Genomic DNA, 144,179 nt, shown 5'->3' on the forward strand with positions numbered 1-144,179 from the left:
AAGTTTGCAAATGGGGCTGAGACTATTGTCCATTTTAAATTTGAGTTTGCTTTTTGTTTAATAGTCAGCCCTACTAATGGATATGGGGTTGCACACCGCCATGAATTCGATGCGTTGCAGATTGGACACGAAGATTTAAACGGCCCACTCTCAGTCCTAAAGCAGTACAAAGTCATACGATGCATAAAGCACAAACTATTTTTGACTTAACGTTTTCTTCTGGGTCTCTGCACTTCCAAATCATTCGGTTTCACTCCTTGTCTTTGTCGTTTCCCTGCAGTTTTGTTTTCAATCACATAACCACTCAGTTCCCCTTCTAAAACCAGAGTTGAAACTGCCTCCTCTACACACTTGGGGCGGTACATCCCACATTCTAACCACTCCCTACGTAGAAATTTTTTCCCTGGTCATCACTGACTCTTAAGGCCAATCTCCTCAAAGGAATGACATCTGCTTTCCAACATGTCTGCCAATGGAAGAAAGTTCGAATAAACTTCACAGTCCGGCTGGAAGTGTTCACAACGCCTCTATCAAACCACTTCCTGATCTTTTCCATGTGGACCTTTCCAGATTTCCCGAAGTGAATTTCTTCATCACCAGAACCATTCGTTAAATCTTTCCTGCAGCTTCGGTAATGCTATCATATGGTGTCATGTCCAGAACTGAACACAGTATTCCAGGTAAGGTTATTACTCTGTTTTCTACAGGTTAAACATAACGGATTTGGTTTTGTACTCGGCGCCTCCATTTATACCTCTCTGAGTCCTCGTGTATTATGAACTGCTTCCTCAGTTTGCTCTTTAGGCACATAAACCCTCAGAGACTACTGTTATTGAATTCTCTTTGGAATCATATCCTCTGCTGCATATTGCCTCCTCTCCATCTCCCTATTAACACGAACCAATTTACACTTCTCTGCAATAACTTTCACTTGCCACAACTACTGCCAAGTTCACAAACTGATTTATGCCTTGAAGCTTATCACTATCCTCCTCGCAGTTTATATTACTGCCAAATTTTGCACTATCATCAAGTTTTAAAATTGTACCATATACACCGTAATCCGGGTTACTAACGTACTAACGCAGTGGTCCATCTTCGGGTTAGGGAAATAATTATTCTTCAGTACTCTCTGTTTCTTGTCATTGCGCCAATTTTATTTCTGCGATTTTACTCCTCCTCCTATTCCGTGGGTTGCAGCTTTTCTTTTATACATATGGTCTCTTATCAAATGCCTTTTGCAGTTGTCCGTGCACCATATAAAATCATGCACTCTCTACTCCATCAAAGTAATCAGTCTTGTTTGTTAAATATGGGTAATCTTGAATTGGCTGGATTCCCACAATTAATCTGCCTTTGCCCAAGTGACGCATATTTCTGTCCCTAATTATCCTTTTCCCGCCTTTGAGATATGATCGTCCAGTTTTTGGTTATTATATTGTACTTGATGCCGCCTTTTGAACCAAGCTGAAATATTGGCAATTCCCCAGCTCACTTGCATCACTAAAAATCAGCAGAAAGTTTTGAATAGCACCTCTGCAACTGCGTTCTTTATTTCCTCTGCATCTTTGGGCATGCTGACCCGTTTCGTACTTACTCTTTATTATGTTCCAGCCCATCGGTATCTCAACCATCTTTTATGATGACTTGGGCGTCGTCCATGCTTGGCGAGAATAAGTGCAAGTTATTGCCATCTCCTCCAAATATACATTCCCCTAAAGGACAATCATCCTATCTACTCTTTATTTTACCATATTTCTGTTGTTAATATCTGTATAAAATATTTGGAGTCCAATTTATGTTAGATTAGACTTACAGTGTGGAAACAGGTCCTTCGGCCCAACAAGTCCACACCGACCCGCCAAAGCGCAACCCACCCATGCCCCTAACCTAACACTACGGCCAATTCACCTGACCCGCACATCTTTGGACTGTGGGAGGAAACCGGAGCATCCCCACGCAGAGAATGTGCAAACTCCACACAGTCAGTCATCTTAGTCGGGATTTGAACCCGGGTCTCAGGTGCTGTGAGGCAGCAGTGCTAACCACTGTGCCATCATGCTGCCCACAAACTTAGCTCCCAACTTATTCTCATACTCTGTCTTGCTTCTATATTTTTCACTTCTCATACAGTCGTAAAGTCATAGAGGTTTATAGCATGGAAACATGCCCTTCGACCCAACTTGTCCAACCCACCCAGTTTTCTCAGTTAAAACTTTTACATGCAACCTTGGTTCTGGATTGCATTATCTGCTGTCATCTGTCAGATGTACCCTTTTGCTTTGACAATTTCGTCTTGTTTTCTTTTTGTTTCAGTATCCAGGCAGCTTTGAATTCATTCATCAACAACCACTTCTGTCCTCCTTTGTGCTAAGTAGGATTGCTAACCATGTAAATTCAGCGCTGGTTGTAGTACTGAATCTCGAAGAATTGATAGAATGCATGTTTAATACTCTAACAGCATTCAGTTGGTGGCCTTCCTGATTACTATCCAGGGACTCATGGTAAATGGTCTGTCCATGCTGGAGGGAATAGGCATACACAACAATGGTATGGGCTTCAGTGTTTGGTTTAAGCAATTATTTAAGGAGGTACTGAGAGTGGCCAAGGAGGTGCACAAAACTGGAAGGGAAGGGGAAACTGCAGGACAGATAGATGTAATACCTTATCACTTAGATATTTAACCAGTTTTGCTAATCCTCTAGCTTCCTTTGAAACTAAGATTCAAGACTAGGGGCTTAAAAAAAGAACATTGGTCTGATTTACAAGAGCAGGGAGAGTTCTGGTCAGCTACCCCAAAGGACCGCTGGTACAGTGTGCAATTTTCAGGAATGTACATTTTTCCTCCCTGTTAATGGAAGTATGACCACGAAAGCATAGGGACTTAGAGAAAGGAAGGTCACGCTATCTCTCTCATGCATACTGTCATAGATAAAGATAAAAATCACACAACACCAGGTTATAGTCCAACAGGTTTAATTGGAAGCACACTAGCTTTCGGAGCGATGCTCTTTCATCAGGTGATAGTGGAGGGCTCAATCGGAACACAGAATTTATAACAATAATTTGCAATGTGATGTAACTGAAATTATACATTGAAAAATTGATTGTTAAGCCTTTCATCTGTTAGAATACAGTGACAGTTTCACTTCTTTCATGTGTAAATCACAAAACCTCTTTTTTTAAAAGTTGCATTCTCGGGTTAGCTGTTAACAATGGTGATAGCTAGACAATATGTTGAAGGTGTCAGCCCCCTGTGTTCTGTCTATGACCTGATGTTTAGATGGATTCTAATCTAAAAAGTGAGATAACAGAGTTTTACATAAATTCATGCAGTTTTTGAGTTCAGAGTTCTACATGGATGTATGCAGTTTTTGAGCAAAGTGCAATGTAACTCTGCAAGTACAAATTCACCCCACAAATAAAAGTGTGCATGTGGGTCTTTGTCTGTCTGTGTGTGTGTCTGTCTGGGGTGGGGGTTGTGTGTGTGTGTGTGTGTGTGTGTGTAGTGAGTGTAGAGTGTCTTAATTCCATGAGGGGGTGCATCTGTGAGTGTGGGAGTGTGTGTGTCTATAAGGGTGTGTGTGGGTGTCTGTGTGTGCGTCTGTGTGCATCTCTGTCCGTGTCTATGTGAGAGTGTGTGTGTAGGAATATCTGTGTGTGTGTGTAGTGCAATGGTGATCACCTGTAATGTGATATGAACCCAAGGTCTCAGTTGAGGCCCTCTCTAAGGGTACCGAACTTAGCTATCAGCCTCTGCTCGGCCATTTTCCTCTGCTGCCTGTCCCGAAGTCCACTTTGGAGGATGGTCACCTGAAGGTCCGAGGCTGAATGTCCTGGACTGCTGAAGCCTCCCTAACTGGGAGGGAACACTCCTGTCTGTTGATTGTTGTGCGGTGCCCATTCATCCGTTGTCGTAGCCTTTGCTCGGTTTCCCCAATGTACCATGCCTCTGGACATCCTTGCCTGCAACGTATAAGATAGAGAACATTGGCTGAGTCACATGAGTACCTGCCATGTATAAGGTGGGAGGTTTTCCCACGTGTAATAGTGGTATCTATGTCCACAATCTGACAAGTCTTGCAGCGTCCACTGTGACAGGATTGTATGGAGTTGTCCTGAGAGCCGGCAGCTTGCTACGAACAATGATCTGTTTGAGGTTTGGTGGTTGTTTAAAGGCAAGTGGTGGAAGTGTGGGGAAGGTCTTGGTTTGGTGCTCATCCTCATTGACAATGTGTTGCAGGTGATGAAGAACATGGTGTAATTCTTCAACCCCTGGGAAATACTGAACAACGAAGGGTACCCTGTCAGTTGCAGCACATGTTTGTCTCCTGAGGAGGTCATTACGGTTCCTTGTTGTGGCACGTCGGAACTGGCGGTCGATGAGTTGAGCATCATACCCCTTCTTGTGAGGGCATCTCTGAGTACTTCCAGGTGTCTGTCACGTTCCTCCTCATCTGAGCAGATCCGGTGTACGCATAGGGCTTGTCCATAGGGGATGGCTGTTTTAACATGTTTTAGGTGGAAGCTGGAGAAGTGTAGCATTGTGAGGTTGTCTGTGGGTTTGCGGTAGAGTGTGGTGCTGAGGTGTCCGTCCTTGATGGAGACGCATGTGTCCAAGAATGAGACAGACAGTCAAGAGTAGTCCATGGTGGATTTGATGGTGGGATGAAACTTGATGTCACTGTGTAGTTTTAGCAGTGACTCCTCGCCATGGGTCCAGAGGAAGAAAATGTCATCAATGTACCTGGTGTACAATGTTGGTTGGAGATCCTGCATAGAGAAGAAGTTTTGTTCGAACTTGTGCATAAAAATGTTGGCATATTGGGGTGCAAATTTGGTCCCCATGGCTGTTCTGTGTGTCTGGATGAAGGTCAAGGGTGAAGACGTTGTGATCGAGGGTAAAGTGGATGAGTTGTAGGATGGTGTTTGGAGATTGGCAGTTGTTGGTGTTGAGTACTGAGGCTGTTGCCGCATTGCCATCCTTGTGGGGGATGCTGATGTAGAGTGCGGAAACGTCCATTGTGACGAGGAATGTTCCGGGTTTGACTGGTCCATGGGTGCTGAGTTTCTGTAAGAAATCCATAGTGTCGCGACAGAAGCTTTGAGGGATGCAAAGAATTCCAAGGTATTACCTAACAAAATCTGACAGTGGGCCATTGATCAGAATAACACCGCCAGTGCACATAAATTCCGTGAAAGAGATGGCATTCATGCAACATCTCAAAAGATACATGCAGGAAAGTGGGGAGGTGCTGCTGCGGTATTAATGTCATGAGGCTAGTAATCCAGTGACCCAGACGAGGTTAAGAGGCTCTTGTGCAGTTGTTGTATCCCTGCCTCAGGGTCAGAAGGCCTGAGCTCAATTTGTGCAACAGGTTGATTAAAAACATCTACAATCAAGGAAGAGAGTTTGGTGGAGTGTGAGGATGGAATTCCAGAGCTTAGATCTTGAACAGTTGACTGGACGAACAATCATGAGATGAGCCAATGCTACAAACTGGAGGGATCAGTGAACGGAACCAGTGGAACTAGAGGGTATTTTAGAGGATAAAAAATGAGGTCTGCAGATGCTGGAGATCACAGCTGAAAATGTGTTGCTGGTCAAAGCACAGCAGGCCAGGCAGCATCTCAGGAATAGAGAATTCGACGTTTCGAGCATAAGCCCTTCCTGATGGGCTTATGCTCGAAACGTCGAATTCTCTATTCCTGAGATGCTGCCTGGCCTGCTGTGCTTTGACCAGCAACACATTTTCAGGTATTTTAGAGGATGTTGAGATCTTTCACTTCAGAAGTTTGACCAGCAAGAGCGGACTATTGTAATGTTTCTCTGAATTTGCAAGTAACGAATTCCAGATTAGCTGAATGTTACTTTATGCCATTCCTGTTTAATGCCACTCAAAAACCAAGAAAATATTATTTCACAATAAAATATGTTTATTTACAGAGCAAACAATTGGGAGTACAGTATTACAAACAAACTACCAAGTGCAGTATGTAAAATTTGGTTAAGTGACGCTCCAGGAATTTACCTTGGTCTTGAAGCAATGTCTGTCTGAAAACAATACACACCAACAAGTACATCCATTCACATTTTCAAACAGCCCAGATTGGTATTAGATTGTTGGCCTTGATCATTGCTCTTTCCTTGAATTTATTTTCCCATTTTTGTCACTTTCTCTCACAATTCTTTGATTTCTGAATGATCTGTATATAAAAAAACAGACAAACCAAAACGGACAGGAAAGGAAATAATCTGAGACCAACCAGTGGAAAGAATAGTTGATATAGCTCTACTCCATATGATGATAAGAAATAGGAATAGGAATATGCCATTTGGCCCCTGGAGCCTGCTCCACCATTCAGTCGTTGAAAAGCATGGTGCTAGAAAAAACACAGCAGGTCAGGCAGCATCCCAGGAGCAGGAGAATCGATGTTTCGGGTATTAGCTCTTCGTCAGCAATGTTCCCGATTAAGGGCTAATGCCCAAATTGTCAACTCTCCTGTTTCTCTGATATTGCCTGACCTCCTGTGCTTTTTCCTGCGCCATGTTTTTTGAGTCTGACTTTCCAGCATCTGCAGTCCTCACTTCCACTATTCAGTAGGATAAGGCTGGTTCAACATTCATCACATCCACTTGCGTGCCTTTTCTCCAACATGCTCAAGAATGTGCTTATCTCAGCCTTAGATATAGACAAAGACTCTGCCCACAGCTCTTTTGGCAAGAAGTTTCAAGGATTCTGAACTTCTAAGAGACAAAACCATCCCTCCCTCAGTCTTAAATTGGAGCCCATTTATTCAGAGACCGTGGTGTTTCATGAGGAGAATCATCCTCTCTGTATTTACTTTGTCAATCTCCTCAAGCATCCTATATATCTCAATTAGATCACCTTCAAATTCCAATGACGAGTTCCAAACTGCTTAACCATGAGATAATCCCATCATACTGGGGTTCATCCCAGTGAACCTTCTCTGAACTGCCTCTGATATTTAATACCTATCCTTAAATAAGGAGAGCAAAACTACTCACAATATTTCAGAAGTAGTCTCACCACCAGCACCTTTCACCGATGCAGTAAGGCTTCAGTACTCTTATACTCCAAACCCGTTGAAATAAGGTCTAACATTTCCATTAGCTTTCCTGATTACCTGATTAGACAAGAGGCCAGCTAAAGTCTAACTATTGTCCTACTCACGTTAAGAGTAACCTCCTTGTTCTTGCATTCCAGCCCCGAGGAATAAAGCTAAGGATACTGTAAGCTTTATTAAATGCACATGACCTGCAACCTTTCTTTGACTCTATATATATTAAACCCAGATCCCTCTATTTCTTCAGAGCCTTAAAATACTATCCTTCATTTTATACTCTAACTTTCTTTTCCTCCAAAATGTATTCCTTGTACTTCTCCATGATAAAGTGCATTTTCTGCTTATGTGCTCAGTCCACCAACATGTGAAAGTCCTTTTAAGGTTCTACTCTTCCTCCTCACAATTTATAATGGTCCTGAGCTCCATATCACAAGCAAACCTGGAAATAGGCTTTCGAAATCTGTATCTTTATTACTTATGAATATATCAGATAAACCAAATGTCCCATTGCCAATCCCTTCAGAACTCCATAACAAACCTTCCTCCAGTCCTGAAAAACTCCATTAACTAGAACTCTCTATTTCTTACCATTCAATTTCATATATCACATTGCTACCATCCATTTTATTCTCTGAGTTTTAACATTGCACAGAAGTCTGTTGTGCAGCATTCTATCAATACCTTCTCGAAGTCCATACACACCACAGCAAGAGGAACATCATTCTCAATGCTCTCTGTTACATCTTCAGAAAAAACTCTACCAAATTAATGAAGCAAACTTCCCCTTCGGAGATTTGTACTGACTCTTTTTAATTAACTTCCATAGGTCCATGTGACTATTAACTTTATCACAAATTCTCATTTCTAGGAGTTTTCCCACCACTGAAATTAAACTGACTGGTCTGGAATTGCTAAGCTCATCTGTATCCCCTTTCTTGAACAAAAGGTGACAATTGTGATTTGGCAGTCCACTGTCTTCATGTCTGAGTCTAAGGAAGTTTAAAAATTATAGTCAGTCCCTCCAAAATTCTCACTCTCATTTCCTTCAATATCTTTGGATACATCTCATTTGGTCCTGGTGCCTTAAGTTCTTGACCATTAACCAATACTTCCTCACTTTCAATTTTGGACCATCCGAGTAGTTGAATGTCTTTCTCCATCAGCGTGACCTTGGTAGCATCTGCAAAGTATTCAGTTAATACCTCAGTCATGCCCCTGCGTGTATTGTTCACCTTTTTATTTCTTCATTGACCTACTACTATTTTTACCACCCTTTTACATCTGATATGCTGAAAGAAGATTTTGGGATTCATTCTTGCTAGCTGTCAGTCTCTTATTGTAATAAATTACTTTCCTTTTGATTTTTCATTTCCTTTCTAAACATTTTATATTCAGATTTGTTTTTGATTATATTTTCCACTTGATATGTATCATAGAACAATTTTCCTCATTTATCTTCACTTGATCTCTTTTTTCATCCTGGTACCTCTCTATTTTTCCTACCTGTGGCTCAGTGGTTAGTACTGCTGCCTCACATCAGTACTATTCCATCTTCGGGCCACTGTCTATGTGGAAATTGCACACTTTCCCCATGAGAATGTGAGTTTTCTACAGGTGCACTGGTTTCCTCCCACAGGCCAAATATGTGTAGGCTAGGTGGATTAGCCATGGGAAATTTAGGATAGCAGGATGGGTGGGATTATCTTCAGAGGGTCAGCGCAGACTTGATGGGCTGAATGGTCTTCTTCCATTGTAGGGATTCTATGATTTCTGTTTTTAAGGAAATATATCTTTACCTTGACTAAGCTATCTCTTTTTTGAAGCTAGTCCCATTGTTTGGTTTCAGTTCTTCCCAGCAACCTTAGGTGCCAGTCTACTAGACCGTAAGTGTTTAAAATCTGATTGAAGATTTGTAGCTCGGGTATCCGTTGTTGTGGTTCTGCTCGCCGAGCTGGAAGTTTTTGCTGCAAACGTTTCGTTCCCTGGCTAGGGAACATCATCAGTGCTGTTGGAGCCTCGTGTGAAGCGCTGCTTTGATGTTTCTTCCGGTATTATACCGGAAGAAACATCAAAGCAGCGCTTCACACGAGGCTCCAACAGCACTGATGATGTTCCCTAGCCAGGGAACGAAATGTTTGCAGCAAAAACTTCCAGCTCGGCGAGCAGAACCACAACAGTCTACTAGAGTTGAGTAGAGTAGATTTTATTTGTCATTTCTACCATATACAACTGATACAGTAAAAAGCAAGACAGTGTTCCTCCAGGGCCATGGTGCTACATGGACAGCACAAACTACATGATAATACAAAGAGTGGCATATAGTGCATAAGAAGTACAAAACACACAAATTACAATGAAATAATAAAATGATAATTAATAGACATTGTTCTAGCAGCAATTTCAAGTCATGCAAAGAATTTCAGATGGAAAAGGGTCTGTGTTACTCTGCATTATTCATTACTCTTCCCATTAATACTCTCAACCTCATGGTGCAGTAATCAATCTTCTAAATGCTCTCCCAATGACTTTTGAGCTACTTAGCCTACCTCACCTGAAGGACTATGTACTTTGGTACATCATTTCTTATTGATCTGGACAGATAATGCAGAAAACTCTTTTGCACACAAAGTAAGGATGTTTGCACCATTTATCCTTGACACTCATATAGGTAACATTCAAATAAGTCCCATATTATATCAAAGTATTCGTACTGCTCTATCACTGCCTAGCAATGTTTTTCTTGCAAGTTTTCCTTATGTTGGTGGTATATAGGCTATACCAACCAATGTCATTGCACTTCATATTTGCTTTGCTGTAGCTAAATTGATGCTGTCCTTCAATTGTATAGGACATTCTCTTTCCCTAATACAGAAATACAGTCCCAATATCCAAAGAATCTAAGCCTCCCTTGACGACATCTTTCTAGCTTCCTATTCATTTGTCTTATCTTGTTATTTCCCTGTTTATGTGCTTATGGTGTCTGGAGCAATTCAGAGATTGCTGCCTTTATGGTCCTTACTTTTTTTTACATAACTCCCTACATTCTGAGTGCAGGACCACACCCTTTTCTCACCTACATCACTGGTGCTCTGATGCTGCTCTGTGACATCATTTACTCTGGCACTGTAGATTTTGGGATCAGGTTTACTTCCCCAGCTACGTCTGATTTTTCCCTGAATTAATGGTTCTTCCTTCCCTCCTTTCCAGCTGGGCTACATGCAGTGCCATGGGTTTGGTTCTTGCTGCACTCTGAAAGGCACCATGGGTGGCACTGTGGCACAGTGGTTAGCACTGCTGCCTCACAGCGCCAGAGACCTGGGTTCAATTCCTGACTCAGGCAACTGACTGTGTGGAGTTTGCACATTCTCCCTGTGTCTGCGTGGGTTTCCTCCCACAGTCCAAAGATGTGCAGGTCAGGTGAATTGGCCATGCTAAATTGCCCATAGTGTTAGGTGAAGGGATAAATGTAGCTTTGGCGGGTTGGTGTGGACTTGTTGGGCTGAAGGGCCTGTTTCCACACTGTAAGTAATCTAATCTAATTACTTTCACCAGAATGAAGAGTTGATTAGTGAGCACACTTTCCTCTGGGGAGTCCTGCATTCCCCTGCCTAGTTCTCTTGGACTGTCTGGGAATTATTCATTCCCTCTTTGCCCACATATTGCTATCTAGCAATGGGATCACCTCCCTAACTGAAACCCAGAGCTCATGTTTCTGCCACCTTCTGCACAGAGCACATCTTAGTCATGTGATTTGTCAACAACTCTCTGAATGTCACAGGCTTGACATTCCACATAGCTGAGCTGTCCTGACATAACCTAAACTTACTTTTGAAATACTTACCAAAAGTTAGAATTTTGATAGTGGAAAGTAGAACTGTTCACCTTTTCTCATCAATCAGCTTTTTCTCATGTGCTGAAAAATTGATAGTTTAAGGTAAGGGGAGGAACCAATTCATTTAATCAAAAGTTTAAAAAAACGCACCTCCTTCCAGTTCTTTGTGATCTTCTTTCGTTATCTCAGTTGGCTGGAAGCTGGTTTGTAATGCAGAGTGATACTAATGATGCTGGCTCACTTCTGACACCCACTGAGATTACTGTGAAGGGTTCAGCTTCTCCACCTTGCCTGCTGATCCTCAGGTTAAACCACCACCAGTTGCTTCCATGTAATGAAGGAGAAGCCTTATGACCCAGTAGAATTATAGAGACTTTACCTTTATAGAGTTATGTTAATTAGAAACTGAATTGGATCAATCATACAAATACTACAGTTTCATAAACAGGTCAGAGTTGGGAGATTGCCATGTGTAGCACACCTCCAGAGTTTCCAAAGTCTGTCCACTATTTACAAGTCATGACCAAAATAGCTTTGTGTGGATGGGTATCATTCAAGACGTAGGACACCAACCAGGACAAAGTAATCCACTTGAATGGTGCTGCATCCTCTCATTCAATGTCTGCTCTCTTTATCACCGATGCACAGAGACAGAAATATGTAGCAACTTGAAGGTACATTGCAGCAACTCACCCAAACTTCTCCAACAGTATCTTCCAAGGCTGCAATTTCTGCTGTTTAGATGAACAAGGGTAGGAGAAGAATGGGAGCATGACCATCTACAAGGTCTCCGCCCCCCCCCCCGCCAAGTTTCACAGCAACTAGTTTGAAACTTAGCATTGATTTGGACTTCTCACAATTCCTTCAGTGCTGCAGAGTCAAAATCTCTGAAATTTCCTCAATTGGCAGCATTGTGGGAGACCTTGCATTGCAAGGATGACAGCGGTCCATTTCCACCTTGGTTAGGGCAATTAGGTAGTTACAACAAATGCTGGTCTAGCCAGCAACACTTACATCCTCTGAATGAAAAACAATTGCTTTGGTGTTTGATTTCCATGGTTTCATAGTTCTCTACCCTGCTGTCATTTTTCTGAGACACATTTTCATCACTTTGGTTGAATCAAAGCATCTCTGTGCTCAGAAGTGGTGCAGATGAAGAGGGATGAGTGAGGATGTGTTCTGGTGTTGCAGTGGGGTAGTCAAACTGTCCTTGGGTTAGTAAGATCTATACTTTGCACTAATTGAACGTTAGTGCTCTGAAAGATGTCAATTGTTATTTTCTGACAGATAACTTGATAGTTGGGACATAGTTACTGGCATAGTTGAGATACTACTAGGGTAGAAACCTAAAACCCTGAAGCTAATGCTCTGGAGATATGATTTCAACTTCACTGTGCTAATGACCATGAAACTCTTTTTGGTTGTTCTCAGAGCAAATAAAAACTAACTGCTTTGTTAATGCCCTTTGTCTCTTTCTGGTCAGGGAATCTGCCCTCATTACACTGGTCTGGTCTACATGTGACACCAGACTCACAGCAATATCATTGACATAGCAATACACTTGATGTTAGGGTACTGGGGAGCATTGCTGAACAAAGAAACCTAAGATTGCCAGTCCATAATTCCTTGATAAGGAAGCCAAGGTGAAGAAGTCATTTGGTACACTGGTCTTTAATAGTCAGTACACTCAGTATGGGAGTTAGAATGTCATGTTGCAGCTGTACAAAAAATTGGTTTGGCCACTTTTGGAATACTGCATTCAATTCTGATCTCCCTGCTATAGGAATGGTGTGTTAAATTTGAGAGAGTGCAGAAAAGATTTCTAAGGATATTGATAGGGTTGGAGAGTTTGAACAATAGGGAGAGTCTGAATAGCTGTGACTATTTTCCCTGGAGCATCGGAGGTTGAGGAGTGACCTGATAGAAGTTTATAAAAGTCGTGAGGGGCCTGGATGTAAAAGGGACTTAAAGGGCAACTTTTTCATGCAGTGGGTGGTGCATGTACGAAATGAGCTGCAAGAAGAAATGGTGGAAGCTGGTACAATTGCAATATTGAAAACACATCTGGATGAATATACGAATAAGAAGGGTTTAGTGGAACAGGGCCCACAGGGTGGCTATGGCCTAGTGGCATTATTACTGGGCTTTTAATCTTGACACCCAGATAACATTCTGCGTACCTAGGTTCAAATCCCATCACTACAAATGGTGGAATTTAAATTCAATTTTAAAAAAACTAGAATTAAGAGTCTAATGGTAACCATGAATCTTTTGTCAACTGTTGGAAAAACCTATCTTGTTCACTAATGTCCTGTCGAGAAGGAAACTGCCACTTTTCTTTGGTTTGGCCTAGATGTGACTCCAGAACCACAGCAATGTAATTGATTCTTAACTGCCCTCTGGGCAATTAGGGATGGACAATAAATGCTGCCTAGCCAGTGACTCCCTCAATCCATGAATGAATAAAGATAAAAATTTTGGCTAATGGAATTAGATTAATTTAGGATATCTGGTTGGCATGGATGAGCTGGACTGAAGAATCTGTTCCCATGCTGTACAAGTCTAAGAGTTTATGACTCTTAGGCTTTCTGACATGTCCCGAGCAAGCCACTCAATTCAGACACAATAAAGAATGGGTAACAAGCACTGGCCTTGCTAGCAACACTCATGAATTAAGGAAAGGAGATTGTTGACTGTGAAATTGTGATGACAGATGGGTTGAGGATTTGTTAGAGAGGGTCTGAAGATGCTAGTTTGGAAGGGAAGGCCTTGAGGTCAATGAGAGTGAGTAGCTTGCAATGGAGATGAAATGAAATTAGACAGTAGGTAAAATGTTGGAATTTGATTGAGGAAGCAGAATTCAGACTCAGGAAAGGAATGAGCTGGACAGGATAGCAGTGTAGGAGAAAGTGAGCGGGATAAGCCAACAGGAATATGGTAGGAGAAAGTGAGGACTGCAGATGCTGGAGATCAGAGCTGAAAAATGTGTTGCTGGAAAAGCGCAGCAGGTCAGGCAGCATCCAAGGAGCAGGAGAATTGAAGTTTTAGGCATAAGCCCTTCTTCAGGAAGAAGGGCTTATGCCTGAAACATCGAATCTCCTGTTCTTTGGATGCTGCCTGATCAGGAATATGGTGTCAGGTTAAAGAGGCAGATTACCTCCATGGGGTAAAAAAGACAAGTTTTCTTAACAAGTGTGGAAATTGACTCAGTCACTTGTTGTGAGAGCTGAGAGGATGGAAAGAGATATTCAGGAAACATTTTGTGGTGGGAGAAAAAGCACCAGGTTATTTTGTTTTAGTTAATCCCCAGAACATCATCCTCCTGATCATCAGCAAAGTCTCTGCACAGGATGACCCTTCAGATAGCACGTGACTGGGTGGAAGTGAGAAGTCAGTATCGACAATTAATATTACTCATTCAATTATGGGATGCAAATGTTACTGGTCATGCCAGCATAGACCGCCCTCACTTAGTTACCCCTGAGAAGGTGTTGATAAGCTGCCTTCTTGAACCCATGTGCTGTATGTAGACCCACAGTGTCAAATGGCTATATATTTTCAAGTCAGGATGGCTAGTCATAGAGTCATAGAGATGTACATCATGGAAACAAACGCTTAGGTCCAACTCGTCCGTGCCGACCAGATATCCTGAGTCAATGTAGTCGCACTTGCCAGCACCTGACCCATATCCCTCCAAACCCTTCCTATTCACCTACCCATCCAGATGCCTTTAAATCCACCACTACCTCTGGCAGCTCATTCCAAACACATACCACCTCTGTGTGAAAATGTTGCCTCTTAGGTCTCTTTTATATCTTTTCCCTCTCACCCGAAACCTATGCCCTCTAGTTCTGGACTCTACCCTACCACAGGGAAGAGACTTTGTCTATTTATGCTATCCATGTCCCTCATGATTTTATAAACCTCTATAAGGTCACCCCTCAGCCTCTGAAGCTCCAGGGAAAACAGCCCCAGCCTATTCAACCTCTCCCGATAGCTCAAATCCTCCAACCCTGGCAACATCCTTATAAGTATTTTGTGAACTCTTTCAAGTTTCACAACATCCCTCCGATGGGAAGAAGACCAGAATTGCACGCAATATTCCAATAGTGGCCTAATCAATGTCCTGTACACCCACAACATGACTCCCAATTCCTGTACTTAAGTGCTTATGCCCAAAACGTCGATTCTCCTGCTCCCTGGATGCTGCCTGACCTGCTGTGCTTTTCCAGCAACACATTTTTCAGCGCCTGTACTTAATACTCTGATCAATAAAGGAAAGCATACCAAAACACCTTCTTCACTATCCTATCTACCTGTAACTCTACTTTCAAGGAGCTCTGAACCTGCACTCCAAGGTCTCTTTGTTCAGCAACACTCCCCAGGACCTAACGGTTTACTGTGTCAGTCCTGCTAAGATTTGCTTTCCCAACATGCAGCACCTGGCATTTATCTAAATTAAACTCCATCTGTCACTTCTCAGACCATTGATCAAGATCCTGTAGCAATCTGAGGTAACCTTCTTTGCTGTCCAAAACTTACTAAGCATACCTTTTATGCCCACATCCAAAACTTCCATGTCCTTTCCCACAGTAAACACTGATGCAAAATACTCATTTAGTATCTCCCCCATCTCCTGCAGCTCCACACAAAGGCTACCTTGCTCATCTTTGAGGGGTCCTATTCTATCCCTAGTTACCCTTTTGTCCTTAATGTATTTGTAAAAACCTTTTGGATTCTCCTTAATTCTATTTGCCAAAGCTATTTCATGTCTCCCTTTTGCCCTCCCGACTTCCCTCTTAAGTATATTCCTACTGCATTTATACTCTTCTAAAAATTCATTTGATCTACCTTGTCTATACCTGACACACGCTTCCTTCATTTTCTTAATCAAACCCTCAATTTCTTTAGTCATCCAGCATTTCCTACACCTACCAGCCTTTCTTTCACCCTAAGAGGAATATACTGTCTCTGGACTCTTGTTATCTCATTTCTGAAGGCTTCCCATTTTCCAGCCGTCCCTTTATCTGCAAACATCTGCCTCCTATCAGCTTTTGAAAGTTCTTGCCTAATACTATCAAAATTAGCCTTTCTCCAATTTAGAACTTCAACTTTTAGATCTGGTTTATCCTTTTCCATCACTATTTTAAAACTAATAGAATTATGGTCGCTGGCCTCAAAATGCTCCCCCACTGACACCTCAGTCACCTGCCCTGCCTTATTTCCCAAGAGTTTTGCATCTTCTCTAGTAGGTACATCTACATATTGAATCAGAAAATTGTCTTGTACACACTTAACAAATTCCTCTCCATCCAAACCCTTAACACTATGGCAGTCGCAGTCTATGTTTGGAAAGTTAAAATCTCCTTCCATAACCACCCAATTTTTTTACAGATAACTGAGATCTCCTTATAAATTTGTTTCTCAATTTCCCACTGACTATTAGGGTGTCTATAATACAATCCCAATAAGGTGATTATCCTTTTCCTATTTCTCAGTTCCACCCAAATAACTTCCCTGGATGTATTTCCGGGAATATCCTCCCTCAGCACAGCTGAAATGTTCTCCTTTCTCAAAAACGCCACTCCCCCTCCTCTCTTGCCTCCATTTCTACCCTTCCTGTAACATTTGTATCCTGGAACATTAAGCTGCCAATCCTGTCCATCCCTGAGCTATCTTTTTGTAACTGCTATGATATCCCAGTCCTCTGATCCTAACCATGCCCTCAGTTCATCTGCCTTCACTGTTAGGCCTCTTGCATTGAAATAAATGCAGTTTAATTTATCAGTCCTCCCTTGTTCTCTGCTTTGTCCCTGCCTGCCCTGACTTTTTGACTCGCTTCTTTTCTCACCTGTCTCAGATTGATCTCCTTTCTCACTATCCCCCTGGGTCCCACCCCCTCACATTAATGATTTAAATCCCCTTGAGCAGCTCTAGCAAATCTCCCTGCCAGTATATTAGTCCCCGTCCAATTAAGGTGCAATCTGTCCTTCTTGTACAGGTCACTTCTACCCCACAGAAGATCCCAATGATCCAAAAATGTGATTCCTTCTCCCGTATACCAGCTTCTCAGCCATCTGCTTTTTTCTCCTATTCCTACCCTCACTAGCTAGCAGCACCGGCCAGTTGAGAATTTCTCCCTGATCCCTATTGACTCCAGGTTTGTGAATAGGTATTATACTAGAGAGTTAAACAATCAATCAAATATTCCAAACCCCTCAACAAATAGAGATTCATTGAGAAAGAAACCTTAAAAGAGTTAAAAATGATATCAACATGAAAGAAAGCGCATATGCTACTATAAAGGTTATTGGTTGGCTAGAAAGATGTGAACATATTAGAAATGTGTAAAGAATAATGAACAAAATTTGAATGGTGAAATTAGAACATTAGATAAAGCTAGTCAAACATACAAAGACATCAGCAAGAACATTTTCAAGTATGTAAAAAGAAGCCAGTAGTTTTAGTGAATGTCTGTGCCTTGAGGGTGGGAATGGAGAACTAATGGTGAGGAACAGGGAAAGGAAGAGATTTTGAACTAATATTTTCCATCTATCTTCACAAGTAAGAGTACTGTGAAAGTAATAGAAACTCAAAGGACAGAACAGAAGGGAGGACTTTAAAAAAATTTTATAACTGGACAGAAAATGTACTGAATAGCTAATTGAATGCTAACATCAACATAATAATCTGCACAATCTGCTTTCAGAATAAATGGATACAGAGATATTGGGTGCATTTGTTATGGGCTTCCAATATTCCACAATGCTAGAAAGGTGCCAGCCTTGGAAGCTGCAAATGTAACACACCTATTCAAGAAAGGAGAGACATGAAATCAGAAAATTATGCATGGAATATTTCCATTTTCAGTTCATGTGTTTTGACAGTACAGATACATGGTACCTGATCAGCCAAGGCTCAGAGTGACTTTTCTCATGGGATGCTCCACTCTTCATCTTATTAATTATACAGCCAGATTCTTGGGTAAACTTCTAGGGAATCGCAAGGACAGAAATGCAGAAGATCTTGGCTTTGCTTGGAATTCCAGTGTTCATGCTATGGGTGCCATATCTAAAACCCAGCTGTAATTACTTAAGGCTCTGTAAGTCGGAGATTTTCCCTCACAGTGTGGTGTTTGACTGTTAGCACTGGGGACATGGCTCAGAGTAAAGGAAAGATAGCTCCCTACTTTATGACAGGTCATTGGATATCTTGATAAATAAGGTGGCTGAAAAGAGTACAGTCTTTATTCCACACACAGTCTGCCTGGACCCAAATTACAGAAGGATGATTGCTCTATCCAGGGTGAAGGAGAATGTCAGCAGTGTAGGAAGAAGGTCAACGATCTTCTGTGCTCCATGAAGGAAAATAGTACCATCTTATTTCTGCTACATAATGCTCAAAAGATCATGACTCAATCAAACTCTGCCATTATGTACATTTCTCACCAAGCTATATGTACTACAACTCTCACTATTGCATGCATCATGCCTACTCAATGGCTCACAGACACTTTATTCTTACATATTACTAATCCTCTGTGCCCTCATTCAAGGGGGATTGTTCACCACCTGTTCTGCTTATGTATTATGGCTAAGCACTCCCTAATTTTTGTCATCATATTCATTTCCTTGGCCTCTTTGTAGGAAATACAGCATTAACCCCACTCGCCCACCCTGGAATAATATCTGTACACAATTGCAACTGACCTACTTGTCATCCCTGGACTGGTTGCACTTGACCTGCAGAATTGACCATGATCCAATTCCTGGATTGTCAAGATATAGAGACCCAGAGTCTGATGGGACTAAGTGCCTTACTTACCATGACCAATCCCCTTGACTGGAATCAGATGATCTCCCTGACTGACTGTATGTAATGACACCTCCAGACTGGTTGCAGTTACCTTGCACCCCAGTAAGGACAACTCCCTTTTGACTTTCAGACAAAGCACATGCTTAAAACCCAAGCTGTGTGTTTGCCACATAAACCTATAAGCATGCTGCAGGTCAAGTGTTAATGGAACATTGTGCCACACAACCGCATGTCAACCCGTTTTGGCAGTATAAGCGGCTGCCTCTCCCTCTGTGCTGGAGAGTAATGCTTGCCACAGAGGGCAGGCAGCCTGTAACTGAGCATTAAAAACCTTGCACACGAAGAATGCAGGGATACCTACACTAAATCATTATTAAGCATGTGAATGCATGCTAAGAAAGCAATGTGAAGAAGAGACAGTTTCATAGTAATAGAAGCAGGGGTAGGCCATTTGACCCATTGAGCCTGCTCTGCTATTCATTAAAATCATGGCTGATATTTCCATTGTCTCAGTTACTCCTACTTGCATTATCCCCAGAACCCTTAATTCCCCTACCATGCAAAAAACCATCCAACTGTGTCTTGAATATATCTAATGAAGCTGCTTCTACTGCTTCCTTGGGCAGAGATTTCCATAGATTCACTATCTCAGGGAAAAACAGTTCCTCCTCACCTCTGTCCGAAATCTATTCCCCCTAATCTTGAGGCTATGTCCCTTTGTCTAGTCTAACCCACCAATGGAAACAATTTGCCTGGCTCTATCATATCTATCCCTTTCATAATTTTATATGTTTCTACAAGACCTCCTCTCATTCTTCAAAATTCTAGTGAACACAGTTCTAGGCAGGTTAACCTCTCCTCATAGAGTAACCCTTTGGCAACCCCTAAATAATCAGTGAAGAGAGTGAGTTCAAGAAAAGAAGCTAAGAGCCATAATATGCATCCTGTGTGGATACATGAGATATGCATGGGTTGTCCCTACACACAAAATGACACGGAAGAAGTATACAGCCTGGCATCCCTCAGTTCCAAGGTAAAACATTGAAAGAGTAACGTAGTGGCTGAGTTGATTTGAGAACAGGCATTATGATCTAGTGATGATAGGTTTTTGCTTTTGCCAAAGTGTATGGACAAAGTATGTTGTCGATGGAGCATGAATGCATATTGTTATGAGGAAGCAATTGGGTTCTGGGTGGGAGAAGATTTTGCTGAGCTGAAGCCATCGCTTGCCCACTCTGATTTAGATTTCAGGAACTTATCCCAGCTAGTTTCTTGGGAAAGTAGAAAAGAATTAGATGTGGTGTCTAAATAAGGTGAGTCGGGCTATTAATTAAATGGAAGTGCATGAAAATAAGGCATCTGTTGCTCAAATGCAAGATTCTGAAATCACTATTTATTGTTGGAGGGAAAAATTGCAAACTTTATTCTCAATGTTGACATTTTCATTTTTTTGGTCACAGGATATATCCAGATTTTTCACCATTACTCATGCCATGTCAGCATGGGAAAATTCCACACTTAAGCCAATTTGTTTAGCATCTATCAGTAGGGAAATACTCAAATTCATTATTAATAAAGCACTAATAGGATATTTAGGTAATCATCATACAATCATAGAGTCACAGAGATGTACTGCATGGAAATAGACCCTTCAATCCAACTCATCCATGCTGACCAGATATGCTAAATTAATCCAGTCCCATTTGTCAGCATTTGGCCCATATCCCTCAAAATCTTATGGATCATATACCCATCCAGATGCCTTTTAAATGCTGCAATTCTATCAGCCCCCACCACTTCCTTTGGAAGCCTATTCCATACATGTACCACCCTTTGCATGAAAAAGTTGCCCAATAGGTCCTTTTAAAAACTATCTCCTCTCCCCTTAAACCTATGCTCTCTAGTTTTGGACTCCCCTGCCCTGGGAAAAGACCTTGGTTATTCATCCGATTCATTACCCTCATTTTTATAAACTTCTGTAAAGTCACCCCTCAGCTTCCGAAGCTCCAGGGAAAATAGCCCCAGCCTATTCAGCCTCTCCCTATTGGTCAAACCCTGGCAACACCCTTGTAAATATTTTCTGAACCGTTTCAAGCTTCACAGCATCCTTCCTCTAGCAGGAAGATGAGAATTGAATGCAGTATACCAAAAGTGGCCTAACCAATGTCCTGTAGAGCCACAACATGACCTCTCAATTCCTATCCTCAAAGCACTGACCCATAAAGGCAAGCATACCAAATGCCCTCTTTACTATCCTGACTACCTGCACCTCCACTTTCAAGTAACTTTGAGCCAACATCCTAGGGTTACTTTGTTCACCAACACTCCCCAGGATCTTACCATTATGTTATAAGTCCAGTCCTGATTTGACTTTCCAAAATGCAGCACCTCACATTTATCGAAATTAAACTCCATCTGCCACTGCTCAACCCATTGGCCCATCTGATCAAGATCCTGTTGTACTCCGAGATAACCTTCTTTGCTTTACAAAACTCCACCAACTTTGGTGTCTTCTGAGAGCTGATTTACCATATCTCCTATATTCACATACAAATCATGATGTGGAGGTGCTGGTGTTTATATTAATGATGAAAAACTGTGGACCCCGCACTGATTTTGAGGCACACCGCTGGCAAGAGGCCTACAGTCTGAAAAGCAGTCCTCCACCACCACCCTCTGTATCCCACCTTTGGGCCAGTTCTGTATCAAAATGGTTAGTACTCCCTGTATTCCATGTGATCTATCTTTGATACCTTATTGAAGTCCATATGTATATCACATCTACCACTCAGCCTTCATCAATCCTGTTTGTTAATTCTTCAAAAAAAAAACTCAAATTAGTGAGACACGATTCCCCATGCACAAAACCATGTTGACTATCTCCAATCAGTTCTTGCCTTCTCAAATACATGTAAATGCTGGCCCTCAGGATCACCTCCAACAACGTGCCCACCACTGATATCAGATTCACCAGTCTGTAACTCCCTACCTTTTCCTTACCATCTTTCTGAAATCGTAGTACCATGTTAGTCAACCTCCAATATTCTGGCACCTCACCTCTCAACAAGGGGCCTAGCAATAACTTCCCTAGCTTTCCGCAAAGTTCTAGGGTACACCTGATTAGGTCCCAGAGATTTATCCACGTTTATGCACTTTAAGATATCCAGCACCTATTTTTCAAAATGTTGATATTTATTTCTCCATGTTCTATATAGAATCAGAGAATGCCTGCAGTGTGGAAACAGGCTATTAGGCCCAACAAGAAAAAACAGATCCTCTGAAGAGTATCTCACTCAGTTACGCTACATTCCCCTATTTAGTAAACCTAACCTACACACCTTTGATCACTATGGGCAATTTAGCATGGCCAGTTCACCTAACCTGCACATCTTTGGTTTGTGGGAGGAAGCCAGAACACACGGAGGAATCCCACACAGACACTGGGAAAATGCACAACCTCCACACAGGCTGGAATCGAACCCGGTCCCTGGTGCTGTGAGGCAGCAATGCTAACCACTGAATCTTCCATATCCTACTCCACAGTAAACACTGATGCAGCATACTCATTTAGTATTTCCCCACCTCCTATATTTCCTGAAAATCACCAAACTCTAATCTTAAGTTGATCCCAATTTTTTTTGTGGATTCCCTCTCCAGTCTCTTATCGACCTCATTAAGCTATTAATTACCTTTTAAAGTAATGTTTCAGTCATTTTCATTTTGAACATGAGAGGAAACCACCTCAGTGCAACCTTTCCTCCATACCAATTGTTCAGCTATGACTTAACCACAATGTCAGACCATTGAGCATAACTTCAACTTTCTTCAATACCACACCCATTAAGACTTATTTCTAACATTTTAGTAGTTTTTCTGTTTTTTTTTTGAACATGTATGTTATATTCGTTCTTGGCATGTGCCCATCAATTTCTCAGCTAGCATTTATTGTCCATTCATTATGGCTATTGGTACTGAATCACCTAATTGAGCTGCTGCAGTGTTTTGGGTGCAGATACACCTACAGTGATATCTGACTGAACTTTGTGTAGGAACCTAATTTTCTGCTCCAGCACAGGTTCTAGAACTTTTGCTCTTACTGCATTCTTGAAATGATGAGACCCAGAGGACTTGTGAGTTTGTACAATGTTAACCATAAATCTTTCAGTATCAGTGGAGAAATAATACGACATAAATTAATGGTCTAAATGTGACTAAATTACCTTGACTTGAAGACCTGTATCCTATACAGTTTTCATCAAGTTTTGTATGTGAGAAACATGAGAATGACGAGAGTATGTGAAAAACATGAGAATGACGAGAACAAGAGTAGGTCCGATCAAGGGCAGTAGTGGGAGACTGTGTATTGAGTCGGAAGAGATAGGCGAGGTCTTGAATGAGTACTTTTCTTCAGCATTTACAAATGACAGGGAATCTATTGTTGAAGAGGAGAGTATGAAACGGACTGGTAAGCTAGAAGAGATACTTGTTAGGAAGGAAGATGTGTTGGGCATTTTGAAAAACTTGAGGATAGACAAGTCCCTTGGGCCTGACGGAATATATCTTAGGATTATGTGGGAAGTAAGAGAGGAAATTGCAGAGCCATTGGCAATGATCTTTTTGTCTTCACTGTCAACAGGGATGGTACCAGGGGACTGGAGAGTGGCGAATGTTGTGCCCCTGTTCAAAACAGGGAATAGGGATAAACCCGGGAATTACAGGCCAGTTAGTCTTACTTCGGTGGTAGGCAAAGTAATGGAAAGGGTACTGAGGGATAGGATTTATGAGTATCTGGAAAGACACTGCTTGATTAGGGACAGCCAGCATGGATTTGTGAGGGGTAGGTCTTGCCTTACAAGTCTTATTGAATTCTTTGAGGAGGTAACCAAGCATGTGGATGAGGGTAGAGCAGTGGATGTAGTGTACATGGATTTTAGTAAGACATTTGATAAGGTTCCCCATGGTAGGCTTATGCGGAAAGTCAGGAGGCATGGGATAGTGGGAAATTTGGCCAGTTGGATAGAAAACTGGCTAACCGGTCGAAGTCAGAGAGTAGTGGTAGATGGTAAATATTCAGCCTGAGCCCAATTACAAGTGGAGTTCCACAGGGATCAGTTCTGGGTCCTCTGCTGTTTGTAATTTTCATTAATGACTTGGAAGAGGGAGTCGTAGGGTGGGTCAGCAAATTTGCAGACGATACGAAGATTGGTGGAGTTGTGGATAGTGAGGAGGCCTGTTGTCGGCTGCAAAGGGACTTAGATATGATGCAGAGCTGGGCTGAGGAGTGGCAGATGGTGTTCAACCCTGTCAAGTGTGAGGTTGTCCATTTTGGAAGGACAAATAAGAATGCGGAATACAGGGTTAACGGTAGGGTTCTTAGTAAGGTGGAGGAGCAGAGGGATCTTGGGGTCTATGTTCATAGCTCTTTGAAAGTTGCCACTCAGGTGGATAGAGCTTGTAAGAAGGCCTATGGTGAATTAGCGTTCATTAGCAGAGGGATTGAATTCAAGAGTCGTGAGGTGATGTTGCAGCTGTACTGGACCTTGGTATGGCCACATTTGGAGTAATGTGTGCAGTTCAGGTCGCCTCACTTTAGGAAAGATGTGGAAGCTTTGGAGAGGGTGCAGAGGAGATTTACCAGGATATTGCCTGGAATAGAGAATAGGTCATACGAGGATAGGTTGAGAGTGCTAGGCTTTTTCTCATTGGAACGGCGAAGGATGAGGGGTGACTTGATGGAGGTTTATATATCAGGGGAATAGATAGAGTAGACAATCAGAGACTTTTTTCCCAGGTACAACAGAGTGTTACAAGGGGACGTAAATTTAAGGTGAAGGATGGAAAGTATAGGGGGGATGTCAGGGGTAGTTTCTTTACCCAGAGAGTGGTGGGGGCATGGAATGCGCTGCCTGTGGGAGTGGCAGAGTCCGATTCATTGGTGACCTTTAAGTGACAATTGGATAAGTACATGGATAGGTGCTTAAGCTAGGACAAATGTTTGGCACAACATCGTGGGCTGAAGGGCCTGTTCTGTGCTGTATTGTTCTATGTTCTATGTTCTATGTTTTGATCATTCAATTTGCATTCCATTGGTCATACAAAACTTGAAAAGTATTGAATGGAGAGACAAATGCCAAAGATCTTCATCTGACAGTCATCAGCATGAATGTAAGGATGCCAAATTTGGAATGATCACAGCAGACTCAAAAATGGGCCCAAGGCCATCCATTTCAGATATGAGAAGGGCCTACTCTACTTCCAATTGCCCTAAAAAGGCAAAATATTTCAAAAATCTGAGCAACAGTTTCAGGGATCCATTTCATGTTACAATGCAGTGGCTAAATGTGTAATGTTTTCCAGTAACAAGATGCTGCTGTCCATAAAAAGGGTATTTTGCTGACCATGCAATTAAATAAATTCAGACATGAAATTCCATGTTGTTGCAATGTCAACCATGTAGGTCATACATTCAAACAATAGGCTGGTTGGATCAAACTCTTTGGTCCTTTGCAACAGGCAGAGTGAAGACTGCACTGTGCCAGCATGTATTCTACAGCCCAAAGCAAAAGACATGTTGTTGGATGTGATCTTGAAACTGGAGGGCATTTGCTGAACAATCCTAAGTGTACTAATTGCTAACTACAGATCAACTTAAAGTATTCATTTCAGCTTGTATTGTGACTCCCACACACTTGCTAGAAGTGACTTATGGAGCAACCCATTTTGTGCAAACCAAAGGAATGGTTTAAATATTGAAACTTTCTTAAATTGCCTAGGATCATGGGGATTTTATCTTTCTCTGTTGCTTTCTTATTCCACGTCTCAACTAATCTGAGTTGACTTGCTGACCAATTCTTTTCTCCTGTAGTATAATTTGAAATTTGGCATTCTTGCATTTGTCCTGGTGAATGCGAGATGAAATGTTTCACCTCCATGTCTTTTAGACACTTTCAAAGAATCAGAATCTTTGTAAGGTGTTATGTAAGAAAGGAGGAAGAGAGAAACATTGGAAGATAGGTCCTTTGACATATCAGCAGCAGTGGACAAATACTGTAATCCAATTTAGAGTTGTAGGAATGGACACTTAGGAAATCCTCTGAAGAGCACCCATTATTTTTTGAATTGCCAATCTGTTTCAATTTTTCCCAGACTTAATGCTGCTCTGTATTTCTTCATGGTTTCAAGGCCAATTTTCCTAGAATGTGAAGTAGGGTGTAAATTGATGGGGATTCTCTTAATACTTATGAGTTAGGTGAGGAAGAGGAATAGACATTTTTATGGCACTAGTTGCAGTATGAAAAACTTAAGGGTCCAGTTTGAGTGGAGCGAATGGTTGCATGTTAGTTAATGGTTGCATATTAGTGAATGGATGAGGTTGCGAATCGGCAGGATGGAAAGGTGAGTTGCCGGCTGCAGTAAGTGTATAAACAGGTTGTGTAAATGGGTAGGTATCTGTGGTGGTTAAGGAAGAAGGTGGGAGTGGTGTTGTTGGGTGGGCTGAGTTGATCGGTAGTTTTGCTTCCAATTGGGTGAGGCGGTATGTGGTTCTGGTAGTAGGTTGATAAGTCAGGTAGATAAGGTGGTAGGTAGGTGAGGTGATACTTCTGTAGGATGGAAGGTAAATAAGGGGTAAGTGAGTAGGCAGATGAAGTAGTAAATGTGTCAGAGATAATAAGCTTGGATCTGGAAGGTAGTCGTGTTGGAGGGCAGGTAGTTGTGTGATAAAGGATAGACAGGTCAGCTCATTCCTGATGAAGAGCTCCTGCCTAAAACATTGATTTTCCTGCTCCTCAGATGCTGGCTGACCTGCTGTGCTTTTCCAGCACCACTCTAGCCTTGACTCTGCTAGTTGGTTGAGTTCAGTGATGGTTCATTGAGGAGTCAGATGTGGTAGTTACAATGGTGTGGAGGCATTTGGATATCGGGGATAAAAGGAAGTGATGTACATGTGGGATTGGGGTTGTAGTTCATGTCTTGGTGGGGTGGTTGTGTGCCAGGAACTAATCAGCTTCTAACAGTGGCCAGGAGGTAATTTGGCATCAATGGTAGGGTGGGATGCAGGTTTAATGACTACTCAGGGGTCAGGATAGGCAGTCATGGTGTCAAAAGGGAAATCAATGGTTCAGTATTAGTGAATGGGATTTACAGAGTTATAGAGTTATATAGCATGGAAACAAATCCATTCAACTTGTCCATGCTGACCAGGTTTCTCAAACTAAATTAGTCCCATTTGCCTGCATTTGGCCCATATCCCTCTAAAACTTTTCTATTCATGCACCTGTCCAAATGCCTTTTAAATGTTTTAACTGTAACTGCACCCACCACCTCCTCTGGCAGAACATTCCACATGTGAACCACCCTCTGTGTGGAAAAAGTTACCCCTCAGGTCCCTTTTAAGTTTTTCTCTTCTCACCTTAAAAATAAACCCTCTGGTTCTGAACTCCCTTACCTTAGGGAAAAGATCTATTTAAGGATGTAAGTTTGCTCACTGAGCTGGAAAGTTCATTTTCAGACATTTTGTCACGATACTATGTAACATCATCAGCGAGCCTTCGGTGAAGCACTGGTGATATGGCCCACTTTTTATTTATGTGTTTAGGTTTCCTTGAGTTGGTGATGGTATTTTCTGTGACGATGTCATTTCCTGTTCCTTTTCTCAGGGAATGGTAAATGGGGTTCAAGTTTTTTTTTAAAGATATTTTTATTAGAAATTTAATATTTTGACAGATTTACAAAAATAAACAGAACTTTCAAGCACAAACATTAATATAAAAATAGATCTTAAATATATAATCATCAAAATTCAAAGGAATGATACTAAAGAAGAAAGAAAAACAATGAAACTCAGTTAACTACTAATCTAATCCACAATTATCCAGAGTGTATAGTTGAGTCACTTACATCCTTCAAACAAGAGAAAATGTTCTCTAATACACTCATAACAGTATAATAAAAAGGAAACTATTTCTAAACAATAAGAACAAAAAAAAAATGTTTGAATGGAGATCCTCCCCCTTGTTCTCAGGGGGCCTTACTTCCTTTCTAAAGGTCCACCATATCCTCTCCCAAACAGTGTCCCACCCTTGACCCGGGCGCTCCTTAATAGGATTTAGATATAATACCGAGCTAGAGTTAACAGTGAGCACCCCACCCCCACCCCTCCCCACCCATACCTGAGTATATCTGTTAGCATCAATGCCACATACAAACACACATAACTATAAAATTACAACTCCAACAAATTACAGTTAAGTATAATAACATAAAATAGCAAGGGAAAACAACCCTGCTCCCAGAAGCAAAAGTAAAGTAGAGTAAAGTATCCACTTCTCTCCACGGAGTGTGGAAGAGGCAAGCCAACATAAATTGTCTCTTACGATTTATTTAAACGAGTCTAAAAGTTCCTTAGCCTCTTCTGGTGATCTAAAATTATACTCGGATCCTTCGTGGTTAAAGCATAACGTCGCTGGGTAGCGTAAGGTGTATTGAATATTTAAGTTCCTTAGACATTTCTTCACCTCATCAAACGCCTTCCTCCTTCGTGCCAAAGCCGGGGAGAAGTCCTGAAATAACATAATCTTGGATCCTTCATGGATCATGGCTTTAGGATCCTTTCCAAGATTTCTGGAGGCATCCAGGAGTATCTGCCTCTCCCTATAACTCTGCAGCCGGAACAGGACCGGGCGTGGGCGCTGGTTTGGGCCAGATCCGCGTACTGCGACCCGGTAGGCCCACTCCACCCTTACCCGATCAGTTTCAGCCCCCAGGTTTAAAAGCTGGGGCAGCCATCGCTCCAGAAATACTGTTAACTGTCCCTTCTCTTCTTGTTCAGGGAGGCCCAGAAGACGGATATTCTTTCTCCGATTTCTATTATCCAGGTCATCCATGTAGATTTCAAAGGCCCGGACTCTCTGCTCCAGAGCTCGCACCTGTTCTGCAGCTGTTTGTGCTGCAGCCTCGGAGGTCGTGGCCTTTAGCTCCGCCCCCTCCACTCGGCCCTGTAATTCCTCGATAGCCTGGCTGTGCTTTTGTAACTTTTCTTCGAATGAGTTCCATCTCTGTCTGGATTCTGCGATGAAATTGACGAGTGTCGTTTCCAGCCTGGCAATCATCTCTTCAAGGCCTGTTTTTACATCAGCTGCAGCCGGAGGAGGAGAGGAGGGTGGGGGAGGGGTCTTTGTTTTCTGAGAGCTGCGGGATCCCTTTGGTTTACTCATTATCCACTTAATATTAAACTGCTTAGATATAATAGTAAGCAGCTAATTAAGGTTAGAAAATTTTTTGGGTGGTTTGGTAAGTGTGGTGGGGGTGAGTAACTCACTTTACCCAGGTTTTGGGAAGAGCACTGTAAACTCAGACTTGCTGAGTCGCCGCCATCTTGGATCTCCGGGGTTCAAGTTAGTGTGTTCATTGCTGGAGTGCCACACTGCGAGGAATTCTCGTGTGTGTCTCTGTTTGGCTTGTCCTAGAGTGGATGTGTTGTCTCAGTTAAAGTGGTGTCCTTCCTCATCTGTATGTAAAGATACTAGTGAGATTGGGTCCTGTCTTTTTGTGGCTAGTTGATATTCATGTATCCTGGTAGCTAGCTTTCTGCCTGGTCATCCACTGTAGTGTTTGTTACAGTTCTTGCAAGGTATTTTATAACTGAAATTAGTTTTACTTGTTGTCTGTAAAGGATATTTCAAGTTCATTAGCTGCTGTTTTAGTGTGTTAGTGGGTTTGTGGGCTACCAGGATGTCAAGAGGTCTGAGTAGGCTGGCAGTCATTTCCATGATGTCTTTGATGTAGTGGAGAGTGGCTAGGGTTTCTGAATGTGTTTTGTCTGCTTGTTTGGATTTGTTGCTGAGAAATCAGCAGTCTGTGTTCATTGGGAAGCCATTCTTTTTGAATACACTGTATAGGTGATTCTCCTCTGGTCATTGTAGTTCCTCTGTGCTGCAGTGTGTGGTGGCTCATTGAAGTAATGTTTTAATGCAGTGGCTGTAGTTCAGTATTTGGTCTGTATATGTTGTTTTCCTGTAGACGCTGGTTTGAAGTTCCCCATTGGCTGTTCACTCTACTACAACATCTAGGAATGGCAGTTTGTTGTTGTTTTCCTCCCCTTGAGTGAATTTTATGCCAGTAAGGGTATTATTCATGATCTTGAACGTTGCCTCTAATTTGTTTCATTTAGTGACGATAACAGTGTCATCCACGTAGCGGACCCAAAGTTTGGGTTGGATGGTTGGCAGAGCTGTTTATTTGAGTCTCTGTATTACTGCCTCTGCTAAGAACCCTGGTATCGGAGATCCCATGGGTATTCTGTTGGTTTGTATGTAGGTTTTGTTGTTGAAGGTGAAGTGGGTGGTAAGGCGTAGATCCATTAGCTTGACCATATTGTCCTTATCGTCAAGCGGTGCGTACCACCCGTGCTTCACCGGAGGCTCACTGATGATGTTACCTAGTATGTTGATGAAACGTCTGAAGATAAACCTTCCAGTCCAGTGAGCAAACTTACATCCAGAACCTCAACCTGAGTGACAAATCTTCTTAAAACTCACTAAGACCTATTTGACTCTGCAGTTACCCAGGAGTTAGACTAAATATTTTCTGCCTAACATTTCCTGGGTAACATTCCTTGTAATAACATCAGAATTACTTGAAGCCTCGCTCAGAGAGATTTATGGGGTGGACCCAGGGAGCAGGAGAATTGCCCAGTGAAAATTAAAATAAAACAGACAATTCCCATGGAGATTAGCGTATATAAATTGCTGGAGCTGAAAGATTTGGCACATCATATACTATTTGAAAGTCAGCACAAACTGATGAAAAGAAAATCAGATTCAAAAACTGTGTTAGAGATTTTAGTGATGCAACCTACAACCTGGTTAAGGGGAATGAAGGAGTTAAGTGGTTGTAGTGCATTTGGAATTTCAAAGGAAATCCACCAAGGTGTTACTCAAAAGCTTGTTACACAAAATTAGAATGTAGGGCTAGGATGAAGTATTACTGTGGACTGAGGATTGATTAATTGGCAGAATATAGAGAGTAGGAACAAACAAGGCCATTCTAAAATGGCAGATTGTATCCTGTAGAATACCACAAAGATCAACATTTCTACTCCAGTTATTTCTAATTTATAAGAATGATTTTGATGAGGGGAATGCAGGAAAATAACCATCTGTTACTACAAAGTTAGGTAGCACCATAAGACATAGGAGTGGAAGCAAGTCCATTTGGCCCGTCAAGCCCACTCCGCCATTTAGTCATGGCTGATGCGTGTTTCAATTCTACTTACCCGCACTCTCCCTGTAGCCCTTAATTCCTTGCGAGATCAAGAATTTATCAATCTCTGCCTTGAAGACACCCAACATCCCGGCCTCCACTGTGCTCTGTGGCAATGAAATCCACAGGCCCACCACTCTCAGGCTGAAGAAATGTCTCCTTATTTCCATTCTAAATTGACCCTCTCTAATTTTAAGGCTATGCCCATGGGTCCTGGTCTCCCCACCTAATGGAAACAACTTCTTAGTGTCCACCCTTTCTAAACCATGCATTGTCTTGTACGTTTCTATTAGATCTCCCCTCAACCTTCTAAACTCTAATGAATAAAATCCCAGGATCACCAGCCAATCATCATGGAAGGTAAACTTCGGTGGTGTTAGAGGGCAATTAATCAAGGAAAGTTTTTGGAATGATGAGAGATTGGAAAATGTTTGTATTTAGATTGTCTTGACTGTTCTATATAAATGACTAAACATTCAGTTAGTTCCTAAGATAAAGAGATTCTTCTTCAGGAAAGATTGAGTAGTCTAGACCCATATTTCCTTGTGTTCAGAGGGATGGCAGAGAGTCTAATTGAAATAGCTAAAATTCCTGCAATATTTAGCAAAGTGGATACTGATTTTGTTTGCTCATTGTGGGGATTCTCACAGGGTCACAATCTCAGACTGAGCTACGAGTCATTTAGTTCTGTCATAGTTCTGTGTAGAGCTGTGAATCTTTGCAATACTCTGCCGTAGAAAGCAATAGCTGCTCAGTCTGAGTATATTGAAGACAGAAGTCAATAAGCCTTTCAGTAATAAGGTAACAAGTAAGGGTATTGAGGAATGCGCAGTTCCAGTAGAAGATTAGCCGTTAGATTACTAAATGGTAGAACAGGCAAATGGCCGACCCAGACTCATGTGTTAAAATGTTTTGACACCCCTCACTGCGTATTAAATACCTGTTGGACTCAGCATCCAAACAGGTGGTGGATATTTGATCAGAAATTTGCGCAATATCCCTGGAATGCACGTTCGAAAATGCTGCAAGATGCAGACTGGGCAATTCTGCTTCTTAGGTTCCCGCTCACCCAATGTCGGACAACTGCCCTGACGTTACCATCTGCAGGACACTGTAGTAATCGCCAATCAATAATTGGCAGGAATGGAAGAAGAGAGAATAACATGAGGGTTCATTGTATTTTTAACTGCAATTCCTGTGATATAACCGGTCGGAACATACTGATACTCACCCTTTCACAAAGTCACCCTGTGTGATTGAAAAAAAAGACACTATCTGGGAAACCGATTCTGGGAGTGGCGCGCACATTAAATTCAGATCATTGTTGGTTGGAGAGAAGCCGTAAATCAATGAGGCGAACAGCCCTGCTCATGAGGGAATGCTATCTCAAACCCAGATTATTGGGCATGCGGCCGAGTTCAAGGCGGAATGGAGGAGGGGTGCGGCTGGGGCAGGGTTTTTGGTTTTTCAAATCTATTGCGGGAAGTGTGTCGCTCTGGGACAGAACGCCTCGCCACGACAGGCAGAGATAAGCCAGGGCAGAACTTATGTGAATGCCGGTACCAAACCCGAATGAGAGTGTGAAGCAATGATGCACCACAGGGCACTATGGTTTGCTAGCACGTCCTAAGTGAAGATCGCTCTCAGCACAATGCTGCACCTCTAGTTAAAGCAGAGGGATCCTCTCTTTTTTTTCTCCCCTCCCCCGAATCTTTGGAAGTGACTCTCGGTCACTCCCAACCCCTCCGATGTAAATCTAGAGGAGTGTGCTATTTATAGTGCAGCTGGCAAAACTATTAGTTTAACACACTGCCAACCGTAGTTTGCTTGCAATCATTAACCCATTTGAAATAAACAGATTAATGACCGAATTAAAATAGCCATGGCTGGAATTTAGTTCGAAAGCATTGACCCCCCGCTCCCCCCGCACACTAAAAATAACTGAGGACCACTTAAAAGCCATTAATGACAGCTCAGTCGCAAAAAAAAATCAGCCGGGCTTCTGCAGGCGAGGCGACAGGAACACTGGCTTAGGGGTGGAGGGTGGGAATAGAAACGCAGAATTGTCCACTGCATCTTTTTTAAAATCTTCAGGCAACCAGAATCTCTTGGTGGGACACAGGTCAGCATCTCAGTGACGCTGCAAGGACACCACAAGCCGGCTCCAACTGCTCTGTAGAAGGATGAGGTAAATGAGGAGTCAGCACACCGAGTCGAGCCCACTGGACTCTCCCTCCCCCTTGCACGGACTTGTTTTTGTTTCATCTGGCGATCGAGCGTTGATCGCGTGTGTAGCATCCCTTTTGCCTGCGAGTGTGTTTGCCACGCTTTGACTTCACTTAGAGTAAACGAATTGGGGTGGGGAGGGGAAAAGCAAGGCGAAGATGTCTCTGACTCGAATCCATTTGCCTGAGTCAGGTATGGCCAGTTACATGCCACCACCATCCCCCCCCCCTCACTTCTCCCCCACCCCAGTGGACTGCTGACTGGTCCAGGCTTGTCATCCCCCCATCTCGCTTCCAGGTGATATTGCAACCTATTGAGAGACAAGGCAAAATCCTCCAACCCGTTCTCTTCATTAAAAAAAAATTGCTGTCCAACTCTGTTTCAGAGCTTAACAGCATGTACCTAATTTTGTAAGAGTTTTAAGTACACAATGTGCGGCCATCCTGGAGATAAAGTGTTGTACCGCCCCACCATCCCCACGCCCCCTCCCTCCCGGCCCCAACTTTAACGGGGCAAACCGAAGCCTTAATCCTCCAGTTTCTCATTCATGGGGGAAGGGAGGTGTTCCGGCGGACGGCGAGCTTTCAATGAGGTGAGTGTTCATCAGAGTCGAGCTGCGCAGAAACTGGAGGTGAGTCACTTTGCCTTTCATTTGGCAAGAAAATGCCATGTCTAAATGTGAGAGCAAAAGAACTTCATACCTTTAAAATACTTGTCAGCTTGTTATAACAAGGAAAATGCTAGTTTAGGAGCTGACGGACAAAAGATCTTTTCAAAAGTAAGGTTTCAGCATCCCACTTCCCTCCGGGTGCTCCAGTTTCCTCCCCCAGTCTAAAGATAGATGTATTGGCCATGCACAATTGTCCATAGTGTCCAGGGATGTGCAGGTTGGATAGGTTAGCTATGGGGAAATGCATTATAGAAAGATGGTAGGGGATTGGATCTGGGTGAGATGCTTTTCGAAGGGTCGGTATAGACTGGGTGGGGCGAATGGCCTGATTCCCCATTTCCCCATTCTATAAGTGTTGTAACAACTACCTGCTAGGAAGCAGAGTGCTGCCATTACGTGGTCCGTACTTAGTGTTCACGGTCAAACTGCACACCTAACAGGGAGAATAAACCAGTGCTCATTCTGAAATAATTGGGTAAAGCAACTACAACGGAACATTAGCCAAAGGCCACAGGCTGTAAGTTATGGGACCAATATTAAAGCTGAAAGCAATAACTTCACATTTTTTTTTTACAAATTACTGGAAAACACTGCACTGTTCTACCAATGCAATTTTAGCTTGAGATGTCGTGTTTAAAAAAAAACAAGTGCTTTGGAATCAGTAAAAGATTGCCTGATCAGCAAATATCTTGGCACCTCCAAATGTTGAGCTACGGTTTAAGCGAGCGGAGCTGGCTGGGTTCTTCAGTGTTATTGGTTACCCGATAACCACGGAGATCGAGCCCATCCTTTCAACCACTTAATTCCCTTGCCCTTCGGCCAACCTTCACTCTCGCCCTCCCTGCTTCGCCTGTCCTAAACTCCAGGCTCTCTTGCAACTTTAGCAATAACCTGTGCCTGAGACGCAACCAACCTCTTAGTTTTGATCCTCACTGACTGACTCTCAACTGATACTGTCCAAAAATTGCTCTCGATCCCCCTTCTCTGGACAGCGCACCTCTTGATAACCCCTAGCCCAACCTTCCTTCTCTTTGCAAAGCTCTTCAACGGAATTTGCTTCCTCAAATTCAGGCCGTTGTTTACCACAACTCCCTCCAATCAGGTTTCCAGGGTAATGCTTAAAAGGCCATTGTTAGAAGCTGTGACAATGACCAGGATTAATAGCCCTGTCTCCTTCTCAATCTGTCCACAGCATTCAAGAGTATACCACCCGACCCCATTCTCTAACTGTATGGAACTGTAATGTTTTATTGGTATCTGTCCCGCAATGACCCTCTAAAGCACCAACAATGAACATTACAGCTGTATGCCCTCCAACTTCTAGTGTCGTGTTCACCCCTGGTTTTAATGTCTTATTGTCTGTGCTGCTTTCAACTCCCTTAGCTCAGGCTCTGAATTCCCTCCCTAAACCACTTCACCTCTTTAAGACAAAAATCTCCTTGCATGTCTTGGTGCCAAAAAGATTTTACACTAAGTGACTATTGTTAAGGGCACTGGGACACGTTCACATTAAAGACCTTGTAAAATCTAAGCCCCAGTTGCTATTGCAGCGCTGGACGAAATGGAAACCATTGCAATCTATGAATACATCTGGCACCTGCTCTGACTGGTCACAGCATTTTATTGAGTCAGTTATCTTTAGCTCATTATTTAGGACTTTATGACTTGTGGCCGTGCTTGGCTGAGTCGCATTTTTTAACTACAGTAGCCGTTCGTAGACATTAAAGAACTAGAATCAGAATCATACAAAATGGAAATATCATGGGTCCAACTAGTCCACGCCAGCCAGCCCAGGCAACCCATTGGTTACTGCCACCAGGGAGTACAGCCTTCCAGTTGAAATCCAATGATTGTCCGGTGCAACTGCAGGTCAAACTTAGACTGAGAATGGCTCTGTCTCATCACCGTGATGTTTACTTTCCAATCACCGCTAAATGCTATAATGCACAACTCACATCTCTCATCCCTCCCTTTTCTGTTATGCATTTTCCTTCTCGCCACAAGTGATGGACGAGGTTCATACAATTAATCTCTAAAGTGCAGAGTGGGGTTTGGGGGTGGGATGGTTTCGCCTTATCGCCAAGAGGCAGAGCTTCAGGGTTTAGCACAGAAGCATGAGAACAAAAAGCTCCCAACACAATGCGGTGAACTGTCCGAGGTGCTGTCATTCCACTGAAACCACCGAGAAACAAAAGGCTTTTATGAAATTTCTGTGCTCTCGTTAGTAATAGTTCACGTGTAAAACACTTTGAAGGTTCCCTGTTGGTGCAGAAGTCACTGGGAAAGTGCAATTTTTAAAATTGATTCCTTCAAAGTGTACTTTCTCTTCGCTTCCATCGGTTCTGCAGCCTGCTAATTGACCGAAACAATGCTGCCTTCTTTCTTTCGCTTCTGGGACAAAACTTGACGCGTTTTATGTTTATGCACTCTGCCTACGAAGGATATTACTGGAATATATTACTTATCACACAAGAGGGAAAATGAATAAACTGCGCCTCCATTTGGGGAGAGAGACTTCGCCCCTGTCTGGTGGTGGTGACCTCTAACGGACATTGTCCTGATAATGTTGGAGACAAGAAGAGGGACTGTGCATTAAGGGCTAATCCTTCTTTAACATTTATTGATACAGGATGCAATATCTGTCTCGGGACAAGACTTTGGAATACCAAGGAGCACAACTTCAGATTATTCACGGGCCTCTTTATTCATTGCATTAAATCTGCAACCTCTTGGTGATATCAACCCAACTTGTGGAGCAGACCTCACTGCCGACACCCACCCTGTTGTATGAGGCTGCCTGTCCTTTTGCTTAGCTTGGGAAAGGTTTGCTGCTATCATCCTCTTTCAGGGCAGGGACTTACAGGAGCTGCTTGGTCTAGTGTGGTGTGGATGAAAGCCACTTTTCGGTACTTTCTTGCCTTGAACATGATGCTGTTTAGTTTGTGTTAACAACTGAGTATAAGGTAGACTGGTAGTCTCTGTAACGATGTCTCTGAGGAGAATTTGGGTGGTAGATTGGTTCCCATCTCAAGCTGTTCCCCACTAACTAGGTCTCTATGACAGCATCAAGGTATTCCTTCAATACTGATCCTGTCAGACTCTGACCACCCTTAGAGAACAAGCACAAAAATTATTCAGTTGTAAAATTTCATCTGCCAATGTTAAGCAATTAGATTAGAGCTTCAAAATCACTGAAGAAGAATGGGCAAAATCATAACAGGTGGAATGCAATGAGGTAAAATGTGAGGTTTGGTAGGAAGAATGGAGGAGCTGAATATTACTTAAACGGAGAAAGACTGCGGAAAGGCGCAGAACAGAGGGATTGTGCATGAATCACAAAAGGTTTATCCAAGTTCAGTGGGTAATAGGGAAAGCAAGTGGAATGTTGGTCATTGTTTCAACAGGTGTGGAGTCTTAAAAAAGAGGGGTTGCATAAGGATAATACGTATCACATTTTCTCACAGAATCAAAAGAAAAAGGAAGGCAGTATTGGCTAGCTTAACCAGCAACTTGCAGAGGCTATGGAACCAGAGAGAAATTAGGCTTTGAAGCAATCAATAAAATGATACAAGGCACGAGCCAGATCATAGCTGGGATATAATGAACAGTTTTGCGCCCTTACCTATGGGAAAGATAAACTATTATTAGAATATTCTAGAGAAGGTTCACTCGGTTAATACTGGGTATGGAGAAACTTTTTTTTGTTGAGAAGAGGTTGATAATGAAAGAGGTTGAGTACTTTGGGCCTATACTCATACGAAATTTAGAAGCATCAGACACAACGTTTTTGACTCTGGGAACTTGACAGGGTAGATGCGGAGATAATGTTTTCCCCATTGTGGAAAAGTCTGGGAGCGGAGAATCTCAAAATAAGGGTTTACCTGCATAAGATAGAGATGAAAAGAATTTATCTTCCCTGTGGGTAATGAATCTGCAGAACTCTTTACAACAGAGAGTCTGTGACATTAAATATATCAAAGGCTGAGATTTTTAATCAGTAAGGGAATTGAGGGTTGTGAGGGAAAGGCAGGAAGGTCGAGTTGAAGGTTATCAGATCAGTCATAATCTCATTGAATGATGGAACAGACTTGAAGGGCCCAACGTCTTCTGATCTTAAGACTCTTTGATCTCAATATCTAGTAGAGGGTAGAAAAATGCGCAGAACCTTGATCTGGTTAGGGAACCCAAACCAATCACCAGAACCAATATAAACAGTAGGTGGTGGAGAAACTCAGGATGTCCTGCGGCATTTGTGGAAAGAGAAAGTTAACATTTTCAGTCCAACACGACTCTCCTTCCGAACTCAGGACCATCTTTTTTTGTATCTGTTAACATTTCCTTTGTAACTACTGACCAGTGAAGACATTCTGGTTAAAATTGTGCGTCATGGGTGAAGGCTTACTTTGTACAAGAACACTGGATGGTTAGGGACCACACTCGACCGATAGGGGCATGTTTTCAGAAACTGACAAGAGGCCAGCAAGACATTGTAGAATCTTAAGAATAAAGTCAAAGTGGACGTTAAACCAGGCAGTCAGGAGCCCTGATGATAGTGGACAATGGATGCAAATTTGACGCTGATGGGAGAACCTACCCTGTATCTTCGCTTTTGAAAAGCTGAAGCCGACAAATTACACCCGGATTTCAAGTGAGGCCCAAAAAGAATGCCAACTTGGAGAAAGCGTAAAGAATGGAAAGGGCCATGTTGGAGCTGGCTTGTTTAAACTGGAGACTCGAAATCATTCCCTCTATGCGGGGAAACTACTAAAATGGAGCATCCTGAAAGGGAAAATGAACCAGGAACAAAAATATGCTTTGGAGAGTGGGTCTGCCTAAATTAAGACTGATCTATCACAGCGGAGACCTGGATCCACACATAAAGCCACAGAAAGTTGTGTTTGACAGCTGCCCGTGTCCCACATGGATGGAGTTAGAGGTTTCTGAATCTGGGTGGAAGGGAACATGCCAGCAGTTATAAGCTCTCCTTATACAGGCATTAGCAGACTTAGGTAGACAGACAACAGTGATGACTCGGGTATATCACAATGTTCTGCTCTTCCTAGGCCGCTGTGGACAAAAGAAATTGGTGTTTCTACTTCCTGGACTGCTGCAGGATCAGAAAAATGGTGGGTATGGGACTGGACTGTGCACTGTCGCTTGAGAAACAAAAATAACAAAGCACGATACGTCAGTGAAAAAAAAAACACACAGATGTCTGACTTGGCCATTCGGCCCATCTGGAGAATTGAATAGAAGTGCTGGACAATTATCTAAATTCAATCAATGCAATTTACTCGAAGCTTTTCTGCGGCGGGGGGAAAATGACTTTACATTTCAACAAGCTGCTCCGTCCAAGATCTTTGCTCTGCTTCACCGGACAGAACAGCGACCTGGGTCTAATATAAAATCATAGAGGTTAACAGTATAGAAGGAAGGAGAAGTGACCTTATATAAAATCAGGAGGGGTATAGGTCGAGTTAATGGTAGGTGTCTTTTACTGAGAATGGGGGACTTCAAGACTAGGGGGTACATTATTAGGGTGAGGAGAGAGATTTAAAAAAGACATGATGGGAATTTTTTTTTACACAGAGGGTGGTTCACGTGTGGAATGAGCTTTCTGAGGAAATAGTGGATGTGAGTAAAATTACAACACTTAAAAGACATTTGGGTAAGTACATGAATGGGAAAGGTTTGGAGGGAGATGGGCCAGGGGCAGGCAGGTGGGACTCGTTTAGTTTGGGATAATGTTCAGCACGGACTGGTTGGACCAAAGAGTCTGTTTCCGTGATGGCTATGGCTTTATGATTGTACCGGTTCCAGAAAGAGCTACCTGGCTAGTCCCACTCTCCAGCCCCATCTCCATCGCCCTTTAAAACCTCTGTTACCTGTTCAATGCCATTCATCCCTCCCCATTTCTTGGGACTAGCTCTCAATTGGAAAAAAAAAGCACACACATTTTCTAGTCACTTTAAGGATTAACAGCGCAACCTAAATCTGGCGAGAAGTCGACTGATGGATACTAAGGGAGTAGACCACAACAGGAAAGCTTAGCAATACCACCTCCCCATGCTCCCACCCCCATCATCTTATGTGGTAAGAGGGTTTCTGTGTAATAAGGGGTTACAGTGCCATGGAAAGGAGGCAAATATGTCTATTATCATTGATATTAAGATATCAACCAGAGTGTAATGGTAGCTATGATGGAGCAAACAAAATAATGTCACACTTCAATGTCTGATTTCTTTGAGTGGGATGATATTTCAGTTTAGTTCCTTCACAGCTGAGTAATGTGAGTGGGAATTGGTTAGATACTCGCTCAAGGGATTTTCTCCATTGGGATAACTGGGGACTAGCCTTGGCACTTCATTGGTGACCACTCTCAGCGGCAGTCTGAGGGCTACTGTTTGTGGAGATGACTCAGGTCACACTGCGTGACAGTCCCACCAACTCTTCAATTGCACAGGAAACACATGTGATCTGCTGCAAATGATTCTTTCCACTTAACGCGGGCAAAGAATGATAGAAATGGTGACAGCATAGAAGGAAGCCATTCGGCCCACCAGGATCTGGCCTGCCCCATCCCAGCATGATGGATATGCCCACACCGGATGAATTGCAATGGTTCAAGAACACAGCTCTCCGCCACCTTCTACAGGGCAGTTAGAGATGGGCAACAGATGTTGGATTAGCCAGCAATGTCTGCATTCTAAGTATAAGTTTTAATAAGTGACAGCAATCATATGCACTCATTTATTGCTTCATCTTACTTTTCTAGTCTTCTTTTTCATCCAGAGAATATCTTTTGGTACTATCTTTGCCCATTGTGAAAATATAGCTCAGGTATATAAAAATACTCTCCTCTTTTAAATGCAGGTCATTGCTCTATTAAAGTTTTGTCTGCCATTTTTCTGATTTCAATTTGCACCATGACCAATGGTTCTTTACCACTTTCCCCCGTCCTCAGATTGCTCTGAAGTTGTTTCTTTGACTCTGGGCAGGATAATGCTGTCCAGGATTCACATCTGCAGCCACAGAAATGCTTATTTCTTTTCTTAGTTGAAGTATTCTATATTGCGCCATTTTCCTAATCTGCCTTCAGTTGGTGGGCCAACCATTATGGTGACTCTAGGCAGAAGTGGGCACTGCAGATGCTGGAGATTAGAGTCAAGATTAGAATGGTGCTGGAAAAGCACAGTAGGTCAGGCAGCATCCGAGGAGCAGGAAAATCGATGTTTTGGGTGAAAGCCTTTCATCAGGAATTATGGTGACTCTAGTTTGTTTCACAGAGGAAGAATTATTCTCGCCAGGATTTAGATCAGAATACTTGTCTGGTCCTCCTTGACTCAATTTTGGTCCCCATTCCTTGTCTGCCAACATACCCTTTTGCTGCAGAGTGGTTGCATCTATAAACATGTTGGCAATGAATCCTGCAATCTCATTGATGCACCATAGGGAAAACAGCTGCTTATGAAGCTTCAAACCTCAGAATTCAAGTTGTTCCAACTAATGACACTATCTGGGCAAGCAACTGCCATGACTTGAGCAGTGTGTTTGACTTCCCTCATTGAACAGAATGGGAAATCTACAGGACAGAGGTTACCAGTTAATAAACTATTAAGTGGCTTAACAAAAATAAATGTTGAGGCTTAAGTGAATAGGGAGGCTGAACAGGCTGGGGCTGTTTTCCCTGGAGCATCAGAGGCTGAGGGGTAACCTTACAGAGGTTTACAAAATTATGAGGGGCATGGATAGGATAGATAGACAAAGTCTTTTCCCTGGGGTTGGGGAGTCCAGAACTAGAGGGCATAGGTTTAGGGTGAGAGGGGAAAGATATAAATGAGACCTAATGGGCAACTTTTTCACACAGAGGGTGGTACGTGTATGGAATGAGCTGCCAGAGGAAGTGGTGGAGGCTGGTACAATTGCAACATTTAAGAGGCATTTGGATGGGTATATGAATAGGAACGGTTTGGAGGGATATGGGCTGGGTGCTAGTAGGTGGGACTAGATTGGGTTGGGTTATCTGGTCGGCATGGACGGGTTGGATTGAAGGGTCTGTTTCCATGCTGTACATCTCTATGACTCTGTCTTCATTAATTACAAAAGGCATATTTCCATCATTCCAAATGTATAATCATTGCTTGAGATCAACTTCAATAGATTAAAGGAGTTGACCCATGAGACTTTCTGGCTGTCATTCCATCATAAGAATATACAGTTATACAGCATGGAAACAGACACATCAGTCCATGCTGAAAATAAACCCAACAAAACTAGTACCACTAGCCTGCATTTGACCCATACCCCTTGAAATCTTTCTTGTTCATGTACTTACCTAAATGTGTTTTAAACACTAACTGTACCCACATCTATCACTTCTTCTGAAAGTTCATTTCACATATGAACCACTCTCTCTGTATAAAAGAAAAATTGGCCCTCGTGTCTTTTTAAAAATATTTCTTCTCTCACCGTATAAATATGGTACCTGGTCTTGAAATCCCCCACCCTAGAGAAAAGACACCTGGCATTCACTTTATCTATACTCCTCATAATTTCATAAAACTCTGTAAGGCCATCTCTCAACATTCTGCCCTCTGGTGAGAAAAGCCCTAGCCTATCCAGCTTCTCTTTATAACACAAACCCTCCATTCCTGGCAATGTCTCTGCAGCCTAATAATGTCTCCTGCTATGTAAAATAGTCACTTGAGCATTATTTGGTCACATCCTTTTTTTTAATTCACTCATGGGATGTGGGTGTTGTTGGTTGGACAGCATTTATTGCTTGTCCCTAGTTGCCCTTGAGAAGCTGTCTTTTTGAATTGCTGCAGTCCTAGTTGTACAGGTATACTCACATTTACATTAGCACAGTGGACATGACAGCAAGTAACCTGCATTTTCTTTTTCTGGATTATTGCAACAACAATTTGAAATGAGTTAGAGACTACAAAGGAAGCTTATCAGATCCAAGAAGAACATTGAACAGTGACAAGAGGGAAAACAGAAACCCAAAAGGAAGAATCAGAAACAGCTAAAGCAAAAAGAAGCAAAAATCCAAAATAGGACTTGAAGGATCCAAAGGGACACCCAGAAGCCAAGAGATAAATTTCCAAGTGTTGTATATTTGATGTAACAAAATATTCCTTATGTTCCCATGGTTATTATAAAACAATTCTCAACATTCTTAAACAACATAACAGGTATTAGGAATAATGGATAAATTTTTTTCAATGAGGAGTTTCTTAAATGAGTTCAAACTGAAAAGGTTTACGGTGGCCCAGACAGTTGAAAACATGATCACCAATAATGGAGAGATTAAAATTGGGTGTGCTGAAGAGGACAGAATGGGAGGATTGCAGGCACCTCTGAAAATTGAAGGGTCTAGGAAGATTGCAGAGGTGGGGAGGGGTGATTCAGTAGAAATGCTTGAAAGCAAGGAGAAACATTTACATTTGTTTAATCAGTTGCCACTGGTAACCACAGGCATAAAGGATGAAGTGGTCTTCATGTCAAATAGGGACATGGTCAGGGGAATCATGAATTATATCAATTGATGGATGGTAGAACCTTGCGGCCTAGAAGATAATACTCAAGATTTTGATAAATACATAGGTGAGGGTTTCAGCAACTGATGAGTCGAGGCCTCGGGAAGTTGGACAATTTAGATTAGATTAGATTTACAGTGTGGAAACAGGCCCTTCGGCCCAACAAGTCCACACCGACCCGCCGAAGCGCAACCCACCCATACCCCTACATTTACCCCTTACCTAACACTACGGGCAATTTATCATGGCCAATTCACCTGACCCGCACATGGCCAATTCACCTGACCCGCACATCTATAATGTTACATAAGCAGATGTAATGATAGCATTGGTATATGCTTGGAAGCTACCTCAGAACTAAAGGTGACACCAACATCATGATCAGTCATTTCTTAGATATATAACTTATAGATAGTTCTTAGACTTAGATATTTGACAGTGTGAGGCACAGAGTTGTTTGTGAGGCATTGGAGTTTGTGGGTTGTCGATGATTTTGGCAATACTGTGCACAAATGTTTGGTTGGAGGAATGTTTTCTGCATTAGACCTTGATGCCAGACCAGGGGTTTAATTAAATTGAGGCACTGGAGGATTTTCGCACTCACTAAGAATGATCCCAAAGTGTAAACCTTCAGAAATTCTATGGATACAGATATTCTGGATTAAAATAATTCAGGAGAATTGCAAATACTGAGTTTAACTGCAGGTGGGTGTTTACACAGTCACCACCAGACTAAGTTTTATTCAATTCAAATTTCACTTTCTGCACGGTGGGATTCAAACCCATGTCCCCAAAATTTAAAAGCATGGATTGCCAAAATCACCTTTATACCATTGTCACCCATTTAGTTATCTATTGTTCATTTGATTTCCCCAATTCTGCTTGTCAACTCTGGGCCAAAAGATTAATTTGATGAAAATGAATGAATTCCAAGTAAATTAAAACCTCTCCTACTCCTTTTATAGCTTCTGATTAATGTTAAACTACTCCCCCCATCCTTTTCCATATGTGCATTGTTTGTCTGATTCTCCCATTGGAGTTTCTGTTCTGGATTTGCTAACTCTGTTTCCTTACTAGTTGATTCAAAAACCTAATTTTGCAGTCTCAGATTCTCTTGTTTGGACCTTCCATTTGCCCTCTTAGTGCCTCTGAATTTCTGTTCTAACCACTGATGACTGTTTTGCTGTTTCTGCTCCCAGTTTTCCTGTCTTCAATTCTTTGACTTGCTTCCTCTATCAATGCTTCTGTTTGACTCTTTTTGCCTCTCTTTCTCCTTTTACCGCTTCAACCTCCTTTCTCTGCCTCTGGCCTGAATACTCAGACCTTGGTTAAGCCATGTCTAATTCTGTTTCTTCCACCTTTTGATACTCCACCTAAACTCTCTGAGTCTCCTCTCATTTCTTTGAATTTTCTTGCTCTGCCTCTGAATATTTCATTTGTTCTATTTTTCAGTATATTTGTTTGTTTTTTTCCCCCCCTTTTCTGTTTCTAATTCTTATTTTTCAGTCTATTTCTCCTCTTGTTCCTGTCAGTTCTGTTTATGAATGTTTCTGTTTCCTTTATGTTCACTGATTCCTCTTTTGAGCCTATGCATTATCCATTCAATGCTCCGGTCCCTCAGTCTGACTCTTGATTTCCCTCAAAGAGCTTTTCATTCATATTTTTATATCTCTGACCCTGCTTGTGTGGTTGCCTCATCACTGATAGTGCTTCTAATTCTTCATGGCAACCTTTGGACCCTTTCATTTTCCCCTCTGCGCCTCAGTTGGCTTCTGTCTCTGATCTCTCTTATAAGATGTAGGCCTTAGCGACAGCCTGATTTTGAGCCTGCTCCACAAATTGAAATATATCACTTCATCAATCGGTTCTAACAATGAAGAAACCTGATCATCCAGGTTCAGACATAGCCTCGGAAGAGGGGCAGGCAGTCGGCCCTAACCACCCCCTCCATGGCCCGCTACCTGGACCTGTTTATGGCCAGTTTGGCAAGGATCAAAGCTTTTTATCTTGTACTCAAAAATAATTTGCAATAAATACCATAGTAATAGGAAAACTTATATTGCATGAGACATGAGTGCTGATTGGTTGACAAGTTAACTCTGTGGCAAGTGACAATGCCTTGACCAATTACAAAGAACCTAACTGGTATAAAATTTAAACTAATATTAAAGAAAGCTTGAGACTTAATTGGCAGTCATCATTAACTGGTGCATTCTCCATTGCAATACCTCTACTAATTATAGACCATTTGAAAACCAATCAGCAATGAGTATAAAATGAAAAGCTTCAACAAAATGTGTCTTTAAAACAATAAATCTTTTAAGCTGCTAATATAAAATGTAGCTGAAAATGTGTTGCTGGTTAAAGCGCAGCAGGTCAGGCAGCATCCAAGGAGCAGGAAATTCGACGTTTCGGGCATAAGCCCTTCATCAGGAATGAGGAAAGTGTGTCCAGCAGGCTAAGATAAAAGGTAGGGAGGAGGCATCTCCATCGCCCCTCCCCCAAGTCCCTCCTCCCTACCTTTTATCTTAGCCTGCTGGACACACTTTTCTCATTCCTGATGAAGGGCTTATGCCCGAAACGTCGAATTTCCTGCTCCTTGGATGCTGCCTGACCTGCTGCGCTTTAATCAGCAACACATTTTCAGCTCTGATCTCCAGCATCTGCAGACCTCACTTTTTACTCTAATATAAAATGTAACATATTTACTGAGAAATGAGTTATGTCTAATTTGAAAATGTGATTGTTCTTTTTTACAAACTGTATAATTTCTCACAAACCTTTAAGTTCTACTGGGAAAATTGTGGACACTTCACATTTGACAATCACTTTATTGAACTGAAAGGCTGCTAGCAAATTCTCAAGTTTTTTTCCAAATGTCGCATTGATGATCCATGTTAATTAAGCTTGATGTACATGACATAGTGGGTCTTGACTTCAGTGTTATACTGACTTTTTTAAAACAAAGAAGTAAGCTAGACACTGTGCAAAGGTTAAGACGGTAGGGGAGTGCAATCAATGCAAATAAAAAAATTAGTTGTGTTTTAGCAGTGAACCACACATTTGCAAATGACATTTAAATTACATAAACTTAATGCTGCGACTGTTAGTGGGGTCAAAATAGAAAACATGCGTCACTTTCAGGGAAAATTACTGAAAGGGAGAAGATATTTTGGTGTTATTGTGCATAGATCACAAGAGGTTCATGATCAAAGTAGGAAAGTTATAGTTAAATATTGTGTTCTAGTAATTGAACTTTGCCAAATAAATCAAATTAGCACCACTTTTTCTTTGATTCGGTCAGTCTTGGTGAGATAGTGGTTTTGGAGAAGATCTGAGGAAAGCTTATTACCAATATGAAGAAACCTAGCTCACTATATTGGTCCATTGACCTTGATTTGATTTACAGTGGAACTATCTGTCCTGGTGAAGGCCTATAAAATCACTAACTGGATACCATTCCTATTAATAGATTATTTCAGTTCAGTGGCCAGTGGAAATGAATTAGAGCTATTTAAGAGTAGGGATATACTGAGTGGTTAGTTATTCCTTTTTCCACTCCTAGTGAATGGCAACCCTCTGGAATGGATGGGAGGTGTCTGTAGTGAGTGCTGATGGCCTATATACTTTTAAGACAGAAATGGACTCATTCTTAATTGGTGCAGGGATGCTTTCATATTGAAAGTGACTGAAATTGTCTTTTTGAATAGCATGTATTCTAAGTGATCTCTTGGATTGATTTTGATCTGTGGGTGGTGACAGATAGGTATGAGAGAGGAATTTTTTGGTGTATTTATTTGTTATTCAGCCTGATTTTTCTTTTTTTTTTACTTTTCTACTCCACTATGGAGGGAGGTTAGGGCAGTGGTCAGGAGTTGGAAACATTGAAAGTTGTCGTCAGATCAGATTATCCTTGCTGCTTCCTTGACATCATGAAAGTGAGGCAGGCTTGATTAAGAACTTGGGTTCACCATGTCTATTAATTTTCTCACACTCTCATGGTTCATGACTTTTCCAGACTACAGTTTCTTCTTTTTCAATCAGACAGGCTCACTCAAGTCAAGCTCCCACTGATCCAAGTCAGAGCCATGCTTCAGGCCAGAATCTCCCAAACGATGAGAAAACAGCCACCAGCAACCGGGAAAGTTTCAAGGAGAGGTTCAAGAAGATGGTGAAACTCCAGTGCCAGGAAAATACTGGCCGCACTTCCCAAACAATTGAATGGCTCTTTCCGCAGCCTTTCATCTCTGAGAAGCAGTTCCAATTCTGTGGACACATCTTGAACATCGCTCGATTTTTTGGTGGCGATTTGGGATTCTCCGCCTCTATCTGGGATGCTGTAAGTCACTTGGCCTTGGATGCCAATTCCGTTGTTTAGGCAAGAAGAAATGATCCTCGTTCGACTCTTCTGTATTTGTTATAATCAAATGTCTGTAGGGGATTGCAATATACTTCACTAACTTGCACCTACCCGCATTGCCCATATTGGAAAGAAATGGGAAAATAAATAGCCTATTCAACAATCAATTATGTTCCTCTGTTCTATTAGATTGTAGCTGGTCCAATTCCTTAATTTCATTTCCACCAACTTTCTCCATATCTCTTGACATACTGCCTTAATAAGATTCAATGAACTCAAAATTGAGAAGTTTAATTGAATCTATATCCATTTTCAAAAATATTTTGTGATTTCCTCCATAAATGGCCAAGCCAATATTGAGATTAACCCCCTGCTTTGTTAATATGCCTGAATTAGTTACTGATTTAACAATGGGAGGCTTGACTGATTTACCTTTCATCAACCATGTGATGCTTAGAAGAAATGTAAAATCCATTGTGACTAGGTTTGAGATAATGCAATTTGGTTCAGACCCAAAAATTGAACCCATTATCCTCAAAGCCCTTGTGACACTAAATGAATCTCCACTTGAAACATCATCTCTCCATCCAAGGGAACTATTACGAAACAAACAATCTTCACTTGCCTGGAAGAGATGTGGCAGTGAGTTAAACATAAATCTTAGCTCGCTCTACCTAAACATCAGGAAGACTAAGCACTTCATCATTTTGGTCCATTATCAATGCAATGTGTGTCTTACTGAATTCAGAGCACCTCTCATCCTAGTAAATAAAAGCACAGTCAAACCAAGTTCTCCTCAGAGGATAGTCCTGCCATTTTACTATTTTTCTATTCTAAGTAACCTGCATTGTTGTACACAGGCTGTTGTGTACAATCACATGCACCTATACTTTGAGCTGAAGAGTAGCACATGGACACTGGCCTAGGCTAAGCTAGATGATACACCGCATTCACAAGCTGAGCTTTGCTCACCTCTACCATAAGGATTTCTTCATTGCATCAGGGAGAGCATAACTTGCTTCCTTTCCTATCTTCATACACACCTTTGTCACTGTTAGGTCAGATTGTTTCTGACTTTTCCTTCCAATAAATAGCAGCTCAGCTACTAATTCCATAACTTAGTTGTGCATTCTCCATATTCATTGATATTGATGAGACAGCATCTCTTCCCCATTCCAACATCCACTCCACCCAGCACCATCACTATATCTTTCCAGTTTTCAAATCTTATAGCCTTACATATTCACCGTAAAGCTATAACTAACTCAGCAGTTTCCCTAACCTCTCAACACTGGCCTCCTCTTCACTGTGCTCATTCCCGTCCTTTATCTCAGCAATGTTAATGGTGCCTATTTGATCATTATGTTGCTCTTAATCCACTGGGAAATAGAGTCATAGAGTCTTACAGCATGGAAACAGACCCTTTGGTCCAACCAGTCCATGCCGAACATAATCCCAAACTAAACTAGTCCCATCTGCCTGCTACTCACCCAGACCTCTCCTATTCATGTATCCATCCAAATGTCTTTTAAATGTTGTAATTGTACCCACATCCACCACTTCCTCAGGAACCACCCTCTGTGTAAAATATTTGCCTCACATTTTTTCTAAATCTCTCTCCTCTCACCTGAAGATGTGCCCCCTAGTCTTGAAATTCTCCAGCCTAGGGAAAAGACAACTACCATCAATTCTATCTATACCCCTCATGATTTTATAAACTTCTGTCAGGTCACTTCTCAATCTTCCATGCTCCAGTCAAAAATGTCCCAGCCTATCCAGTCTTTCTTTATATCTCAAATCTTCCATACCTGGGGGCAACATCCTGGTAAATCTTCTCTGAACCCTCCCCAGCTTGATAATGCCTCACACAAGTTTGATTTTTTTATTTCAAAAATATGCTTTATTTATAAAAGAATACATTGTCACAGATGTAGTTCAGTTTTCTACAGTGGCAAGTAAGCAAACAAAACTGGACTTTGACTCGATCCAAAATCTAAAGGCCTCTCTTATACATATAATACTAAAATTTACATGTATTTGAGACACTGGGAGGTCAGATAACTGAATGGACCCCCATTTATCTTTAGCAGGAAGACCTCAGACAGTGGTCTTTCCCCACTGTGCCTTGACAGCAGCTGCCCCAAGCTTTAGTGTGTTCCTCAGCACGTAGTCCTGGACCTTTGGAATGTGCCAGTCTGCAACACTCGATCGGGCTCCTAGTTCTGGAAGACCATAAGTTTCGGGCAGACCAAAGAGCGTCTTTCACCAAATTGATGGTCCTCTAGGTGCAGTTGATGTTTGTCTCGGAGTGCTTCCTGGGGAACAGGCTGTAGAGCACAGAGTCCTGCGTCACGGAGCTGCTCGAAATGCATGTGTTTGATAGGTAAGCAAGACTCCCATTCCCAGCTTCATTAATGTCTACAGGGAAATGTCTATATTCACATTCCCAACACTCTCCACCCTACCTCTCACTAACAGTTACTATAACCATTTTCATCATCTTCTCAACTAATTTATTCTACTGTGACAGTCCGATTTTTCTTTCCAGGCTCTGGTGCTTTGTCGGTATTTTGAACAAGAGAAGATAAGTTTTACTGGGAAGAAGGTGCTTGAACTAGGGGCTGGAACTGGAATTGTGGGGATTCTAGCTGTTCTGTTGGGTGAGTTAAACTTCGATTATCAATGTGAAAGATAATGTGCAATGGTTAAGAAAATGTATATTGCATATAACGCACACATGCACAGATATACACATACAGATATACACACATATATATCATGGCTGATTCTCTATCTCAATGCTCCATATCCCCACTTGTTCCCCATACCATTTGCTGCCTGTAAAATCTATAAAATGTACCTATCTACTTCTTGTAGTTTGGTCTCCACAGCCTTTTGGGGTAAAGATCTCTATAGGTTTCACGGCCCTTTGAATGAAAACACTTTTCAGTCTCAGTCCTACATGGTCTGCTCTGTATATTGAGACTGTATCCACTGTCTCTATACTCCCCAGCCAGAGAAAACACCCTTCCTGGATCTAGTCTGTTCACCCCTGTTAGAATTTTGTATATTTCAGTCAAATCCTTCTAAACTCTAGTAAATGCAGGCACCATAAAACCAAACTCTCCTCAGAAGACTATCTGACTATATAATATTATCTTTCTATCCCAAGCAATCTACAATTCCATCTCCAGCAACTTGCGGTTTTACACACAAGCCGAGAAATACAATGGCATGCTCCCATGCTATGGACCGTAAAATGGCACATCAGCATCCAATATCATGGACAAGTCACAAAAGCAGATTAAGTGCTAGAATCCTGTTGCCCACAGTTGGGAATGCCCACAGGCATTCAGGGTGCCCAGCAGAACTATTCAAATCCCTAAATAAGCTGTTAGTCGATTAAAGCTCTTATGTGATAGTTCTCCTGGGTTTTGGTATCCTCTATGTTGACTTGTCATATATTAAACTGATCCACCAACATATGGAGATGCTAGGAAGGGTTGCTCAACAGTATTTTGATTCGTGCCTAGAGCTTATTTGCTCATTGTCATTTAAGGCTGCGTTGATTTTGATCCTGGCAAGCTGGATGTGTCTGCTAAGTGGATTTTGTTGGTGTGGCTCTATTCTCTGCTGTTTTCGAAACAATTTGACATCAGTTACTGATGAGCTGATAGGGTTACTGCGTTGTTTGAGGGCAATAAATTGCAAAAACGACAAAAACCAGCTGGCAGAGAAGGACATTCCCAACAAGCTGGCTTTACCCAGAGGGTCTGACTAATTATTCTCCCATAGCCTCTGCAATTTCATGAAGGTGCTCATTATTCACATAGTGTGTTGCACATGTCACTAAGTACCTGCTGGTGTTTTCGCTTTTTGACCATTTAGTCACCTTTAAAACCTTCAGGGTCAATAACACCTCAAATTACTTCTAACTAGGTCATATTACAAACAGGATTAAAAACATAAGCATTATCATGTAATTAGTGGTAACACTACTTTACAATAATTTAAAATCATTAAAATGACCAGGGGATTGCAAAGTTGCACACAGTGCAATAAATAAAGGAAACAGCCTGTCAGCAATTAGCATTTATGGCTCACATAATTTGACAGAAGAACTGCAATGTAGGGAGTAGACACATGCACACACACATGCCTCCTTTTAGTTGGGAAAGATATTGATTTGAGCAGGTCCTTTGCCGAGAAAGAAAAATACTACTTCTAGCATTTTAAATGTTTTTGGCTTTGCTTTGAACCCAGCTTTGCAGGGATGTTTTCTCAGTAGATATTAATAACACCTCAGTAATGTTACACTACAACCTATTTAAAAATATAGTGTGACAAGGACAGCTGGGGACAACTGTCAGCACTTAAGTAAATTGTTTTCTATGTCCTTTTAACGTAACACCAAGATCATGGTATTTAATTGCAAGAGACTTAACGAACCAGCATTAGTTCTTAAATATGCGAAAATTTAAATTGTTTTCTCCATCTGCTGTGAATAACTTCAAAACGCTGAATTCCTGAGAACACATTTGAGTGCTGAGTACCTCAAGGACAAGTATTGGAACAGATTCCTTCCTGGTTAATTTTACCCTGTGTTTTTGAAGAGAGAAATTAGATACAGCAGAACCAAAACATCCTGTAGTTTTAAAGGGCTTTTGCCACATTATCACTTGCAGACAATGTACACGACAGCAATGCACAAGGGCAAATGACAGTGCAGCAGTAACTGAGCTCTGCAGTCTGACAATGATTTCTGTAAGATTTGTTTTGAAAGCTTTTTATTTCAGAAAGCCAGAAATGTAATACAATAGCACTACCCTGTTCTTTTGATAAAGATCTTTTTTGGACTGGGAAAAAAATCGTAAAATAAACACATATTTTACAGAAGGGGACTATTTGTCTCATTAGGTCTGTGCTGGATTTTTATTGGCCATCCAGCCACCCCAATTCTCCTGCTCTTTTCTATTGTTGTGCATTTTGTTGTCCTTTCCAACTACATACCAGTTGACACATGGAGCATTGTGTCAACTCAAATTTATCCTCCTGTAAGCTTATGTTTACTGGTTGCTCATCACTAGAAGAATGATTTAACAGCTTGGTTTTCCAGGCTGGCTGGCTTTTTGCCACCCAAAAGTAGGTTGTGTTTAGCTAAATCAGTTCAAATGCAAAGCTGCATTGTGAAGATAAGAGGGTCTGATTACAGCACATTTTAGCCGCCCTGACATCACAATCCCAGCACGGCACAGACTCTATGCTTCAAAATCCTATGTATAACCGACCTTGTGTGCCAGTCTCCATGACGCCGACATACAATGCATACATTTTCTCTCTGTGACCAGTTAGGTTTGATAATTGATTTATCACATAAATGGGCACTGATAATGTTTCATTCTTCATGCCAGGTGGAGACGTTACTATCACAGACAAAGAGAATGTATTGAGCCAGATAGAACATAACGTCTCTGCTAACATCCCTGCTGAATGTAGGCATCGTTCAAAGGTTTGTGCTCTTTCCTGGGGTAAGGACCATATCAACTTTCCAACCGACTATGATTTCATCCTGGGTGCAGATATTGTGTACACCTCCCTCGTCTACCCCTTGCTGTTAAAGACTCTGCTGCATCTGTGCTATGAATCGACCATCATTTACCTCTCTACCAAGTTGCGCAGAGGGAACCACTCTATCTCTTTCCATGAGGAACTTTTGCCTAAGTATTTCAACTGTGAACTTGTCCACAGAGTCGAGGACAAAAATATCAATGTGTACAAGCTTAGCAAGTTGAATCCAGTGACGACAGACGATGCTTTGATGTAGAATCAAAGAACTGTACAGCACAGAAGAAAGCCATCCTGCCAGTGCTGACTCTTTGATGAAATTTCTCCCACTTATCTGCTCTGTAGAAAGATGGATCTTATTTAAGAACATGGGCAGCCCTTCAAGCCTGCTGTACCATTTAATAAGATTGTGGCTAATCATCCACTTCAACATTACTTTCCTGCTCTATCTCTGTAACACGTTGATCTTAGTCTTGACGATATTTAATGACTGAACTGCTATAGCCTTTTGCAACAGAGAATTCCAAAAATTCACCTCTGAGGAAAGAAATGCCTCCCGACCACAGTCTTAAATAGTCTGCCCATTTTTCTAAAGCTATCCCCTGATTTTCGAAATTCCAACTCAGATGAAAGTATTTCCTCTATCTAAGCTGTTAATCCCTGTAAGGATTTTGCTTGTGTGAATGAAATTACCTCTCATTCTTCTAAACTTGAAAGAATATAGGCCCAGTCTAGTTTATCTTTCCCCCATAGGACAACCTCTCTCTCCTTCGCTCTCTCTCTTTCAATCCTTTTTCTCTCTCTCTCTCTCTCTGTTTTCTGTCAGCCTCTCCTGTTGTCTTTCTCCCCTGGCCTGGAAATACCCTGCTCCCCCATTCAAGGCTCTCCCCCAACTCCAAGGTTTCTTCCCCATCAATATCGACGCATGGGTGGCACGGTGGCACAGTGGTTAGCACTGCTGTCTCACAGCGCCTGAGACCCGGGTTCAATTCCCGACTCAGGCGACTGACTGTGTGGAGTTTGCACGTTCTCCCCGTGTCTGCGTGGGTTTCCTCCGGGTGCTCCGGTTTCCTCCCACAGTCACAAAGATGTGCGGGTCAGGTGAATTGGCCATGCTAAATTGCCCATAGTGTTAGTAAGAGGTAAATATAGGGGTATGGGTGGGTTGCGCTTTGGCGGGTCGGTGTGAACTTGTTGGGCCGAATCTAATCTAAATTTGTGCCCCTCAAACATTGCCTCCAAATTATGCGCCCCAAACCTGTGCTTCTCAAATATTGGGGTAAAAAATGAGGTCTGCAGATGCTGGAGATCACAGCTGAAAGTGTGTTGCTGGTTAAAGCACAGCAGGTTAGGCAGCATCCAAGGAACAGGAAATTCGACGTTTAGGGCTTATGCCCGAAACGTCGAATTTCCTGTTCCTTGGATGCTGCTTAACCTGCTATGCTTTAACCAGCAACACATTTTCAGCTTCTCAAATATTGCCCCATTTCACTCCAGGAGCTAGGGTTGACTTTGTGGAAATTTTTTTTTGTTGACTACACCTTCTCAAATATATATGTGAAAAATATTGAGCATCCCAACATTTGACTTTCTCTGCACATTTTCTCCCTTTGTGTAGGAAATCAACACAACTGCAAAATGGGGGCAGTGTTCTCAATTTAGCTACCTTCCTATAATTAACTTCAGCCCAACTAAGACTACATCAGCTTTGACTCATTGCTAATACCCATGTCTATCAGACTATTATAGATTTCAGTCCTACTTGAGCACAAACTCTTGGCTAAGAGTGTGATAGGAAATGCACTACAGTCCTACCAGCTCATTGCAGAGAGAGAGAGAGAGAGAGAGAGAGAGAGAGACACACACAACTGAGACAGTTTAACCTAAGAATCACCACAGCTCAGGAAAGGAAGCAAGTTGAGAGGGAAAGTGTTTCATGGTAACCTCAGCCGGTATAGAAATTGAACCCATGCTGTTGGCATCATTGTGTATCAGACATCAGCTTTTCATCTCACTGAATTAACTAAACCCTTAACTTCGTACTGCTGAAGGCACTGCCCTTTGGACAAGATATTAAACCAAGTCTTCCCTGTCTTTTCAATGGAAATGTTTTGAGGAAGAGTTTAAGTATGATCCCTAGCATCCTGACAATCACTTATCCTTCAAACAACATTGCTTTGACTCTTATCTCATTACAACTTATATGAGCTTTCTAGACCTTGTGACTATAAGATGTAGGAAGAGAATTAGGCTCATTGATTTGGCCCATCGAGACTGCTGCTCCATTCAACGGTGGATCTGATAATCCCAAACTCCACTTTCCTGCCTTTTTTCCTCTAACCTTTGATACTGATTAAAAATCTGTCTATTATGGCCTTGATAATGCCTTTCAACTCAGCCTCAATAACCCTTTGTGATAAAGAACTCCACAGATTCACCATCCTCTCAGGGAAGAAATTCCTCATTTCTGTTTTAAATGCACAACGCCTTTTCCAGTCCTCGACTCCCACAAGGGGAAACAGTCTTTTCCCATCTATCCTGTCAAGTCCCCTCAGAATCCTATATATTTCAATAAGATCACCTCTCATTCTTCTAAACTCCTATGCGTACAGGGCCACTTTATCCCTGAATTTTCTACATTATGGCAATGGCTATATTCCCAAAGTAATTCATTGGTATAAAATGCTTTGTAAAGGCCCAAAATGGTGAAGTGCACTATATATAAAAGAAACAAATCTTTCGTTTACTGGAATTCTGAAACTGCATTTTTAACTCTACATTTTTCCCATTGGAATGTAACACTGAGCTGAGTGTGAGTTAAACTGCATTAAATGCAGTTAATGTTGTGCCATTGTGATTTTGGTGTGAAATTTTATTTTTGTCTGTTCATTTGAAACCTGAATGCCCAGGAATGAAATAAAAGAATTGTTAAGCAAATAAATTACATTCGTCATCTTTTGTTTGGCATTTCAGGTTATAACAACTCTCGAAGTGTTGTTTCCTTCGGAGCATTGTAAAAATGATAGACTTGAATACAGCGCGGGGAGGGGGTCAGTCAGCCTGACACATCCTGCTGGGGTCTCTGCAAGAACTCAATTCATCCCTCACCCGTGCTACTCTCGTCAGCCCTGTAAATGTTTGTCATATAATTACCAAATTTGCCTTCAAAAGTCTGATCGACTCTCTCCCCTCCAGTTTCTCAGTTGGAACATTCCAATCCTTAATCACATGTTACATGAAAACCATTTTCCTCATTTTTTTGGTCAATCACCTTAAACTGATATCCACTTGCTTCTCAGCCCTAAAGAGAAAAAGTTGCCTATTTGATTTGTCTGGACCCCTCAAGATATTGAATCCTTCTATCCAATCTCCTTTCAAACTCCTAATCACTAATGTGCAAACATATCTGATGGCCATCATCCCCGGAAGCCTTCCAGTAAATTATAGTTGAACCCTCTCTCGTGCCTCCACAATCTTCCTAATGTGAATATCCATGACTGGTTAAATTACTGTATTGAAGCATTATTAATCCTTTTAGACAGGTTCACTACAATAACTTGTTTTTGTACTCTGAGCTCTGTAGTGATTGTAACGACGTCAGCCAAGTGGGCCTCATAGAATAAAAGTTCCCTGATTGGACCAGATTAACAGCCCCAATCAGGGAACCTTAGCTGACAGAGATAAACAGCAGGGTGTGGTGTTGGGGAAAAAAATAAGCACTACCGCAGTTAGGCGGTAGTGTGGGGGTTTTTCAAATCAAAACAGGAATGTTTAATGTGAAGGGCACTGCTTGTCACTGGCCACTTGGGTGTTTTCCTATCTTCCTGGTGGTGGAAATTGAATAAAGATTCGTGCACTTTGTGTCTCTCAATGTGTCTCACACCTGCACACACACAAAAAGAAATAAAATAAACAGGACTGAAGGCCACTGCTTGTAACTGGACACTTGGGTGTTTTCCCTTACTTGAGCTGTATCAGTGAGAGTGTACCTGCCTGTGCAGGTACTCTCCTCCTTGAAGGTGTCAGAGGGGAAGGGGACTATTCCTGAACCAGCTGCCCCACATCGAGAGAGGGGAAGGAAGAAGGAAGAAAAAAAGAAGACAGAAGAAGAAGAAGAAGAAGAAGGAGGAAGAGGTGGAAAGAGGTGAGAGCTTTGATTCCTGGGCCTACTTTTGGAGCTGCAGCCTGGGCCTCGCCAGGTCAAGGGAGTGTTACTGCTGACCTGGGGCCCACTCCCACTGTTGGTCTCTGGGACCCTGCCCGGGCCCGCCTCACCACTGCTGCCTGGGACTCGCCCGAGGCCCCTTACCACAACCGGTACCACTGCTGCGACCTGAGGCCCACCTTCACTGCTGCTGCCTGGCACTTGCCTAGGAGTCCCTCCCCAACAGGTCTGCCTCCATTGCTCCGAACTAGGGCCTGCCTGGGACTTGCCAGAGGCCTGCCTCAACTGCTGCTGTTGCCTGAGGCCTGCTTCCACCACCGTTGCCTGGGACTCGCCTTAGGCCCCTCCCCTCAACCTCCACCACTGCTGCAACCTGAGGCCCACCTCCACTCCTGCTGCCCGGGACTAAATTTTAGGGATGCCTGAGACTTGCTTTAGGGACCCTCCCCAACAGGTCTGCCCCCACCGCTGCGACCAAGGGCCTACCTGGGACTCGCCCGAGGCCTGCCTCCACTGCTGCCGTTGCCAAAGGTCTCCACCATCGCTGCCTGGGACTCGCCTTGGGCACCTTCCCAGGACCTCCGCCGCTGCTACTGCCAGAGGCCCACTTCCACCGCTGCCACGTGGGGCCTACCAACACCCAGCTGCAGAGTATGGCGAGCCTGAAGGACGCAGGGCCCAGCCAGACCTACGCAGGGATAGCCGCTGCCTTAGGCTCGGCTGTCTCAACCCTGTCCGCAACCGCAAGCCCCTTCAGGCACTTAACTAAACACCTGGGGATCAAGGCCTATCCCCACCCCACTATGACCATTGAAGCCTGCAGCAAGGCCATGGCTGGTGTGGTCAGCCCACTAGCCATCGTCGCTGCGGCCCGGATGTACAGGAAGGCCGTTTTCTTCCTCAGGATTGAGCAGGCGGTCCACCTGGCCGAGGAGAGGGGGCTCACTGTGGGCGGGACACATCTGCCCACCCTATCCCCATCCCCATCCCCATCCCCACCCCCTTCACCTAGCCCATGGCCCACCCCACCCTGGCACGACAATACTCCTGTGGCCGTGCCAGCGTCAGCCCGGCACGTGAACCCTGACCCCCAAACCCGTACCTGTTCCTGGCCCCACTGACCTCACACCCAACCCCCACCCCCCCACCCTGTTACAGAAACCCCTAGTGCTGCAACACCTGGCCTGGGGGCAGCCCAAGCCCTGCCCCACCCAGCCACCCCCTGGCACTAATCTGGGGGGAGCCACTACTACCTCACCACCTCCAGCAACAGTTTCACTGGGCCCCTGCCCACCATCACCTGATAAACCAGGGGTGGGGCAGGAAGTGACACAGCTGACCCTCCCCACCCTGGCCACACCCCCTGTCTTCTCCCGGCCAATCGTATTCTGGGAAAGGCTGGGGGGTGGGGGGTGAAGGGACCTCGGGGCCCCATGACCACAAAGGCGGGCGGGGAGGGGAAGGCCCATAAATTTCCTCTGTCGCTCTGGGGAAGAGGCACTGGCCCTGGGTGGGGAGAGATATTCCAGCAATGTGCTGGTGGTACTGTCCCTCTCCAGGGGATGAGCCAATGGTGCTTCTTGACTGTCTCACACTGTGGCCTGACCTGCTCAAACCCCCCGGGGCAACAGCGGGACTGTCCACTGCCATAACTCCTCCAGCCTCTGGGGAGGGCTTGAATAACTACATGGGCTGTACTGCAGATGACAATGTTAAATTATCTGCTGGGTCGTCGAGCAGTGGAGGGGAGGAAGGTGTTATCCTTGCTACTCATTCCCAGACTGTTTTTCCGGGTGCCTTGGCCCTGGGGGGAGGACCTTTTCCCCGAGGAGCTGGGTGTCATGGTGTTGGGAGAGGAGTGGGGCCCTGAGCCTCTGCTGCCCGGTGACCTAAACTCAGGGTGTTCCGGGAAGGGGTACGCCGAGGCAGGTACTGCTGGTGACCCTGGGGGTGTGGTCACTGGAGGTTTGAGACTAGTTGGTGGTGCCGGACCAGCCCCCATCCTCTCAGTGGGGAGGGGTCGGTGACCGCGGACGACCTCCTGGAGGAGGGTTCGGGACTGGTGGTGGACAATGGGGACGACGCGGAGTCCGTCTCCAGCGACATTTTCGAGCCCCAGGGGCTCCCCACCGATCTCTCCCTCATCCCCCTCGAGGAACTCCTGGGAGTTTGTCGAGGAAACCCGGAATCATTGGGATAGAGCCCAACTGTCGCTCGACCGCTGGAGCTCCTGTGAGAGAGCTTACTGGTCGGCCCACGCTGCGCTCCAGGCCTGGGCTCGACGTGAACGAGCGAAAGCGTGTCAGGAACTTCCTGGAAGCATTTCTGGTGCGACATGGAGACAACTATAGCCAGCCTCAACATCAACGGCAGCAGGGAGTCACAGCGCAGATTCCAGACCCCCTTGGTCCTCCGGGATGGGAGGTATGTGGTGTTCTTCCTGCAAGAAACCCACACTACCCCGGGAGATGAAGCCAGCTGGCTCCTGGAGTGGCGAGGGGGGGGTCTACATGAGTCACCTCACCTGCAGATCTGGCGGGGTGGCTATCTTGTTGGCCCCGCATTTTCAGCCACAGATCTTGGGGGTCAGGGAGCCAGTGCCAGGCCGTTTGCTTCACCTGATGGTTCGGCTGGGGGGCGCGGTGCTTCACTTGGTGAACGTCTACGCTCCCCTGGCCGGGCTGAGGCAAGCGGGCTTCTTCGCTCATCTCGCCTCCGTCGACGAGAACCAGTGTGTCATCCTCGGGAGAGATTTTAACTGCGTTCTCGAGGACAGGGACCACGGCGGTGCCCGCATGAGTTGGGTGTCGGGGAGGGGGTTGGGGGACTTGGTCAAGTCCTTCGACCTGGTGGACGTCTGGCGGAATCTCCATCCTGACTCCATCGCCTTCACCTTCGTGAGGCTTGGGGTCAGAGCGTCCAGAATCGACCGGCTGTACGTTTCGCGGGCGTACGCCTCCTGTTTTCCGAAGGCCTCCACTCGGCAGGCGTCGTGCACGGACCATCACCTGGTGTGGGTGGAACTCCTTCCGTTCGGCGCCAGGTTGGGCTCCGCGTACTGGCACTTTAACAACCTGCTGCTGGAGGACGAGTGCTTCTGGGACTCGTTTTGTCGTTTCTGGGCCGGCTGGAGAAGGAAGTGGGGAAGCTTCCCCTCCCTGAGGCTATGGTGGGACGTGGGCAAGGCTCACGTCCACGTCTTCTTCTGTCAGGAGTATGCGAGGGGGTCGACAAAGAGGCGGAAATCCAGGATCGGGGAGTTGGAGAGGGAGATGCTCGACCTGGAGTCACGCCTCGGTCAGCCCGACGTGGACCCGGCCCTGCGCGGGGTGTACGAAGAGAAGAAGGCCGCGCTCCGGGACCTGCAGCTCGTCGGGGCTCGGGGCGCGTACGTGAGGTTGCGGATCTAGCTCCTCCAGGACCTGGACCGCGGCTCCCCCTTCTTCTACTCGCTGGAAAAAAGGCGTGGCACCCGTCAGCAGCTCTTCGTGCTGCTGGCCGACGACTGGTCCCTCGTCTCGGATCCGGAGGGTATCAGGGCCCACGTCCGATCCTATTACATGGCCCTGTTCTCTCCGGATCTGTCCAGCGAGGATGCTCGCAGAGTTCTGTGGGAGGACCTGCCGCAGCTCAGCCCGGAGGACGCCGGAAGGCTCGACGCACCCGTCACTTTAGAGGAGCTGACCGGCGCCCTCGACCGGCTCTCGAGGGGTAAATCCCCGGGGCTGGACGGGCTGACTGTGGAGTTCTTCAGGGCGTTCTGGGATGTCCTGGGGAGCGACTACGCACAGGTCCTGGGGGAGTGTCTAAATGCCGGAGAGCTGCCCCTTTCTTGGCGCAGGGCGGTCATCGTCCTGCTGCCAAAGAAGGGGGACCTTTGTTCTTTGAAGAACTGGCGTCCGGTCTCCCTCCTCAGCACGGACTACAAAACCTTCGCCAGGGTGTTGTCTTCTCACCTGGCTTCCATGCTGGCCCACATGATTCACCCGGACCAGTCCTACACAGTCCCGGGCCAGAGGATACACGACAATGTCCACCTGGTCTGGGACCTGATCCGTTTCTGTCGACGGGCTGGTCTGCCGAGCGCCTTCCTGTCTCTCGACCAGGAGAAGGCGTTTGACAGGGTCGATCACGAGTACCTGCTCAGGACTCTGCGGGCGTTCGGGTTCAGGATGCAGTTCGTCGTCTGGATCCGACTTTTGTACGCCCTGCAGTGTGTCTGGTTAAAGTTAACGGGTCCCTGACGGTGCACCTTCGCTTTGTGAGAGGAGTGCGTCAAGGCTGTCCCCTGTCCGGCCAGCTGTATTCCCTGTGTGTGGAGCCTTTCCTGCGCCTCTTGCGGAGGAGGTTGTCAGGGCTGGTTCTGCGCGGCGCAGGCACGGGGGTGGTCCTCTTGGCCTACGCTGACGATGTGCTCCTCCCTTTCACCGACCCGGCTGACCTGGGGAGGATGCGCGAGTGCCAGACCATGTACTCGGCAGCGTCTTCCGCCAGGACCAACTGAGCCAAATGTTCCGGACTACTGGTCGGACCATGGCGGGTGGACTGCTGGAGGAGCTACGGGGGTTCAGCTGGAGTACCACCCATCTCCTCTACCTGGGGGTCTACCTCAGCCCGACCGAGGAATCCTGGCCGGCCAACTGGCAGGAGCTGGAGGCCAAAGTCTTGGCTCGCCCAGGCCACTGGACAGGACTGCTCCGAGTGCTATCTTACAGGAGCCGAGTGCTGGTCATAAACCAGCTGGTGGCCCCCATGCTGTGGTACCAGCTGGTGACTTTGGTCCCTCCTCCTGGCTTCGTCGCTGACATCCAGAGAACGTTGGTCGACTTCTTCTGGGACAAAAAGATGCACTGGGTCGCTGCGCAGGTTCTGAGTCTCCCCATTGAGGAGGGCGGTCAGTCGCTAGTGTGTGTCCGCACCCAGGTGGCGATGTTCCGCCTTCAGACCTTGCAGCGATACCTTTACGTCGAGCCTCCTCCTAGGGGGTGTGCCCTGGCGACGTATTTTTTTCCGCCAGGTGCGTAACCTCAACTACGACACGCAGCTCCTGTTCGTCGACCGTGACAGTTTGGAGGTCGCCCTCAAGGTGCTGCCTGTCTTTTACCAGGTCCTGATCACTGTCTGGAACACGGTCGAATCACGCCGCGCCTACCCTCCGGCAGGAGTAGCGGCTGTCGTCAGGGAGCCGTTGCTCAGGAATCCGCACCTCCGTGCTCGTGGGTTCGAGTGGCTGTCGGAGGGGAGGGCTGTGGCGGTGAGGGTGACCAGGGTCGGGGACGGGCTGGGTGCCGGGGGCCTGGGCCGGATGTTGCTGCAGGACATAGCGAGCAGGGCAGCGGTAGACGTCCGGTACGTGGCCACCGCCATCCGACGCCTTAAAACGGCGGTGCTCGGACCCGACGTAGTGCACCAGTTGGAGGACACTCGGGTGTGCGGTGGGGTCTTGTCCGCACTCATCCCAGCCCAGACGGAATTTCACATAGGCTCCCGCGGGAAGTACGGGACCTGTGCCCCACAACCTGAGCCACCTCCGGAATTTTAATTTTGTCCCTTTTTAAGGATATAAAAAGGCGGGTCCTATATCGACTGCTGCACACCGTCCACCTCTTCTCCCTCATCCACCGTCTGGACACGCCTTGGCGTGCCCATTTGCCACCGGGCGGTGGGGATCCCCAGTAGAGGGCTCTCTATGTGGGAGTCCTCCCCCTTTCTCTCAGGGATCTGGTGTGGAGGGTGCTGCATGCAGCAGTCCCCTGCAACCACAGATTGCGGTGGTTCACGGACTCCCAGCCCAACTGCTTGTTCTGTGGAGTCCGTGGACCACGTGTATATTGGGTGTGGGCGTTTGCACCCCTTTTTTAAATTTTCTCAAAAACCTCCTCCTCTGCTTTTGGTTGCACTTCAGTCCCACGCTCCTGATCTTCGGGCACCCAGTACGGAGGGGGGAGGGCAGGTCTGAAGACCTCCTCGTGGGTCTGCTCCTGGGCCTGGCCGAACTGGCCATAAACAGGTCCAGGCAGCGGGCTGTGGAGGCAGTCGTGAGGGCCGATTGCCTGCCCCTCTTCTGCGGGATCTTGCGTTAGAGCCCATGTGTCCTTGGAGAAAGAGCACCCATGTCCACCAACACCCTGGAGTTGTTCAGGGAGAGGTGGGTGCCACAGGGAGTGGAGTGCATTATTTCCCCTTCCAACTCTATTTTGATTTAGTCCCTGCCCTCCCCTTCACTGTTTGATCACACAGTATTGCCCTTTAATGTGAAGGGCACTGCTTATCGCTGGCCACTTGGGTGTTTTCCTATCTTCCTGGTGGTGGAGACTGAATAAAGATTTGTGCACTTTGTGTCTCTCACGGTGTCTCACACCTGCGCACACACACACACCATGGGTGCTGGGGAAAAATAAGCACTACCACAGTTGGGCAGGAGTGTGGGGGTTTTTAGAATTAAAAGAAAACAAGAGCGTCAGGCATCCTGTTCACTCAAAAAAGAAGAAAAAAAACATAAAATGGAATCTATACTCGGGTGTTTCTTTTTGAAAAAAATAAACAGAAGTGTAGCATTGCCCTTTGATGTGAAGGGCACTGCTTGTCACTGGCCACATGGGTGTTTCTTTTCTTCCTGGTGGTGGAAATTTGAATACAGGTTCGTGTATCATGTGTTGCTCGCTGTGTCTCACGCCTGCTCACACTAAATAAAGAAAAAAAATAGAGAGAGAAGAAAAAATAAACAGCAGTGTAAGTGGAGTGTATTATTTCCCTTTCCAACTCTATTTTGATTTAATCCCTGCCCTCCCCATCACTGTTTGATCACGTGACATTGTCCTTTGAAACAGGCACTGCTTATCACTGATCACTTGGGTGTTTCTTTTCTTCCTGGTGCTGGAAACTGAATAAAGATTTGTGCACCTTGTGTCTTTCACTGTGTTTCACACCTGCACACATACAACATGGGTGCTAGGGAAAAAAATAAGCACGGCCACAGTTAGACGGTAGTGTGGGGGTAAAAGGAAAAAAACAGCAGTGTATTATTTCACCTTCCAACTCTATTTTGATTTAATCCCTGCCCTCCCCTTCATTGTTTGATCACGCGACATTGCCCTTTGAAAAGTGTACTGCTTATCACTGGTCACTTGGGCGTTTCCTTTCTTCCTGGTGGTGGAATGTAAATAAAGATTTATGCACTTGTTATTTTTTCGCTGTGTCCGATACCTGCACACACATGACATAGGTGCTGGGGAAAAATAAGCACTACCGCTGTCAGGTGGTAGTGTGGAGGGAAAATTTAAAAAAAGGGTGTTCAACATCCTGACACTCCGAGAGCTCACTCTGAGGGAACTGGATCAGTGTCCAGGACTCTTAAAAAGAAAAAAAAGCTGGAGCGTTGGGGTTTTGTTCACTCTGAGAGCTGGCTACGAGGAAGCTGGATCATTGTGTGTTAAGGACTCGTCACTTTTCTGTAAAGAGGAAAGGAGAGGAACTCCTGAACAGCCTGGAATTACCCAGTCATTGTATCTTATTTACTGCCTGTTGGTGTGTTCTGACTGAGGACGAATTTATTTTGAATTTTTGTTTTCTTTTCTTTATTGGTTATTGTGATTGTTTGTTTTCTGGCTCTTCTTTCTGTTACTTCTGTTAATTTGAAGCTGTGCTCAGCTGCACAGGCTGCACCACCACTGCTGCTGCTGTTACTGCCTGGGCCTGCTCCTACTACTGGAGCCTGGAGCTCGCCTGCACTGCTACTGCCGGGGGACTGCTCCCACTGCTGCTGCCTGGGCCCCACCTGCACCGCAAAGAAAAAGAAAAACAATAAACAGGAATGTAAGTGAAGTGTATTATTTCCCCTTCCAACTCTATTTTGATTTAATCCCTGCCTTCCCCTTCACCGTTTGATCACACAACACTGCCCATTGAAAACGACACTGCTTGTTACTGGCCACTCGGATGTTTCCTTTCTTCCTGGTGATGGAATATAAGTAAAGATTTACACACTTGTTGTTTTTCACTGTGTCCGACAACTGCACACACAGGACGTGGGTGCTGGGGAAAAATAAGCACTACTGCTGTCAGGCGGTAGTGTAAGAAAAGTGGAAAAAAAACAGGAGTCTCAGGTATCCTGTTTAAAGAGAAGGGAGAAAAAAAATACAGGATTAGATTACTTACAGTGTGGAAACAGGCCCTTCATCCCAACAAGTCCATACCGACCCACAAACCACCCAGACCCATTCCTCTTCAGTTACCCCTTCACCTAACACTACAGGCAATTTAGCATGGCCAATTCACCTAACCTACACATTTTTGTACTGTGGGAGGAAACACACGCAAAGAATGTGCAAACTCCACACAGACAGTTGCCTGAGGAGGGGGGTGGGGGGTTGAACCTGGGTCTCTGGCACTGTGAGGCAGCAGGGCTAACCACGATGCCACCATGCCACCGTGCCATCCACCTCACAACAGGAGTGTCAGGGATTCTGCTCACTCTGAGAGCTGGTTCTGAGGGAGCTGAATCAGGATTCTCCATGGGTAAATTAAAGGTGACATGGCGACGGGATCCCAGCCTCTATGGAGTTATTTCAAACTCTATTGAGGCGTGCCTTAATGGGGCTGCTGGATTTTCAATGTTTCAACCTCTTTTAATGGACTTTGCAGCTTCAGCCACTCTTCACTGGGGCCTTAGTGGCTGTGTCTTGAATACTGGGAAGATTTCCGGGGGCAGAGTAAGGTCTCACAGGCACATGAGGGTCAGAACCCACATTAGTTTTTACCCCCAACCTTCCAGTGGACAAATCTCTTCAAAGGTAATGGATTCCACCCATCTACAAAGCCTCTGGCCTCATTTTGTAAAGCCCATCATATACGTGTGCCTTGTCAACTCATCTCTGAACCTGGGCTTGCTTCCTCTGAAATAGAGTCACCTGAGAGGAGATTTATTTGAGCTGCATAAAATGATCAAGCCCTTGATTGAATGGATGTAAAGGCTTAAACAGGTCGATCAAGAAGTAAGGAGCACAGGTTTAAATTAATTGATGGCAGAATGAGAGAAGAATTGCTGAGATGCTTTTGTTCAGCCAAAGGGAGGTGCAATTCTGAATTTTTTTTTCTGTAATTCATTCACAGCAGGAGGGCTTTGCTGACTAGGCCAGCATTTAGTGCCCATCCCTAATTGCCTAGACGGCAGTTCAGAGTCCACCGCATTGCTGTGAGTCTGGACTTAGATGTAGGCCAGACCAGGTAAGATGGCAGTTTCCTTCCCTAAAGGAAATTAGTGAATCAAATGGATCTTTCCCTGCAATCAGCAATGGATTCATGGTAATCATTAGACTCTTAATTCCATACTTTTATTGAATTCAAATTCCACCATCTGCAATGGTGGGATTCAAACCCAGAACCTCAGCACATTACCTTGGTCTCTGGATTAACAGATAATACCACCAGGCCATAACCTCTATGGAAGTTATGTAGTTGACTTAGCATTGCAATGCATGCCCGGGATCATGTTACAGGGCTCCAGTAACAGATAATGATAGTGCATTAGGTTAGTTAAATCACTGGGAGATGAGCTAATGCTGAAGATGATGGTGCTGTAATGCGATAGGTTAAATGTGATCGAGGGAACTAGTGTAGCAGATGATGATTAGGTTGGAAAGGCAAAGCAAGCCAGCATGATTGGGTATACTAATGCCATCAGATAAGTGCGGGAAGAATAACTGTATAAATTGCAGAACAATTGTGGGGAGTTGGGAAGACATTTTGCTGGCTCCCACAGCTTTGATTTTGCAAGATTAAAGTTTAATTTCATGAAGGATTTTCTGCGTCTCCTGGTAATTTTTTAAATTGTGCATTGAGTGATTCTTCCACAACACCTCCCCTACCCTCATTAAACTGAATCAAAGTTCTTTGCAAGTTCAAACAATGCTTAAGTGTTTACTTGATGTACAGCTATAGGGATACAGATCAAAAGCCCTGCAGTTAAGTGGATGGCACTGTTTTTATCTGGCAGAGACAATGGGTTGAACAGTTTCCTCATTACCAGGAGTGCTCTATCTTTTTAACTTGAATTGATATTGTATCTTTATTTTAGCAGACTAGTGTGTTATCATGCAAAATTTGACATTGTACCTCATCACAGGATATTTTAAGATGAGGAAGATCTTGATGAGAAAGGTAAGGTTGAGGGAGTGCTTTAAAGGAGCAGAGCATTCAAGAGGCAAAGACCAGAAGTCCAGATGAAGATAGATTCCAGAATTTCAGGCTTTGCAAGCTGAAACCAAATTGCCAAAGGTGAAGCAATTAAACTCAAGGATGAACAAGAAGGTAGGAATCTCAGAGGGCTATAAGCAATGTGCATTTTAAAATGTTATTGTTGTGGGGCATCAGTTTTTCCCAATGTGTGTTTCTTTACAAAATTGCACACAATGCTTACATAGAACAGTATAGTGCCTCATGCTGCACTGACCTGTGGAACCAATCTGAAGCCTATCTATCCTACACTATTCCATTTTCATCCATATGTTTATCCAATGACCATTTAAATGCCCTTAAATTTGGTGAGCCTACTACTGTTGCAGGCAGTGTGTTCCACGCCCCCACTACTCTCTGAGTAAAGAAACTACTTCTGATGTCTGTTCTATATTTATCACCCCTCAATTTAAAGCTATACCCCCTCATGCTAGCTATCACCATCTGAGGAAAAAGGCTCTCACTGTCCACCCTATCTAACCCTCTGATTATCTTATATGTCTCAATTAAGTCACCTCTCAACCTTCTTCTCTCGAATGAAAACAGCCTCAAGCCCCTCAGCCTTTCCTCATAAGACCTTCTCTCCATACCAGGCAACATCCTAGTAAATCTCCTCTGAAACCTTTCCAAAGCTTCCTATAATGCAGCGACCAGAACTGTAGGCAATACTCCAAGTGCGCCTGCACCGGAGTTTTGTACAGCTACAACATGACCTCATGGCTCAGAAACTCAATCCCTCTATCAATAAAAGTTAACATACCGTATGCCTTCTTAACAACCCTATCATCCTGAGTCACAACTTTCAAGGATCTATGTAGATGGATACCGAGATCTCTCTGCTCACCTAGACTATCAAGAATCTTACTTTTCGCTCAATACTCTGATTCCTGTTGGACCTTCCAAAATGAATCACCTCACACTTTGGCAAATTAAACCCCATTTGCCACCTCTCAACCCAGCTCTGCAGCTTATCTATGTTTCTCTGTAACTTGCAACAACTTCATCAACCTTAGTGTTATCTGCAAATTTAACTAATCCATCCTCGCATGCCCTTATCTATGTCATTTGTAAAAATGACAAACAGCAGTGGCTCCAAACCAGGTCTTTGCAGTACACCACTAGTAACTGAACACTTCCCATCAACCACCACCCTCTGTCTTCTTTCACCTAGCCAATTTCTGATCCAAACCGCTAAATCCCCCTGAATCCCATGCCTCCGTATTTTGTGCAATAGCCTACCGTGGGGAACCTTATCAAACACCTTACTGAAATCTAAACACACCATATCAACTGCTTTACCCTCAACCACCTGTTTGGTTACCATCTCAAAGAATTCAATAAGGTCTGTGAGGTACAACCTACCCTTCACAAAACCATGTTGATTATCCCTAATCAACTTATTCCTCTCTTGATGATTATAAATCCTATCTCTTATAAGCTTTTCCAACATTTTATTCACAACCGAATTAAGGTTTGCCGGTCTATAATTTACAGGGTTGTCTCTATTCCTCTTCTTGAACAAGGGAACAACATTTGCTATCCTCCAGTCTTTTGGCACTATTTCTGTAGACAATGATGACATAAAGATCAGAGCCAAAGGCTCGGCAATCTCCTCTCCGGCTTCCCAGAGAATCCTAGGATAAATCTGTTGGGGAAGAGTTAATATTATTTGCCTGGAAGCCATTTTCCTAATCTGAATGAGAAACCAAAGTCCCTGGCCAGAACTTTGCTGGCTGTACATTTCTTACAATGAGGCAATGTGAACGGTAGGGTTTATCCTCCTAAGGTGCCAAGATAGAGTTTCCTCCCTTTGCTGAATGATCAGCGCAGGCTGTGGTAAGCTGACATAGACTTGCCAATTAGTCCCACTTCCTTCATGAGATATTTGCCACTTCTTGGTCATTCAGTTAATTAGGGATATCTCTGCTTAGTGTTAATCTGTGTAACTAGCACAGGTGGTGATACCATTTGTTCTGTCCTCTTGTGGAATGCATAATAGTGCTTTAAGTTTGAATTTAATGACTAACCTCTAATTTAGTACCAACTTGTAAGCATGCCAGCTCCTATCTGTTTTCTCTATATAATCCTGTACTATCCTGATGTACTTCGGAATAACACCGAGTCAGTTAGGATGGTGAATTTCCCATGATATATCGTGTAATAAACTAATCAGTTCACAAGGTCTGAGTCTCAAAAGTTTTCTTCAACAAAATCCTATCCAGCCATTACAGGGGAACAGAGTCTGCACAGTTCCTACTGGAATGTTTCCCAATCCAGCTTATTGAGAACCTTTATTGTAGTGCTAAGGAAAGGTACAGAAATCAGGAAGAGCAAGACCCAGGGATGGATGTGACAAAAGATGGTCATTTTCAAGTTGAGGTGTTGCTGGACTGTGAGCCAACCTAAGGCTAACAAGTGAATAAGTCAATGTTGAGAGCATTGTGCTAGAAAAGCACAGCAAGTCAGGCAGCTTCCGAAGAGCAGGAGAATTGACTTTTCGGGCATCAGCCCTTCATCGGGAATGAGGTGGCCACATAATCAGCCTCATTCCCGATGAAGGGTTTATGCCCATGTCATCGATTCTCCTGCTCCTTGGATGCTGCCTGACCTGTTGTGCTTTTCCAGCACCACACTCTCGAATCTGATCTCCAGCATGTGCAGTTCTCACTTCCTCCTAACTGAATAGGACAATACCTGGGCAGCAGAGTTTTGGAATAGCTTGAGCTTATACAAGATGAAAATGCGAGGTCACCCAGTAGAGTATTGAAATATTCAAATCTAGAGATAAGTAAGGTCTCTTCAAAGTTTAAGGATTTCTGCAGCAGATGAGTTGAAATGAGGTTAATCATACGAACATACAATTTAAGGACATCAGTAGTCTCTCAAGTTTGCTCAACCATTTAATAATAAGATCATGACTTATCTGACTGTAATCTGAACTCCACATTTCCACTTACCTCCACTAACCTTTAAAACCTTTCCTTAGCCAATTTATTCACCAGTGCCTTAATTCCATTCAAAAACTCCACCCCCACTATCTTTTGAGGAATAGATTGCCAAAGATTTGCGTTACTAAGGAAAAAGAAATTCTCGCTTCTGCCTTAAATAGGTAGCCTCTTATTTTTACATGGTGAACCCTAGTTCTAGATCCTCCAGCAAGAGGCAAGATCCTTTCCACATCAACTCTGTCAAAACATCTCAGGATTTTGTACTTCTATCAAGATGCCTCTTCTTCTTGAAAACTCCAGTAGAGCCGAGTTATCCATACGCAATCGTTTCTTAGAAGGCAACCCCATTTTTCCAGGTATTGGTGTATAAACCTTCTCTGAGCTGCTTCAAACACATTCATATCTTCCCTTAAACAATGAGATCTGTGCTTAGATGTGATCACACCAGTGCCCTGGAAAACTGACACATAAATTCCCAATTTTTGCATCCAATTCACCTCGTAATAAATAATAACATTCTGCTAGCTTTCCTAATTTCTTGCTAGACCTGCAGAATAAATGTTTGTGATTCTTGCACCAGGACACACCAATTCCTTGGCAAGTCTGAAATCTCTCACCATTTGGATAATATCCTTGCTTTTTATTCTTCCTGCCAAAATTGACCCTTTCACATTTCGATGCCTTAAACTCCACGAGCCAGATCTCTGCCTACTCACTTAATCAATCCTATATCCTTTTCATAGCCTCTAATGTTCTCCTTACAACTAATTTTTCTGCCTATTTTAGTAATCACGTCTTCAGTACCTCCTTCCAACTCTGATATATATTTTAGAAGCCTTCAGAACACAGAGTGGGTTTAAAGTGGCCTGCAAATTATCCATCTTGAAAAAACAATGAGCCAGATTTTCGGGGGAGTTAGGCTCAGGTCTCAGTGGATTCAAGAAGATTAGCCAGGGCTCCCAGAGTATTAGAGAGGATTAGTATGGTGTCTCAGAGAATTCGAGAGGATTAGTCCTGGGACCCTAGTGCATTTGAGAAGATTAGGCTGATATCCAGAGGATTGAGAAGAATTGTGGTCCCAGATCGCTTGTGAGGTTTTGCATGGCAGGTTTGGGTTTGGAATTCGGGGGGGTTTGTTCTGACAGGGGGAGAAGGTGGTCAGGTCAAACCCAAACTAGAAGTGTGGAGAGGTGTTCGGGGCTAGTGGCGGGAGCAGGTGGGGGTGGGGTATCATGTCTGGTTGGATCGGACGGTAGGATAAGGATTGGGTCCAGTCATGGTTGCAGTGTGAGGGTGAGGGTGGATTTGGTGGGGGGCTTGAATCTGATGGTAGAAGGGGGGTGGGATTAGAATGGGCAACAAGTCTAATGGTGGCGGTGGCGTAAGCAGGAGTGTGTGATTTAATTACAGTTGTCGTTTAATAGTTGCTGAGGTGTTAATCAACATATTTAATAGTCTGACCTTTGTTGAGTAACTATTCTACTTGATTTCATCAGAACCATCTGGCGTCTTTGATTTTTATGGAGACTTGCAGAGTGTTCCGTTGGAGGAAAACTGTCTGGAGAAAAGTTCAATTTCCTGGCAATTCCTGACACAAGTCCTTCAGTGTTGACCTTAATATGGCACTACAGCGTCCTCTAGTGTGGATGTCAAGTATGGCTTACATGGTCTAGTGGGTAAAAGTCATCTTAACACCAATTTGTCAAACGTAAGCTGCTGTAGAAGCTATCCAAGCAGATTCATAGTTTAAAAAAATCATCAGAATCACATAAGATGACATGCATTGTAACATTTCAAAAGGCACATGAAGCATATTAAAATAATGCATGTTTAAATATTTAATAAGTCTAATTAATTGTGTCAGTCATTTATACTTCAACATTGTAAACGTTGGAAGAAACATTAAAAAGTGTGAAGATACATTTAAGATTTTGATTAAAAAAAATTTTAAAAGTCAGATAAATTAAGTTTGAAAAAGGCTGTCAGGTTTGAGAGTCATTTTGGAATTGGAACACCTCTCCTACCAGTGTGACTCTGAATGTTTGCAAAATTTCCTCATGTCAGGGTTCCATGCTTCTGCACACAACAGCCCTGCAATGTATTTTGAGAAAAAGTCTTTATTCCTAGGTGATTCACTCAAATGTTCAAAATATCCATTTCCTCTGTTTGAGACCGATGTTTGAGAGCACAAGAGACAGGAGAACAGAATGATCCAGAACAACTTAGAAATTCCTACATTGCTCACAGTTATGTCACCAATAAAGATCACCCACCTCCATCTTTGTAGCATTCACAGACTTTGCCACAACTCAGCTCAACTGCTGCTTGGACCTTTATTAGTGCATTCACTCCCTCCATACTGTGCTACCCCAACATGTTTCTAGCTAGTCTTGCATCCTTTCACCTATAAACTTGAGGCATTTCAAAGCTTCACTGCCCATGTTTTAACACGCAGTAACTCTTGTTCCCCTAACATACTAAACTAAATTGACTCCAGGTTAAACAAAGTCTTAATTTTAAAGTTCGAGTTCTCCTCTCAGCACAGATGAGATTTTTGTCTGTGCTGTGTCTGTGTAGAAGCAGATAGAACAATTTCCCAGTGGTTGGTTCTGGATGTAGAGGAGTGGTTCACCTTCTGGAGTGCTAGATAGAGAAGAAAGCAAGTAGGAGAGAGACATTTGATTTCTGAACAGCAGGTTTCAGTCACTGGACCCACCCTGACTGATTAACAGGCTCAGTGTCCTTTATTGCTGGACTGTTGACAAATTGTGTGGATGAGGAGCCTGGTTGTATGGCCACACTATCAAAGAGAGGTCCTGAGATCTTCAAACAAAAAAAAACTTTACAGGGAGGGCACACAAACAATGGTAGACGTTTGGAACTTGCAGTGATTGGAATAAAGTCAAACAGGTGGACCTCATCGAATATGAATTCCCTGAATGGGGCTGTCAATCTGGTCCAATCAGGGAGCCCTAGCTGTCAGAGATATACAGGAGTGTCAGAGATTCTGTTGATCTGACAGCTGGCTCTGAGAAAGCTGGATCAGTGTCAAGGACTCTCCTTGTGTAAAGAAGGGGTGACTTGGTGACGAGAAACCAGCCTCTTTGGAGTTATCTCAGTGGTGATGAACGTGGGATTGATGATGTAATCTTGCAAAAGCACCTGGATTTCAAACAGGCACTGGCTTCATCATTGGAAAAGGTGGCAAGTGGAGCACAGGGATTGCGGGGTATTCCGATGGAAATGGACACCCTCAGCAGACCACTTGAGTTAAAGGCAATGGCATAGCCTCACTTAGGACAAGTCCTGAACTCCAGGCCAATGCACAGATAAACCCGAAAGCAAAACCAAGCCTTGGCCAAACAATTAACATTTGCTTCAGGATCTGAGCTAGTAAGCTGTTGTATTTGCTGCTGTAATGTGGATTTGAGGCAGCAAAACAGCCCCACTGGAGCTAAATGGAGTGAGAAAACTCATAGGCCAGTATCCAGGAAAGTACACACCCTGGAAAGTCTGCCTATGTCTGGTTTGGAGCAATTAAATTGTTTAGCAACGTTCAACTTAGGACCCATCAAAATAAATTCACATTGGGACTCCAACCCTTAAGATTGTGCAAGACCATAGCACACATTTTGTGGAATCACACATTGCCCACTAGTATGCTCAGACTGTCTGGGATCACTTGGATCTGGGGCACAGTGTCATCACCCAAAACGATACTTTGATGTAAAGTTGATAATTGCTTTGAAGTTTCGATTTAATTTGAGTGCCCTGTAGGGACTGTCTACACTAAGTTCAATTAGTTCCTTCTGAAAGAGTATCCTCACCCAAGCTTTGTCACTTTTAGCAGAGTCTAGACATCATTGTTAAAGACTGGTAACCCCCTCTTTCTGAACCATGACTCAGTCGGGAGTTCTCTCACTTCTGGGTCTGTGCATTGTGACTTCAAGGTTCGTTTCCAGGGATGGGAACTCAAAGCCAAGCTTGGCCTTCCAATGCAGCACAGAGGCATTGCCACACACTCAAGGACTCCATCCATCAGATGAGATTTGGATGGTCTGCTATCCCAGATGGATATAAGTGATCCCATGTCACTATGCTGAAGAGTTCTCTTAGGTGTGCTGACCAATATTTGCCCCGCAATTGACACTGCCATGTGATTCTGTCATGACTGTGTTGCTGTTTATGGATCCTGGCTCTACGTGAACTGCAATTCATACCAACGTCGATTGCCAAACTTCAGAAACACTTTTACAGACTGTAAATCATTTTAGAATGGCCCGAGGCTGTGAAAGTTGAGCTGTGAATCCAATTCTTTCTCTCTTTTGGAACCTATCCTGAAGACGCCTCTCAAAAAAATGTTAATAAACAAAATTTGACACCAAACAGTGTAAAAAGATACTGACTTCCAAACAAGAGTCATGTCGGACTTGAAGCATTAACACTGTTTGTCTTGCCCCACAGATGCTTTCAGACTTATTAAGTTTCTCCAGCACTTTTCATTTTTATATGAGAAAACCACAAGGACTAGTGAGGAAAGGCATGATCACCGAAGTAGGTTTTAAGGACAGATGCAAAGGAGAGGAGAGAGGGGGAGGGGGGGGGGGAGAGAGAGAGAGGGAGAGAGTGAGAGAGACACTTGGGTTCATGTCACATGACAGATGATCCCACTGCACGATAAACACACACACACATACACACACACTCAAAATTTAGCTAGTGAAAAATGCTTTCAAGGTGGGGGTGCCTTGAAACTTTTGAAAGTGATGGATCAGGCCAGTCCTCCAATATGCTCTCACCTCTGTTCCTTTTTATTAGCGACAAGAGTGCATTATACGATAAGGAGCGTTACCAGGCATACCTGAAGATGAAGTGCCAACTGAGGTGCCAACCTGGCGAAGCCACCAAACAGGACTATTTGCATGCCAAACAACATTAGCAGCAAGTGATAGGGCTAAGATGATCCCACAGCCAATCAATCAGATTTAAGCTCGGCAGTCCTATCCTATCTAGTCATGAATGGTGGTGGATAATTAAACAACTCACTGGAGGAGGAGGAGTCTCCAAACATATTCCCATCCTCAATGATGGAAGAGCCTCACATCAGTACAAAGGATAAGGCTGAAGCATTCGCAGTGATCTTCAGCCAGAAGTGCTGAGTAGATTATCCATCTTGGCGTCCTTCAGTGGTCTCCAGCATTCGCAGTGGTCTTCAGCCAATTCGATTCACTCCATATGATATCGAGAAAGGGTTAGAGACCCTGAATATTGCAAAGGCTGTAGACCCTGAAAACATTCCAGTGATATAACTGAAGATTAGTGCTCCAGAACTAGCTTCTCCCTTAGCCAATATGTTCCAGTATAGCTACAACACTGGCATTTATCCGACAATGTGGAAAATTGTCTAGGTATGTCCTATTTATAAAAAGCTGGACAAATCCAACCCAACCAATTACCATTCCCATTAGTCTACTCTTGATCATCAGTAAAGTGATGCAATGGTGCTATTGATAGTGTCATCAACAGTGCTATCAAGCAGCACCTGCTCAGCAATAACCTGCTCAATGATGCCCAGTCCAAGTTCTATGAGGGCCACTCACCTCCTGACTTCATGATAGCCTTGGTTCAAACATTGACAAAAGAGCTGCATTTGACTGAGTGTGGTATCAAGTTGCCCTTGCAACAGTGGAATCAACGTGCACCGGGAAACAAACTCTCAGGTCATTGGAGTCATACCTGATGCGTAGGAAGATTGTTGTGGTTGTTGGAGGTCAGTCATTTCAGTTCCAGGCTATCCCTGCAGTAGTTCCTTGAGGCCCAACCATCTTCAATTGCTTCATCAATGACCGCTCCTCCATCAGAAGGTCAGAAGTGGGATGTTTGCACCATGTTTAGCATCATTCACGACTCCTCAGACACTGAGGCAGACCATGTTCAAATGCAACAGGATCTATTCAATATCCAGCCTTCAGCTGACAAGTGGCAAGTAACATTCAGCTCACACAAATGCTGGTCTATGACCATTACCAATAGCAGTAAACCTAATCACCATTCCTTGACATTCAATGATGTTATTACTGCATCACTGAATCCCCCAGTATCATTGTCATGGAGATTATCATTGACCAGGAACTCAGCTGGACTCACCACATAAACACAGTGACTACAAGAGCAGATCAGAGGCTCCCATATTGCAGTAACTCGCCTCCTGACTCCCCAAAACCTGTACACCAGCTGCAAGGCACAAGTCAGGTGTCTAATGGAATACTTCCCACTTGCCTGGATGAGTGCAGCTCCAACAACACTCAAAAAGCTTGACACCATCCAGGAAAATGTAGCCCACTTGGTTGGCACCACATCCACAAACATCCACTCTGTCTACCACCAATGCTCAGTCACAGCAGTGTGTACTATCTCCAGAAGGCACTGCAGAAATTCACCAAAGATCCTTAGACAGCACCTCCCAAACCCATGACCACTTGCATCTAGAAGGACAAGGGCAGCAGATACATGGGAACATCACCACCTTTAAGTTCCTGTCCAAGCCACTCACCCGCCTTGACTTGGGAATATATCGGCCTTCCTTCACTGTCACTGGGTCAACATCCTGGAATTCCCTCCCTAATGGCATTGTGAATCAACCCACAGCAGGTGGACTGCAGCAGTTCAAGAAGGCAGCTCACCACCACCTTCTCAAGGGCAAGTAGGGACAGGCAATAAACGCTGGCCCAGCCAGCACACCCACATCCCAGAAATTAGTAAGAAGACAAAGAGGCTAGGGCTGGGAAGCCCATTTATAATTCCTATAGAGAGAAAGGTGAAAGAGTTCACTGCAATGAATACAGAACAAATGTTGAGCAGAATGTCAAAGGAGAATGTTTCCTGGTTCCTCACAGTTTGCCATCAAGATTCATCGTGCAAGGTATGCATCTTTTATGCTCTCAGCTGGAAGTTTTTGCTGCCAACGTTTCGTTCCCTGGCTAGGGAACATCATCAGTGTTAGCCAGGGAACGAAACGTTTGCAGCAAAAATTTCCAGCTCGGCGAACAGAACCACAACAACGGACACCCGAGCTACAAATCTTCAACCAGACTTTATGCTCTCAGTTTGCTAAGTATATTTGAACTGAGCTTGGAACTCAGTTCCTTGTAATGGTTAACTTCCCAATACTTGATATATCATCATTCCATGTTTGCCAAGATAGAAAGTATGAGCAGGATGTCCAAGCACAGCTTGCCCCATGGTCTCATGTCCTCCTACTCCTCTTTGACCTCCACAGCCGGGGTCACAGAATAGTAACAAACAGCAGGATTCTCATCTAAAATTAGCGCAGGAAAATTGAGGTCAGTTTAGCCTGCTCACCAGGCTGACAGCCTTATAAACTTTCCATGTCGTTGGTCTATAACAGGAAAAGTAAGAAGAGATTTAGTGCATACTATTTATAAACAAATATTACCGTGTTGTGAAATGATGTCTTTGTGCAAAACACTAATGACTTGGGAGTAAACATTGATTTGGAGTGCTCTGTGTAGGGACACTCACCATGAAAACAGCCAGCTACCATTTGGCAGCATCTGTTGTTGTAGCGATGTAGGGGACCTCTAAAACATTTTGCGAGATTCTCTGGGACACTTTGAATCAAAGTGTGGGATCTAGATTCTAAATTAAAACAGGAAAAGAGGATAACATTGTAAGTTAAACGGATACTGTTTCTGTTAATATCTATGCAGGTGATACTAACCTGAGGGTTAACAAATATAAATCCTTGTTCTCAGGTAGCTTTGAGATCAGGAGCAGGGTTTGTCCCTCTGATACAATTGAGCACATTCATCATCAGTCTGTTGCTCACTGAATGCTAGAATCTGTTATACCCTCTGCCTTATTATGTCCCTGTTTCCTCTCATCTCTGAACTCGGGCATTTAAACAGAGCAGTTAATTGAGGCTCCCATTCCCCAGCTTTCTCTACAAATATGAGAATTCACATTGAATGCAATTCAGATGGCTCAGTGGTTCACACTGCTGCCTGATATTGTGAGGGACCTGGGCTTGATTCCAGCCTTGGGTGACTGTCATTTGCCCAAAGCTTTTCCATCATCCAAAAAGCACTAGTCACAAGTACATTGAAATACTCTGCACTCTGTTTGAGTGAAGATGCAACACTCAAAATCTCAACCCGCTCCAGGAGAAAGATACCCATTTGTTCAGACCCCTATAGCTCCTCAGCACTCAATACCCTCCCAAACACTGTACAGTTCTAGGGGTGTGTACCATCTACAAGATGCACTGTAGCATCTCAACACGACTTTGCATCTTCCAAATTCCTCTACCACAGAGATGAACATGATCTTCAGACGCATTCGAACACCATCACTTGCAAGTTCCCCTCAATGCCAACACTTTCCCGTTCACTGTTCCTTCAGTACTGCTAGTTCCGAGTCAGAAAACTCACTCCCCAACTGCACCCTGGGTTATTTATGCCACATCAACTACAGCACGAAGAAGGCAGCTCTCCACCAGTCCTGGCACCTTCCCCTGCCACCGCAGATACTGCAAAACCTGCGCCCACATCTGTCCCTTCACCTCTGTCCAAGGCCCTCAAGGAACCTTCCACATTTCACCTGCACATCCACCAATGTCATTTATTGTATCCGTTGTTGCTGATGCGGTCTCCTCTACACTGGGGAGACTGGACGCCTTCTCGCAGAGTGCTTCAGGGAACATCTCTGGGACACCTGTACCAATCAACCCCACCACCCCCTGGCTGAACACTTCAACTCCCCCTCCTACTCTGCCGAAGACATGCAGGTCCTGGGTGTCCTCTATCGCCACTCCCTTACCATCCGGCGTCTGGAGGCAGAACGCCTCATCTTCCGTCTTGGAAGCCTTCAACCCCAGGGCATCAATGTGGACTTCACCAGTTTCCTCATTTCCCCATCTCCACCTCACCCCAGTTCCAACCTTCCAGCTCAGCACCGCTCTCATGACCTGTCCTACCTGCCAATCTTCCTTCCCACCTATCCGCTCCACCTTCCTCTCCGACCTATCACCTTCATCCCCACCTCCATCCACCTATGGCACTCTCACCTTCTTCCCAGCCCCACCACCCTCCCATTTATCTCTCTACCCCCAAGGGTCCCAGCCTCATTCCTGATGAAGAGCTCCTGCCTTAAACGTCGATTCTCCTGCTCCTTGAATGCTGCATGACCTGCTGTGCTTTTCCAGCACCATACACTCTCAACTCAGCTCTCCACCTGTTCCCCCCCACCCCCCCTCCCGCCATCAGTGACAATTGAGGATAAGCAATAACTGATAAACAAGACAATCCCTGTCAGTGATGTATTCATCCCAGGAATGAATGAAAAGGAAATTAAATATGTGATTATGTGATGAAAACCACTCAGAACAAGGTTTGTCCTTTATCTTTCAAGCAGATTTAGAAAGGTACAGGCAATATTGTGCTTGGTAATTATCTGAAGTTAGTATTGTTGAAGCTCTAATTTTAAACACCCATTTATAGTCACTCAAATTAGCCCTGCCTTTAGAATGCTTGTGATTATATACAATGAGAGTTTCCGAAAATCTGTATGAGAGCCTCACACATTTGTAACCTGATCATGTCATAATCAACTACATCGAGTTGACCCTTGCTTGAACTTATAGGCAGGGTTTACAAAGTCTGTGGTCTGTGTTAATCAGCACACTCTCCCTCCTTAAATGTCATTTCATGGTACAATAACAGTATTGGTCATTTTCTTGGTAAGCATTGCAGGAGAACTGCTGTGGGACCTTACCTGATGTCAAAGCAGTGATTCATTGGTGACCCCAATACTGGGGAAAGGGTGTGTTACACTTTTGGAACTAGTCTTCACTTTAACTGTGCTGAGGTCTGAGTCCTGCTGATGCATATAACTAAGCCAGTGGAGAGTGTTTGAATTAAATAGTGGGGAGATTTTTGGAGATGGTCATTGCCTGGCATTTCTGTAGAACAAATGTCACTTGCCACTGAGCAATCAAACCTGGATGTTGACCAGGTCTTGCGACATATGGACATGGGCTGCTTTAGTACAAAGAGCCGGGAATGATTCTGAACATCGTACATGCATCAGCGAACTTATCCACTTCTCACCTGCTAATGAAGGGAAAATCATCAACAAAGCAGCTGGAGATGAATGGGCTTAGGACACTGCTGAGGAACTCTTGCAGAGATGGCCTGGAGCTGAGATCATTGATCTCCAAAAATACAACCATCTTCTAAAGGCACTTCACTCTTCACAATTAGCGCTGACAGGTCCATTATGTATTGCCCTGAATTGAGTTTCTTACTCGGTCCAGTTCAGAGGGCAATTAAGAAGCAATGTGTTTCAGTTGATCTGTAGACTCTTCTAAGGCAGACTCGATAAGATTTCCGTCACTGAAGAATATTAGTGATTCAGATGCTAATCTATGACAATTGATTTCAGAATTTTAAAAAAAATTGAATTTGAATTAATCCATTTAAACTCATATTGCCCAGATTATTAGATTGGGATTTTGGATTATCCAACAACATTGCAACTGCACTACCCTCTCCCAAAACACCCAACAAATAGAGATTCAACAGATTGTTTTCTCAAGTTATCAATGATTTCAAGATTTTGTGTGCCTTACTCATTCAGAAAGTAAGAAGGCATGGGATACAGGGAAATCTGGCTGTCTGGCTTCCCAAGTCATTCACTTTAGAAGGTCAAATTTGAATGCAGAATACAGGTTTAAAGGCAGGATTCTTGGCAGTGTGGAGGCAAAGAGGGATTTTGGGATCCATGTCCAACGATCCCTCAAAATTGCCGCCCAAGTTGTTAGGGTTGTTAGGAAGGCAAGTGGTGTGTTGGCTTTCATTAGCAGTGGGGTTGAGTTTAAAAGTTGTGAGGTTATGGTGCAGCTGTATCGAGCCCTGGTTAGACGGCACTTGGAATATTGTGTTCAGTTCTGGTTGCTTCATTACAGGGAAGCTGTGGAAACTTTGGAGAGAAGACGAGATTTACCAGGAGGCTGCTTCGACTGGAGGGCATGTCTTATGAAGAAAGGTTGAGGAAATTAGGGCTTTTCTCATTGCAGCGAAGAAGGATGAGAGGTGACTTGATAGAGGTATACAAGATTTTGAGAGGCATAGATAGAGTGGATAGCCAGAGACTTTTTCCCATGGCGGAAATGTCTACCACAAGGAGGCATAATTTTAAGGTAATTAGAGGAAGGTTCAGGAAAATGTCAGATGTAGGTTCTTTACACAGAGAGTGGTGAGTGTGTGGAATGCACTGTTGGCAGCCATAGTAGAGTCAGACACATTAGGGACATTTAAGCTATTCTTAGAAAGGCACATGGAATCTAGTACAAGAAGGGTATGTAGGTTAGTCTAATCTTACAGTAGGATAAAAGACTGGCACAACATCAAGGGCCACAGGGCCTGTATTGTATGGTTCTATGTTCTGTGTTCTTACTCTGACTATAGACAGCTCTTACTGATCTGTCCTGAGGAAGATCTGGATCAGGGAAAGAATAGTTGGAACCCAGAATCACCAGTTCAGTTGTCAATATTTAAGTAGCTGGGAAGCTCTTGCTCAACTATGTCCCTCAGCCCTTCAACTGGTTGTTCTCTAATTCCTCAGACATGTCCCACTGCATTTGAAGTTTGAGTCACACTGATCTTGTGGTGGCATACAATTTTGTTATTTTCCTTCTCCCTGTACTCATGATCTCCCTGGACTATTTCAATAAAATGCAGGAGTGACTCTAATCCCTTATTGCTCATACCTAATTATGATTTTATTTTAGTTTGTAATCTCATTAGTTGTACTTTAGACTTTATGGGCCCGTGTGGGCGGCACGGTGGCACAGTGGTTAGCACTGCTGCCTCACAGCGCCTGAGACCCGGGTTCAATTCCCGACTCAGGCAACTGACTGTGTGGAGTTTGCACGTTCTCCCCGTGTCTGCGTGGGTTTCCTCCGGGTGCTCCGGTTTCCTCCCACAGTCCAAAAATGTGCGGGTCAGGTGAATTGGCCATGCTCAATTGCCCGTAGTGTTAGGTAAGGGGTAAATGTAGGGGTATGGGTGGGTTTCGCTTCGGCGGGTCGGTGTGGACTTGTTGGGCCGAAGGGCCTGTTTCCACACTGTAAATCTAATCTAATCTAAAAAAAATCTAATCTAATCTTATATACTTCTGCTGTAATTTGAGGTTGCTATAACGGGATACCTGCAGCCGTCAATGTGCTCAAAAACAAATATGAAATTATTGATACAACTCAGCTCACATCTTGTTTTCCTTCCATTGCCTCCATTGCAAAACCACAAATATAAAACTCATCCTTGATTTCCAATCTTCTCCAAAACCTTGCCTTTTTTTTATATACCTGTGACAGATTCCAACTGAGATCTCTATACTCCACTACCTCTGGCCTCTTGCACATCCCTCCATCATTAGCATCTGTGCTTTCAGATACTGAAGTCCTATGTTCGGAATTTTCCTCCAGTGATTTATAGCTCTTCATTTTGGGAAACTCTGCAAACTTTATCTGTATGACCAAACTTTTTGACCACCTCATATAGTCTCAAACAATTCAATTTTAAATTTGTTTTTAACAATCCTGTGAAGTGTCTTATATCTGACAGGTGATATATGAATTTAAATTGGAGACATTGTTATTGCCTTGCCCCTTGTAAGTGGCTAACAGGATAGCCACCCAGGAAACATAATGCACCCATCTCCTCTCCTTCTTGAAGACTGTCCTGGAAATCTAGCTGTCTTCCCAAGCTCTGGTCCTTGTTCTTTGTTCCCCCCACTTTTTCTTCTGAAAAAGTTTCTGTGAAATTCCTGGGGGCAGTTTTCTGTGATAAAGACTGTATACGAACAAAGGATGTTGATATCATATTTTTGTCATTGTATCCAGTATCTAAATCAGGTCAAACAATATTCAGGTTTGGGTTACAGAGTTAAGAAACTGATCTCCCAGTGTCCTAGATATTGTTATTTCAGCAGATTATAATATCATTTTACATCAATCCATCTGTCAGCTTTCTATTGTTAGATGGTGACGGTGTTGGAGAATATAAGAGTCCCCCATATACGCCATGTAGATGCATTTGCTATCAAGCTGTTGAGACAGGTAAGGAGTTTTCAAAACCAGGCCTCCAGTAACTGCTCTTGAGAAGGTGATAGTGAACAGTGTGATTGAACTCCTTACAGCCACAGTGCCGTTTGGAAAGGACATCAAGGGTTTTTACTCATCAACAATAAAGGAACACTATTATAACTTCAGGTCAGGATGGTGAATGGCTCACAAGGGCTTTTCCAGTGGTAGTCCTCCCATACCTCCTTCAAGATAGGCATTGTGTATCTGGCAAGTATTGTTGAAGGAGCTGTTGTTTTGCTTCATACTGCTGCCTCTATGCTTCATACTGCTGCCAGTGCAGGGTGAGACTATTTAAGGTGGAAAATGAGGTGTCAATCAAGCAGGTTGCTTTCTCTTAGATAGTGTCAAGTTTCTTAAGTGTTTGAGCTGCATTCATTCAGACAAGTCAGATGTGTTCCATCACAATCTCGACTTGTGCCTTAGATTATGGACAGGTATAGGGGTGATGGGAGATGAGTTACTTGCTGTAGTATTCCTAGTTTGACTTTGATGTTCAGAATTATCCATCAGCAATTTTCTACAATAAGGCAGGAACTGACTTCATTCATCCCAAAATGTAGAGTTAATGCATTAATGCGGCATTCAAAATGCCAGCAGAGTGATGTACTTTGTCCTTCTCTCTTATCTTGTTGACTATGACCCCAGAATTACAGCCTCTCACAGAAAAGCTGTTGTGAAGAAATGAAGGTCATCCTTCTTCTACTCCTTGTCATTGCCAGCACTGAGCAATCCCCTACACATCTTGAAGGTAAGTAATGAATTTGTTATGTTTTGGTCTTTCAGTTTGTGAATTTCAACTGGGATATGTGATGGGTGGGCTTGTATAGATCAACTTAGATCCTGGTCTGTACCATTTCATCCTTTCTCAGGGGCTTCCCTCCTTCCCCAGGATTCATATCCCTTCCCCAGAAATTTCTGGAGCTCCATCTCTTTATTGTTCGATGAAGAGGGTACTGACTGTCCACAGACTTTTTTCACTCGAGCATATGAGGTTGAGAGTTCACCTGATAAAAGTTTATAAAATAACGAGAGGTATAGATAGAATTGATGGTAAGGTGTCTTTTTCCTAAAATGGGGAATTACAAGACTTGGGTGCACATTTGTAAAGTGAGGGGAGAGAGATTTAGAAGACACATAAGAGGCAAATGTTTTACACAGAGGATGGTTTAAGTGTGGAATGAACTTCTGGGAGAAGTGGAGGATGGAGATACAATTACAACATTTAGAAGGTATTTGGATGGATACCTGAATAGAAAAGGTTTGGAGGGGTATAAGTCAGGAACAGGCTAGTGGGACTGATATAGATTGGGATTATGTTGGGCATGGACTGGTGGGACTGAAGGATCTGTTTCTATGTAGTATGACAGTATTATACAGAAGTATTATACAGGATTGTGATCAATTAAGCAATGTGCCCGAGGACAAGCTGTGTCTCTGATCTGCAATACAAGATAAATCCCTTCCTTTATTCCCTTTTCTATTTATCATTCTGTGGCTTCATCATTTCTGTTGCTTCTCCCTGTTCTCACCCTCATGTTCTAAGTCAGACTCTGGCTCTGTTGTCTTCTTGTTTTCCTTTTCATCTCTGGGTCCTACCCTCTGTTCATCCCGCCACAACTATCCAATGCCTTTTTTTAAAGGCTCTTTTACCGTCTGCATCATTCTTGTTTGCTGCTGTGTCTTCCTCCTAATTTCTGTCTCTTCCTGTATCCCTCTCACTCTTTACTCTATCCCTTTCTCTGTATCTCCATCTCTAGCTATGTCTTTTTTGTGTCTTTCATCAGCAGTAATGCAAATTATATCTTTTCTTTGGTTAAGATGAAGTCGGCATTGGAAACCATGACATTGCATTTATCAATGTCATGGGTGACTTGGAAGTCAACGACAATGGCTGTCCAGATAAACACGATCACCACTATAATCTAACCAGGAGCTGCCTGGAACTCAAAGAGAAATACCACTTCACCAAAGGTAAACAATTTCAGCAAAAAGTACAATTGCCTCATTAAGCTAAGATATAGTCAGCGTGGCTACGCTTCTATTTAGTGCCTTAGTGACAAGCAAAAAATAACCAGCCTTCCTGTGCCTGGTTACTCACCAGTAAAAGCACCAAGTAATGTGTAGGCTTTGTAACTCATGCTGACTACTGGAAAAAGTGAACAAATGTATATTTATGCAGCACACTTCACACTTTCAAGATGCCCCAATAAGTTTTATAGCCGGTGGAGAGTTCTTGAAGAGCACTCCCTGTTATTACATGGATAAGTACTACAGCAAAGGTGCGTTCAAAGTCCCATCAAACAGAACATGAGACGAATGACCAATTAATCAGTTTTTATTTTGGGTTGGTGGGCGAATGTTGGGTGGGACACTGTGGACTCTGCCCTCATTCAGATAACATTATGGGGACTTGTTTTTGTGTCAATGAAAGTAAAACAGAGTGAGGAAGTAAATACTTGTTACATGACAGGAAACGCAAAGTGGGTGTTAATACATCAGACCACTCCTGCTCTCAACTAGACTTTGGAAACGGGAACACAATTCCTTAATATACAGATGAGAACACAATGATTATTTAACAGAATCAGCAATAGAGAGGAGGAGTGCAATAAAATCACAGGAAACCACTAATAGAACTGCAGAATAGCAAGGATGAAATTCATTGAGGTGGGATAGAGAAATTTTTTGAAAACCTGAAGGTGGAGTAGTTATGGCAAATGACCATTAATACAGAGAAATGTGAAGATATGAGTTTTGGTATGAAATATACAAGCAGTAACTGCACTTTAGAGAAAGGTAGAAGGTTATGGATTGCAGGGATCACAACTAGGCAAATTAATGATTCTTAAAATTCGCTTGTGGCATGTGGGCATTACTAGCTGACCAGCATGTATTCCCCGTCTCTAGTTGCCCCTTGAGAATGTAGTGGTAATCTGCCTTCTTGAATGGCTGCAGAGCATGTGTTATCTGTAGACCCACAGTACAATTGGGACAGAGTTCCAGGATTTTGATCCAGCAACACTGAAGAATGGAGGGGAACTTGCAGATGGAGGTGTTTCCTTGTCCTTCTAGATAGAAGTGTTCGTGGGCTTGGAAGTTACTGCTGAAGGAACTTTGGTGAATTTCTGCAATGCATATTGTAGATGGTATACACACTGCTGGTACTGAGTGTCAGTAGTGAAGGGAGTGGAAATTTGTGGAGGTGGTGCCAATTGAGTGGACTGCTTTGTATTGGATGGTGCCAATCTTCTTGAGTGTTGTTGGAGCAGCAACCATCCAGATAAGTATGGAATATTCCATCACATTCCTGATTTGTGGGCAGGCTTTGGAGCATCAGGAAATGAGTTACACATGACAATGTTCCATACCTCTGACCTGCTGCTATGGTTGTGCATTTCTCTAATGAGTACACAGTTGAGTTTCTGGCCAGTGACAACACTCCCTCCTCAAGAATGTTGATAGTGAAGGATTCAGTGATAGTAATTGTATTGAATATGAAGGGCTGATGGTTGAATTGTCTCGTATTGGACATATTCATTGTCAGGCATGAATGTTACTTACCATTTGTCAGTCCAAGCCTGTCCAGATCTTGTTGCAATAAAGCAGACAAGTGAAACGCTTCTGTAGTGATGCCATGATGGAGAATAGATAATGTTTGGACTTCCCCTTGATGTTGTGAAACTTAAATGCTAAGGTGTGTCAGGGAAATTAAGTCGGGCACTGTGTGTGATTTGTCCAAACCTTACTTCAGCTAAGTGGCAAACACCACATTGTTTCTTGCCAATGCAACAAGGTCAGAAAAATACCTCAAACTGACTCAACTGTGTGTGAATATTGGAACCCTCAATGAAGAAGCACAGAGTGGATGCTCTTGACTCCTCAGGCAAATTGCAGAACCCAGCGTTGAGAGACAGAAATTTTGTGAGAACAGGAAAATATTAAGTAAATGAAGTCATTTTCCAGTTATTGGACTGAGACTTATTAATTCAGCTGGGTAGAAGGTTTCGAGAAAAGAAAATCAGGCAAGAACAATTACATGCTTACATCTAATTGTTACTTAGACTTATATTAATTGTGTAGTGATTCGAGACATTCTAGTCTATAGCACAAATGCAATCCTTCATTATGAGAGAGACTCTTTTTTTAAGCCACTATTTTAACAGCAATTGACATTGTCATCTACATTCAGTTCTAGTTTTCCTTTCAGTGATTCAATACTTTCTTTATTTCACAGGGAAATCACATCCAAAGTGTTATGATGTTAGTTCTAACCATATAATGCTCTCAAAAGCTCATTCGATTGAATTGCATAATATTGTCCTCTTCATACAGATGGCGTCCATCTCTTCACAACCAGTAATGGTGAACTCTACCAGGCCTTCTGTGACATGACCACCGATGGAGGTGGTTGGACCCTAATTGCAAGTGTCCATGAGAACAACATACATGGGAAATGCACCACTGGGGACCGCTGGTCCAGTCAGCAAGGGGGTAATGCCACTTCTCCAGCAGGAGACGGGTCATGGTCCAACTACGCGACATTTGGTTCACCAGAAGGAGCGACAAGTGATGACCTGAAGGTGATGAGCTTTTGTGCAATCTCTTTATTTAAAACAATGTTTGTCATTGGCATTGGCCTTCATTTCATTTCTGCAGCGAGAATACCAGGGAGCTGTCGGGAAGGTAAATTCTCCATTTAAAAACTTACCAGAGTGCAGAGACTTCTGGGATTTCTTTTCTGCTTACGGATATGTAGGTTGGATTCTAGGCAAGGAATAGGGAGAGAGATTAGTTGAACACATGGCTACAGGGATGATGCAGGAGGGAGGGATTCAGATACCTGGATAATTGCAGCTCATTCTGGGGTAGGTGGAACCTTTACAAATGGCATGGTTGACACCTGAACCAGAGGGGTACTAATACCCTGGTGGAGGGGTGGATTTGCTAATGATCTTTGGGAGCATTTAAATGAATTCAGCAGGGGCATGGGAATGTGAATTGCAGCTCCAGTGTACAGGAGGTTGAGGGTAGTGAGGTCAGGAATAAGGTTTCAAGTTTGCAGGAGTGCACTGTCAGGCAGGAAGGTAATTTGAAGTATGTCAACTTCAACGCCAGGACCATCCAGAATAAGGTGGATGAACTTGCAGCATGGGTTTGTACCTGGGACTTCGATGTTGTGGCTATTTTGGAGACATGGATAGAGGAGGGACAGGAATGGTTGTTGCAAGTTCCAGGGTTTTGATATTTCAGTTAGATCAGAGAAGGTGGTAAAAGAGGGGGAGGAGTGACATTGTTAGTCAAGGACAGTATTACAGTTGCAGAAAGGATGTTAGATGAGGACTGGTCTACTGAGGTAGAATGAGCTGAGGTTAGAAACAGGAAAGGAGAGGTCACCCTGTTGGGAGTTTTCCACAGGCCTCCTCTTGGTTTCAGAGATGCAGAGGAAAGGATTGCAAAGGCGATTCTGGATAGGAGCAAGAGTAACAGTGCAGTTGTTATGAAGTCTTTAGCTTTCCAAATATTGACTGGAAATTTGATAGTTTGAGTACTTTAGACAGGTCAGTTTTTGTTCAATGTGTGCAGGATGGTTTATTGATACAGTATGTAGACAGGCCAACAAGAGGCGAGGCCACATTGGATTTGGTACTGGGTAATGAACCAGGTCAGGTGTTAGATTTGAAGGTAGGTGAGCACTTTGGTGAAAGTGACCACAATTCGGTTATGTTTACTTTAGCAATGGAAAGGGATAGGTATATATCGCAGGGCAAGAACTATGGCTGGGTTAAAGGAAACTATGATGCAATTTGGTGAGATTTAGGATGCATAGGATAGGGAAAGAAAATGTAGGGGATGGGCAGAGTTGAAACGTGGAGCTTGATCAAGGAGCAGCTGCTGCATGTCCTTGATAAGTACGTACATGTCAGGCAGGGAGGAAGTGATTGAGTGAGGGAACTGTGGTTTACTAAAGAGGTTGAAGCTCTTGTCAAGAGGAAGAAGGGGGCTTATATAAAGATGAGATGTGAAGGGCACTTGAGAGTTACAAATTAGCCAGGAGGTATCTAAAGAGAGAGCTAAGAAGAGCCAGGAGGGGGCATGTGAAGTCTTTGGCAGGTAGGATCAAGGAAAACCTGAAAGCTTTCTATAGGTATGTCAGGAATAAAAGAAGTCAGGAATAAGATTATGGCCAGTCAAGGATAGTAGTGGGAAGTAATGCATGGAGTGCAAAGAGATAAGAGGGGCGCTAAATGAACAGTATTCACACAGGATAAAAAAATGTTGTCAAGGAGAATACTGAGATACAGACTATCAGACTAGACAGGATTGAGGTTCATAAGGAGGAGGTGTTAACAGTTCTGGAAAGTGTGAAAACAGGTAAGTCCCCTGGGCTGGATGGGATTTATCCTGGGATTCTTGGGAAGAGAGATTGCAGACCCTTTGGCTTTCATCTTGATGTCATCATTGTCTACAGGAACAGTGCCAGAAGACTGGAAGATAGAAAATGTTGTCCCTTTGTTCAAGAAGGGGAGTAGAGACGACCCTGGTAATTATAGACCAGAGAGCCTTACTCCTGTTGTGGGCAAAGATTTGGGAAGAATTATAATTGATAGGATTTATAATGATCTAGAAAGGAATAATTAGATTAGGGATAGTCAACACGGTTTTGTGAAGGGTAGGTTGTGCTCACAAACCTTATTGAGTTCTTTGAGAAGATGACAAAACAGATGGATGAGGGTAAAGCCATTGATATGGTGTATATGGATTTCAGGAAAGCGTGAGATAAGGTTCCACATGGTAGGCTATTGCAGAAAATATATAGGCATGGGATTGTGGTTGGCTTAGCCATTTGGATTAGAAATTGGCTAGCTGTAAGAAGACAGAGGGTGGTGGTTGATGGGAAATGTTCATCCTGGAGTTCAGTTACTAGTGGGGTACTGCAAGGATCTGTTTTGGGGTCACTGCTGTTTGTCATTTTTACAAATGACCTGGATAAGGGCGTAAGAAGATGGGTTTGTAAATTTGTAGATGACATTAAAGTCGGTGGAGTTGAGGACTGTGCGGAAGGATGTTGTAGGTTACAGAGAGACATAGATAAGCTGCAGAGTGCAGCTGAGAGGTAGAAAATGGAGTTTCATGTGGAAAAGGTGATTTACTTTGGAAAGAATAACATGAATGCAGAGTACAGGGCGAATGGTAAGATTCTTGGTCGTGTGGATGAGCAGAGAGATCTTGATATCCATGTATATAGATCCCTGAAAGTTGCCACCCCGGTTGTTAAGAAGTTGTAGGGTACATTAGCTTTTATTGCTCAAGGGATTGAATTTTGGAGCCATGAGGTCATGATGCAGTTGTACAAAACTCAGTTGCGACCTCACTTGGTGTATTGCGTACAGTTCTGGTCGTTGAATTATAGGAAGGGTGTGGAAGCTTTGGAAGGGGTTCAGAGGGGATTTTCCTGGATGTTGCCTGGTATGGAGGGAAGGTCTTATGAGGAGAAGCTGAGGGACCTGAAGCTGTTTTTGTTAGAGAGAAGGTTAAGAGATGACTTAATAGAGGCATACAAAAGGATCAGAGGATTAGATAGGGTGGACAGTGAAAGCCTTTTTTCCTTGGATGGTGATGGTTAGCATGAGGGGACATAGCTTTAAGTTGAGGGGTGATAGATATAGGACAGATGTCAGAAGTCAGTGGCTTGCACTTAAGACCACAAGGTGTCGTTTGAACTGCCAATCAATTTTACAGCCCTATAAATGAAGAGGTTGTGGTATTTTTCATTTGAATGTTGATTTGGTTAGTTGGCTGCCCCCAAGGAAGAAAAAATGTGTTTCTATGTCTCTTTGAGATGACATTGGTGTGGAGTAACACCAGGCCACAGGCCACTTTGCGTATTATATGATATCACTGCAATTGAATTTCCTTATTCTGTAACATGGTCTAGAACTTTTCTGAAGGAGAATGAATCTCCCACATTAATTAATGAGGTTGTCCTCTGTGGTTTTGTGATGCTGGTGAACTCTACTCGCCGCTGCACTGAAAATCTGTGTCTATTTTTGATCAGAACCCAGGTTACTATGCCATAAAGGCCTCAGATATATCAATTTGGCACGTACCCAATGACACACCGCTAAGCAGCTGGAAAGATGCAGCAATCCTCCGCTATCACACCGAAACCAACTTCCTACAGCAGTACGGAGGAAACTTGTACCAGCTGTTCCATGTGAGTATCTCAGCAGTGACTGCATTTCATAGAATCCCCACAGTGTGAAAGCAGGCCATTTGGCCGATCGAGTCCACACTGATCCTTCGAAGAACATCCCTCCCAGACCCACATCCCCATCTCTATCCCTGCATATCCCGGGGCTAATCCACTTAACCTACACACCCCTGAACATACAGATGGTTTAGCATGGCCAATTCACCTAACCTGCAACTCTACAAACTGTGGGAGGAAACTGGAGCACCAGAAAGAACCCCACGCAGACACAGGGAAAATGTGCAAATTCCACACAAACAGTCACCCGAGGGTGGAATTGGCGTGGTAATTAAACATAATTATTTATTTCACTCTTCCACAAGTATTTGATGTGTTTAAGGATTGTAACCTGGGACAACATTATGAAAACAGCTGAACATGGGTTTAACTGGACACTCTGAACAAATTAATAAGCGAGTCTTCTTCTCTCTTTCTCCTTCAGCTCCTCCTCATGGTAATCTGATGTAAAATCACTGAAAATCATCTGTTTAAATAAACCAAAACATTTCATTTAAGTTACCTTGATTGACAGTCAGTTTTATAATAAAGTGAAAATCCTGCTCTTAAAATTCTCATGCCTACGGACATTAATATATCAAAAATGTTTAATTTACTAAAATGCTGACTTGTAATGGCAGTGAGCCTAAAAAAGTGAGGACAGATTTGAACAGAGTTCAATAATGTACATAATTGACAGAACCTCACAATATCGACTTCAGGGCAGTGGTGGTAATGACAAGTTTAATTTTGTGTTTTTCTTCAATGGGCAAGTCTGCAAACATCCGTCAGGCAATTTTTAATAGAGACTATCTCCACCTCTCAAATGTACTGAGGAGTGGGTGACCATTATGTTCCTCTGACCCTCTCAGGAGCACACTCCAGGAGTTATGTCCTGTCACTGTGCTCCCATCTGCCTATCTCACTAATCATCCTGAGTATCAGGTTAACAAGGAATAGTGATAAATTTAAGTTTTAAAAAGGATTTGCATGTCTATGATACTTTTCATAACATTGGGATGTCCCAAAATGTTTTACTACCAATTACATTTTTGACATTTGCTCAGTGAGATAATGGGGAAAATAGTGAACAATGTTAACTGACCTTTTCCCGGGGTCAACTGTAATATAGGAGAGAGTGAGGCCTACAGAACAACTCCCCCTCCCACTACCCCAAAGACATGCTGGTCCTTGCCCTACTCCACTGCAAAACCCACCCACCAACTGGAGGAAGAATGCCTTATCCTCCACCTAGGCATCCTCCAACCACACGGCATCAACATCCATTTCACCAGTTTCCTCATCTCCCCTCCCCCACCTCATTCCAGATCCAACCCTCTCACTTATCTCCACCTTCTTGAACTGTCTTACCTGTTCATCTTCCTTCACACCTATCCACTTCACCTTCCCCACCGACTGATCTCAATTTCCTCCCACCTGCATCTACCTATTGTCTTCCCAGCTACCTCACCCCCAGCTCCACACCAACTCCCCTTATTTATCTCTCAGCCCCCTTCCTTCCCTCCCCCACCACATTCCTGACAAAAGGCTCTTTCCCAAAACATCAATGCTCCTGCTCCTCAGATGCCGCCTGATCTGCTGTGCTTTTCCAGTACCACACCTTTCAACTTTAACTGTCGAATGCAGGGACTTAAATAAATACTGTATTCTAATGTTAATGGGCATTGTCTTCACAAGTGATCAGCTGACACCCAACACAACGTTTAAAAAGAACACAGAGAAGGGAAATGAGCAAATTGCCCCCAAAAAGCACTCAAAACTGGATGGGTTAGATTTCAGTTCACGGTTCTAACAAAAACATTTGTGTAACCAAAAACTTAAAATGTTGAAAAATTAAAGATTTCTGAAAGTTGTCTTATTCCCCTATCCCCGCAAACCCCACTTGTCCTTAATTTTCCCACTGACAATAAATTGGTTTTATATGAAATTATATTGTGATTAGGAACCACAGCCACAGTGAGAAACCAGAAGGGGTCACAGGATGAACTACTTTGTTTGAGAACTTTAGGAATAAATGTTGGTGAGGACACTGTTGTGTCTACCTAGCTTTTGTTTCAATTGAATCATGGTGGGGGGTGGGAAGGGGCTGAGTGGTAAATAGGGAAGTGGGATTGGGTAGGGGGGAAGGTAACTGGGAAGGCGATAGGTAGATGCAAATTGTGAGGTCTGTATTCCCCTGAATTGCAGAGAATGTTTTGTTTTCGAAACAAAATCTAGCAAAGGATGTCCTTCAAACAATTTGACATCCTCTCTCAATGTGATCAAACTCTGCACTACATTGAAATGGCATTCAAAAGTGACCAAGCCCCGACAACGGAACTTGGTCCAACCACCTTCTGACTCACAGACACCAAATTGCCATTGGACCACGTTGATAATCAGGAGAGAATGGGGAATTCATTAGAAAAAGTAGTAATATCTTCATGGAGGATGTGAGATTGCAAAGGATTGTGTAGGAAGATGATGCTTGGGGAGGATAGAACTGCAAGGTGAGGAAGAATTGTGGGAGAAATGGGCAAAACAAGAGGTAGAGTCACATAAAAGAAAGATATCAAGTAAAACAATGCATTCAATTTCAGCAATACCCTGTCGAATACAACAAAGGGAAATGTCCAGATGATAATGGGCCCTTAAGTCACATCACTTATGACTTCGGCAATGGTGAAAAGATCAAGCAATTGTATGGGCCTTTGAGTCACAGTAAGTGCAAAATTCTTTATTTACTCTATTCAAGCAACAAAATCTTCATTTCTTACCGAAAGCTTGGTGCAACATTTGAAAAAAAAAAGAGCTTGGACTTTGGAGCCTGTTATGCCCAAAACAAGAAGCAGCTGCAAATTCCAAATGCAAGTCACAGATGTTCAGGTTGTGTGGGAGTCCTGATCTCCTGGATGTAGGTTTGCTCGCTGAGCTGGAAGGTTCGTATTCTGGCGTTTCATCACAACACTAGGTAACATCTTCAGTGAGCCTTCGCATGAAGCATTGATGATGTAACCAGCTTTCTATTTGTATGTTTGGGTTTCCTTGGGTTGGTAATGTCATTCCCTGTGGTGACATCATTTCCTGTGGTGATGACATTGCCTGTTCTTTTTCTCAGGAGATGGTAAATGGGATCCAAGTCAATGTGTTTGTTGATAGAGTTCTGGTTGGAAATCCATGCTTCTAGGAATTCTCTTACGTATCTCTGTTTGGCTTGTCCTAGGATGGATGTGTTGTTCCAGTCGAAGTGGTGTCCTTCCTCATCCGTATGTAAGGATACTAGTGAGAGTGGATCATGTTGTTTTGTGACTAGTTGATGTTCATGTATCCTGGTGGCATGTTTTCTGTCTGTTTATTCAATGTAGTGTTTGTTACAGTTCTTGCAAATTATTTTTTAATTATGATCTCATGGAATGGCTAAACAGACTAAAGGATCATTCCTGTTCCTGTGCTCATTTTTTCAAATCACGATGTCATGATACAAGAACTGACAATGCTTAGCTAGCTTTCTGTCAGGGCCACTCAGCTCTAGACTCATTATTAACCTCAGTTCAGAAGAGGTGAGGTGAGATTGCACAGGGAAGGTGAGAATGCAACCACCCAGGCAGCATATGAGCGAAATAGAAACAGCAAATTCTGAAATGACCCACCTCATCACCATAGCTCCCCCAACTCAAAATTCTGAAAATCCTCAGCAGCTCTGGCAACAGCAGCAACCATCCGTTAATATCTTTCTCCTCTCTAACTGCGCCTCTTTAAACTGTGACATTCAAACACTCTGACACTTTTCTTTTCATTCAGTGCTTAAATAGCCGTGTGATTTGTTATGTGTTTGCAGGTGAATTTGAACCAGGATATGTGCAATTCAGGGTATTCAACAATGAAAAAGCAGCAATGGCGATGTGTTCTGGAGTGAAGTACAATGGATGCAATTCAGAACATGTAAGTATAGAACTGCAGAAAATAGGGATGATAGAAAAGTGAGAGGCCAGTGTGCAAACAGAATCACAGAATGATTACGATCCAGAGGAGAACCTCATTTAAATGATGTTCAGTTCCTTGCAGGCAAAGCGCATAACCACACATTTCCCCATGTTATAGCTGCTGTTGTTTGTGGGGAGATTGTAACTGCAGCTTTCTGAATCAGTGCAGTCCAGCCTGTGTCTCAATAGTTCATCTCCTGGTGTTTTTGCCCATCAGAATGCTGACGAATGTAATTGTTGAAATATTTCATATTGTTTGTGTCTAGGTCTGTATTGGAGGTGGAGGATACTTCCCTGAGGCATCGCCAAGGCAGTGTGGAGATTTCACAGCCTTTGACTGGAATGGTGTTGGCACACACCAGTCATGGAGTGCATCGAAGGAGGTGACAGAGGCTGCAGTGTTGATCTTTTACCGTTAATACAGGCCATGTCTTCACAGGAGTCTCTGGTTGGTCCACTGACAATTGACTGCAATGTGACAAAATGCCTTCATTCAAAAAAAAATTGCTTTCATATAATTCTGTACTTCATTTCACATTCAGATATTAGCAGTAGTTGAAGAAGGGACCACTTGTGCAACTTTTAATACTTGGTATGCGGGACACATTATAAATCACTGATCATGCTAGGGGTTTCTGACAATCCTTTTTCTTCCTTGTACTATAATGGCTTCCATTGGATTGCTGACAGGATTTCAATAAATTGAATTGGAGATGCTCTTTGCGTGTGTTTGTTTCCATAACTTACTGTATCATCCAACTTATTATATTTTGTAGCTTAATTCTAGAATGATTCTTTGGAATGTTTTTAGGAGATTGAGTTCTGATGAGTGATGAATTCTGTTCAGTGGTGGTAAATAAAATAAAAGGAGGCATCCTGCCCAGATATTCACTTCCCTTATCAATGTTGAAAATCCCACATGTGTTCATTTTCTCTCATGCCTTAAAATATTCCTTCAATGATTTAAAGTGCAACTAATCCTAACACATGTCTCAATCTGATCGGCTTGAACCAATTCATCTGAACTTAATTCTATTCCAGTTAAAGAAGAATTTAACATGATGCAATCCTATACATTTCAAACTGCTTGACCCATACAAGACCAAATCTGTTCTCTCCATGTTTACTGTGTTTTGAAACTACATTACAGCCTATCAATGTGACTAAATGAGTTAGGCTGCTTATATATTTGTTACTTCAAGAAATATGTATTCAAAAAAATAACCAAGGCTTGACGTATTCCCTTTTGAGTCAAATTACGTTGCCGATAAACAGACTTAGTCTTTGTTGTATTTCCCTTGTAGATCTTGAAATAGTCGCTTGCTTGTACACTATCTCTCACAGACGGAGACTCTGATGTACACTGTCTCTCTCTCTCTTTCTCTGTCACACACACACACACACACACACACACACACACACACACACACACACACACACACACACACACACACACACACACACACTAGTGTATGCTGTATCTTATTTTTGGGAGGATCCATTGAAATGGGCTTAAACCCCTCTCCCCTCCCTGCATTTGACTGCCTACGCCAGAGGTGGGGAACCTTTTCATGCTGGAAGGCTGCATTATGTTAGTTGCAATCTAATAAGGCTGCATCCATGAAACTTCAATTATATATTCTTCAAAATTCACATTAATTTGTAAAAATCTAACAACTATGTACTAACTAAAAAAAAGAAAAAATGTTAATTCTAAAGTTAACGAACCTTTTAATGACTTTGTTGTGACTGCTTTTTGTAGGAAAGCATTTGAATATTTGGTTGCAGCATGGAGGTCTGCAGTTTTAGCTGATCCTCTCTGTGGGTATCCATCATTTGTGACCTTAAGGGTGTCTTGATTTTGGTTAAATAAGAGAATGTAGATTCGCAGCAATAAGTGGTTGAAAATCAAGAAAGCATTTTTCGTGCATGTTGCCGAAGGCATGGGAATTCTATTGCATTAGATTAGATTACTTACAGTGTGGAAACAGGCCATTCTGCCCAACAAGTCCACATCGACCCGCCGAAGCGCAACCCACCCATTCTCCTACATCTACACATTTACCTAACACTACGGGCAATTTAGCATGGCCAATTCACCTGACCTGCACATCTTTGTGACTGTGGGAGGAAACCGGAGCACCTGGAGGAAACCCACGCAGACATGGGGAGAATGTGTAAACTCCACACAGTCAGTCGCCTGAGTCGGGAATTGAACCCGGGACTCTGGTGCTGTGAGGCAGCAGTACTAACCACTGTGCCACCGTGCCGCCCAATATGCATCTTTCCATATTTCAATCAGATCTTTCTTAGTGTCAAATAAGGACTTTAAAATGTCATCTTCTGAGAGCTCAATCAATTCCATCTGTAGTTCTTTAGGAGCCTTGGAGACATCAACTAGGTGAGGTTGAAATGCTAATTTGAGTGTGATTCTCAAAGTCAGAGAACCTTTCATTGTATTCTCTAATTAATAAGTCTCTAACAGCTATGTATTCTTCTAATGACTCGCAAGAGTCCTCCTGTTCATCAATGACCTTTGCTAACTGGGGAAAATGTTCATCCGAAATTTCCTTTTGAAGAAGAAGAGTTTTGAAAAAAGATAGCTTTTTTCGAAATGCTTGGTTTTTTTTGCCACATATCGTATATAGACCTAGTTTTACCTTGCAAAGAAATATTTAAGTCATTTTGCTTTGACATGATATCACACAGCAATGCAGCATTTCTATAGAAATCTTCTTTCACTAATCCGTATTGCAGGCTCTGTTCTTCATAAAATTTAATTATCTGTTCTCGCAAGATAAAATTTGTGCTAACACCTGTCCCTGCGATAGCCAATGCACTTTAGAATGATACGGCAAATCCACACTGAATACCTCATCATCCAACTTTAGCATGTTACAAAACTGACGATGACGGTTAGACTGTGTAACTATTCTCAAATTTCACGTCAAATGGAAAGCCACGTGCACTGTTGTCATAAGTTGATAAACACTGGTGCACTGGATACCCACAGGCTCTCACCAACCAGCCTCAGGCGGTAGTGGCGCCAGTCAGGCGGGGAAGATAACGTACATTCTAGAGTCACATTATAACTAAATTATGAGCATAGCAGGTGTCGAAATAGCCCTTATTACTTACCAATTTTTTAATTGTGGCGGTCAGTGAGGATTATTTTATTAAATTTTCTTTTACTCTCTGGTATTTTAAATACATTCATTTTAAGATTAAAATAAAAATAATAAAGGATAAAAAAAATTAATAAAAAAAAAAATATTTGTTCTGCAAAGTTTGGATCCATTCAAAAGGCCACACACAATGGCCTGAAGGCCGCAAGTTCCCCACCTCAGGTCTAGGTAAAAGCAAGGACTGCAGATGCTGGAAACCAGAGTCCAGATTAGGGTGGTGCTGGAAAAGCACAGCATTTGGCTGTCTGTCTGCCCTTCTTGTGTTTAAAGTGCTATAATGCTGATAGCCATGTTGATGTGTGTCTCTATGTGTGTGTGTGTATGTGCCTGTGAGCATGTGTGCGTATGTGCGTGTGTGTGTGAGCATGTGGCGTGTGTATGTATGTGTGTGTGAGCATGTGTGTGTATATGTTTGAGCATGTGTGTGTGCGTGTGTGTGTGAGCATGTGTGTGTGAGCATCTGTGTGAGCGTGTGTGTGTGTATGAGCATGTGTGCGTGTGTGTGTGTGCGCGCGTGTGTGTTGCGTGTGAGCGTGTATTTGTGAGCGTGTGTGTGTGTGAGCGTGTCTGAGCGTGTGTGTGAGCATGTGTGTGTGCACGTGTGTGTGAGCGTATGTGTGTGTGTGAGCGTGTGTGTGTGTGAGCATGTGTGAGAGCATGTGTGTGAGCGTGTGTGTGTGTATGTTCGCATGCGCGTGATCGTGTGTGTGAGCGTGTGTATGAGCGTGTGTGTGTGTGTGAGCGTGTGTATGAGCATGTGTGTGAGCGTGTGTGAGCATGTGTATTAGCATGTGTGCGTGTGTGAGCGTGTGTGTGTGTGAGCGTGTGTGTGTGTGAGCATGTGTGTGTGTGAGTGTGTGTATCTCTGCTTGCAAAGGGACAAACTTTATCGCAGGTGAGTTGCTGGAAGACTGGAGTGTGGCTAATAGAGTTACGAGATTTTATTCAAGAAATGTGGACAAGAACATCCAGGGAACTATAGACCAGTGAGCCTGATATCAGCAGTAGATAAGTTGTTGGAGGACATCCTGAGGGGCAAGATTTGTATGCATTTGGGAAGGCAAAGACTGATTAGGGATAGTCAGCATGGCTTTGTGTGTAGGAAATGGTTCTCATGAACTTAACTGAGTTTTTTGAAGAGGTGACAAGTAAGATTGATGAAGACAGAGTGGCAGATACTGTTTGTAAGGATTTCACTAAAGCATTTGACAAGCTTCCGTACTGTAGACTGGTTAGTACGGTGAGATCACGTGATCCAGGGTAGCTGCAAATTAAAGGATAATATATATGGCAGTATTCTATTCACTTCATTAACTATTCCATCAATATACTCCTGACTATCTCAACAATATTTCAAATATGTCCTTTACCATTGCAGAAGAATACATGTCAAACCATCCAAAACTGCTCGAATAATCATTTTCTGGAGATATTGTAATATAAGCCAAATGGCTATGAAATTAACATAATATTAAAGTAACCAACAATTTCTCAGAAACAGTTTTGAAGATTTATCGATTTTATTTAAGTACTGCGAGGAGAGACATATTGCTGAAACTATTTGTTCTTCACTTATCAGGATAAATGCAACAGTGCAAAATTGCAAATGATTATAGCAAGTTTTCTTAGAGGAGAAATGCAGGGGCTGGTCAGTTGACAAGTCAACACTTTGACCAAGGCACTGCCAGGGATAAAGGACCAGGGATCTAGATGCTGCCCATGCTTCAGCATTCATTAAAAAAAGATGTTTAAGACTTGAAATATTCATTTAGAATGAAACTATGCTGTTGATAATCCAAATTTCTTCTTCATTGTATCTCTGTTTCAGGTCTACAAATATTTACTTGTTTGTACGGAAATTGAATATAGCTAATTCAACAGCTAAAGCTGCTGTTAATGATTTACATCTTACTTGTATTCAGGACTGATCTCAGAATACTACATTTCGAAAGGAGAAATAGTTAATGCTGCGTGAGAAAATGGCGCTGAACTATTAGTTAGTCAGCTGTGACTGATCAAGGTGTTGCCACGGAGAATGCTTGAGGGAACTGTTGTCACCCAAGCTTTATCTAATACAGGGATGATGTATAGCCTGGACAGTCAAGCATGAGAGAGTCATGTTGTCAACAAGACAGGTAAGCTAGGACATATTTTCGGTGTACTCTTGAGCACATTCAGTGTTGCTCAGTAAAAGTTGTCCAATCATAACCACATCCATTGATTGACACACTGCTGTGATTTCTGTAAGCTGAAGTTCACTCATTACAGTCAGTATTGTGCCTCATGTGAACAGCTAAAGAGACACATTGTTTGGTCTTAACTGGAAATATTATACATAGGAGCTGAGCTAGTTACACTTGCAGACAGTGACTTCTATCCAGACACAGGTACCAGCTGACTACAAACAAAAGGAAAATGTTGAAAGTGTGCGGCTTTGAGCAATTAGAAGCAGGATTGACCCAGCGCCAGTAGATCCCCACAGCTTCCAAGGCCACTTGGGATTGATTGACATGCTACCAGCCAGTGTCTTTCTGTATAAATGGATCAGATTCTTTGGAGCGAGATATTTTTGTTCAAACGATCTCAAGTATCATTCAAAAACATTTCAAAACATGATTCGGGTTGTGATTTTCTGTCTCGGTTTAATGCTTGAATTAAGTTTGTTCTGGATCGTGAAGATCGGGGGCAGTTAATTCAGTCGGCCTTACATGGGGCTTTAATGGGTGTGGCTACTTCCTTCCTTCATAGAAGATTTTGAAATTGTGGACCAACCGATTTGCTGGCCGGGGATGAACCTTTTCTGAGACCAAATCCTCCATGTTATAGGATTTGTCAAGTTGCACAATGATATGCCGGTTCTCCGGCCGCACAAACCAATCTCTGATGAGGAGTGAGCCGGAAAAGTCACCTTCCTGAATGTTTAAGAGCATTACCATGAGCTGCATTCCATGTCTGTCCAGGAAGAGGTTGTCCTTCGTGTGCCGACTGCCCAGGACGATGGTATCGTATTTCTGATCTTTCGCGTAGTTGTCAATCACCTTGAGGCCACTCGTGCCATCCAGGAGGTACACATCGGCTCCTTCTCCACCCTTCAGGGTGTCCCGACCATCCAAAGGAAGGAAGAGGTCATCTCCCCCTTCTCCGCTCAGGACATTGTCCCCTCCTGATCCGATCAGCACGTCGGCGTAACCGGTGCCGATGGCGTTGTCCACTGCGTAGTACAAATCACCGTCGGCATCTGCCCCAAGGCCGAAGCCAACCTCCAGGTTCACCAGCACCCCCCGGCCCTTCTCGGGATCTCCCGCAAACAAGATGGTGTCCGAACCACTTCCGCTGTGAACCTGATCTGCCCCCGGTCCTGGGTAAAGGATATCGTTGCCAGCACCGCCCAGGATCCAATCTGTGCCTTCACCGCCGTGGATTTCATCGGCTCCCTGACCCCCGGACAGATAGTCCTCCCCAGCTGACCCCTGAAGGGTATCGTCTCCTGCACGTCCCTCCAGCACGTCGGTGTCGGAGCCCCCGATGATGGCATTTGGCAGCGCATTTCCAATGATAAAATTGCGCTGCTGGCGCTGGCCATGGACTGAGACGACCTTGTCCAGGGAGGGCACAGACGAGAGGTTCAGGTGTTGGCTGCCCTGCAGTGCCATGTCCACATAGAGAGTCTGCAGCCCGTCCTTGGTGAAAGTGAACCAGACCCCGTCACTGCTCCGTCCCACCAGGTGCTGGTATGCCTCTCCCTGCAGATACTTGGACAGGGTACAGGAGAGACCCGGGCTTATCAGGTGGATGTGTGGCCACATGCTCCGCACCTGGATTTGGGTGAATTTCGCTGGAACCAGAATCTGATCCATGAGCAGGTCCTCAGCGTAATTGTTGATGGTGCATGTGCCCTTAGTCAGGACGTACGTGTCACTACCATTGCCCCCCTCTGCATGGCAGAGTGCTGGACCACAGTCAATATAATTGTTTCTCTGGTTGCCATAGATCCAGTTCTGTTGGGAGGAGCCAATCAGTTTGACAGCGTGAGCCAACGCTTGGCTCCGGGCATCTATAAGCACAATGTGCAGCTTGGAGTTGGACTTGTCCACTGCAAAGACCTGAGGGATGAGGTTTTGGTAGGAGATACGAAGCAGTGGGATGCGAATAGGTAACATTAGCATGGGAATATTAGGCAGTGACAGGGCAGTTTCCTGGATGTATTGATCCGGGAGCGTAAAGACTACACCATCCTGACTACGTAACATCAAGTGGCGATGTGCCCCATCCTTGAACCAGTCCGTCAGGATGATTAAACAGGGGGGCTGCTTCCGGTTCCGAATGTAAGCATCGGGGGGGATTCGGTTCAAACACTAAATCCTCAAAGTCTTCAGGTAGCAAAAGGAAATCCACCGTCTCCTTTGTGTCCTCGTTGTCAATGGTGATTGGGAACAACCAGGTCCATTGGCAATCGATAATGTAGGTGTCGCTGCCACCTCCCCCTTTCAGAAAATCCGCTCCCCCCATCCCACTCAGAACATTGTTTCTCTCATTCCCATATAACCGGTCATTGTGGCGAGATCCCAGCACTGTCATATCTGCTGGTTCCCGGGAAATGTGGCCAGGTGAAATTCCACACCGGACTCTCGGCCGCTGAAGTCAACAAACATTGGTTTGATCTCCGGCCTTGAAGAGGTGTTTGACACCTGGAACATGACAAAGTCGCCGCTGATGAAGGTGACGTGCTGCCAGGCCCAACCTCCTCGCCAGTTCTGGAGAATCACACAGGCCCCCGCTTGGGAAACCGTGTCACGGATCTCGAGGTTGCCGTTGTCCCTAAGGGTCACACCGAGGTTCTGGTGATCAGAGGGCAGATGGACTGTGTCCCATTCCTCATCACTCGACCAGTTATTGATGGTGTCGCAGGCCTTGTCCTCCTCGATCACGTAGGTGTCCCTCCCGTCACGCCCCTCCAGGTAGTTGGCACCCTGGCCACCTCGCAATACATTGCCGAAATCATTGCCGCGGATGTTATCCCCATGTTTCGTGCCAATCACTGAGATGACGGACCTCCAACTCACTTCACTCAGGTCTACAGTCTCTGGTTTGTCGTCAATGGGTGAGAAGTCGAGAGAGATCGCTCGGAGTTCAATCCAGTTGTTCAAGGTGGCATCACCAATGGTAAAGGTGACGTAATCGTTGCTCCTGAACTTCATATGACGGTACTCGTCTCCCAAAAACCAGTTCTTGACCCACACTTGATGCTGATTGCCGAAGAACAGCCTCAGGTGGTGCTGGGATTTCTTGGCGGAGATCTGACTGAAGGAGACATTGAAGAGGAGCCAATCTGTCTCACCGTCCTCTGCGTGATTATCGATATCAGTCACTCCTCCCCACTCGGGGATGAAGTACAGATCTTGACCATTGCCTCCCTGCACGCTGCTCCTCTGGGGCCCAAGGTAGAAGGCATCCCCACCGTCCTGTCCCCGGAGACTGTAGTAATAGTCGGAGAGGGAGTATGTGAGCTTGGCTCCCTTGGGGAGTTCCTGGACGGTGTAGAAGCGGTTCGGCCGGGAATTGCCGGTGTAAGAGCCGTGTAGTGTGCTGCGGTCCTCGGTCAGGGAACCGATGACCTCCTGGGTGTGCACGTGGATGAAGAACAGCAGAGTGACTGATGTCTTGATCAAGTGAACTCGTTGGGTCTCTCCCACGCCGGCCACCAGGTCGTTCACAGAGCAGTGAGTGGGAAAGCAGTGCTTTCTCTCAACAGTTCCGGAACCTACTGGATCTGGCATCCGGACTGTCATACAATTGGCATCGTCCAGCTCAATGTCCAGTGCCCCCCCAAAGGCAGAATCCTTCCCGGATAAGAAATTAACCATCCCATGGCACCCATCGGCTTGGGTGTCCTCGGTGATTGTAAAATAACTCTCAGCACTTTTCAGCTCCTCGATGAATTTCATATCTTTGCGATGTTGCTCATCCAGCTCCGGGATTCTGTAAATCAGAGACCACGGGGAGAACTCACCCACCACATCCAAAACACTTTGGGCGATGTCTCGGAAAGCGAGGGCGATGCCCTTGAGAACAGCGAGGCAGCGCTGACCAGTCGATGCCCCCGGGGGTAAGGAATCCAGGCTGCCCTTAATCTCCGAGTAGAGAGGGTCCAGGCCGAGTCTGATGATGGTCAGAGCCAGGGTGACAGGGGCCATTTCTGGCCCAGCCAGCCCCGTCAGTAAGATGGCAGCGTCCAGTGCTGCGTCAGCATATCCGAGCGGGCTCTTCCTCGCCACGTCCTCGTAAATGTTGAAGGCGGCAAAAGCGGTGGAGAGCACTGGTGCCTCAGTGACCTTCCCCAGCTTGGACATTTGTCCCAGGAGGCCCTCCATCCGGGCAGCGATACTGGTCAGGGCACGGCTGGCAGAGTCCTCAAGAAGTCCTGAAATGGCCCGGTTGATGCCCGCTAATTCGCCCAGCCCATGGACCCCCTGTGCCAGCATGATGCCACCCTCCACATCGCGGCCTTGCTCCAGGAATGCTCGGGCTCCCTGGAAACCCATGAGGGTGCCATAGATGCCCAGGGCATGGTTAACTCTCTCCATGGCCTGACCCTCACCCTCTGTGACCTGGTCCAGCTTCTGGAAATGGTCATCCAGCAGCTCCTCCGATGCCAGCTTCTCCACCTTGGTTGGGATTTGAAGCTCCTTCACGATGGAAGGGTCACTTTTGCTCTGGATTTCGACAGTTAAACTGCCCTTTTCGAAGTGGGCCGAGTCCCGCACAACCTCATACTCCACCCTGTCCAGCTCCTCTTGCGATTTCACGCTCTGCATTACCTCCCTCTCTAAATACCGTCTATCCTCGGCCATTTTCAAAGCCAGTCTTGGTCGGAGGCTCTTCCCCAGCACCGAGTCTTCCAATTGGCTCATGTAGTTGATCATATCCCGGCTCAGACTTTGGCGGCGTTGACTCTGCATTGTTGGAGTTTTCGGTAGGTGGTTGGAAACCTGGTCCCTGAGGAGGTTGTCCAAAATATTCTGATCAGGCTCTGGCGGCAGGTTGTTGCGGTTCTGTGCCACTGTGAAATGTTTCAACTTTCCCTTCATCCACTTCCTCAAGACTCCCCGGGATCGATCCCTCACCATGTCCAACGGGACTGCCTCCAGGCCGATTTTGGCATGGTTGCTCCCCCAGGTACCCCCACGGGCCATGGGGTTGTGGAAAACGCGGTTATTTCGGAATAGATCACCAAGCAGAGAGTTCATCAGCACCATCCTGGGATCTCTCACCACCTCCGCTAAGTGAGTTGCTGCCACCATCACTGCATCATGTTCATTGACACTCTGACTGATCTTATCCGTCTCTCCAGTCACCCAGGCTATGGCATTCTGCTTGAAACTCTTGGCTTCATTCATGTTCTGTAAAAGACTCCTGTAGGTCGGATCAAATTCTACCCCCGCGAATTCACCTCCCGGGAGGATGTACGGCTTAATGTAAAAGTTCTCGAGATTGATCTTCAAAGTGAATTCACCAAACTGTATGAATCGATTTTCCTTCCTCATTCCGTTCATAACTTTCCAGTATGCCTTGTGTATTATTTCCTTCTCTGCCCCTGTAGGTTTTGGAACACTGTTTTCGTAAATCTCGCCCCATATTTCAATCATATTGTTTCTGTCCAGGCGAGGGATCCCTAGCCTTTCCCATGCCTCCCTCACTTCCACCCTATTCCATTCTGATTCGAGAAGCCTGAATCTCAGGTCTTGACTTTCCTCGATCAGTTTTTTCACATTGGCCAGATACTGTGGAAAGTTCCGGAATACTCTCACTTCAACAGTTTTTTCATTCTGACCAGTCCCTCCTGTCTTCGCAACTTGCTCCACCTCCACATCCTTGGCCATTTCAAATATTTCAATGCTTTTCTCCTGAATGATCTCATCCAATTTTGGGTCTGGGATCAGGTATCGTTCCCCATCACGGGACCAAATTAAATACTCTGGGTTGTCTACCAGAGGGTGGATCTCTTCGTCTGGGTCGAGTGTGTGTGCCCAGTACAGATCCTCATCACCAAGGTCTTCAAGCTGGTTATCTTCACCCAGCCTCACCTGACGTCGGTGACTGGCTTCATGCCGGAGCCAGTCTTCACCGGAATCTGATGTGACTTTGGTGCCGTCCGGGAGGACGCTGACCTTGGTGGTCCGGGCCGACAGGGAGCCCACCTCCAGTCCATGGTTCCGTAGGTCAATCAGAAGATCCCGGACGAAGAGCTCGCCTTCAGAGCCCGCTCCAACATTGCAGGCCACCAGGCTGAGAGACTGCACCGATTTGCTGGGGAATGAGAGCGGTGAGTCAGCACTACGGAGAGCGAGGATTGCCTCAGAGAGCTGATGGCTGGTCAGCTCTCCCAAGGTGGCCTGTTGGCTTGAACCGTGGCCAACGACCACCAGCTTTGAGCGGCTGGTCACCTCGGGGACACTCCCCTGGGATGTCGATTTCAGATAAGTGAAGCCTCGCCCGTTCCACTCCAGCAGGGTCCGGTATTCCCCGGCCTGGATTTTTGGTTTGTTGTAGATCCAATCGGCTGCATCTTGCACAATCTGATCAGCTTCCATCCTGAGGATCACTGTGTGATCCTTACCGTCTGGGAAGGAGCCATCGATCTCTTCTCCAACTTCCTGGAAATTGTTGTTGTTTACCTGGAGTTGGGGGGAGGGGGATGCAAACAAATAGGGAGAGTCAATGGAATAATAATCTAGAGTGCAAATGACCTAACAGTGTATTGAATGGAGTAGCTAACTTCCAGTCTGTGTTTTACCTCAGCTGGCATTGGCATCATGTCATCCAAGTCCTTCTCCCCTACCCCGCCTACACCCCCGCTCCCCACCCCCCCACCCCACACACACAGACCTAATCCAAATGAAGTCTGATCGATGAATGTTTGAGGGGAGCAGCATGTGGGAGGATCTCCTGCTGTTTGGTGTATGCCTGTCTCTGGGGAATGGCTGTTTAGGAAACTGTGGAGGGTCTCTCTTAGTCTGTATCTGTCTGTGTCTTTGTTGTGTTTGCGTTCCAAAGCCTCCTGATGGAAAGAATGTTTCAAATCATTTTATAGCATTTCTGATTTTAAATCCTTAAGAGTACAAAACGCCTGAAACATAGATTATCTGAATAACTTTGGATCACCAACATTATCAGAATGATGAATTTATCATCAAATTCACTGCACTGACAACTTCCATTTTATATCTACATCAAGGATGTATCTTCAGTTAAATAAAGTGACCATTGTGTTGTCAAAGCTTCAATTCTTCAGAACTGATTCATTCAAAGGTCAAATGAAGCAGGTAATAATGATTTCCAAATCAAGTGAGTTATGTTTACACACTTCAAGAATGACCATGTATGTTTCTGTGTTTGAAATTAAGGTCTTAACATACCCTTCCTCTCTGAACATGAGAGCAGATTGAATGATAATGGCCTGGATAATATTTTCTGTATTGACATCATATCTGTCTACATACCTTGGACCTGAATAATCTGACCACATTATTAATTGTCCAGAAGAACAGTGACAGATTTCCTCCTCTTCTGAACCTAGCATGCTTCTTAAAATTTATATGGAAAGTAATATTAAATAAATCAATCTATTCATGGCATTTGATTCAAGATCTTTGTACCTTTGATATCCCAGTCACACCTGCATCATTCCAATGGTTCAGTAATTGGCGTGCTTTGCTGGAAAACAATAAAAGGCAAAGTAAGTGTTTTCTGAAATGTAATTTGTTTCTAGGACATAGATATGCATATATTTGATCTCTGCTCAATCGGTTTTGTTTGGTGTGTTCCATGTAAGTCTGTTGCTTTTATGCTGTGTGAGGATCTGTACATGCCTATGTGTCTGTGTGTGTGTGTCGGTTTGTGTGCATGTGTTTTGGTGGGTGTGGGTATGCATGTGTGTGTGTATCTGATTCTGTGTATTTGTATTTATGTGTACATGAGGGGTGTTTGAGATGAGTGTATGTCTCTCTTTCTACATATATTGCCTGTGTAACTTTCCAGGAATGTCTCTGAGGCTGGTTAAGTTTGTGCACTTGATTGTACCTGTATCCAGGTGCCTGATGTGTGTACTAGATCTGTTTACTTGTAATATTTCTGTCCATGTTTGTCTGTATGTGGCTTTCTGCGTGACTGCCAATACAAATTGCACAAGATATTGCTCTGAAGACTGTTATCTTAGACTTTGCCCATAGATTTTCTATAGGGGTTTTGTACTGGAATTCATTGCAGTTAAGGAGATGTCAGCACAGCACTGCGTGCTCTCGAGAGTGTCAGGGACCTATTTGACCAGAACAATAAACTATGCCCCTGCTTAAACAATCGTATTGAAAAATGCTTAAGAATACAAAACGCCTGAAACATCGATTATCTGAATAACTTTGGATCACCAACATTATCAGAATGATGAATTTATCATCAAATTGTTTTGTACCAGGCTAGATCCCTTCAAAACCCATCAAGTAAGTAGCCTGGACCCGAACTTTGCGAGTTGTTTTAAGCAGGTGGATGGTGGATATTCTAGGAATGATGCAGCTGTCTCAATCACCTTGTTTTAAATAACACGGAATTTATTTGGAAGATTACAGAATGAAGCACAAACAAAAGAGAACAGAATACATTATAAAGTTAGAATACATAGACACACACACACACAAATGCACATGCAAATGCATAGAGAAACATGCACACATAGACACACATGCAAGTGTTTTGAGGGGGTCTGGCCTGGTCGATAACAGATTTGGGCTCTTTGCAGAATTTGTTCTATATTTCCAGGTTGGAATTGGGGTTATTGGACTCAATGGCTGCGTGTGACAGTTGTTAGTGTCTTTTATTCTGGGTGTTGATTCTAGTTAGCTTAAACACTGCTTTGGATAGTCATTAAGTCACAAAGGGTTTTCTGGGGGTGGAAGAAGTGACTTTGGGAGGTTTTACAAAAGGTGAATAAGGCCAAGCAGCTGGAATTGGCAGTCAAGCTGGAGTTGGAGCTGCCTCCTTCCGTGAGGAAAGGAGAGAGAATTTCTGCCATAGCTCAGCACTGAGATTTGTTGGAAACGCCATCAGAATCTTTGGAGACGTTTAAAATTTAATTAGAAATGAGGCAGTTTGAGTTAGAAGCAAAAGACAAGCAACGGGCAAGAAAAAGACTGTTTAAATTATGCTTAAAAGCAGAGGAAAGAGAAAAAGAACAAATTGCTTTAGCAGAAAAAATAAAAAAAGAGAAAGAGAGCGAGGAAAGGAAGAAAGATCTTCTTAAACCATAAACCTGTGAAGGTAGCATTTACTCACATAGCCCAGGATCAGCAGATAAAGAGGTTCCAATATTAAGAGGTACAAGATCCTCTCAATCATTGATGTTGAAAGATGAGGAGATATGTACCTCAGAAGGATTGTAACCAGAAACTGTGCAAGTAACAGAAATCCAAGGTGAGGCAAAAAGTGCTCAATTATGCAGAGTGAGGTTAGAGTGTCCAGTGAAGAGTGGAGAAATTGTGTAGGACTACTGGACAAACTCTCAGCTCCAGGAATACGATGTCTTTGCTAACAATATAGCTGGTTCACAGATAGGAGTGCTGCCTATGGTGGTTTAAATCAGTCAACTGAACTATTGCAGGACCCATATCCTGGGATTTCTCCTGGCTGTGTGGTAATGAGTTCACAAAGTCATCAGTTGAAACAGGAAAGATCGAAGAGTATAGATAAGAATGGTAAAGAGGAATGAGCAGAGACCCTGTTTGATCAGATGGTGCAGACAAACCAGGAGCAGATAGATAACAAAACAGACATCTTTAGTTCAGAGAAATCAGCTGAGTTACAGCAGAAAGATAAGAAACTAAACCAAATGTATCAAAAGGCATACATGAATTAGATATTGCACAGTGTAGTACCATCTTAAAAATGATGTCTTAATAAAGAAATGGAGGCTATCAGATATTCAGGCCGAGTTGTGTTGCCAGTGGGTTATGTAAAGGAGGTGTTGTGGGTAGCAATTGAACTACCAGTAGGAGGTCATTTAGGAGTAAGAAAAACTTTAGCTAAAATGCAAAAACATTTTTACTGGCCTGGACTGCACATTTTGACAGGCATGTCATACATGTCAGGGAATTAGAAAACCACAGGCAGTAATAAAATCTACATCTTTGAAACTCTATTCCTGCATTTTACCAAACTTTTACAAGAGTCCTAATTGATTGCGTAGGAACCCTACCTAAAACAAAAAGTGGGAATCAGTATTTGTTAGCAATAATGGATGTGTCCACTTGATTTCCAGAGGCCATTATACAATCTCACAGCTAAAACAATTGTAGAGGAGTTACTCAAATTTTTCAGTTGTTACAGACTACCCATAGAGATACAATCAAATCAAGGGTCAAACTTCACATCAAACTTATTCAAGGAAGTTATGGACAGCTTAGGAATAAAACAATTCAAATCTACTGTACCCCATCCAGAGTCACATGGAGCGTTAGAAAAGTGGCATCCGATATTAAAGATCATGTTGAGGGCTTATAGTCAAGATTATCCAGATGATTGGGATAAAGGAATTCCATTTGTATTTTTTGCCACCAAGTGAATCTACTCAATTCAGTCCAGTTGAATGAGGTTTTGGGCATGAAGTGAGAGGACCACTAAAATTGATTAAGGAGAAATTGGTAAGTCATAATTCAGAGACCATATATTTGGATTTTGTGTCAAATTTTAGGAAATCATTAAATAGGATGAGGGAATTGGCAAGACACATTTAAAAGTATCACAATATTCAATAAAACGGGAAGCAGACGAAAAATCAAAAACTTGCAATTTTGTTATCAGAGATAAGGAGTCTGTGTTACTTCAAGTGACAGATGAACCTTTAAGAGCAAGGTTTAGTGCACCTTATCAATTTGAAACGAGGATGGGTTAGGTCAACTATTTAAAAAAGATATCAGACAGAAAATAATCTCATTGAGTGTGTCATGTGTATATGCTCAAACAACATTTTGACAGGGGAAAGAAAGCAAAAGGAAATTGTGTTGCTGGTTACAACACAGAGTGAAGAACCAAATTCAGAGGATTGTGAATCGGAGATTCCTCAAATTAAATTGGACAATGAAGAAGTTGTCAAAAATTGGGATACATTATTGAGTTTCCTTCCAAAGGAAAATCGAAATGACCTGAAAGAGTTATTACTATCACTTGGGGAATTATGTGAAAATAGCAATTTTTGAGAAGATTTGTAGCTCAGGTTGTTGATAAGTCTGTGAGTTAGCTTGCTGAGCTGGAAGGTTTGTTTTCAGATGTTTTGTCACCATGACTAAGTAACATAATCAATGAGAGTCTCTGGTGAAGTGCTGGTGGTATGTTCCTACTCTTTATTTATAGGTCCTGGTTTCTTCAATTGGGTGATGTCATTTCCGGTTCTTTTTTACAAGGGAATGTAGACAGGGTCTAAAGCGATGTGTTTATTGGTGGAGTTCTGGTTAGAATGTGATGCCTCTAAGAATTCTTGTGTGTGTCTTTGTTTCACCTGCCCCAGGATGTGTGTGTTGTCCCAGTCAAAGCGATGTGCTTCTTTGTCTGCATATATAGGAAATAGTGATAGTGGGTCAAGTCTTTTGGTGACTACCATACATACATACAGGCAAAGGAAAACACCACTTTGGGACAACACACACATCGTAGGGCAGGTGAAACAAAGATACAAACAAGAATTCTTAGAGGCATGGCATTCTAACCAGAACTCCATCAATAAACACATTGACTAAGATCCTATCTACCTTCCCTTGAAAAAAAGAACCGGAAATGACATCACCCACCTTAAGTAACCAAGACCTATAAGTAGAGAGGGAGGACGTACCGCTAGCGCTTCACAGGAGATTCTCACTGATGATGTCACCTAGTATGGTGACAAAACATCTGAAAACAAACCTTCAAGCTCAGCGAGTTAACTTACATACTGATACACGGAAATAAGCTGGGAAGTACTAACCTGATTAAGTGTGATGCAGATATAGGAGATGCTATTCAGATTAAGCGACATTCTTATAGGCACATCCCTGTAAAGTTGGCAAGGTTCAAAAGGAGATTGAACACATGCTCCAAAACGACATAAATAAAGTGAGTTACAATGACTGGAGCTCACACATACTAAACCAAAACCAGATGGTAGCCAATGGTGATTAGACTAGATTAGACTTAGATTAGACTTACAGTGTGGAAACAGGCCCTTCGGCCCAACAAGTCCACACCGACCCGCCGAAGCGCAACCCACCCATACCCCTTACCTAACGCTACGGGCAATTTAGCTTGGCCAATTCACCTGACCCGCACATCTTTGTGACTGTGGGAGGAAACCGGAGCACCCGGAGGAAACCCACGCAGACACGGGGAGAACGTGCAAACTCCACACAGTCAGTCGCCTGAGTCGGGAATTGAACCCGGGTCTACAGGCGCTGTGAGGCAGCAGTGCTAACCACTGTGCCACCGTGCCGCCCATGTGTGATGTGTGGACTATCACAAAATCAATGCAGTTACAAAGACTGACATATATTTGATTCCATTTTTGAAAAACTGTGCTGAAAAGCTGGGAAAAAACAACTTCTATTTCTACATTGGACTTGCTCAGAGGATACCAGCAGGTACCTTTGTCTGAAAGAGCAAATACAGTTTCAGCTTTCATAACGCCAAATAGACTGTATCAGTTTAAAGTCATGCCTTTGGTATGGAAAATGCGTCAGCCACATTTCAAAGACTAACCAATAAGGTCAGTTCCAGATTACCTAATTTTGTTGTAAACATAGATAACCTGATGATTTTTACTCACACATGGAAGGAATATTTGCAATATTTATCAGAATTGTTTGATCAACTTTAGGAGGCAGGCTTGTTGTTAAACTTGGCTAAAAGTGAATTTACCCAAGTCCAAGTCACCTTCCTTGGCCATGTTATTGGTCATGGACAAATGGCCCCATGGATTGCAAAAACAAAGGTAATGGAAGTTTTCCATACCATCATTGAAAAGAGCAGTATTACAATTTCTGGGATTGAATGGAGTTTATTGGAAATTCGCATCAAATTTTAGCAGTGTGGCTGCTCCACTCATTGAATTGCTAAAGAAAGGTAAGAGATTTCAGTGGATAGTGGACTGTCAGAAGGCATTTGATAGACTGAAAGCCATGTTAACCACTGCCCCAGTATTAGATACATCCAATTACGGAAAGTCATTCATAGTGGCTATAGATGCAAGTGATGTTGGTGTCGGTGCTGTGCTCTTACAGGAAGATGATGAAAAGATAGAAAGACCTATCAAATATTTCTCCAGGAAATGGAACATGCATCAACAAATATTTGACAGGAAACTTCCAGCTTGGTGTAAGCATTAAATTTCAATGTTTATGTTACCAGTAATATATTTAAGATGATCATATACACTGATCATAACCCATTGAAGCTTGTGGAGAAATCCAATGACAAAATTCTCGACTGTTTAGATGGAGCTTGTTGTTCTAGCCATTTATTGTGAAAATTGTGCATGTGGCAGGACAGGAGAACGTGATTGCTGATGCATTGTCGAGACTCGGATGAGAAACGGAGGCGTTTGGTGGTCGGACTAAATGGACTTAAATAGAATGTAGTTGTACATGTTTACATATTTATGGTTAATGTAATGTATATGGGGTTTTGTAGAATACTGACAGTGTAGAGTCATGGAATCCCTAAAGTGTGGAAACAGGCCAATGGCCCAAAAAATCCTCAGTGACTCTCTGAAGAGTAATTGTGTCAGACCCATTCCCCGATCTTTTTACTCTACAGTTACCCCTGACTAATGCCCTTAACTTACGCATCCCTCAACATTCAACTTAGCATAGCCAATTCACCTAATCTACACATCTTTGGATTGTGGGAAATGAAGCCATCTTTGGATATTCATGGTTCATTTTGCTTTAAAGCGGGAACATGTGACGATGTTGCTCCTTTAACAAGGATAAATTGTCCTTGGTTGTTTTTTCAAAGGGGTCATAAATGCATAGATCCCAATGTGTCTGGTATGGATGGGGTTTAAAAGCAATTTGATTATAGCTAACAGATACTACCTCAGACAAAAGGCTTTCAAATAAAAAAAACGTAAAATGAAAGGGATTAAAAATCATACAACACCAGGTTTTTGTCCAACAGGTTTTGTTTTGGAAATACTAGGTTTTGGAACACTGCTTCTTCATTAGGTAACTGTGGAGCAGGACCATAAGATACAGAATGTATAGCACAAGATCACAGTGTCATACATGCAACTGATACAATAGATTCCATAAACCTAGATTACTGTTAATTGGCTGAGCAGAGACTGATAGCCAAGTCTGGTATCCATCAGCATGACTTTAACTGGGACCTTGGGTTCATGTTACATTACAGGTAACCCCACTACACTATACACTCTCTCTCACACACGCACATTCACACACGTATATACTTACATGTTCACACACTCAGACCCTCTCTCTTATACTACGCTCTCTCTCAGATGCTCTCTCTCTGGGAGACAACACATGCAAACACCCACTCACAAACGCACACTCACAAGTGTACACTCACTGTCTCTCACACCGCAAACACACAAACATGCACTCACACACATACACTCTCTCTCTCACACTCTCTCTCTCTCCCTCACATGCACGCACAAACACATATAAGTCCATAGGTGAATTTGTATTTGCAGAATTGTAATTTCAGATATATTCTATTTTGTTCAAAAAGCACACAATCTGCAGGCAGTCAATCCATGTAACATTTTATCAATTCCTTCTCTGGAAATAGAACCAGCATGCTTCAAGATTGGGATACAGAGAGACTCTAACCTTGCACCTTTAATGTATTGTCTGAGTGGAGATGTTACTTTTTTTTATAAAATCTTACGTCATCTTGAGATCGTGATTTGTAAAAAATTCTGGGATTTACATATTGATGAACTGAAACTTGCAACCCATTCTAAAAGATGAAAGATGAAACAACAATCGACGTTTCTTCCATATATCATATCAGTTGCATGTATGACACTGTGATCTTGTGCTATAAGTTCTGTGTCTTATTATCCTACTCCACAGCGACCTGATGAAGGAGCAGTGCTCCGAAAGCTAGTACAGAGGAAACTCGATTATCCGAATATCAATTATCTGAATATTGGATTATCCGAAGGGGATCTCAAGGTCCCGATAGAAACATTACATCAAAGAGTTGTTTCAACCCTGATCATGTCTTTTGTTTACAGGTACAATAATTATAAATGAACTCGGTTCTCTGAAATGCTGCTGAGAACAGTCCCGGACAGTTCAGGCACCGTCTCCAAATGACTGATGTCCCGCCCACTCTCTGTCCCAGCACACTTTCCCTGGGATTCTACACAGGCGTGTACCCTGAACACCCTTTCCACAGCTGATCTCTCCTACATTGTCCTGTACAGGGCAAAGGTGGAAACTGTCAAAATGTTGTGTGTGTGTGTGTGTGCGCGCGCATGTGTCATTTGGAGACTTACCGCACAAAGGCAGCAGCAGTCTTACTGTTAATGTACAATCCAGCTGCCCACCACCACACACCCCCACCCCCACCACCACCACCAGCAGAAGGGTGGGGAGGGTCAGATGGGGGAGCGGGGGCACGGACGAGGGTTAGACAGTTGGTGGGGAAGGACGGTGGTGCAGGGTTGAGGGTGGGGTGCACGTGGGGCGGTATTGAATGGTGTCAGGGGCGGACGGGTGGCCAGGGGCTTGTGTGCAGTGTGCTTTTGCCAAGTCTCCTGAATGAGGAGCAGATTTCACAGAAAACTCCAAGCCCGAGAGGAAATCAATTAACCGAATAATCAATTATCCGAACAAAATAGTGCCCGCCCATCTCGTTCGGATAATTGAGGTTCCTCTGTACTTCCAAGTAAACCTGTTGGACTATAACCTGGTGTTTTGTGATTTTTAACTTTGCCCACCCCAGTCCAACACATGCACCTGTGGCCAGAAGTGGCCAGCTCTCCTAGCTCAGCTTTACTCTGGTTTGGTTTGGTTTGGTTTTAGCAAGCAGTCAGTTTTTGAGGCTGCTGGTCAAAGAAACAGCTCCATGCTGATCCCCCCCCCCCCCCCCCCCCACCCCTGTCTCTGTCTCTGTCTCTCTCTCTCTCTCTCTCTGTCTCTCTGTCTGTCTGTCTGTCTCTCTCTCTCTGTCTCTGAGATCCCTCCTGTCAGAACCTGTGTTTGATTTTACCTTTTTGTGCTCGGGGGTGTTCATGGGGATTGGTGCAAGTATTTGGAACATCATCTTAAGTTGTGAGAGAGTCGACTGATTTTCAAATCGTTATGTTCTAAGTTTGGTTTTGTTCAACTGTAAACTAAGTTCAGTTTTGTTTAAAACAGAGTGGCTGGGCGTCATTCCTGGAATATCCACTTCACACCTGCTTATAACAACAAGAAAGTTAGGGTCTGGGCTATCTTCTTGATGTGTTTTGAGGGCGGGGTCAGCCTGGTTCATAACAAGGTACTTAGACTGGAACAGACAATCCCTACTTTTTGCTATTGAGATTCATTCAGTCTACGTGAAGCTACAGCAATCCTCACACCATTCAGTAAAAAATCAGAGAGATCTCTAGCACGGTAAACTGGCCCTTTAGCCCATCAAGTATATGCTGACCATATATAACCACCTAACTATTCTAATCCCATTTTCCAGCACTTGGCATTGCAAATGTACATTTAAGTACTTTTGTTTGGTTGTGAAGGTGTTTGATTTGACCATTCTGTGAAAGCATTGTGGATGAAGAAGACTTTTCCTCACATCTACTTTAAACCTCCTTCCCCTTCTGTTAAAACTATGCCCCCTGGTCATTCACATACATGAGAACTAATTTAGGATTTTCCTATATTTTTCCCAGATGCTTTCATGATCCCAAATTTAGTCTACCTCTATACACCAGCTGGAGCTATAAGATGAGGGAAACGTCTATCTGGTCACCAGGAAGGTGTAGGACCAATCTTGAGAGATCGGTGTTTGGGAAGGGTTAAATGTGGAAAAGACCTTTTTGGGAGAGATGGGGAGAATAGATTTGGACAGGCAAAAAGGACCTGGAAGTGCATTCTCATTGAGTCATAGAGATGTACAGCACAGAAACAGATCCTTTGGTCCAAATTGTCCATGCTGGCCAGATATCTTAAATAAATCATAGTCCTATTTACTAGCATTTGGTCCATATCCCTCTAATCCCTTCCTATGCATGTGCTCATCCAGAGGCCGTTTAAATGTTGTAATTGTACCAGCCTCCCCCACTTCCTCCAGTAGCTCGTTTCATACATGCAACACTCTCTGCATGAAAAAGTTGTCCCATAGATCTCTTTTAAATCTTTCCCCTCCCACCCTGAGGAAAAGACCTTGGTTATTTATCCTATACATGCCTCTCTTTATAAACCTGTATAAAATCACCCCTCAGGTAAAATCACCCCACAGCTTTGACGCTCCAGAGAAAACAACCCCAGCCATATTTAGTCTCTCCCTATACCTCAAATCCTCCAATCCTGGCAAGATCCTTGTAAATCTTTGCTGAACCTTTTCACGTTTCATAACATCATTTCTATAGCTATGTGCAATGGGGTCAGAGGGATGAGGTGAAAGCTGTAAATGGCTGAGGGAAACCACTGATAGTGCTGCTGGTGAGGTGTGGTGAGGTGTCCCTGGCAACTGAGTAGGCACCACAGGGACCACATGGGGTCAGTGATGTTGGTATTTGAGGGGTCAAATTAGAGTGAGTTGCGGAAGATGCTGCATGCAGCATTGAGAGTAGGATAGTATAAGCCTTGGTGGGATGACAAACTCAGACCAGGCTGAATTCAGGTCCCTGTCAGAGAATCACAATCTCACCTTCCTCGTCTCAGACATCTTCAGGAAGACTGTCCTTTGACACGCTGGGCAGCTTCGGAATGCCAGTGCCCGTCTAGGAACACAGTGACCTTAGCTGCCGGAATGTCAGCCTTTGGAATGGGCATCTGGTGAGTGGCAAGTCCTTCCGGGAATATCAGGTGATGAGATGGTGCCATGTTTAGGTGAGAGATCAACTTTAGGATTGAGGGGCAATGTGAAATTCCTCCAATCATCTCAATACAACTGTGTTGTTTTCCATAGAGCGTCGGAGTCTGAGGGGTAATCTCATAGAGATTTATAAAATCATCAGGAGCATAGATAAGGGGAATAACCAAGATCTAACCCCCAGAGTAGAGGAGTCCAAATCTAGGGGACATAGGTGAGGGGACAAGATTTAAAAGGGACCAGAAGGGCAATTTTTACATGTCGAGGGTGAATTGTGCATGGAATGAGCTGCCAGAGGAAGTGGACAAGATTGGTACAATTACAAGTTTAAAACTATGTCTGGATGGGTATATGAATAGAAAGTGTTTTGAGAGATATGGGCCTAGTGCTGGGAAATGGGACCAAATCAGTTTAGGATATCTGGTTGGATCTGTTGGACCGATGAGTTGGACCGATCTTTCTGTTTCTCTGCTGTATGACTCTGTGACTGACATTCACCCATAATAACATGAGCACCGGCCCATACTCTCACTGTCATTTATCTCCATCCTGGGCAGGTAAGGACACATGCATGTACATATTCCTGTTTTGTTAGATAGATCAGCCAACTTGTCAAAAATCTTCCTATTATGTGTGGAAATGGATTTGAAACCAGGTTGTGCAAGATGCAAATACTGTTGACTACTCACTTTTGTTCTTCCACCAGCCATTCTGAATCTTCAATGTTGTTACTATGTTCAAAAATGAATCGGAAATTGTCTGGAACTCCTGATGAAGGACATTATATTTTAAATTACTGCAGCATTCCACATAATCATCAGGATCCTACATGCAGTGGACACTCATTTGATAACCATGGTTTATCATAAGTTGCTGTAATAAATACCGGGCTATAAGTATAACCCTCAAGGTACACTTGTTAACAGTGTCATATTGTGAACACAGGACATGGAACAATACAGCACAGGAACAGGCACTTCGGCCCACAGTATTGTAACAAACGTGACGCCAAATGAAACAAATTATTTCTGCCTATCATTAATCCAAGTCCCTGCATTCCTTGCACATTCATATGCTAATCTAAAAGTCCCATAAATTCAAAGATAGGTGAATTGGCCATGCTAAATTGCCCACAGCGTTCTGAGATGTGTAGGTTAGGTGCATTAGTTAGGGGTAAATATAGGATAATGAGGTAGGGGAATAGGTCTAGATGGGTTACTCTTTGGAGGGTAGGTGTGCAAAAGGGCCTGATTTCACGCTGTAGTGATTCTATGAGTCTATGATTTTTTTTACCCTGTCTGCCTCCACTACTAGCCCTGGCAGTGTGCACCTACCGTGTTCTGTGTGAAAAAAATGCCCCTCCATTCTTCTTTGAACGTAGCCCGTCTCACCTTAAATGTATGCCCCTTGTATTAGACACTTCACCTCTGGGAAAAAAAGATTCTGACCGTCAACTCTATCTATGCATCTCCTAATTTTATAGACTTTCATCAAGTCTCCCTTCAACCTCTGTTGCTCCAGAGAAAACAATCCAAATTTTTCTAGCCTTTCCTTATGGCTCATACTCTCTAATCTCAGCAGCATCCTAGTAAACCTCTTCTGCATCCTCTCCAAAGCCTCCCCATCTTTCCTGTATTGTGCTGACCAGAACTGAATGCAATACTCAAAGTATGGCCTCATCAAAGTCTTATGAAGCTGCAAAATGACATCCTGACTCTTGTATACAGTTCCCCAAACCTAAAAGACAAACATGCCTTACACCTTCTTTACCATCCAATTTACTTCCATGGCTAATTTCAGGGAGCAATGGACTGGAACCCAAAGATCCCTCTGGACATCAATGCTGTTAAGGACCCTGTTTTACTTTTCTTTAGCATTTGCTCTCCCAAAGTGCAGCACCACATACTTACCCAGGTTAAACTCCGTCTGCCATTTATCTGCGCATATCTACAACTAATATACGTCCCATTGTATAATTTGACAACCGTCTACACTATCCACAATCCCACCCATCTTTGTATTGTCTGCAAACTTACTAACCCACCATTTACATTTTCATCCAAGTCGTTTACAACAAACAGCAGAGGCCCCAGTACGGATCCCTCCGGAACACCACTGGTCACAGACCTCCAGCCTGAAAAACACCCTTCCACCACTATCCTCTGTCTTCTATAGGCAAGCCAATTCTGAATCCATGCAGAATTGTCATAAGCCAGTTAAATGGATTGTGGTCATTGAACTAAATATATCACAAACAATTATGTCTAAAACCACTGTTGGCACTTGTTGTGCTAATCTGCTGATATGTTAGGTCCACCTCACTCCGAGTTTGACTTGTTGGGTTAGGAATCAGAGCAATGGTTGACAATATGGCTTTATGGTTGCAACTAGGGGTGAGAAAGGACAGTATGCACAGTAGGTTAGTTTACTGTGGATTCCTCCAGGCAACTGCATTCCAAAGTAAGTTGCAACTCTGTTCTCCCAAGCAGTTGTGAAGTTTCGATGTATGTTTATTGTGAGGCCTGAGAATCTGTAGCTGAGCTCCACACCATCCTGCCTGCAGGTCTGTATCAGTGTTTATGCACCATATATGCATTTTATCATACTGATCAGCTCTTCACACCTTATCCCTGCCTACTCTTCTATGTGCAGCATGTCTCCCTGTTTAAATGTGATTGACTTTACTCCTTTCTGAGAGCAACATGTAGCACAATCCTAAAACCCTCTGACCAAAGAAACTCCTAAAATCCTTAAGGGTCTATCACAGGATTAGATTTGTATAAGCCAGTTGAATATGGCTGAATCAGTACATAAACGTTGCAGAAACTCAAGTGTTGGTTAGATTCTCTGTTATTCAAATTTCCACATAAAGCTTATTTGAAAGTATTTCCACCTGAATCTGGCTACTCTCAGAGAATTGAAACAATGAGGTAAATCAAAACAACGAGGTGCCTGAGTTCCTGCCGACCGATTCCATTTGCATCTGTTCGAAAGTCTTCACGCTTTGAAGAAGTGACGAAGAGGAGTGATGAAGGCAGAGCAGTGGATGTTGTCTAAATGGACTTAAGCAAGGAGCTCAACAAGGTTCTGCATGATAGACTGTTTAGATCATGTGGAATCCGGGGAGAGCTAGCCGTTTGGATACAAAATTGGCTTGAAGAGAGGAGACAGGGTGATGGTGAAAGGTTGTTTTTCAGTCTGGAGGCCTGTGACCAGTGGTGTGGAACAAGGCTCAGTGCAGTGTCCACTGTATTTTGCCATTTATATAAATGATTTATGTAGGAGGAATGGTTAGTAAGTTTGCAGAAAACATCAAAATTGATAGTGTTGTAGAAAGTTAAGAAGGTTATCTCAAAGTACAATGGGACGTTATCAGATGGACCAATGGCTGAGGAGTGGCAGATGAAGTTTAATTTAGATAAATGTGAGGTGCTGCATTTTGGAAAAGCAAATCTTAGCAGGAGTTATATACTTAATGATAAGGTCCTCGGGAGTGTTGCTGAATGAAGAGATCTTGGAGTGCAGGTTCATAGTTCCTTGAAAATAGAGTTGCAGGGAGGTAGGATAGTGAAGAAGGCATTTGGTATGCTTTCCATTATTATTCAGAGCATTGAGTATCGGAGTTAGGAAGTCATGGTGGATCTGTACAGGACATTGGTTCGGCCACGTCTGGAATATTGCGGGCAATTCTGGTCTCCTTCCCATCCGAAGGATGTTGTGAAACTTGAAAGGGTTCAGAAAAGATTTATAAGGATTTTGCCAGGATTGAAGGATTTGTGCTATTGGGAGAGGCTGAATAGGCTGGGGCTGTTTTCCCTGGAGGCTGAGGGGTGAGTTTATAGAGGTGTATAAAATCATGAGGGACATGGATAGGAGAAACAGACAAGGTCTTTTCCCTGGGGTGGGGAAGTCCAGAATTAGAGGGCATAGGTTCAGGGTGAGAGGGGAGAGATATAAAAAGGATCTGAGGGGCAACCTTTTCACACAGAGGGTGGTACATGTATGGGATGTGCTGCCAGAGGAAGTAGTGGAGGCTGGTACAATTACAGTTTTAAAAAGGCATCTGGTTGGGTATATGAAAGGAAGGGTTTAGAGGGATATGAGCCAAGTGCTGGCAAATAGGATTAGATTAGGTTAGGATATCTGGTCGGCATGGATGAGTTGGACCGAAGGCTCTGGTTCCATGCTGTACATCACTATGACTCTGTGTAAATTACACGCCTTGCACAGCATCAGCACCCAGTCAATGTAGTTCACATGTTATTTCTACTCCAATTTTCCTATTAGATGCTCTTTGACAAGACTGTAGTCAATTATTCCCAGATGTAGCCTCTCAAGGAACATAGAGTCATGGAGCTGCACAGCATAGAAACAGACCCTTCGGTCCAATGCTGACCAGATATTCTAACCTAATCTAGTCCCATTTGCCAGCACTTCCCCCATATCCTTCTAAACCTTTCCTATTCATGTACATATCCAGATGCCTTTTAAGTGTTGTAGGTGTACCAGCCTCCAACCATTCCTCTGCGTGAAAAGGTTGCCCCCTCAGTTCTTCTTAAACCTTTCTCCTTGCCCTTTAAACGATTGCCCCCTAGTTTTAGACTCCCCCACACTGGGAAAAAGACCTTGGCTATTCACTCTGCCCATCATCCTCATGATGTTATAAACCTCTAAAAGGTCATGCATAGGCTTCCAAAGCTTTAGAGAAAGTAACCCCACCTGATTCAGCATCTTTCTATTGCTCAAACACTCTAAACCTTAGTGCATCTTTTCTGCCCCTTTCAAGTTTAACAACAACTTTGAGATTAAATGTTAAGGGATAGTATATAATTAATGGCAGGACCCTTAACAGCATTGATGTACACAGGGATTTTTGGGTCCTACTCTTTAGCTCCCTGAAAGTGGCCACACAAGTAGACAGGGTGGTAAAGAAGGCATATGATGTGCTTGCTTTAATTAGTCAGGGCATTGAGTGCAAGAGTCAGAAAGTCATATTTCAGCTTTATAAGGCTTTGGTTAGGCTGCATTAGAGTATAACCTACAATTCTGTTCACCACATTACAGGAAGGATGTGGAGGCTTTGGATAGGGTGCAGAAGAGGTTTACCAGGATGCTGCCTGCATTAGAGGGTATGAGCTGTAAGGAGAGGCTGGACAAACTGGGATTATTTTCTCTGGAGCAGCAGAGGCTGAGGGGAGAGTTGACAGAGGTTTGTAAAATTATGAGATACATAGATAGGGTTTGCAGTCAGAATCTTTCTCACAGAGTTGAAATGTTAATACTCGGGTCTGTGCACTTAAGGTAAGAGGGGGACTGCTCAAAAGAGATGTGAGGGGCAAGGTTTTTACACAGAGAGTGAGAGGTGCCTGGAACGCATTGCCGGGGCAGGTGATGAGGCAGATGCGATGGGGCATTTAAGGGGCTTTAAGATAAGCACAGAATAGAAGAACATGGACTATGGGCAGGCAGGAAGAATTGTTTTAATATGCTGTCATGTTCGTCACAACATGGTAGGCTGAAGAGACTGAGCTGTACTGTACTGTTCTATGTTCTATCTTTCCTATAGCAGCGAGACCAGAACTGAATGCAACATTTCAAAAGTGTTCTAACCAATATCCTGTAGAGCCCATAATATGACCTCCCACTCCCATACTCGACTCACTGACCAATAAAGGCAAGTGTACCAAATGCCTTCTTCACTATCCTGTCTACCTGCGACTCCATCTTTTCAGGAGCTATGAACCTGAACCCCAAGGTCTCTTAGTTTGGCAACACTCACCAGGACCTGACCATTCAGTGTATAAGTCCTTCCCTGCTTTACCTTACCAAAATGCAACACCTCGCATTTATCTAAATTAAACTCCATCTACCAATCCTCGGCCCATCTGATTAATGTCCCATTGTACTCTGAGATAACCTTGTTCACTTTCCCCGACACTATCAATTATGCTGTCTTCTGCAAACTTACTAACCATTCATTCTACATAAATCATTTACATAAATGGCAAAAAACTGTGGACACAGCATTGAGCCTTGCTTCACACCATTGATCATAGGCCTCCAGTCTGAAAAACAACCTTTCACCATCACCCTCTGTCTCCTCTCTTCAAGCCAATTTTGTGTCCAAACGGCTAGCTCTCCCTGGATTCCACACGATCTAACTTGCTAACCAGTCTACCATGTGACCTTGTTGAGCTCCTTGCTGAAGTCCATTTAGAATATATAACTCCTGCTAAGGTTTGCTTTTCCATAATGCGGCACCTCACATTTATCTAAATTAAACTCTATCTGCCACTCCGCAGCCAACTGGTCCATCTGATCAAGATCGCATTGTAATCTGAGGTAACCTTCTTCACTGTCCACAACACCTCCAATTTTGGAGTCATCTGCAAACTTACTAACTATACCTCCTACGCTCACATCCAAATCATTTATGTAAATGACGAAAAGCAGTGGACCCAGCACCGATCCTGTGGCACACCACTGGTCACAGGCCTCCAGTCTGAAAATCAACTCTCCACCACCACCCTCTGTCTTCTACCATTGAGCCAGTTCTGCATCCAAATAGCCTGTTCTCTGTCCATGTATTACATCTTACATTTACACAAAGATTGTTTTTATTTTGATATGAAAGCAAGCCTAGACATTAATCTTAATATTCAGATTTATGTACCAGAAATTTAGAAATGTACTGCTCACAGATAGGCTCCTCCTATCTGTGCTAGCTCTTTTAAAGAATAATTCTATTACTGTTGTCTTATTTCTCTGCTCTATCCTCAGATGTCCTGTCCTTTTCACGTCTATACTCATTTCATTTTGATGGTTATCATTGAATCAGTTTCCTTCATTGCCCCAGCTACTTCCAGAATATAACCAGTCACTACTCAGTAATGTTTTACGATGCTGTCCGAACTGCTAAGGTTTTTTGATTAGATCTCCCAGGCACGGTAATGCAAGAAAACAATTGCAACAACATTAAATACTGCTGATGTCTCCACATGCTGGAGATTATGGATTAGAAATCCAGCTGAGATATTTCATATTAAGAAGCCGATTCCTCAGTTCACATGAATTCTAGCTTTGAACTCTTCACATTATTCTAGTGTCCAAGGTTACATGAGTTAAACATTGTCACCTGAATGTGGGGCTGTTGGGTCAAACTGCATTTCAGTAAAAAACAAACATGGACTTTGTAATGATCACCTTCATTATTGTTCCCAGGAGCTGGGATCTCCCACACCAGTAAAAAAGACACGAGCCAGAAGTAGCACAGTTTCCAATCCATGAGTCAGAGGCAGTGGATTCTGAGAGGATGGTGAAAATATCAAGAAGGTTAAGATTGTAATCATAACATCAGGCAGAGACCAACACTATAACTAATTGGGATAGCTTTGTAAGCAGCTGGCACAGGACGTGTGGGCAGAATGGCATCCTGTAGTCCAAGAATCAATGCTACGCACTCTTGTATTAAACATTGATGAGGCCCTACAGTATGCACCAACCTTATCACACAGAAGGTGACCTTTACACTGTATTTGACAGGGTAAATATTTTTTGTTTTAAAAGTCTGTTTACTTTTATGTGACCTGTCCATTTGCATTTCTGTCTGTTGATCTATTTTTTTTGTCAGCTGGCCACATTTAGTAGCACTTTGGCCTTTAAGGCAGAAAATCCTCCAGAGGGAAATTGAGTTTGTGACTGAATGGGTCCACAGGTAGTTCTCTTATAATGCCGGAGCTGCGTTCCAGTGAAACCTTGCTTAATAGAAATAATGGAGCCGAAGGGAAAAGTGGAGTTAGGGCACTCATGATCACTCAAAAATCACCCAAAAGCCTAACACAAAGTATAGCACATCATTCATGAAGGTTTAAATCATAGTTATTAAAAACAACATTAACACATTATGTTGAAAAATATTGTTAATGCAGGGACAGATTCAGGCACAGTTGTAGTTGCAGAAGTGGGGGGCTATGGTTGATTGCCTTTTGCCTGTTTCTTGAGGGGGGTGCGCTTTAAAAAAGACGTTGCAATTTTATCATCAGGACCAGGTTCTTGCTGACATTCTTGTCACTATGCCCCTCCATTTTTGCAAAAACAATGATAATCTAAGAGTTCAAAGTTTGTGTGAAGATTTGTAGCTCAGGTGCTTGTTGTAGAGGTTCTGTTCGCCGAGCTGGAAGTTTTTGTTGCAAACGTTTCATCCCCTGGCTAGGAGACATCATCAGTGCTCTGGAGCCTCCTGTGAAGCACTTCTTTGATGTTTCTTCCGGCATTTATAGTGGTCTGTCCTTGCCGCTTCCGGGTGTCAGTTTCAGCTGTCCGCTGTAGTGATTGGTATATTGGGTCCAGGTCGATGTGTCTGTTGATGGAGTTTGTGGATGAATGCCATGCCTCTAGGAATTCCCTGGCTGTTCTCTGTCTGGCTTGCCCTATGATAGTAGTGTTTTCCCAGTCGAATTCATGTTGCTTGTTGTCTGAGTGTGTGGCTACTAGGGATAGCTGGTCGTGTCGTTTCGTGGCTAGTTGGTGTTCATGCATGCGGATTGTTAGCTGTCTTCCTGTTTGTCCTATATAGTGTTTTGTGCAGTCCTTGCATGGTATTTTATAAACTACATTAGTTTTGCTCATGTTGGGTATTGGCTCCTTTGTTCTAGTAAGTTGTTGTCTGAGCGTGGCTGTTGGTTTGTGTGCCGTTATGAGTCCTAGGGGTCGCAGTAGTCTGGCTGTCAGTTCTGAAACGCTCCTGATGTATGGTAGTGTGGCTAGTCCTTTTGGTTGTGGCATGTCCTCGTTCCGTGGTCTTTCTCTTAGGCATCTGTTGATAAAGTTGCGCGGGTATCCGTTTTTGGTGAATACCTTGTATACGTGTTCCTCTTCCTCTTTTCGCAGTTCTGGTGTACCGCAGTGTGTTGTAGCTCTTTTGAATAGTGTCCTGATGCAGCTTTGTTTGTGTGTATTGGGGTGGTTACTTTCATAGTTTAGGACTTGGTCTTTGTGTGTTGTTTTCCTGTGTACCCTTGTGGTGAATTCTCCGTTCAGTGTTCTCTGTACTATCACGTCTAGGAATGGGAGTTAGCTATCCTTTTCTACTTCTCTCGTGAATCGGATGCCTGTGAGTGTGGCGTTGATGATCCGGTGTGTTTTTTTCTATTTCTGCGTTTTTTTGATGATTACAAAAGTGTCATCGACATATCTGACCCAGAGTTTGGGTTGAATTTGTGGTAGGGCTGTTTGTTCTAACCTTTGCATAACTGCCTCTGCTATGAGTCCCGAGATTGGTGATCCCATGGGTGTTCCGTTGATTTGTTCGTATATCTGATTGTTGAATGTAAAGTGTGTAGTGAGGCACAAGTCCAGTAGTTTAAGTATGCCGTCTTTGTTGATAGAATCAACACAGGAATTCTTGGACACCATCAGGAATACACACATAGACAAAGAAGAAACCATGATCTCATTCGATGTGACGGCACTGTTCACTTCAATTGACAAAACCCTAGCCAGAGAAACAATAGCCAACCTACTGGACATACATAACAGAAAACAGGAGGCGGAACCTATCAACAAAGACGGCATACTTAAACTACTGGACTTGTGCCTCACTACACACTTTACATTCAACAATCAGATATACGAACAAATCAACGGAACACCCATGGGATCACCAATCTCGGGACTCATAGCAGAGGCAGTTATGCAAAGGTTGGAACAAACAGCCCTACCACAAATTCAACCCAAACTCTGGGTCAGATATGTCGATGACACTTTCGTAATTATCAAAAACACAGAAATAGAAAAAACACACCGGATCATCAACGCCACACTCACAGGCATCCGATTCACGAGAGAAGTAGAAAAGGATAGCCAACTCCCATTCCTAGACGTGATAGTACAGAGAACACTGAACGGAGAATTCACCACAAGGGTACACAGGAAAACAACACACACAGACCAAGTCCTAAACTATGAAAGTAACCACCCCAACACACACAAACAAAGCTGCATCAGGACACTATTCAAAAGAGCTACAACACACTGCGGTACACCAGAACTGCGAAAAGAGGAAGAGGAACACCTATACAAGGTATTCGCCAAAAACGGATACCCGCGCAACTTTATCAACAGATGCCTAAGAGAAAGACCACGGAACGAGGACATGCCACAACCAAAAGGACTAGCCACACTACCATACATCAGGAGCGTTTCAGAACTGACAGCCAGACTACTGCGACCCCTAGGACTCATAACGGCACACAAACCAACAGCCACGCTCAGACAACAACTTACTAGAACAAAGGAGCCAATACCCAACATGAGCAAAACTAATGTAGTTTATAAAATACCATGCAAGGACTGCACAAAACACTATATAGGACAAACAGGAAGACAGCTAACAATCCGCATGCATGAACACCAACTAGCCACAAAACGACACGACCAGCTATCCCGAGTAGCCACACACTCAGACAACAAGCAACATGAATTCGACTGGGAAAACACTACTATCACAGGGCAAGCCAGACAGAGAACAGCCAGGGAATTCCTAGAGGCATGGCATTCATCCACAAACTCCATCAACAGACACATTGACCTGGACCCAATATACCAATCACTACAGCGGACAGCTGAAACTGACACCCGGAAGCGACAAGGACAGACCACTATAAATGCCGGAAGAAACATCAAAGAAGCGCTTCGCAGGAGGCTCCAGAGCACTGATGATGTCTCCTAGCCAGGGGACAAAATGTTTGCAACAAAAACTTCCAGCTCGGCGAACAGAACCACTACGATAATCTAAGAGTAGATTATGTGATATGCAGGTACAAGAACAAATTAGAAAGGCAGATGGTATGTACGAGAGTGATGCAGTCCTGCAGGAATTATACAGTACTTACAGCAGCTGACATTGGGGCATGGGGCAGGACGAAGCATGCAAAATGATCGCCACTGGATTCGCGCTTTGTGAACAGAGGTAAGCGTTCTCAAAAGTACCCTTCCCTAATTCTCCAGTGATGTTATAGCTGCTGAAACACCCTTTATATGAGAACTATCAGCATTAGGAATAAGCATTTGTTGCCTTTTGAGAACACTGACTTAAACAGTCTAAGGCAGACTTTCTTTGTAAATGTTTGAATTGACTGTCTCTGAGTCTCCTGGTGGGTTGTCACATTGTGTCACAGCACTGGAACCAAGTGCAGGACATTAACAACTGGTGGGATACAACTAAAGACATTGAATCATCCTGGGAGAGACTTGGAAGGATATCACCATTCCTTTAGAGTCAACATCCTGGAATTCCCTTTCTAATGACATTGCAGGTCATGGACTGCAGCGGTTCAAGAAGGCAGCTCACTAATACCTTCTCGAGAGCAACTGGAGACGGTCCAGCCAGTGACAACATATCCCGTAGTGAATTTAAAAAGGTTATGGTTTGACCAATGGTGAGGAAAGTAAATGAAGCAGTTAAACTGGGACCAGCAGGATTGTGAAAATACATTGATCCAAACCAGCAGTCCTTATCACCTTTACCTGCCAGGTTTTCCAAAGTCTGAGAATCAACTTTGGATAAGATTGAGTTTGAAATAGTTACATAATTCTGAGATATCCCACTTCTTTATAACACTATGACATTTAAATCGTCAACCTGCCTCCTGTGAACACACTGTGTGCCTGTCCTGACAATTTCCGTTAAAATTAGAACCAAACTCTTTCAGGTTTTCAACATTTTTACGATCCAACTGGCTTAGACCCACTAGTTAGGGCAATAAAAATGGAGCCATGCAGAACATCGATTGCTTTGGAAGTAAGCTTTAAGAATGAGCTAAAAGGTGAACTGTAATTGCACTTACTTCTCATGTATGGAATCACAGAGCTGTTGCCAGTTTCAGGAAGAGCAAAAAATGTCCCATGTAAGTCTGCTTTCTCCTAGTCTAAAAGGCATGTTTGACTTGTGTATCAGCAAAGGCCCAATACAAATATTGGAGAATCACTGCGGTTTATAACCTTTCCTGTAAAAGCACTCATAGAGTTTACATAGCTGATCTAGTCTCTGGCTGTCCTCAGGCTACTGATAGTATGTGTTTAGGAATAATCATGCATTGAGTGTCAGGGACAGTTGGTTAGATTCTCCCCTTTTTGGAGATATTTATAGCTTTGCACTTGTATGGCACGAATGTTATGGAGGTAAAAGTGAGGATTACAAATGCAGTACATCAGAGTCGAGGGTGTGGAGCTGGAAAAGCAGCAGGGAAGGCAGCATCTGAGGAGCAGGAGAATGAAAGCTTTGGGCATAAGCCCTGATTCCTGATGAAGGGCTTATTTCCGAAACATTGATTCTCCTGCTCCTCGGATGCTGCCTTGACCTGCTGTGCTTTTCCAGCTTCATACTCTCGACGAATGCTATTTGTCACTTGTCAGTCTAAACCCAGACATTGTCTAGATCTTTTGTACTTGAGCACGGACTGCTTCAATATTTGACGAGTCATGAATGGTGCTGAATACTGTGCAATGATCTGCCCCACATCTGACCTTATGATAAAGGGAAGGTCATTGATGAAGCAGCTGAACATAGTTGGGCCTGGAACACTGTCCTGTAGACATATCCTGAAGCTGAGGTAACTGACCACTAACACTCACAACCATCTTCCTATGTTCCAGGCATGACTCCAACCAGCAACAAGTTTTCTCCAATTCCCATTGGCTCCTGTTTTGCTAGGGCTCCTTGATGCCACTCTCGTTGAATTTTACCTGGTTGTTAAGGGCTGTCACTCTCACCTCACCTCTGGAGTTCAGCTCTTTTGCTCACTGACCAGCCTTGTTCACTGCAGTTAAAATTAATTTGTTAACTTTAATTTCTTTTCTATTCCAGTGGGAACAGCACAGTGACGTGACTCCAGGTCACGTGATGGCCTTGTAGATGATGAAATCCAGGAATGTTGTCAATTCAATCTCCATCTGGATGCAATATAAAGAAAAGCACCAAATAGATTTGGATGGTGAAATATTATTGCTAGTACACAGTCTATCAAGGTCAATACATAATGTAGTTTGAAGTGAAATAAAGACATTGTAGACTGTACTAAATTGAGAGACAATTGCTTTATTTCCTGTTTGTTTTCCCCTGTTTATATTCAGTAGTTGCTGATTGTGATGCGTGGGGATCTTTGAAACAGTTCCTTATTGATCACCAAAAGCAGCAACACAACAGTGTGAAAAGAAATGGCTGTGTCAGATGAGGCTGCAAGGCAGGAGACACTTGTGAAGCATTCACCAGTTAGTCTGAACGGTTTGTTTCTTTGTTGTCATTTCCATGCATTCAATGTGCTGATGTTTCTGCAGCTATTACGTTAGAATTGTACTGGAGGTTCCAGGGGTCTTGTATAACTTAAACTCAAAATCCTAAAATTAATTTGTTCATTTGGGGCTTTACCCAATAAAGTAACAAGAGACAGCCTCATGCAGTGACTCGGAAAACCTTACTGAGGTATTAGAGGAGGCCAGTGACCTTCTGGGTACACTCTGGATCTTTCTTCCTGGGATGAGGGTACAGGCTCAGAGACAGCTCTTGGTCTCTCTTCAATGCCTTGAGGTCTTCCACTTCTGATTGAAAGCAGCAGAACTTCAAACGTCTTGAGATTTCAGTTTCTCCATTTCCATGTTAAGCTTCATCCTATTGTATTACCTGTAATCTGTGAGTCATTTTGACTCAGATTTATGTAAATAGAGACAGAAAAAGAAGAACAAGGATACAGCTCTAGGAGAAGGTAGAGATCACACTTGGTGGGTTTTGTATAATTGTGGTCTCCACATTGTAAAAGGAGACCGTGGTATTATTGGATGATCAGCTCCTGCCTCTGGGGAAGAAGGTCTGGATTCAAGTTCTACCTGAACAGGATGTGCTTCATAACATGTCTGAATAGGTTGGATACATCACTATAAAGGCACCTGGAAGTCAACTATCCCTGTTATATGAGAAAGTGAGGACTGCAGATGCTGGAGATCGGAGCTGAAAATGTGTTGTTGGAAAAGCACAGCAGGTCAGGCAGCATCCAAGGAGCAGTAGAATCGACGTTTCGGTCATGAGCCCTTCTTCAAGAATGAGGAAGGTCCACACTTGCACCCACACCTCCTCCCTTACTTCCCTCCAAGGCCCCAAGGGATCCTTCCTTATCCGCCACAAATTCACCTGCACCTCCACACACATCATTTACTGCATCCGCTGCACCCAATGTGGCCTCTTCTATATTGGGGAGACAGGCCGCCTACTTGCGGAACGTTTCAGAGAACACCTCTGGGACACCCGGACCAACCAACGCAACCACCCCATGGCTCAACACTTCAACTCCCCCTCCCACTCCACCAAGGACATGCAGGTCCTTGGACTCCTCCATGGCCAGACCATGGTAACATGACAGCTGGAAGAAGAACGCCTCATCTTCCGCCTAGGAACCCTCCAACCACAAGGGATGAACTCAGATTTCTCCAATTTCCTCATTTCCCCTCCCCCCACCTTGTCTCAGTCCCAACCCTCGAACTCAGCAACACCTTTCTAACCTGCAATCTTCTTCCTGACCTCTCTGCCCCCACCCCCACTCTGGCCTATCACCCTCACCTTAACCTCCTTCCACCTAACACATTTCCAACGCCTCTCCCCCAAGTCCCTCCTCCCTACCTTTTATCTTAGCCTGTTTGGCACGCTTTCCTCATTCCTGATTCTCCTGCTCCTTGGATGCTGCCTGACCTGCTGCGCTTTTCCAGCAACACATTTTCAGCTCTCCTCATGGGACAGTCCTGCCATCCCTGGATCAGCTGAGTGAACCCATACTGCACTCCCTCTGTGGCAAGGATATCCTCTCTGAGCTCGAGGGATACAAATCCTCCATGTAAAAATGAGGTCTGCAGATGCTGGAGATCACAGCTGAAAATGTGTTGCTGGTCAAAGCACAGCAGGCCAGGCAGCATCTCAGGAATAGGGAATTCGACGTTTCGAGCATAAGCCAATCCTCCATGTCTGGTCTCACCAAGGCCCCTGCACCATTGCAGTGAGACATCCCTACTGCTGAACTCCAATTCTCTTGCAGTGCAGACCAATGGGAATTGCTTGCTGCAGCTGCCCTGTTTCCCTGGACAGCCAGACCGATGGTGTGGGAGCAGATTCAGGGGGATCTCAGCAGGCTGGTGAAATGGACAGGCCCACGATGTTAAAACAGGCACATTGCCAGGGAGACCTGGGCTTTCATCTTGTTGTTGAATGTTTAAAAGCCAGTGAGACTCTGAAAATTTATCAGTAATACAGACGTTTCACAACCTGAACAATTGTGCATTGTATTTTAATCTGAATATGGTGTCATCATTCAGGGAGCTTTTTGGCTCCATGAGCCCTCACAGTTCTCCATCTCAGTCTCTGTCTGTTATTTCCTGTCTCCCTCTGTCCCTGTCTGTCCCTCTCTGTCTCTGCTTGCCTCTGTGCTCCTCTCTGTGCCACTCACCATTCCCATCTCTGACTGTATATTATAACATTGACATGTTAAGGCAGACTGTGTATTGAGGGTAACAGTGTTTGCAGTGGCCCAGAGGGTAGAGGATTGTCTAGTGGATGGTAAGCAGGGTCATTTCCAGTTTGGTGAGTGGTACTAGTGGGCGATGCCAGAGGGTTACAGCTAACACTGCAGCCAGTTACAATCGATATCAATTAGTTAGACAAAGGGAACACATGTGGTGTCTCCAGGTTCTGTGACAAGACCATGTTGGGTGGGAGAAATGGCGATGGGGACAGCCAAGAGGGCTGTAAATAGATATGGGCAGTTTCACTGAGTGGGCAAGTAATTGGCAAATGGAATATAATGTGGAGAAGTATAATATGGATAAACATATGTATGAAAATGGAATAGTGTCGGATAGTTAGGCTGCAGCTTGGTTCCACAGGTCGACACAACATTGAGGGCTGAGGGCTTGTACTGTGCTGTAATGTTCTATGTTCCATCTGTTTGTGGCAGAGAATTGCAAACAAACTCAGTGACATATTAAACTCCCTATTCCCAGGCCAGTCCATACTTCCAGACCCAAGGACATTGTTCCCCTGTGTGATGGGCAATTTTCTGACTGGATATATTAACATTGCAACATGAAGATACTGAGTGTGATAGAATTTGTTACATTAAAAACGTATTATATATTTTACTGTTAATATTGTGTGCAGTACGTTTAAAACATTGGTAGATAGTACATAAAGACAAATGGGGTGACGTCATTCATGTTCGTCAGGAAATAAAGCAAGAAACACAACGTTTCTGTATAAATTGGTGGACAAATATAAAACACTATTGTCCAGCATGTATTTATGGTTAATCTGCAAAACTAAGATGAATGATTCTGAATGTGTCACTCAGTCAGCAGCCACTTTAGGTTTGTTGAAGGCAGCCATTTCACATTACCATGGCAATGACGTTGATTTTCCAAATAGGGAAAGGTAAGGGAGAGCGGAGAGGTGGGAGTGCATGTCCATTTGGGTGCAGTGTGGATTCCCCAGAATGCTATCTGGACAGCAAGGGTTCAGTGGTGAGGGAGTGAAATGGCACAAACTCAGGGTTGTCCCTGGAATTTAGATGGATCTGAGATGGTTGAAATTTTCAACATAATAATGGAAAGTGCTGTGTTAGATGAAGAGATAGATTTCTTGCTGCTTCTGGAGTCGAGAACTAGGATCATCATCTAACAATCTAACAATACTCTGAAAGCCTTTTGAAACTCTCAGGCCATGTTCATCATGGAGTCAGATATTGAATAAATCACCCCAACTCTGTCCCCATCAAACACTCCCAGGACAGGGACAGCATGGTGTTAGTTACACAGCAAAGTCCTTGAGAAGGTGGGAGTGAGCTGTCTTATTGAGCTGTTACACTCCATAAAACTGACAGAATTTCAGAGTCTGATTTTTACTTTGGAGAAACAGAATGTAGCAGAAATGAAACAGCAGTTTTCTTTGTTTGCTCCTGGTTTAACATTTAACCATAACTACTGAGTTTGACACGAGAACCTCATTGATGGTCTCAGTCGGTTCATATGCAGCAGAGTACATTGCAGGGAGTGAGTTACAGGCTGGAATGTAATTGAGGTGATTGGGGATATGTACAAAATAACACATAATGTGAGACAAATTACAACTTGGAATTTAATCAAGAGGCTCAGTATGGTTTATGCACAGAGTACTGGGTATCCGGGAATGAGTAACAGATAGGAATCTAATTGAGTTCAGAGTGGTCTGAACAGAGTATCAGATTCCCAGGATTGAGTTACAGATTGGAATCTATTCGTAGGAATTGAGGAAATTTATATCCAGAATAATATCTCAGGGACATTTTGACAGAATTTATATTTCAAATAGTTGATGACTGAGAGTGAGTTACAGGTTGAATCCAGATGTTTTGGGGGATTTCATTGTTGTGTGTGCATTTGTATGTACTGTGGTTGTGTGTGTGTGTGTGTGTGTGTGTGTGTGTGTACGTGTCAGAGTAAATCCCTCAGACACGGAATTCCCTCCTCTCCCAGGAGCAGCTATGGTCCCAGGCTGTTCCTGCAGCCCTTCCCCCGGGTCAGTCCAGTCTCAGCCGCCTGTCGGAAGAAAGGAAGGTCCCTTCACCACTCCGCTAGTGGAGGTGTCACTGTCGTCTCTCCGACTCCTTCCCCCCCCCACTTTATCTCTGCTCCTGAACCCACCTCCCTCCCAGGCTCACGTTCTACCAGGGCCTCACTGTTGCCTGTAACATCATCTCCACCCACCCTCACCCACCCCATCCTCCCCGACACCATGAAACCTGTCTGCCCTCTGTGGTGCCCGCTCAGTCACTCGGGAAACATCCCCCATTACACCGACAGTGACTGCGGTGCCACACACTGTCACCCATTGCGTTACCCTCTGCTCTATCATCCCAGGGAGGAAAACAGGACAGAAAGAGTCAAGATGGGTGGGAGGGCTGCTGGTCATTCAGCAACTCCCCCTTTCTGTATCCCAGACTGACCCGAGCAGGACCTGGACAGGTATCGGAGAGTACCCTACATTGATGGAGCCAGGACGCCCTGAACAAAGGCTGCCCCCCCTTCCCCCCTCCATTGATGAGACTGAGACCCTGCTCTCAGCAATGATAACAATCCTGGCTCTCAGCCCCCAGTGACATGGTGAGGCAAGGCAGTGACAATGTGCACCGAGAAACTAGAAAGTGTAAAGTGGGGAGGAAGCAGGGGAAGAGCTCGAGACGAAGGTGGGAAAACATTGGGTCAGTAGAATCCAAATAAAATGAACTGAACTGTGAAGATATTCCTTGTGGCAAGTGGAGGACAGTTCCATTTGCAGAACTTGGGGAGATGCAGATCCATGGATCTGGAGTAAAATTCTTTATGAATAAATAGATTGCTAAAGAATAGTTTAAATTGAATAGAAAGTACTTTATAGTGTTTCAATCATTTCAGTAATTTACCGATTACAGTGAATAAGTATTTGACTGCATTCTTCAGCTGCTCTCTGAATTTAGTCTGGGTCACCGCATAAATACAGGTGTTGATGCAGGTACTCAAAAGCTGCAGCATGTAGCCTGATTGTTCAGTGATATACGCAGGATCATGGGGACCTGTGTAGTAATAAGTGTTTGTAAGTCACCAATAAAAGAAGTACACAACATTTGTCATCCATAACAGGATAAAACTGCCTGATATGATGAAGATGTGACTCTGAGGTGCCAGTGTTGGACTGAGATGGGCAAGTTAAAAATCACATAACACCAGGTTATAGTCCAACAGGTTTATTTGGAAGTACTAGCTTTCGGAGCGCTGTTCCTTCATCAGGTGGTTGTGGAGGATAAGACCATGATCACAGAATTTATCAGTAAGACTCCTGATGAAGGGCTTGTGCCTGAAACGTCAAATTTCCTGTTCCTTGGATGCTGCCTGACCTGCTGCGCTTTAACCAGCAACACATTTTCAGCACAGAATTTATCACCAAAGGAGTCCAGTGTCACAGAGATGTGATACATTCAACAATTTTAGATTAAATCTTTTAAAATGGGATATGCTGGTTTCTGTTCTTTGAGTTGTAAATTCCAGAACATTTGCAAGGTAGCTCAGCTTTTCTGTGTCTCAATGTTTAGTCAGATTAGATTACAGCGTGGAAACAGGCCCTTTGGCCCAACAAGTCCACACCAACCCACGCAATTTAGCTTGGTCAATTCACCTAACCTGCACATTTTTGGACTGCGGGAGGAAACCAGAGCACCCAGAGGAAACCCACACAGACACGGGGAGAATGTGAACTCCACACAGACAGCTGCCTGAGGCAGGAATTGAACCGAGGTCTCTGGTGCTGTGAGGCAGCAGTGCTAACCACTGTGCCACCGTGCCGCCCATTGACAAGTCCTCTCGGAGAAAGTGAGGACTTCAGATGTTGGAGATCAGAGTCGAGAGTGTGGTGCTGGAAAAGCACAGCAGGACAGGCAGCATCCGGAGAGCAGGAGAATCAATGTTTTGGGCATAAGGCCTCATCAGGAAGGGCTGACAAGCCCTCTGCATAGTTTTACAGAGTTTTACATGGATTCATGCAGTTTTTGGACAAAATAAAATGCAATTTTGCAAAAACAAATTCACCCCAGACACTTATATTTGGGCATGTGTAGGAACGACAGAGTGAGTGTGCGTGTGGGTGTGTGTGTATGGATGTGAGTGCATGTGATAGAGTGTGTGTGCATATGTGTGTGTATTAGAATGGTTAAGTGTGTGTGTCAGTATGATGGGGCATGTGTCTGGGAGATTGTGTGTGTGTGTGTGTGTGTGTGTGTGTGTGTGTTTATTGTGCAGTGGGGGCACCTATCGTGTGACATGGATCCAAGGTCCTGGTTGAGGCCATCCCCATGGGTACCACACTTTGCAATTAGCTTCTGCTCAGCCACTCTGCATTTTTGTTTGTCCCGAAGTCCGCCTTGGAGGATGGTCACCTGAAGGTCTGAGGCTGAATGTCCCAGACCGCTGTAGTGTTCCCCAGCTGGGAAGGAAGAATCCTGCCTGGTGATCGTTGTGCAGTGCCCATTCATACATTGCCATAGCCTCTGCTTGGTCTCACCAATGTACCATGACACAGGACATCCTTGACTGCAGCGTATGAGATAGACAATGTTGTCGAGTCACAGGAGTACTCGCTGCGTACATGGTGGGAGGTGTCCCCATGTGTAATGGAATTATCCATGTCGATACTCTGACACATCTTACAGCAGCTGCTGGAACAGGGTTGTATGGTGTTATCCTGAAGGCTGGGCAGTTTGCTGCACACAATGATCTATTGAAGGTTTGGTGGTTGTTTCAAGATGAGAAATGGAGGCGTGGGGAAGGTCTTGGTGAGGTGACCAGCCTCATCGATAATGTGTTGTAGGCTGCAAAGAATATGGCCTAGTCGTTTGGTTTCTGGGAAGTACTGGACAGTGAAGGGTACCCTGTCAGTTGCAGCCTGTGTCTGTCTCCTGAGGAGGTCGTTATGGTTTCTCGCTGTGGCACGGTGGAACTGGCGGTTGATGAGTTGAACATTGTACCCTGTTTTTATAAGGGCATCCTTGAGCAGTAAACTGATGGATTTCCTGCGGCTCTCCATCTCTGGGTCAGTGTGATTCTCTCTCTTGCTGTGATCCAGTAGCTTCCTGCTGATTCTGCTGGTCACTAAAATGTGTCTGACAGTCAGAGCATTGAGCAGTAAAATCGGGTGAATGGGTAATTGACTGCATTCTTCAGCTGCTCTCTGAATTTAGTCTGGGTCACTGCATAAATATAGGTGTTGGTGCAGGTACTCAAAAGCTAAGTTAACTGAAACAAATGCAATTAAACCAATAAGATTATGCATGTAGCCTGCGGATTCTGCTGGTCACTAAAATGTGTCTGACTGTCAGAGCATTGAGCAGTAAAATCAGAATGAATGGGAGGAAAGGGGTTAAAATAATACTCAGAGTATGAAAGGTTATCTAGGCAGTTTCTGTGAAAAATCTCTCTGACACATTACCCCAGGGCACATCATCAATGACATATTCAGGTTCATATACAAAGTACCAAGGAATATTTTTCGAGCAGAATCCCACTCACACTGTTGGAATAACCACAGTTGCAGTTCTCTCTGTGCAATATTTTGTTTTCAGTTTCTGGTAAGAAATTGCAACAAATCGATCAAAGGTGAAACTGGCAGTGATCCAGATGGAGACGTCCGTGGCTGCAGAAAGCAGGACATGTGAAAGGGAAGCTGCAGGATGGTGTCCAGGTAAGTCCCTGGAAAATTAAAAGGGATCATTGTGAACAGTATCACATCAGTGAAAAGGACCAGTAGATCTGCAACTGCCATGGCCACTAGGTAGTGTGTGATACTTTTGGAGAGTCCACACCTGTCACATGTCAGGATGAGAATGGCCACTAGGTTAACTGACACAAATGCAATTAAACCAATAAGATTATGCATCAGCATTTACAGACAGACATCTCAGAAAACAATAGAAGAATGCAGAGTTATAAATAATTCAGCCTTCTGAGCTCTCCCCTTATTCCTCCACCTGAAAGTTAATCTACATTGTCAGTCATTTCCCTGTATTCACTCTCGAAGAAACAATACGTGGGCGGCACGGTGGCACAGTGGTTAGCACTGCTGCCTCACAGCGCCTGAGACCCGGGTTCAATTCCCGATTCAGGCGACTGTCTGTGTGGAGTTTGCACATTCTCCCTGTGTCTGCGTGGGTTTCCTCCGGGTGCTCCGGTTTCCTCCCACAGTCCAAAGATGTGCAGGTCAGGTGAATTGGCCATGCTCAATTGCCCGTAGTGTTCGGTAAGGGGTAAATATAGGGGGATGGGTGGGTTGCGCTTCGGCGCGTCGCTGTGGACTTGTTGGCCTGTTTCCACACTGTAAGTAATCTAAAAATAATATCCTTGCTGTTCATAAAAAGCCCTTCAAGGACAGTTTTGATAGTTTTAATATTTAAATTTTTCTGGATTGTCACACTGATGAAAATAGGTTCGCTCCTCCAAGCTGCCACACCATTGAATTGCTTCATCACATTAAATCAAGCGCCCCTTAGTCCTACATATAATTAGACTCCCTACAGTGTGGAAACAGGCCCTTCAGCCCAAGAAGTCCACACCAACCCTCCTAAGAGGAACCCATCCAGACCCATTTCTCTTTGACTAATGCACCTAACACTATGGGCAATTTAGCATGGCCAATTCACCTGACCTGCACATGTTTGGATTGTGGCAGGAAACCGGAGCAAACCCATGCAGACACGGGGAGAATGTACAAACTCCACACAGGCAGTTACCCCAAGGCTGGAATCAAACCTGGGATCCTGGTGCTGTGAGGCACCAGTGCAAACCACTGAGCCACCATGCCACCCTTACATAGGCATATATTTCCTTATAATGTACCCTATCAGACTGCATACCATTCTGCTGTACATTACAAGGCCGGTTTGGGTCACTGGGGAGTGGGGAATGGGGGCGGGGGAGGAAATTAGGTCATGGTGGGAACAATTTCTGCTGGTGTCGTATGGGGAAATGTTGGGTCAGGCTGTGTGGAGGCATGATAGGTCCTACTGTGAAACTGTGTTCAGTTCTGGTGATGGAGAGAGGGGTGCGTGGCCCGATGGTGGGATCCGAGGAATGTGGTAGTTGGAGACAATAGACAATAGGTGCAGGAGTAGGCCATTCTGCCCTTTGAGCCTGCACCACCATTCAATATGATCATGGCTGATCATCCTTCATCAGTATCCTGTTCCTGCCTTATCTCCATAACCCTTGATTCCACTATTCTTGAGAGCTCTATCCAACTCTTTCTTAAGTGAATCCAGAGACTGGGCCTCCACTGCCATCTGGGGCAGAGCATTCCACACAACCACTACTCTCTGGGTGAAGAAGTCTCTCCTCATCTCTGTCCTTAATGGTCTACCCCATATTTTTAAGCTGTGTACTCTGGTTTGGCACTCACCCATCAGCGGAAACATGTTTCCTGCCTCCAGGATGTCCAATCCTTTAATAATCCTTTCATAACATGGAGTTTACTACATGTGAATTGACTATGGGGTTAGCTGACTAGCTATTCAGGAATTAGACTTGGTGTTTAATGGTCTAAGTTTTCCTAAGTAATAATTTACTGAATTTTAGAAGAATCTTCCAAATCCTGTGATCAAAGTGGAGACCAGCAGAGTATCCTAGGCAATGGGAATTGATCAGGAGAATTTCCCAGGCAATTCCTTTGGAGTGGGCTATGATGGGGTACTACAGGGTCCCGCAGTGAAATGGGTCTGGGTGGGTTACTCTTCGGAGGGTCGGTGTGGACTGGTTGGGCCGAAGGACCAGTTTCCACACTGTCGGGAATCTAATCTATTCTAAAATGTATAACATGAGTGAGTCTCAGTCATAATGACCTTGACAACTATTACTGAATGTTTTAAAAACACATCCTAGTCATTATTATCCTTTAGAGATGGAAATCTGCTATCATTACCTGAACTACACAGACAGGAGGCTGGAAGAACACAGCAAGCCAGGCAGCATCAGGAGGTGAAGGAGTCGACGTTTCGGGTGTAACTCTTCTTCAGAGTGCTAGGTCGTGGGGAAGAGTAGATCAGGGAACAAATGCTTACTGAAGCAGGTTTGATTTTTAAACCTCCAATTGACTGAACCTCAATAAAGTTGGAAGACACAGGAGCAGGAAGGTGAGATGATGGAAGAAGGGAATTGATGATTGATGAACGTTGGGTTTAAAACTGGAGAGGACTGAACAGTTGAAGAGATTTGGTCCTCATGGACCAGCTATTGAAATCTGTGATCACCACTTGAAGTTTTAAAACAGAACTTTTTAAAAAAGGAAATTAATTTGAAAATAATATGGTTAAGTGTATATGTGAACATTTCTTCACTGATATTAAATGGTTAATTGCCTTACCTACTAACAGCAAGAAAAGGGGAGTAAATGTCTTCAGTCTGATGGAGTATTGTTGGTTCACATGTTTTCTGGGTTTTATTGATGCCAGAGATTCCACCTGATTCATGTGTGGAGATGAAATAAATGAGAAGTACTGTCGGCGAAGACAGTGATAGAAATACAGCTTTAACATGAACTGTATCTATCATTTCAGTAATTTCCCAATTACAGTGACTGGGTATTTGACTGCATTCTTCAGCTGCTCTCTGAATTTAGTCTGGGTCACTGCATAAATACAGGTGTTGGTGCAGGTACTCAAAAGCTGCAGCATGTAGGCAGATCGTTCAGTGATATACGCAGGATCATGGGGACCTGTGTAGTAAGAATTTTTTGCAATTCGCCAATAAAGGAAATACACAACATTTGTCATCCATAACAATATAAAACTGCCTGAGATGGTGAAGAGTAAGATGATGGATTTCCTGCGGCACTCCATCTCTGGGTCAGTGTGATTCTCTCTCTTGCTGTGATCCAGTAGCTTCCTGCGGATTCTGCTGGTCACTAAAATGTGTCTGACAGTCAGAGCATTGAGCAGTAAAATCAGAATGAATGGGAGGACAGGGGTCATTATAATATTGAGGGTATCAAATGTTACCCAAGCAGCTTCAGTGAAGAAATTCACTGGTAGGATGTAGCCCCAAGGTACATTGTCAATTACATATTCAGGTTCATACAGAAAGTACAAAGGAATGTTTTCCAAGCAAAACAGCACACTCACTGTTTTTATAACCACAGCTGCAGTTTTCTCAGTGCAATATTTTGCTTTCATCTTCTGGCAGCAAATTGCAACAAACCGGTCAAATGTGAAGGAGACTGTGAACCAGACAGAAAAATCT

General features: G+C 43.7%; 2 protein-coding genes across 2 annotated transcripts; both read left to right on the forward strand.

The window, feature by feature from the left end:
• Positions 1-26,123: 26,123 nt before the first annotated feature.
• Positions 26,124-61,069, forward strand: LOC132818050 (EEF1A lysine methyltransferase 3-like; the record flags this gene model as incomplete). Its single annotated transcript, XM_060828659.1, has 5 exons — positions 26,124-26,131; positions 47,480-47,774; positions 50,344-50,455; positions 53,207-53,578; positions 61,056-61,069. Coding segments are annotated over exons 1-5 (801 nt in total), but the record flags the coding sequence as incomplete, so codon positions are not given.
• A 9,911-nt stretch (positions 61,070-70,980) lies between these two features.
• Positions 70,981-96,521, forward strand: LOC132818160 (intelectin-1-like). The gene is made up of 8 exons (XM_060828940.1): positions 70,981-71,062; positions 84,195-84,228; positions 85,802-85,842; positions 88,204-88,451; positions 91,928-92,086; positions 94,720-94,840; positions 95,958-96,061; positions 96,369-96,521. The coding sequence occupies exons 1-8, from the start codon at positions 70,981-70,983 to the stop codon at positions 96,519-96,521; spliced, it is 942 nt and encodes a 313-aa protein (XP_060684923.1).
• The last annotated feature ends 47,658 nt before the right edge of the window (positions 96,522-144,179 follow it).

The sequence above is a fragment of the Hemiscyllium ocellatum genome, chromosome 8, assembly GCF_020745735.1.
Source record: "Hemiscyllium ocellatum isolate sHemOce1 chromosome 8, sHemOce1.pat.X.cur, whole genome shotgun sequence".
Classification (NCBI taxonomy): Eukaryota; Metazoa; Chordata; class Chondrichthyes; order Orectolobiformes; family Hemiscylliidae; genus Hemiscyllium; species Hemiscyllium ocellatum.

Excerpts from the sequence above, each read along its gene's own strand:
- LOC132818160 (XM_060828940.1), top strand. The coding sequence starts at position 70,981 with ATGCCTCTTCTTCTTGAAAACTCCAGTAGAGCCGAGTTATCCATACGC. Across the intron at positions 71,063-84,194 it reads AGGCAACCCCATTTTTCCAG|GTTGCTTTCTCTTAGATAGT; the intron begins GTATTGGTGTAT and ends TCAATCAAGCAG. Across the intron at positions 84,229-85,801 it reads GATAGTGTCAAGTTTCTTAA|GAGCTGCCTGGAACTCAAAG; the intron begins GTGTTTGAGCTG and ends TAATCTAACCAG.